The sequence below is a fragment of the Sceloporus occidentalis genome, unplaced genomic scaffold (genome assembly GCF_023333645.1).
Source record: "Sceloporus occidentalis isolate IW3139 unplaced genomic scaffold, rSceOcc1.0.p SCAF_2, whole genome shotgun sequence".
NCBI classification, from domain to species: Eukaryota; Metazoa; Chordata; class Lepidosauria; order Squamata; family Phrynosomatidae; genus Sceloporus; species Sceloporus occidentalis.
Window position 1 is genome coordinate 148,017,951 of NW_028316982.1, and position 144,179 is coordinate 148,162,129.

A 144,179-nucleotide genomic window follows, 5' to 3' on the forward strand; every position below is an offset into this window, starting at 1 on the left:
TCCTAGGGCGGCGTCCGCACTGCAGAAATAACCCGGTTTGGTCCCACTTTGAGTCCCACGGCGCTCAGTGCGATGGTATTCTGGGAACTGTAGCTTCAACAAACTATCGATTTCCCCGGATTCCTTACCATTGAGCACTCCCAAGTGGGATCAAACCGGATTATTCCTGCAGTGTGGATGCAACTTTATAGGTCCAAGACACACTGCAGAAGTGATCCAGTTTGGGACCGCTTGGACTGCCCTGGCTCAACGTTAGGGAACTCTGGGTTTTTGTGAGACATTTCGCCTTCTCTGTCAGAGAGCTCTGGAGCCACATTAAACTACAATTCCCAGGATTCCCTAGCAGTGAGCCAAGGCTGTTAAAGCGGTCTCAAACTGGACGAGTTCTGCAGTGTGTCCAGAGTCCTCTTTAATTGTGAATTTAAAGAAAACAAACATGGCAAGTTCCTTTCCGGGTCACGATCCGATTTAGAGCTATTTCTGATTTTTCTTTTTTAAAGAAAGAAACAAGACACCAGACTTTATGTCTGAGGGATAATTCTATATATTTATTACGATGGAGGTGTGTCCCCAAATGGTCATATTTGTGAGGGAAAGACCCTCTCTAACCCCCCTTTGCTTTCCAAAACTCTTCTTTCCCAACACTATTTTGTGCGCTTCCAAGGGATTTGCGCACCCGACTTGGCGGAGACGGGAGAAATGTTGTTATTATTATTGTTGTTGTTGACTGAGCGGGAGGGGCAGCTTCACTTCGAACAATCTCCTCCGTCCTTTCCTTTTTGTAATATGTATATTTGGATTAATGTTTGTGAATCGAGTTGGCTAACCTGTACTTTAGTTTAATTTTTCCTTTTTTCTCCTTTCCTTTTTCCTTTTGGTTGGTTTCCTGTAATATAAGGCTTTTTTTGGGGAGGGGGAGGAAACAGAGTTTTGAAGTATCGGTTTTTAACCTTTTGACGTGTATCGATGAGTTTGCTGGTGTGCTCTAATTTAAAAACAAAAGACAAATATTAGACGTCTAAATGATATCTGTACATTTAGAACCCGACTTTGACCGCTCTGTTCATTTTTGGAACAAAGAGTTTCAATAAAAGCCTCGAAGCAGAGGGAGAGAAAAAAGAAAAGAAAAAAAGGAACGAGAGAGAGCAAATCCTCTATTTCTTGTCGAGTTACTACTTCCAAGATGTTAATCTCGATTGCCCTTGCCTTGCCTAGGCCAGGGGAAGTGTAAGGTATCCTCCAAAGACGGCCTTTGTCTCCGCGGCTGAATGGAGGGACCAGGGGATCTAAATCGGACCATTGTGAGGCCGAACTCGATCCTCCTTTATCACTTTTGCAGATCGTGAAGAATAGGAAAGTAGGGTGTTGCTTTTTAAAAAGAGAACAGAACAGAAAAAAACTCTGTCTATCCAAGTAGTTGTATTATCCTTAGGAAGAGAGAGATAACAAGGAGCAGCATTCAGAGGCTTTCCAAGGGAAGGTCCTCAGGCCAGAAAGTGGTTGAAAGTCTTTCCGATCTGGGTAATCTCTTCGGGGGATCTTGGGGATCTTTCTGGATCAAGGCTGAAGGGCAGCGAGATCTCTGCCTCGGCTGTCCAAAGCAAACTGTCAATGTCGGGGGAAAGTTTCAGGGGCTCCTTCCCCCGTTTCTGGGAGTTGCTGCCTTCAGATCCAGGAGTCATGGCCAAGGCTTTCCGGGAGAGACTGTCAACCCTTCCCCAAAAATCTCCCTCTCTCCCTAAAAAAGCTGGGGCAGAGGAAAAAGGAGTAGGGGCCCTCGCTACCAAAGGAAGCCTTGCGAGGCTTAGGCCCTGCATCCCCACTGTAGAAATGATCCGGCTTACCCTCTATGCTAGGGAATTCTGGAATGTGTAGTTTTGTGAGACATTGATTCAGCCTTCTCGGTTAGAGGGCCCTGGCAGCCGCAGACAACTACAATTCGCAGGATTCCATAGCATGGCCATTACAGCGGGCTCAAGTCGGGTTATTTCTGCTGCGTGGACGCTTATTTCGGGCTGAATCGTGCCCCGCAATTGGGAGAGAAAGGAGCGAGGGGATAGGAGGGATCCTTGAGAAAGAGGGAAGGGATTCTCCCCCAAAAAACCCTAACTCTCCTTGGATACAGCTGGGTTGGAGGAGAAGCTACAAAGGGGAAGAGGGGCTTGAAAGGCCCAGCTCCAGGGTAGTGGGTAGATCTGAATATATGTGTGTGTATCTAGATAGATAGATAGAGAGAGAGAGAGAGAGAGAGAGAGAGATTGGCCTGGTGGCTTGGAAGGAAGACTCAAGGCCTCAAGGGGAGAAGAGAGTAGAGAGAGGGCCTCCGGGGCTTAGCTCTGGAGTGTCACCCTAAATTTGGGTTCTCTCTCTCTCTCTCTCTCTTCTCTCTCTTGTCCCCCACCAAGTCTGCCTTGGTTTCCTATAGAGAAAGAAGCGAGGGAAACACTCTGGGTCCAAGGGATGCCTTCTCTCCCTGGCCCTGTTTTGCTCATCGAAAGGATCCCCCTTGGTCCCCCCCTCCCTCCCTCCCTCCAGTGATCCCTGCCACCTTCGCAGGCTGCGAGGCGATTATGCACAACGAATGGGGACTGTCCGGGGCCAATTAGCCCTGACACGGCGCATGACATCCCTTTCAGGGCTTCCCTCCCTCCCTCCTTCCCTGCCTCCCTCCGCTGCCCTTTGGGGGCCCTTCTCAACCTGGACACTAGCCCTGTTGCTCGCGAGGAATCCCAGCCCCTTCCCCCTTGGCCTGACCTCGCCTTCCTCCTCCAGGGATCGGGGCCTCCTACAACCGCTAGTTGCTAAAGGAATCCGCCTCCCCTAGGAGCCCAGACTGAGAGCTGAACCCCAGTGAGTTCAATGGGACTTTAAAAAGGAAATCGCGTGGTGCCCTTGTAATGCGAGGGAAGTTTCTTTGGAAGTTGACTTTGCAACAGGAGGGCATCTCAAAAGGGTGCTTCTTGTGTTTGAAGCCCCACTGAAATCTCCTCGATCAGGCTTACTTCTCAGTCACCATCCTGGGCATCTCTAGAAAGAAATAAGCCCCCCTTAGTTCTGGGTGACCTTGGGCAAGTTACACTCTCTCAGCCCCAGAGGAAGGCAAGGGCAACCCACGTTTAAAGAAACTTGGCAAGAAAAGCCCCATGACAGGGTCGCCTGGGGATGATCCCCCCCTCCTAACCCAAGAGGCCTTAAGGTCGCCATAAGTCGGACATGACTTGAAGGCGCACAACTACTACCACTACTACTGCCACTTCAGTGGAAGGTCTTGTGTGGGTCTGCAGCCGGAAGGGTTTTCAGATGGGGGGGGGGCTGTTTCTGTAGTCCATCGATCCCTAGGGATCTGTGCTTTCTTTCTGCAAGGACATCGGGACGCCCCCTTCCCAAGTGAGCAGAAGGAGCACAACACAGATTCCAAGGGAAGAGCAAAAAGCTTGTCAACTTTTGACTGGGTAAACACTAAGGCTATTTGCAACTGCAGTGGTTGTTGTGGCCATTGGGGAGGAGGGCCCTCAAAAGACCCTTCAATGGGATTTCTCATTTTTCCCAGAGTTTAGGTGATATATAGAGGTTTGTGCCGCTGTGGAGTATGACTAGAGCAGGGTTCGAATCCTGGCTTGGCCATGGAAACTCAATGGGAGAGCTGGGGCAAGTCACACTCTCTCAGCCTCCGAGGATGGCCTTGGCAACCCCCCTCTGAACCAATCTGGCCAAGAAACCCCCCAGTGATAGATAGGGTCTGTATAAGTTGGGAACGACTAGAAAGCACACAGCAACTGCAGCCCTCAGTGCTAGAAGGAAAACTCAGTGCTGTTTTGTTAACAACAACAACTTGTTTTGGACTCAGATGCTCCCTCCCTTCCTCCAAGTCTGCAATGGGGCGGCAAGGTTCAAAGGGGCCCGGGATTCCAGGAATAGAACGCGGCGAAGGTTCCACCCGAGAACGCGGAGGAGCCAGGATTCCAAGGCAGAACGCTGGCGAAGCCAAGATTCCAACAGAGCCACTTCCAGGAGGGAGGGAGCTTAGAGGGGGGAACCAGGCTGTCCTCCTTTTCCAGGACGCGTCCTCCATTTCAGCCATCTCTCTTCAGGAGGCATTCCCAAAACGCCCTCCCCTTTGGAGCAGGACTCAGAGAAGCATGCATTGACATTTCTAGTGTTTTTAAAAAACCTTTCATTGGGTCATGTCCTCTATTTTTTCTTGAACGTCCTCCACTTTTGTGGTGAGGACAGCCCTGCTCACCCTGGCCAGCGAAAGTGACTTTGTGGGGAGGGGGATGTCCAAGTCAGAGCAGCCCTGAGGGTTTAATGGGATCATGGCTGTGTGTGATGCTCCTGCCTCATCTTAGCCCCATTTTGGAGGACATCATGGGGCCCTCCTCAAAAGAGTCATTTAGAAACTTTACTAAACCCCCCCCCTCTCTCATTGCCCCCTTCTTTTCCCTTTCTCCCTCCGATCTCCCTCAAAAGTCACCCCTTCTCTTGGTAAAGCGTAATCTTATTGAATCCCTCTTTGCGCCTTCTCTTTCCAGCCTCCCTTTCCTTCCTCCCTTCCTTCCTTCTTTCTTTCTTTCCTTCCTTCCTTCTTTCTTTTTTCCCTTTCCTTTTCTCTCTCTCTCTCTTTCTAGCTCTCTCACAAGGGAGATTTTTATTTTTTTAGAGGGGGAATAGAGAGAGAAAGAGAAATAGAAAGAGAGAGAGAGGAGGAATCTAGTGAAAAGCTTCCCTCCCTCTCTCCTTCTCTCCCTCCCTCCCTCCCTCCCTCCCTCTCTCATTTTATTCTTCCCTTCCAGTGAAAGCGTTTAGACTGTCGAGGGTTTTTTTTGTGCGAGAACAAAACGCGGGGTTGGGAGGTTTTTGTGAGAGTGTTGTTTGTTGAAGTGGGGCTAAAAGAAAGCGGCGGCTTTCTCCTCTTTGTGAAGAAACCAATCAGTGGTATTTGGAAAACTGTTAGCATTGTGCATTTCTTCTGTGGCCCATTGTGAGGCAGCTCTTTTCACAAGGCTGCCTCTGCTTCTTCTTCTTCTTCTTTCCCCTTTTTTCTTTCTTTCCTCTGTTATTTCTTTTTTTCTTTTCTTTCCCTCTCTCTCTCTCTCTTTTTTGAACCGATCCAGCTGGCCAGACTGAATAGCCGGGCGATTGTGTACACGCTTTGTCCCTCCGGCCCTTCAAGGAGCCCTCTTTCAATAGACTAAAGTTGACACTGCATGACAGAGGAACAACATAATAAAAAATACATGAGCCCCTGAATGGGAGCGGGCGCATAAATAAATAAAATGGGTGACCAAAACTGGATAAACCGAGTGACAAAACGGTGAAAGGGAGAACAAAAAAGATATTTAACACGCCGGATTAGCATTAGAATGCCATCGACAAGACTGAACAATTGATGAATAGGGTTACCGGCCAAGAAAGAAAGAAACTAAATGCCCTTTGAATAGGTCTCTCTCTCTTTTTTTATTCCCCTTCCTCCTCCTTTTTCTTTTGCTTTTTGTTGGCAGCGGCGTTGAATAGATACGCTTCTTGCAAGGCTGAATGGGAAAAAGGTAGAAACGGAGCTATGCAAATTGGTGGAGTACACACACACACACACACACACAACTGCAAAAGAAGCTATATGTGTCTCCACACACAGAGAGACCCACTTTGGACCCTATAGCTATAGCTAAAGCGATATATATATATATATATATATATATATATATGCGCACATATCATTACACATTAGGTAGTATACGAAAGTACGTGTAGAAGTGTCACTGGATACACGTGTACAGGAGAATCTACACCTAAAAGAGAACATCCTTCGCAATTGAACCCGTTTTGCTTCAAGCGCGACTTGGCACTTCTTGCGACAATTACCGACAACTACTTATTATTATTATTATTATTATTACTATTATTATCAGAAAACATTTAGGGGTAGCTGTGTTGGCCATTTAACAAATAGAAACAAAAACCCATCAGTGATGCCTTTATTGTCCAACCGAAATGCAGTATATACTTATTATATAATCTACTTGTTGTTATTATTACTAGATTTCTTTCTATCCCGCTTTCCTCCGCAGACAGGGACCCAAAGCGGCTCAAAAAATTCAGCAATTTGGGCTGCATCCACACTGGAGGAATAACCCGGTTTGGCAGCGCTTTAACTCCTCGTCTGGCTCAGGGCTATGGAATTCTGGGAGTTGGAGTTTGTTGTGGGTCCAGAGCTGAGCGGAGGTTCCAAGATAATTCAAGCAGTATTTAGGGAGCTCTTGTAGCATCTTTGAGACCAAAGGAAAGAAAGAAGTTCTTAGACTTAAGCCTAGGAAAGCCCATTGCTGCCAACTTCTTTCTTCCAGTGAGTCTCAAAGGTGCTGCAAGATCTCTCTAGGTACTGACTCTACCGACTAACACGGCTATAGCCTTGAAATAAATCCAACCAGTGTTTCTGAGGTGCATGTATTTCCAAGTGCCATCTGTCTCTCTGATCTATGTTCTCTCTCTGGCCCTATGGATTAGTTCCTCTTCCCATCCGATACGTAGATCCTGTCCTTCCAAAGCACACATTTCACTTTCTAAACAAAACAGTCTCTTCTCCTCTGACAAAATGCCCCTTTCCTTCTCCCAAAGCAATGACACTTGTTCGAGAGAAGAAAGTCTTTTTTCCCTTTCTCCGTTCCTGCCTGCTTTGGCTTCTCTTCTCATCTGGAAGAGGGACGACTCTTCTTCGCTTTCCTCGCAGAAGCAGCAGCAGCCTCAGCAGCGGAGAGTTGAGCAAGACATAATAAAACTTCTTTTATTTTTATCCCGGGGAAGATGGGAGGGTGGAAGTTGGCTTTTGATAGTCAGATTGGGAAAAAGAGAGAGAGAGAGAGAGAGAGAGAGAGAGAGAGAGATGTTCCCTGAGTCTGACTTCCTTCCTTCCTTCCTTCCTTCCTTCCTTCCTTCCTTCCATCCATCCATCCTTCCTCCCTCCCTTCCCTCCCTCCCTCCCTCCCTTCCCTTCCCTTCCCTTCCCTTCCCTTCCCTTCCCTTCCCTTCCCTTCCCCTTCCCCTTCCCCTTCCCCTTCCCCTTTTCCTTCCTTCCTTCCTTCCTTCCTTCCTTCCTTCCTTCCTTCCTTCCCTCTTTTCCTTCCTTCCTTCCTTCCTTCCTTCCTTCCTTCCTTCCTTCCTTCCTTCTTTCTCACCTTTCCACTCCGAAGTCTTTTTTTAGGCAAGTGAAAGGAATGAAGCAGTCATTGTAAACACCTCGTTGCCTTTTATTTTTTGAATGTGCTTATTATCATATTAGCAGAGGAGTCGGAGACACATGGCATATTACTCACCCAGTGCCTCTAGGCAAAGATTTCTCGTCTTGAAATCAACCAGTATAACCAGATTTCTTATGGGAAATTACAGGAGGCAGCTTTTAAACACTTCTCCCGGAAAAAGATATTACTGGCGTGCCGGTCCTCCTTTTTTTCCTTCCCCCCATCAGCTACAAGCAAAAGTAATTAGCCATTTATACAGCTCCAGACCTGGAATTCAGGGGAGAGAAAACGGGAGAGAAGAGATGGAGATCATGGGGAGCACTCCGGGGAAGGGAAGTGCCACATCATGCACTGTGGCAGCAGCCCTGTCTGCTTTGAATGGAGAGTCACTCCTGTTGAACTCACTAAAGACGGTGGATCCCTTACTATGCGCCTGTTGCTGTCATTAGTCTTAGGTCTACTCTTCTTGCTTCTTTGGAAGTAGTGGCTTTCAAAGTTCCCCCTCCTCAAGAAACCAAACCAATGCCTTATTCTTTATGAATGCACAAGCATACAAACACGGTATTCATAGAATCATAGCGTTGGGAGAGAGCCCCAAAAGGGCCCTGATCCAGTCCAACCCTCTTCTGCCATGCAGGAACTCTCAGTCAAAGCATCCCCTGTGACAGATGGCCATCCAGCCTCTGCTTAAAGACCTCCAAGGAGGGAGACTCCACCACTCCCCACTGTCCGACAGCCCTTATGTCAGGAAGTTCTGTTCACATATAAGCAGCACCACCTGGTGAAGGAAATTATGGAGATAACATCAGAATGATAGGACTGAAAAAGGGATAAGAGGTTGCTTCGCCACATCACCAGTTCACCTTCTATGTGGGCTGCTGAACCACTTAAGTATGAAGGTCATAGACCATGCCCTGGTCCACACATTCATGTACAGTCCTGGACTGCTCTACAGTGGACTACATCTGGGGCCTGGATGGCACCTTCCTGTTCTTTCCTTGATGAAGATAAAATCAAGGGATTGCAGTGAGACACTGCAGGTATAAGGGCTCAGGCAGCACCTCCGCTGTTGCAGATGGTAGCAAATAAAGGCAGGGGGAATTAACCACAAAGACCACTGATTTATTTTACGGTTGGGCCTTTCAGCATCTCAAAGGGAAAAGTTGACTTTTCAGTAGAGAAGGTAGTGTGGCATAGGGGTCTGAGTGTTGGACTGTGACTCTGGAGACCAGGGTTTGATTCCCACTCAGCCATGAAACCCACTGGGTGGCCTTGGGCATGTCACACTTTCTTTGGTGTCAACCATTCAGAGAGGCAGGTCACCACTGCATGCCAAGTGATGAGCATCTGGGTAGGAACTGCTTACTGAAGTACTGCAAAGTACATGGATATATGCTGTTTCCTGTATAGACACTGCCATGACTTGTGTCTTTCCAGTGAATGGAAACTGCTCCCATACAGAACCATGGCACTGCCATAGCCTACATGCATTCCTGATGTATGCCTACTGCAGAGCAATAGAAGATGGGTGCCCTCAGCATCCTAGGCACTCTTATCCTTTCCTCTATTGCTTGTAAATATTAAGCCTCTTCCACAAAACCTTCTTTAGTGTAAACCAAAACAAGTGAGCCTTCAAGTCACTTGTTGATTTATGGAGACCCACATTCATTTCATAGGGTTTTCTTAGGCAAGAAATATTCAGAGGTGGTTCTGCCAGTTTCTTCCTCTGAAATATAGCCTAAAGCACTTGGTATTCATTGGCCTCCTGGTATTCAACAAGCCTTCCTGGAAATAGGTGGCATGAGAACATACTTTAATCAGAGTTTGCCTGGATTGTTCCTGCAGTATGTTTTGGACCATTGATGGACCAATGGTGTGATAAGGCAGCCATAAATGTTTGCAAAGGGCCGGAGTCTTTTCTTGCATTAACAGTATTTCTTTCTATATTAGTCAACAACTGCACTATATTAGTCCAGTTCAAGTTGTGGAAATAAGTGAAAGTAGGTTCACAGATGCAATATTGGTCCAAACACACTGCAGAAATAATTCATTTTGAGACCACTTTAACCACCCTGATTCAGTGCTAGGAATCCTGGGTATTATGGTTTATTGTGGCACTCTGCAGACAAGGCAAAATCTCTCACAAAACTACAGTTCCCAAAACCTCTAGCATTGAGCCAGGGCAGTTAAAGCGGTCTCAAACTGGATTCTTTCTGCAGTGTGTTTGGGACCATAGTTTAGAACTGGGTGCCCTCCTGAAAACAGGTGGCATTAGAAGCAGCATTTATAATCACAGTTTGCCTGGATTAAACCAAGACTTTCTGCAACATTTTGGCAATCACTCCCAGATTATGGAAGATCCATCATATAACCACATTAACAGATTTAAAGATGGATCTCTTCCGACAGGCCTTTCCTTAATAGACATCTGGCCACTAAAAAGAAAACAAATATACTGACCCTGATCGGCTTCTGTTAAGTTTTATTGTTGGTTGATTATTTTATTATTGTTTAATTGTTATTCACTTTTTAATATGCTTTTAATTGTAAATTGTTTAATCTTATTTTAAGGGAGGGAGAGAGTGGGGAATAGGACATGTAATGTATAAATTTTAATGTTGTAAGCCGTCCCGGTTGCCTTGTTGTGCAGAAGGGCGGGATAGAAATAAATTTTGTTATTATTATTATTATTATTATTATTAAAATATTCTTTTGCAGCTGAGCACCTGCTTTGAATAAATTCTCCCTCTCTTATGTAGTATGCCACTGAACTATTGACAATACTCTGTTTTAACAGATCAATTTTAATTGTATTATGTTTAATTCTTTTTTAAGCGGGAGGTTTAGATACTGTATTGTATATGTATCATGTATTGTATATTGGTGCTGTTTTAACATGTAAGCCGCTTTGACGGCCCTGCAGCAGAAAGTGGGACACAAATAAAGTTTTATTATTTATTATTTATTATTGCCTGCAGAGGGTCCCAGGTTAAGCTCAGTCATGAAAGTGACTGAAATGTTTTTGCCTAGGGCTCTCACGCCATATATGCACCAATGGAAACAATCCCCATTCAGGAAGGGCAAAAGGGAAAAGGGCTTGCAGAAAACTGTGATGAAATCTCCATTAGGGAAACCCTCTCCTTTTTTCCTTCTGTTCTGAATTCTTCCACTCAAGACCACAGCTTCCAATGCTGGCTTTAAGCAGCCTCCTGCTTGGCTATTTTCTCTCTTGTTGGTTTAATGCAGAGGGGGTCAATGGAGCTCCATACTGGGCCTGACTTTTCCCTCCTCTCCTTCAGTGGAGGTTTCCACCTGCTGGGGAAAGCTTTGGGCTCCAGTGATAACAAGATAAAAGGGACAGAGCTGGCATTTGGCTGCTGACTGGGTGACATGGCAGCCCCCTTTTCTGTATGACTAAGCAGCTTTTTTTTGGGGAGGGGGGTGATAGAAGTGAAGCAGCAACAGCAACACTTAAACCACCTCTCAAGTTTTTACACATGCACAACAGCCCCCAAAAATAACAGGGGTGGGCAAGACTTCATTTCTCTCTTGACAACAAAATACACAAGAAATAAGAAGCAATCAAGGGCTAGTAGGGGAAGTTGGAAGTGGAGGTGCCATGGCTGCTTTGCAAAGAAGTTCCAGCATTGTCTTGAATCAAACTGTTTCCTTGGAAATGCTTCCAACGCTCCCGCTTTCTCCTTATTGAAATTTCCTTTGCCTGATTGAAATGAAATGGGAGAAATTGCTATCAATTACTAGGAGAGCGGAAGGCAAAGGGAAGCTGGGCAGTGGGAGGAGGAAAAGAGAGAGAGAGAGTCAAAGAAATGCCAGGTTACATAATCCAATGTCCTTTCATATTTCTAACTAAGTAAACACATGAAAACAGCTGTAGTTTCCCCACACAGCCAGGTAAACAGAAAATGAGACTTTTTACAGGCGAATTTGTCTGGAATTGCTTTGCTTACGACCCCTAATACTTATAACAAATATTTGAATCTGTTACACTTATAACACATATTGTATATACTCAACTATAAGTCGATCTTACTTTTAAATAGAAGGCAAGCTTTGGGGCCAAAATTATGGATTTTGATGAGACCTGTGCATAAGTCGAGGATAAATTTTTTTAGGAACATATAGTAAAGGATCCAAAGGATGAAGCAAAGGAAAACAATGTCAAAGAATGTACAAAGTTCCAGCAGCCATAACTATTTGTGCTCAGTCTTAAAACTGGATAGATGAGAGAGAAGAGGGGGACAGGTGCTTCCAGGACAGATTATACTCTTGCTTTTCACAAGGCGATGTTTCCTTCTTTTAAATAAGAGTTAAGATACAATCTTTACATTGACGCATGGATAAGTCGACTTAGGTTTTTGGGGTCAATTTTTGACCTAAATCTCTAGACTTATACATGAGTATACGCAGTATGTTAAATGTCTCTTAGCATTTTAGGCTCCTTTTTAAATATGAGTACGGTTGGGATCATTTGCAGTTTACAGCCGCATCCCATTTATGTCTGCTCAGCAGCGCATTTCTCTTGTGATCAGTGGAATCCATTCCCACCTGCATAGGACTTCAGGCTCAAGCTCACTTTTGCTTAGGGTGGTAAAGAAATGGTGCAAGGCTGCATTCCAGCCCACTCCCCAATCCCAAGTCTCATGTATTCCAGAAATATCTCTGTTCTCACAGTCTCTATACAAGATTATTGTGCTTGATCTATAGTTTAAATATCCTCTCAGCTTGTTTGTTTGTTTAGTGAATGAAGTGAAAAAGTTACACCTATTTCATCATTTCCCAGCACCTGCCATCATATGAACAGAAACCTGAATAAAGTCTGAAGCTGCATAAGCCATGGCCCTGAAGAGCTGTTGATAACAGGGTGACTTGGAGGTCTGTCATTCATGGAATCATGTCAAAGGTCCAAAACACACTGCAGAAATAATCCAGTTGGAGTTGACTTTACCTGTCCCGGCTCAACGCTAGGGGATTCTGGGAACTGGAGTTTTGGGAGGCATTGAGCCTTCTCTAGCGGAGAGCTCTGGGGTCACTTTAAACTACAATCCCCAGATTCCCCAGCATTGAGCCAGCACAGTTAAAGCACTCTCAAACCGGATTATTTCTGCAATGTGTTTTGGGCCAAAGTTGACTTGATAACAATTAAAAACAACAACAAAGGTTAATATTAACTTATTCACCCCTAACATTAAGGCAGGGATGGGAAGCATGCAGCTCTCAGACATTGTTAGTGTGCAAACCCAAGCATTATCAAGAGATGTTGTTGGTCTGCAAACCCATGCTATGTTGGCTAGGACTGGTGGGAGCTGCAGTCCAACAACATTTGGAAGGCTACTCAATTCCCACTGTTGTTTTAAATCACAATTCTACAAATGTGGGCCTGGAAACTCTGGCCTTGTTTCTGAATATGATGTGTATGAATAGGATACAGATTATTCTGTAAATACTCTTTCTGTGTTCTTTTTATTTGCAAAGGAGCATAGGAATTTTGAAATCTCGTGTTTCCATATTCTCCTCAAGCGCAATGATTGAGATTGGAGCTATAAGTAGTCTTTAGATTGATTTAAAAAAACAAACAAATAAAAATGAAATAGCGTAGGGATGGAGTAATCACATTTCGGCACTTTGCTAATGCTCCTTCATTAATGTTCTGAGATTTTGACATACACTGCGATTGTGATCAACCACATCCTGAAAAACGTTTGAAGTGTGGGTTGTGAAATCTGGACCCAGCAAGACACAGTCCTGATAGATGAAGCAGCTACAAGATTAGACCCTGTGTTAAAAATGACAGCTGGTATGGCAGTAGTTTCCTCACACTAAATGGTATGTGAATTAGTTGTTACTCATCTAAGGGCTCCTCCAGATTGGCAAAAAGGCTCAGGATTTGGCAGAAGTTGTATCTGTACTTTTAAAAATCCATTCACATGTCTCCTGTCCTGGTCTATTTCTCACGGATTTCTGGGACTAGCCATGACTTTTTAAACCTGGGGCAGGAGGTGGTGTTTTGTTTCATCTCCCACCAGTTCTGGGAGTATCTGATATAAGCAGGGATAAATTACCACATCTGTATACGTTGTCTTAGTTCCTCTTGTGCTTCTGGACAATTCTTCTGATGATGTGTTGAATGAAGTTTTGCTCTTTGACATAGAAATTTTCCTCTGACTTTTCTTACCCCATTACATTTCCACTTGCCAGACTGAACATTTTCTCCCTTTTCTTTTTTTATAGCACTACGACTATAATAAAAATTAATATAAAATACGTAAAATTAATATAAACTATTAAACAGAAATATAAAATAACATATATAAAATAAATCAATGTACTAAATAGGGAACATGGACATTGGAGAAGGAGGTTTTCAAAGAAGCAGCCATGCTAATTTCTTGCAGTATAAAAAGAAGAGAAGGGAGAAAGGGGAAGGGGGAAAAATGTGGCAACAGCTTTAAGACTAACTACTTTTTATTTTCACATGAACCTGGTTGCAGATAAAGCTACTTCTTGGGATGTATCTGAAGAAGTGGATTTCTTTGGTTCTGCATACAAAGAAGTGGGTTTATATCCATGAAAGCTCATGTGAAATAAAAACCAGTTGTTCTTAAAGGTGCTGTCACATTTCTTCCCCCCCCCCCCCCCCGCTTCCTCTTCCTACTTCCCTTCCTTCTTCCCTTCCTTTTATACATGGAGGTGGGAGAGGAAGGAAAAGATGTTGAATTTATGCAGAGGATGAAGAAGAGGAAAGGAAACTCTGCCAGCACCATGTGTCTGGTAGAGGAAAAAAGAGGACAAAACCTTGGTTTATTTAGGCTTATATGACTGGATGTAGGAGCAGGGGATTTCATTACAGGGCATGAAATCCAGGAACAGAATAGCTCAATATTTATTCAGATTATTGGCCCACCTGCAAGAGTAAAGCTTTGAATGATCTGTGTGCAATTTAACACAATTTCCTGAGCCCAAAGGCCACCTAAGTGACTCATTCCAGAAACCAATCTTAATGGTGGAACACAGCTGCCGTTTTACGCACACCCCTGACATGCAAATAAATTCATTCGAAAGAATTAAGATTGTGAAACTGAAATAGTCCAATACAAACTAAACCATTCAGTCCTATCTGGACTGGGTTCAAATTGGATTGAATCAGTCGGAATTGGGCCTAGGTCATGTCTAGTTCATATCTCTTCAGGCTGAGTCATTGATCTCAACAATTAAAAGAAAGCCAGACAATTTTTCTTCAAAATGTTGCAAAACAGCACCACATAAAGAAAACATGTAATAGAAGGAAAGAAAGTAGGATAGGGAGAGGTAGGATCCTAGGCTTTGCTCATTGACAGTTCTAGCTTCCAGTCTGTGATAAGATTCTTTTCAGTCTCAGTGCTTCAGGGGAAAAGATGATGAAATTATCTTGCCCTCTCTTATAGTCTTTGATACTTGTCTTTTAGCAGCAGGGAAATTTTTAAGAGTTTGTTGCTATGTTTTAAATATACAGCCAGCACATTTGAGGATGTCACTTTTATGGATTTGATTATTCGTGGATTTAATTAATATGTTCTCTCCAGGAATCTCTAGGTCTTCCAACATGACACCATGATGGGGTCAACATCCACAACCAGACGTTGTGCTGGAGGACCTAGAGATTTCAAGAGAGAACACTTCTCCAGGCTTTTCGAAGTCCACAAGCACAATTCTATGTTCAACATTTGGCTGATGTTGACCACAGGCTTGTGATGGAGGGCCTAGTGATTCCTAGAGAGGTGTTCCCTCAGGTTAATAGTAGTAGTAGTAGTAGTAGTAGTAATAATAATAATAATAATAATAATAATAATAATAATAATAATATAAATTTATTTATATCCCACCCAATCACAGGGAATCTGGGTGGCTAACAGCAGTAAGAAAATATAATACAGAAAATACAATAAGATACAGATAATCCCTTCCCAATCCCCTGACCAATACTTAAAACAAAATCAATAAACAATATAAATACAATAACAATCAAATGAAAATATAAAAGCATTACAAATCAATGAACTTCATAAATAATCCCTTTCCCAGTCCCTCAACACAGGTTCAAATGAAAACAATAATTAACAAATTAAGTATCAACATAACATAGTGTTTCTTTATCTGAAGTTTTCCAACTCTCACGGGGGTCCTGTGCCCCTAACCCCAGTGAATGTGAAGGGCCCACTGTATATAGTTTGTGTTTCTCCTTCCTTCATTCTTGTTGTTGCTGTTGTGTGCCTACAGATGGTTTCCAACTTATGTGACCCTAAGGTGAACCTATCATGGGGTTTTCTGGGGATGAGAGTGTATGATTCCTAGATATAGATTTCTTAGGCCTCCCCCTTCCTCTGCTTCTGATCCTTTCCATCTTCCTCCTCCTCCTCTTCTTCTTCTTCATTAAATTAAAGATAAAAGGGTGCATGATCAGTCAGTCTTTTGGTCATACAGTACACAGCATTAAAAAATCCAAAAAGCCTTTGTAATATTGCTTGGGAACTGTACTGTGAGGTGTAACCCATGCGGTAGACAGTCACATTTGGCAGGAAGAAAGAATTACAAGAAAAATTGAGTGAATTGATTCAAATAGTTAAATTACTCATTGATAGTGAGATGCTTTGTCAGGTGGCCTTCTGATCACAGTTCATAGTACTCAACAAGCAAGCACCAGGCTTTGAGCACTTGTGGGCCTGCTGAATGTTGACCAAGCACACGCATAAAATCCCATAAAATTACAAGCTGAGTGAAAACTTGCCAGGCAAATTTTGTTTTATTTATTTATTTATTTATTTTACACAAGGGAAATTCCTATTCTGACCCAAATAGTGATGAATCTTGACAACATTGCTTTACAGAAACATTATGTCATTTACAATGTAGTTATATTTTCCCATCAACATACATGAGCATAAAGTGGCTATTTACAACTAAAGTTGTTTTTTAAATGTATATTTCTAAAGCAATGTTTCCTTAATTTGCGTAACTGGAACCATGCAAATACCTTGAGTATTTTGTAAACTGATGTAGATTGTCATTCTCTCTCTTTTCCAATAGAAAACACAGGATTACAGTACAATCTTCACACTGCCATGATATCTCCAATAATGTCCTATATTTGGGGGCAGTACCACCATCCTCACGGGCGCCATTTATGAATCATTTCATTAAAAATATTGTTATGGGTTTCTAGTCTGAATGTAAAAGATTGTAAACAAGTCACTTGGCCATCAGACTGGAGATAAGAATTGTAGTAGGGAAGTTCCACATTAAAGCAGTTGACATTCTAACTCCTGAACCCAGATATTATAAGGCTTGTAGCATCTCTTACTGGATTGCTTTGACTACCGCACTTGAGTAGTCCTTGGCACACCTGAACAGATGGCTTTTCATTCAGTTGTTGTTTGGTCCAGTTGGCTCTTACTCATTTTATCTGCTGCCTACTTTGCCATGACTATGTTAAGAGCATATATGTATAACTACAGAACTAAGATGAAAGCGCAGAAAGAACTAGAAGAGACTAACTTTAAAATGGAATAACTATTTTAGCTTTGCAATTGCAGAGGCAAAAGCTAGAGAAAGCACTCTATGAAAATATTTAATTTAAATGGGGCAAAACAGAGACCATGTGTTCACTGTTTCAATATATACTGACTGTAGTTAATAACAGCAACTTTCCTTTCTCATAGACATAATAAAACCCAAGATATTGTAGCTTTCTCAAGACTGTGGATAGGGTTGCCAGCCCTTTTAGGCCTTGTCAGGAATTTAGAAATTTAGCAGATGAAATTATTACTTATATGGAGATAAAGTTATGAGAAAGTTTCTCTTAGTTAACTGAACTTGGGCTGCTGTTGAAGCAGGACTAGCAAACAACCACACACAAACTGACAGCGCAAAATTGAGCAATGCAGATAACTTACACATGTAAGAAAAAAATGCAATAAACAACACTTATTCATATTACTGATTATCTTTATGACAATTTATTAACAAAATATCAGGGAATGCAACCTGTGAGTTGCAATTAAACAACGTTAGGCGTGGTGTTGCGAATCTAGAAGGCACCTATGGATCAACAAGTTTAACTGCCTTTTCTTAAGCAGGTAATCCTGTGCTGAAAGCTTCCATAACAGTTGTCTGCCAAACATTTTATTGAAATCTTATATTAGTCTTCTATTGCTCAACTGCTGTTTCATTTAGGATTTTTTAATTCATGATAATGACAACAATCCACAATTATCCTCATAATTCACCTCCTAATCCGCTTCATCCTGCCAACATTGTTCTTAAACCGTGGTATCCAGAAATGAACAAAGTACTGAGAAAACTAACAAGTGGTAATTCAAAGAAGTACTGTTATTTTTTAACCATGCTGTTCTATGGATGTTTGCGCAAAAGTAAATCCCAATGGAGCACGGTTTTATGAGGAAGTAAAAGCCCATCAGTGAGGCTTACTTCCAAGTAAAAAATCAGTATACAAGCAATATGTATACATCTTGACTCAGAAGGAAGTCCCACTGGTCCAGTCCTACTTATTTTCAGCTAATATGTATAAGATGCCAATCCAAGCCTTTGAAATGTTTAATACAATCTAAAATGCCATTGGCCTTTTATGTCATAGCATCATGTTGTTGATTCATGCATAGTTTGTTTGAACTCCTACATATTTAACAAAAGTGTTATTGCTTAGTATTGAATATTATACTATAAATTTGAGACTCTTTTTCCATACTGATTTTCATTCCTCTTCCTTTATTTGGCCAATGTCCGGACAAAATATAAATATTTAGACCAACCCTCTGAAATGATAGTAGAGCAAGGCATAATACATGGAAAGCCTGTAGACCACATCAGACACAGCAGCTTGTGTATTCTTAGTATTCTTAGTCTAGAATAACCAAAAAGCACCAGATCCTGTCTGATCTTAAAAGCCAAACAGGATGATCCCTGGTTAGTACTTGACTGGGAGACCACCAACAAATACCAGGTGTTGTGGGCTATATTTCAGAGGAAGGAATTGTCAAAACCATTTCTTGAGTATCCCTTGCCTTAAAAAAGCCTATGAAATTCATGGGGTTGCCATAAATTGACAGGTGATTTGAAGGACATATACACTCCTATGCATATGACAGGGTAAGGCAAAAAAGTGGCTTGCTTAAGACTAATAATAGTAGCTGACATACAACTTGGAGCTGAGATTTCCCAGATCACACTCATCTCCTGCATAAACGAGTTATGTTTGCATTAAATTAAAAAGTCTTTTCACCAGAGATAGGCTCCTTTTTATCATTTGCTTAAAGAACAATGTCAGATCGAAAAAGAGAGGAGCAATGCTCTTCCTCCTGGACTCCATATATATGGATAGGGTGTGTCTTATCTACGTTATTCAATACGCATTCAGGGGGTAGCCCTAGGATGAGTTGCACCCTTGCATGGAGTGCCTTTAGTGTCCACCCCATCAGTGTATACCGTTCTTTTCTGAAATCATTTATAAAGCATACAGTACTGTAGAAAGTCTTAATAGTGCTTGGGCAATTCACCTTAAATCAAGGGTGGACAAATACAGAAAGTTAGGGAGCTACATAACCTCCTAGGAGACTCACACCCTTCACACAAATATAATTTTGTTCTAAATGCCCTCTAGGGGACATGGAGGCATTTCTGCTATGCTTTAGCCCTTTTGTGCCATTTTGGTGGCCAGGACAAGCCCTTTTTTAACAACAGGAAGCAAGCTCAATTCACTTCCTATTTTTGAAAGCCCCTCCTCCTAGGCCTAAAATTGTCCAGGGGCAAATCAAATGAGGCAAAACTCTCCCACATCCCTTAGCAGGCATTTGGGGGTGATAGGCCTGGATCCCTGGTAGTCACAAAAATGACTTTAGGGCCTGGAACCCTGATAGTCACAAAAATGGCACAGGCTATTTGTCCACTGCTGCCTTAAAGCAAAATTGTGCCCTGCCCTGTTTTATCTAGCATGGATGACATAAAAATGGAAATTGATGAAGAAAACCTGCCATAAACCTAATTGGTTGAAGTTCTTTTTTTCAGTTATTACCCTCAAACCCTGAATAATATCGAGGGGAAAAGTGTAAAGAGACTATAGTTTAGTACGGACAGAACGCTGAGCAAACAAGGGCCCTTTCATCCCACACAATTTTGATTCCACTTTAACATTTTTGATTTCACTTTATCTACTATGGTTTCATCCTGTGGACTCTTGGGATTTATAGTTGCAAGGAGTGTTTACAATGTTCTGCTAGAGAGCTTTAATGCCCCTCCACACACACACACATCTTGCAAAATACAAACACCAGGATCCCATAGGATGCAGTTAAAGTGGAATCAAAGTGTTATAACTGTGTATGTGAAAGGGGCCCAGATGATTGAGCTCAATTTGGGACTCCTTTCACTTTGATGCTAATGGTTAGTGCCCACCCCAAGGCCAGCCTTTCATGGATATATATTCATTATAAATAAAATGGAAATACATATGAGTAACTATAAGATGATTTGTGCCATTCCAAATGACATTAGCTTTAAACTGTCATGAAATTTGTATAAATTATCTGTAATACCACCTCATTCACTGCTCATTTTTCCTCTCAGAAATAAATTACATTGAACTGGAAAAGGTTCTTTCCCTGGTTAAGCGCATTTACGGTTGCAACCAGAGACAAACATAATCGATTGCTCTGTTGTTTCTCTCTAAACAAAGTAGCATAGTACCCACTTCTTAAATCCTGGCAACTATGCTTTGAGCACCAATGAAGTGAATGGGCCTTGAACATTTACATTAGTATTATTGCATACTCATTGGTCTGGAAAAACCTGCTAGGAAAACTTAAGTTCTCCTTCAAGATAGTCTGGTAAAAGTAAAATCATATATACACCCCCCCCTCAGATCTAGATGACATTGAAGCAACAATACTGCAAGATATTCAATTAAAATGGAGTGCTACTTACATTAGATGACTATTATATAGGCCACCTTGGTGCATGCATAGTTAAAACAGTTTTTGGAAGAGTTTTGCACAAACAGACAGAATATAGGGACCACATTGATGGTAGTACTCCTTTGTAAATTACTAAAAATTGTGTATGAAAAGGTATTTGGATGAAGGTAGATTTCTTTTTAATTGTTATCAATAACATTTTGAAGAATATCAAATAATTCCTTGAGTCTGATAATAAAGAGTATGGGATAATTTAGGGGTATAAGTCCCTACAATCCTCCAATGCTAATTTCAGTTTGAGGAGCATTCACCATGGACAACTAAATTAGAGAACTATAATTAAACTATTTTTAATTGTAAATTCTGTCTAGAAATTCGCTTTGTTCTCTTTGTTAAGCATTAAACGCCATATGCTGTCTATGTAAGGATTTTATTTTTACTACTTCATTCTATGCCTTACACCACATATTTTCCCATGCTTTTATCTCTTCTGGGCCTGACACTATTTCACTGGGACTGTGCATCTTTAGCACAGAATTCAAACTGGCAGTATGGAGAATTAAGAGATTATCAGACATCAGATGATAGACAACTTGGATTTATGTTTAAACATTACATTATCACTGGCTGAAGAAAAATATCAAAAGGTACATTTCAATATAGTTTGAAATATGATTTCAAAAGATGACCCTAATCTTATGAGAGTCTGTCTGGACACATGTGTATTTCACTAGATTGTACCTTTTCTCTCCCTCTCTTCTCCCCCTACTAAGGCATTTAAAGAGATATGCTAAAATCCTACCTAATACTGCCTTGCTGTATAGGAAGTGTTAAACTACTGCTACAGATAAGGGGAACTGATAAGGCCCAAGCAATATATGCCATTGCTTTGCTGTAGAGCTGCTTTTTCAACTTGTCTACAGCAGAAGTAAAGAGCAGGTTGCCTGGAACCAAAACTTCCTCTGTTGAAACTGTAAGGGCAAGAGAGATTTGGGATGTAATGAACATCCTTATCCTCCCAGCATCTTTTACAATTGCTTTTAGATGGCTTTCTAATGGCCGCTTTAATACATTTTAATTAGGATGACACTTCCTCATTTGGAAGGATGATGTATTAATATTATAGATCATTAACATTGCTAAATGGCTGCAACGACACAGATGTCTTTAATTGTTCCAGTTAGACAAAAGTCACTTGTTCATTTTAGCTTTTTTTCTTCATTTCCTTTATTCTTTTTTGCTATTGGTCTTATAGAAAATACAGCCGTGATTCCCAAGTCTTTAAAACATGTAGCTGCACCTACCTTTATTAAATTATTGATAGAAGAAAAGCCCCTGTGGAATGCTGTTTCTGCTTGAGACTTCACGCCAGCTAATATTGTCTTTTTAATATCCACTCCATCAATATTAGAAGTTAAGGAAACTTTGACTCTTGAGCAGATCTTTTAAAAAAAAATATAATTAGAGCAGACTGTATTTAACATCTGCAAAATACTCATGCTTATAAGGAATGAGATGTTCCATTCTGTTTGCAATGGTTTTAATCTCTTAACTTCAATATATGTCCTCTAGCAGGCTATACTTCTTGGATTTCATTTTTAGATCCTCAAGGCTGCATATATCTGTCAAACAGACATAATGAATTTAAAGTGCTAATGCTTAGGAGGCAAGGGGAAAAAAATAACATTGAAATATATCCTTGGTTGATTAAATTACCACCTCCAGCGACTTTACCTCCTTATGTCCAAACTGATTTCCTTTTCTGCTTTCGAAATACTGAATCTGGAAGATGTGGAAGATGTAATTTAATGGTAAAACATGTAAAAGTCTTTAGACAAGAACGTTTTCTTTAAGCATCTTTCTGACTCTGTGCCTGTAAGATAGGGCTTCTAGCTGACTAGGGGGACTTTCAATTATACTCAACCTCCAGGATGACCTTAGGCAGAAGGAAGACTTTGCTATAATGGCACTGAAAGATAATTAAGGTTAAAAATCTATGACATCAAACTTCAGATTTTCAATATAGTTTTCTCTCTCTCTCTCTAAATGTAACTGAGTTTCTGAGCATATGTAGCCACCTGCTGATTTGCGCATGATTTATACCTTGATGTAGTGCTTGTGCTTCTCACACCCAGCATTACTGCCAATAATGTTCTATTTCTATGTAGTTATATCATCAAAATTGGGGATAGACAGCAGGCGCAATATGAATTTTCTTCCCTGCAAGGTGATTACCATTTTACCCGTTCTTCGCTAGCAGTGTTTTCTGGGAACTAAATATGGATTGTTGTATGTCTATAATGCCATCAACACGATGTTGTTCGTACTGTTCCTAATATGCAGAAGTCCTTCGGACAGCATCCACTTCACATCTTCCTCACGCTGTCATTTTAAAGTGCCGTGGTCCTTCTCTTCACGTAGATACTTCCGCGTGGGATAAAAGCTTCTCGTGACAACATGGCACCATGTTGTAGTCATTGTGACATTTCTTCAAAGTAGCTGGGAGAATTTAAACTGGAGGTACATGCCGTGCAAATACCATGCAACCCCTTTTGGCTTTGTGATAAAACAGTGTGTAGGCAAGGCTTTACTCGTAAGAGCTAGAAGTGGACAGTAAAAGGATTAATGTGGGTTAAACAAGACTATACAGACATTTTGGTTAAACAAGACTATACAGACATTTCAGATATATGAGTCACACAACACACTCTACCACAAAAGGTCCCATGTGAATGGTTTGAAAACAATAACAAAAGTCCTGGAGAGCCAGTGTGGAGAAGTAGTTTGAGTGTTGGACTACAACCCTGAAGACCAGGGTTTGATTCCTTACTTGGCCTTGGAAACCCACTGGGTGACCTTCGACAAGTCACACACTCTCAGCCTCAGGGGAAAGCAATGGCAAGCCTCCTCTGAACAAATTTTGCCAAGAAAACCCTGTGATAGGATCCTCATAAGTCAAAAACGACTCAAAGGCACACAACAACAACATGGGCAGTCTTGACATATATGTGGCATATAGATCAGTTAACATATCCTCGGGCCCAAACAGACAGGCCAAAATAAATCTGCTTCAGGTCACTTTGGAGGTATGCTGTTTAAATGACATACACATCATAAGAGGCCAGAAGCTGTGCCAAAGTTGCGCTTAGGACTGGAGCATGACTCTTAGATTGCATGCATCATTTAAACAGCATACCTCCAAAGTGACCCAAAGCAGCTTTATTTTGGCCTGTCTGTTCGGGCCCCTTATTATCAGAAATACAAAAACACAAATGTATGCCAACATATGTGGACTACACACACTCAGTCAATGGAAAACATAGACTTCCATGCATGTAATCACTCCTTCCTAATTGTCACATGAAAATGCGGGTCCAGAAGGAATACATTATGCAGAAAACACCAAGGGTAAATCTTTATACACAAACTGGAGCACTACACTACACTCATTAAATAGATCTCTTGGTACACAAATACACATCTTATATAGGAGCAAATGAACGCTGCACTCAGTAAAGCTGCTGAAAGAGTTCCTGGTGCCTTCTCGTCTTTCAAGAGATACATAATGAAAGTCAGCCTGCTCAGAAAAGAGAGTGCGCTTATGTAATAACATTTTGCACTAATACTGTATATCCTTCATATTCTTCTGAAGATACACGCATATCTGCATAATTAGTGGAGGCACTTGACTTCAAATACAGAGCCTCTTGTTTGCTGCAAAATACACATATTGTATATATTACATGCAAATCTGTTTATATTTGTAATGTAGCCACATACACCAACAACAGCCTTCCTCAGACGCACAGGCAGTGCGCCCAAACACTTTGAAGCTATGCCTAGTCTTTCGCACAAGTATTTTATCTTCTCTCGATTTTCTCAGAAGTACATTCGCACAACCACACACCACAAAAAGAAAGTGATCATCTATTGCCATGTATCTTCACTCATGGAAAGACCTCTTTAGTCTTTTCAAGGGACTCAGATTTACCAACCTGTGCTATACTCGACATGGAGCCCACTCATGCCCCTTCATCCTCTAGACAAACCTGTACAACCATCTCAGGCTTCTCAGGCGCATACACAGATACACATCCGCTTTATATGTCAAAATCCATTCACACCACTGCACAAAAATACACTTGCTCCTCTTTCTTCAAGGGACACCTTTTTAAGAGACACCCATCCACTGGAGCTCTTTGGTGTCACTTTGCACATCATGACGGCTTGTTGTTGGGTGCCTTCATGCTGTTTCTGGCTTCTGGTGACCCTACTGAGGGGTTTTCTTGGCAAGATTTGTTCAGAGGCAGGGTGACCAGACATCCTCCTTTTCCAGGACATGTCCTACATCTCAACCTTCTGTTCAGGAGGAACTGCAAAATGTCCTCCATTTTGAGCATGAAATTAAGCTCATGGAATTATATGAGTGTTGTAATGGCCTACATTTTCCTCCTATATTTTATGGTGCATTCTCCTCGTTTGCAGTTATGGCATTTGGTCCCCTTGCTCAGAGGGGTTTTTGCCTTTGCTTTCCCTGAGGCTGAGAGTGTGTGACTTGCCCAAGGTGGGTTTCATACCCGAGCTGGGAATAGACACCCACATTATCTTCGGTCAAAGAAGAATACCAACCGCTTCATCTGTGCCATCATCACAGCCATTTAAGCAATCTTAAGGATATATCCCCACTGATGGAAATACCTCTGTAGTCTCTTCACGATACCAACTTTTTGCACAACTGGTGCTACACTCAACATGGAGCCCATCCATGCCACTGGCACAAGGCACCTCCACTGCATTGTAACCCATTGCTTCTCCACCTGGTTCAAAATGGGCGCCTACAGACAATGCACATGTGTCCCTCTAGATCAGTCATTCCTAAACGTTGGTCCTCCAAGTGGACTTCAACTCCCAGAAGCCCCAGCCACCTTGGCCAACAGCCAGGGATTCTGGGAGCTGGAGTCCAAGAACTTGAAGGACCCCAAGTGGTGGGAATCACTGCCCTGGATCAAAATAGGAAGAGGCTGCATGTAGACTAGAGAAATAACCCGGTTTGACACAACTTTAACTGACTGGCTCAAGGCTATGGAATTCTGGGAGTTGGAGTTTGTTGTGGGGCCCAGACCGCAACAAACCAGAATTCCATAGCTTTGAGCCAGACAGAGAGTTAAAGCGGTCCCAAACCGGGTTATTTCTCCAGTGTGGATGCAGCCTCAGAAGGAAGGATGCTTTGGCTGCCTGGAGGGCCCAGCCATACACTTTCTCCTGAGGCTCATTTCCCCCTCTTTATTAAACTGAATGCCCCCAAGATGTGAACAACCCCCACCCCCCCAAAAATGTCAAGGCATTTATAGTGGGAACTAAGGCAGGAGTGTGGGGCAGAAAGAAGAAGGGAAGGAGAAAGGAACAGGGGAGGGGAGAGGAGGAAAGGAAAGGAAGGGGGGAAGGAAGAGAGAAGAAGAAGCAGAAATGGAAATGAGTGAGACAAAAAAAACACAGCAAAGAGGGGGAAAAAGAAAAGAGAACAAGAGGAGGGAGAAAAAGAAGAAGTAGTAGTAATATTTCCCTTGATAAAAATGCACAAAAGGGAAGATGAACTTTGTTCTTTCTTTCTTTTTTTTTCATTCTCTCTCTCTCTCTCTCTCTTCCGACTCTCCTTCTCTTTTTTCTGCTTTCTTTCCCCCCCCTCCCTTCTTCTCCTTTCCTTTTTTTCGCCTCGCAGCACGCCAGCCTAAGCTGAGAGCTGGTAATGTCATTAAATTGCAAATGCTTTTTCATTTCCGACACACACTGTTTACTTATCTGGCAAAAACATATGTTGGAAGGAATCCGTTAAATTCTGCCCATTGCCTTGGGTAAGAAAGTGCAATGGAAACGGACCCAGCGAGCGTCTTCCTTTCTTCTCCTCCTCCTCCTCCTCTTCCGCGCTCCCTCTTATCTCCAAGGCTGCCTTCGCCGCAAAACTGGCGAGTTCAATGAAAAATGAAGATACAGCCGGAGATTAGAGGAGAAGAACAGTGAGCAAAAAAAAGAAGAAAGAGGAGAAAAATTCCTGGAGAGAGAGAGAGGGTCACTTCATTGCAAAATGATTTCACTCCTCCAGATCTGCATAAATTACTCAATCTCTCTCTTTTTTTATTATTATTTAAAAAAAAGGAGAAAGGCATCTCCAAAGTCTGTATATTTTTCTCACTCTGTCAAACATTTAATTTCACGCCCCGTGTTCTGAATATGCTAAAAATGCATATCTCCGATGCACCTTTAAGCCAGAGAAACGAATGCAAAACGGGAGATAAAATGATGTGATTTGCACTACAAGCCTATTACTTGAGGTATTTACATATAGTTTACCTCTGCAGTTCTGAGAATGGCTTATTAAAAAAATAAGAAAGAAAAGAAAGAGAAAGAAAGAAAAAAGAAAAGCACCGAAAGGAGAGAGAAAAAAAAAGTCGGGATTAAGCTCATATAAATATGTATAAATCTTTGTTTAGAAAATAGATTTATTTTTATTTTTTTTTGCAGCTCTTGTGTCGAAAAGTTCTTTTAAAAAGATTTTTTAGGGTGCCTTTTTTAAAAGAAAGAGAAAGAGAGGAAGAGAAAAGAACCCGACGTCCTTCTTTGGCAAGAAAACACTCATGTTTTCCTCTCTTAATACCTGGGGGGTTTCCCCCTTGAAGAGGGGCTTCTCTCTCACATAGATCTTACTAAAAATAACATGAAATGAAATAAAAAGACACACTTGGGTTTAATCTCTTAGATGATCTGATTTGTCGGGATCCCTGAAAAGGACCGCGATGGATTTCCTCGAATCCAAAGGGGAAGGATATTGTGGATTTCCTTACATTCAAAGGGGAAGGATATTGACTTTGCTCCAATTCAAAGGGGAAGAATATTGTATGGATTTCCTTGCCTTCAAAAGGGAAATCTTCCCGATTTGTAGAAACAGATCAAAACAGGGACAGTTTCTATTGATTCCTCCACGAATCATAGCCGCAAGAGATCCCAACATCGGGGAGGAAGCCCTTCAGGATCATCTAAATAGAGATTATTATTAGTAGTATTAGTATTAGTATTAGTATTAAAACGAAAGCGGCTGGCTTAAAAGGGAGGCAAAGGCTTGGCCAGACGTCCTCTTTGATTTTGCAAGTGATGCTCCTTTGAGTGGCTCATATGGAAAGGAAGGATGCATTCTAGTAGAGAGGTCTGGCATCCTTCCTTCAAGCCTTTTGGTAGCTATTGCTCTCAAAAGCAGGGGCTTGAGGATGCAGTCAGCCTTCCCTCCATTAATGCAAAGCCTCCCAGTCCTCCTTTTTTTCCTCCCGGACCCTTCTCTCCAGAGAGCAAAGCGATGGGAAGATGCAAAAACTAAAACCCCTTGGAGAGGCATGCCTCTGCTTTAGGTGGTGTCTTGCTCAGGGAAAGAGGTATTGAAGCTGGCGCTTTAAAGGCTGAATACAATTTAAAAAGAGGAAAGGGTTTGTTTTGGCCAAAGCTGGGCTGGAAAGAGGAGGGAAGGGGAGAGAAGAGTGTCTCCTTTGCTGACAAAAGCTGCATTTGAGGGCTCTTAGGATGCGCTTGCTTGGAGTTGGCTAGAGGATGAAGGAGGAGGAGGAGGAGGAAAAACTTCAACAGCCACTTCCAGACATTCAGTCCGCGGCTTTCCTCTCCCTCCCCAGCCCTAGATGGCTTAGCAATCCCCCTAGTGGCTATTTCCAGCCAGATTGTAAAGTGCGCAAATCTCTGTCTGCAACTCTCAATTCGCCAAAGGAGAGCACCTTGAAGTGATGCCTTTCTGTGTCTGTGAAAGAGAGGAAGAGAGAATGGAAAGATAGGGAGCGTCTCTATCACAGCACAAGGCTAATATATTGCACGTGAAATGTGAGAACTCATACTAAAAGAGATATCGAATATGATATTTTTAAAAAATCTCTTTTTTGCAGCGTCATCTCAGACAAAATATATAAAGCATAAACTCATTTCTCCGGCATGGATCAAAAGCGGAAGAAAAGGTATCCTGCATGCCGTGTAAGTCACCTGTTAGTCTTTTTGGTGCCAATCCTTCTGCTGTTAGCCACCCTTGAGAGCCTAAGACAAGACTCAAACAGAGTCAAAACAAAAGCCACCCTACAACCTGATCGAAAGCAGAGATTGAATCCTTGGTTTCAGATGTCTGTGAGTAAACTGTTCTTTCTATTGATGGCAAACTGAGACTGACATTACAGTTTTTTGTGGGTTTTTCATGCTATGTGACCATGTTCTAGAAGAGTTTATTCCTGACATTTCGCCAGTATCTGTGGCTGGCATTTTCAGATGCTGGCGAAACCTCAGGAATAAACTCTTCTAGAACATGGCCACATAGCATGAAAAACCCACAACCAACTATGGATGCCGGCCATAAAAGCCTTCGAGTTCATGTGAGACTGATATTCATCCAGGGAATGCAGTGGATCAACGGCTGAACTGAAATCTGAAGGCAGGGATCCTTATTCTCAAGTATTTTGTGACACTAACGTTTCTTTTCCTTTTTCTTTTGGTAAACTCACCGGAATGAACATTTCATTTTTAAAAACAACTTTTCTCACATAACACTGCTTAAATGCATTAACAGGTAACATGGCCAAAAAAAGCATGGAGCATTTACTACTGCTGCTCGTGAAAACACTGTTGAAGAACGCATTGCCCAAAAATATAGCATTACTCAGAAATACACTATTAAAGAAACATGCCATCATGGGGTGCTAGACTGCTGAATTGCACCACGTCTAGTTATGGCAGATGGGCTTAATATGGTTGAACCCCACAGAAAAAGCTTCTTGCAAGAGGTGAGACTGGGGAGAGAACTGTACAAAAGTTAAATCTGGGGACCCTGTCCATACTTAAGAAATCCCAAAGGAGACTGGTGAGTTGTTCCTTTTGTTATAAGGGTTCAGACTTGCAACCTGTCGCATCTATTTGCAATGTGTACCACTTGCATATAGGTACGCTCACTTACTTCATTTCAATGTGTCAATTCTGTTTCTCTTCTTTGATATGAGTTAAAATGATACATGAATTATATATACCATGGCCAATGAGTAGGGAACATATTTTTTTGGCCAAATTTGCTGTGAGCAAGCATGTCTACAGTGCATCCCACATGCTGGCCTGCAACCTCCAAGATGCTAGTCTCCTCTTATATGTATTCACACACACATGCAGAGGCATAAACACATATACACAGACACTGCACCCCAATGCATCAAAATGGAGTTCATCTGCCACTTGCTTTTGGGGAAGGTAAGAGGTAAAAAACCATTGAATGTCTCATTGAGATGCTAATGTAGTCTGTGTCCAGCTTCACCCTGTTATAGTCAGCAGTCATTCACACCATAATCCACTTGAAACATTATATATCTTCTATACCAGCTTCATGGAGTAATTTTACAATCTGAAAAACCATATATGTCCATCACAATAAAGGAGAGCCAGACTGCTCAAAAGGACTACAAGATTCTTCTTGGATTCCAGTACCCCAATCATCTAAAAACCCTCAGGCATACCAGTCTATGAGTATAATCTTCTTTTCTTTCTTCTTTAGGTAGGGTAGAAAAGGTTTCCACTCTTTTATAAAGTTGATAATCAGTTTCTCTTTCAAATAATGTAGAAAATTTGTCCATCTCTGCCAACTCAACCCAATCTTTATCTGATGGAATAATATTCATCTTCCACTTCTGGGCATATTACAGTCTAGCTGCTAATATCATATAGAGAATTGCTTTACTATACAAATATTTTTATATTTGTCTTTAACTATATCCTACAAAAAGCATTCTGGTTTAAATTCAGTCTTAATAAATAAAAAATAAATATCATGTATTATTAAAAATAAATATTATTTATTTATTTATTTATTTATTATTTTATTTTATTTTTTATTTTATTAAATTCAGTCTTACATTTCCAGATTTGCCGCATTAACTTCTGTATATTTCTCCAGTAAATCTTTGCATTCTCATAAACCCAGCACATACAAAAAGTATCTCCTTGTGTGTCCAACAGTTATTATTTACTCCTTTATGCATCTTAGACAGTCTTGATGGTGTTAAATGCGCATGTATTTGGGAGTGTATGGTACTCCAGGTAGAATGAGTAGCAGTGCATACATTACATTGCTTCCATTTTTGCCTTGGAGAGAAGATTTCCAGTAAGCGATATGTGAACGATGTATCATATCTACCTACCTTTCTCCCAAAATGGGACCCAAAGTGGCTTACAAGATTAAAACAAGAGAAAGCTTTAAAAAAAAAACCCTGATGATTTAACTTACAAAAAGTTAAAACACAATTAAGATACCATATTAAAACACCTTTAATTGTGAAAAAAGTACAATCATTTCTACTTATTATTTATATTTATATGGTACAGAAACTCAACGTTTGTCACCTCCTGTTTGTCACCATAAGGATGCTGCAACATCACAGAAGTTGCTTTGGTTGACGTACACAACTATTAGGCTCACACAACCACCGTGTGGCAAAATGCCAGGAGGCCTTGGCGAATGCAAGAATGAATGCAAGAATTATCTCAGTGCAGTATCTTAGGGGGAAAAATGTCTTCCCTGATTCAAGCAATTCATAGGAGCCATTTGCTGTAATCGGCACTAGATATTGCTTTTTGTCCAATATAGGAAGTATGTGTCGTGCATAGGTCTGTATTTAGCTTGTATGCTAGTATAAGAACAACACATGCACTTCACATATGATGCATATGCATTGGCTGTCATAATGCGTCATTTTGCAGAATTAGATGTGCAATATGTTTCTTTAACCATGTTGCAATTACCAGAATACCTAGTCATTCAAGTGTGTTCTCAAAATAGCTGCCAGTCAGTCAGTCTGATTGAGTGATTATCTACCGTCTCATTAGACTATTAAAGGAAGCTTAAACAGTCAAAGACAGTGATTATGGGAGTGCATCTGTCTATTTATATTTGCACACAGAATTAACCCTACCTATACTTTACTTGAGGAATAGGTAAAATTATTTGCTATGAACAATCCATTTATACCCGGATTGAAAGACAAACTTTCAAAACTAGTGTCACTTCCAAAATCATACAAGCCTGCTTTTGTAACAAATCTTTCTTATTTCTACCAGGAGTCCCTCTAAAATGAAGAGTGTTAAAATTCTTCCCAGTCATCCTAGGAAGAAAATTGTAATTTTGTAGAAATTATGTAGTTCTGTATCCAGCTCTACTTAATTCAATCTACTCCAGCATCCACTTCTGGCAATCCTGAGTAAAGTTTACACAGAGACCACCATGCAGCCAGGGACTGAGAAAGTAGCTTGGCAATGCAAAGGAGCTGTCCAGCAAGATTCAGAACTGTTTAACAGGCTTCCTCAAAACTATGCTCCCAGAAGGAATGAGCAGAAACTCAGTAATTCTGTAGACTTAACGCTCTTTCAGTTTGCAGAAATAAAGCAGTTTGACACCACTTTAACTCACGGTTCCAACCTGTGGAATCCTGGGACTTGTACTTTGGTGAGGTATTTCACCAGGTCTGTCAGAGCATCCTGGAGACTCACCAAACTACAAATCACATGGCAACTAAAGTGATGTCAAACTGCTTCATTTCTGCAGTGTGTACACATCCGCTAATAGTCGCACATTATTCCTGGAGTTAAGCCTGTCCTGATCTGAAGCGCGTTCTAGCGCGGAAGCCTGAGAAAGTGATCCTTTCCAAACTACACAAGTATATTACTACTTTAATTGTGTGGAATCTTGGCCTTTGTAGTTTGCTCAGAGGCACTAGACCTTTCTGGCTGAGAATTGTAAATGAATTCTGAATCCCACTGGGGGAGAAAGGTGAGACATAAATCTCTGAAATAAAACAAAAATCAACAAGCAAATGTCCCTTTCTCAATGGCATTTCCAAGGATGACTTTGGATGTTGCCATGGAGGTTAAAGTGGGCTTATAGTGCTATACCTGTGTAATGTGGAAGGGATCGTCCAAAGAAGTGTTGCATCTTCTTTGCTTGGCTTCTTTCTGTATAGACCCATAACTACCTCTGCTGCTATGCGTTATGGGGTTATGGTACAGAGTGTGGCCTCAGATAGTGGCTGTTCTGTTAAGGCATCATCTTTAACTTCCAGTATGAGATACTTTTAATTGTCCTAAACCTGAAGTTTTTTTTAAAAAAATAACAATAGACATTTAAAAGAAACATAAAACCAGGTTTACATGGTGTATCTCAATCCCTGTAACACTGGTGTTCAAGTTGTATTCCATTAGGTAGCAAATCAGGCCTATCAAACATGAAGTTATATTCTACATACACAGAGAATTCCCTTTGTACACGGAGGCATATTCATTACAATTTAAAAAGAATGTCACCCCACAAAAGACACACAGAATATTAAAAACAAGTAAGGTATGGAATATGTGAAAATATGAACTAGAGAGAAAGCTCCTAACAGGTTAAACGGAGTATCGCAGAGGTACAGATTATTGTCAAATTGACCAAGAAATTGCCCCCCCCCCCCCCGCCTCATAAAAAAAGGAAGGGAAGAAAGGCAAGCCTGCTTAAGTTTTCAGAAAGAATATAAAAACACAACACATTTGATCATGAAAACACATTCACACACACAAAAATGTAAAAGTTTGTCAGATCTGAAGGTGCAGTCTCTGCTTTTCTGACGATTTCTGCTTTCTCAGCTTTCGTACGAACCAGGCATGTAAGGAGTTACAGACATACACACAGATTTAAATCCTCCTTTGCTGTACGGGAACATTTCAGGAGGAAAGAAATGAAAATCTTTACTTGTATTACTATCCTGAAAACTCACCCCTCAGTTTGTAGTAACCCAGGAGTTGGGTGTACAGTTGGTGAAGTTATGTGACGTGAGACTACAAACTTTCTTCTCCGTACTGTTTTGGAAATATTCAAAAGAGCTTCCTTCTCTCTGCCTCTCAAGAGAGGCAAGTCTCAATATATCTTTACAGGAAACATTTTTGGAGGGTGGGGAATAAAAATAAAGGTGTCCCTTTCGCTTTTATTTTCTTAGGGTCTTTTCACACCACACAATTATTTCACAATGCATCCTATGAAATCCTGGGTTTTGTGCTTTGGTAAAGCACTAGAAGATTTCTCTGGCTGAGAATTTGAAGCACCTCACGAAACTACAAATCCCAAGATTCTATAGTACATTTCCATGGCAGTTAAAGTGAAACCATAGCGCTATAATTCTGTTGTGTGAAAGCCCATACAACTGGACTCCCATGAGTCATGTACCTTCAAGCTTCCAGTTCGTCTTGGTCTGAAACAAGGATACAACAAGGATACTTTTCAGCATTTTTAAGGGCCCTGCTTGCATTTTCCTAATATCAAATGCACCTAGTTCCATACAACAACACTGGTAAACAGTAACTGCACAAGCCAGAGAACATAAGGTATTATTAGTTGCTCTTTAATTGGCTGGGACTTAGATTTACTTTGTTCAATGTGGCAACTGAAACATAAACATGGATTAAAACTATGGTCCAAAACACACTGCAGAAATAATCCAGACTGCTTTAACTGCCCTGGCTCAACGCTAAGGAATTCTAGGATCTGTAGTTTTGTGAGACACTTAGCCTATCTGCTGCCACAATAAACTGCAATTTCCAGGATTCCCTAGCACTGAGCATTTAAAGTGGTCTCCAACTGCATTCTCTCTGCAGTGTGTTTTGGACCTATGATAAAATAATCAAAACCTGTAATGGGAAAACAAATAATGAAAGACATAACAAAAATAAAGGTGAAACCTACAAAATGCTGTAGAAGCTGTCTCACAACAGCCAGCCATCATTCAATTTAATCTGACATGTTAAACTGGAAGCAAATCGGAGGTCTCTGAAATAAAAATACCCATGGGTTAGAATAGGACTTGACCATGTTTGATATTCTTTGGCTTATGGGAAAATGTAGCTCTTCAGTGACTTGGACGATGCCATCAGTTCATATTAGTGCACCACCATACTGCAGTACATGTCTCTGTGTATACTTCTAGAGGTTCATGGAAAGCAGATACATACAGATATATTATATATATGGATGTACCTGGAATTCCTAGAAACTAAATTAGCTTAAAAGTTACCGTTTGCTGTTCTTGGGGGAGAAATAACCCACACAAAACTTTCCATGACTGCTCTCGGTTCCCTACCATTTTAGACTGAATCCACTCTTCTCTCTCATGCCCTTATCTTACTGCCACGTTATCTGAATACGTTTATTTAAAAGTCACCCACTGACCTCCACTACCCTTGTGCGGCTCTTACTGCCTATCACTCAAATACATATTTGAGCTTTCAGCAGCACCTTCAGTGTACACTTGGTAGAAAGCCTCCCAAGTTTCAGAAAAGTGGCTGCAGCCTGTGTGCAGCAGGCACCATTCAAAGTAAAAGATATCTTTTCATTTTTGTTCGTTTCAAATACCCAAAGCAGTAAAATCATGTAACTGACTAATCACTTGCCAATTTTCTTTTTTTAATCTAATCTATTTTAATTTATTGCAGTGCCAAAATGCAAATGAAACTGGTCTGCTTCCAAGCAGTCCCCTTCCCCCCCCCCCCCACTTCTTACAACACAATTTAAGGTATTCATAATTTAAGGAAAACATTTTTCTTTTCAAATAAAAACATTCCCTCTTCTGTGCTTGAACATCGCTTTGCAAGTTTCAGCCTGAAGGAGAGGTTCATGCTGAAGGAACGGAACAGAAGCCTTCTGTAAATATTGATCCACGTTTAACTCCGACGTATGTTTTCATCTTACGGATTGAAATTCATAACTCAATTGTCTTAAAGAGGATCACATGCCCAAGTGGTGTTTGTCAAATGACTTACTACCCTGGCTGCCCTTTCAGCTCTACCTACCACATCAAACAAGCCAATGAAGGCTCTCTTGAGACTGCCTGTTTGCATAGTTTTCCCTGGTGAGCTTTCTTAGTGTACCGTGAAATACTCATTAGCCAGCCTAAACATACTCTTCGTTCTTTATCCTGAAGTGAGAAAATACGACGGAAGGAGGCTGTTACGGTGAACTTTTCTACCATTTTGTTTGTTTTAGGTAGTGCTCTGTGTACATTTCTGAGCAACTAGCATAATACTTCAAATCTGGTCTAGTTTATAGATTTAAATATGACTATTCTGTCAATAATGATGGGTGTGTGTGTGGCCAATATGACTCGAAAACTTTAAAACCTAGACCCTGTGCACACTAAGAAGACACTGAGGGTGTGACCGTGTCATTTTATTTGTTATCAAATATATCAAGTAATTTTAGTTAACTAAAAACTGTCCATAGCCTGCAGGATCAGGTTGAATCTCTATTGCCATGGAGTCACTAGGCCACAAGGTGGCAGACACCAGATTCCCTAAGAGGGCTCCTTGAAAGTAAGAGATCTGCTCAAAGTTTGTACAGTGCACTCAAGAGCAGGTAGCCTTGTGGATTCTAGCTTGATTTCAGTGATCCTATGGAAGACCAAGCTATTAAAACCTTCATTTCTGATCTGTCCAGTACAACAAAAAACCTCTATTGATGTGTAACACAGCTTGCTTGTTGCTGACTCCCTGTATGTATACACAATACACACACACACACACACACGAAGAATGATGTAGCATGTGTTTCCGTCTTCTCTACTTTGACTGAATGACCTATTTTTGTATTTTGTATGGCACATTGGCAGGATGGATGTGAATGCTGGGGATGTGAATGCATGGAAGCAGAAGGAATTGGGGGGGGGGGGAGTTAAAGTCCCCTTCCATAGTTACTGTGTCTTTCAGTAAGAAACTCATTCTTATAACCACTTACCCAGGAGTCATCCCCACTGAACTCAATTATACTTCTGAGAATGCTCCTTCATCAAGTCAATATGATGGTTCCAATTTTGTAGCTCAATTTATAAAAGCTTTAGGAGGTGACTGGAGACCATCTGGCTCTGTCCTGCAAGACCTAGAGCCTGTCAGACTGGCTTTCACATGACATACAATATAGGATCTTGACTGATTCTACCAATTATGGCCATTGTTGCTGGAGGTGCCTAAAGAGTGTGAGAGTGGTGTCTTAGTCAGTTTTAGAGGGAATGTATGATTGCTACTATCTGGATCACTTTTCGGTACTTTAAAAACAAACACAACAACCTTAAATGCTACAATTAGATGTGAATTATCATTAGATTGTCCTGTACTTTTATTAATGTGAGATAGATGTTCAGTGTACTGTATGAGTATTTAAGTTCTTGATATAATTCAATTATCTGGAAATATCATTTTGGATTTAACTTTTTCCGGTGTTAGTGTAAGCCACTTTGGGGAAGCTTTTACCACAGACAAGAATAATACAAATAAACATGATGCTGATGGTGATGACAGTGAGCACCAGTTAGGTAATTTTAGATGTCTCAAACACAATTCCAAGTGTTGTGGCTGCAGCAAGTCTTTATATCCTTTGGGGCCTCTTTTGGTCCCCATCCAGTTTTAGGCCAGTGAGCTCTTTTTCCCAACTCAGAAATTATTTTGGTCATTTTTTACTTGAGAAAAAAAGTACCTTTCCTGTGTAAAGCAGACCGTTGAGGTATGAGAATGTTGTGGGGTTGAGGCTTTCCCAACAATTTTAGCATGGGGTTGTGCTCCTCCCAGATGTGGCAGTGGTACAGTATGTGTGACCCTAAAACTTGCATGAGTTACCTACTCCTGCTTTAAACGTACTTTTGAGTGGGGAAATCGGTGGTATATGTGTCCTGGTCAACCCTTTTCATGACCTACTGCGTGGTTTGCAAATCATCTGCTCATTATGTAAATCCAACAGGCTGAAGTGGGGAACAATGGCATGAATAAGAGTGCATGCCCTTATGTCTGGCAAGAGTGGGGAGGAAAGTTAAGCAATGGAAAGGCTGAGCAAATATGGTATATGAGATGAAGGGGGAAATGGAAGACAAACAGCAGTGGGGTGAGGGAGACAAAAGGGTTGGTAAGTGCAGCAAAGCTGCTACAGGCCTCAGGAATACTGGAGTGGGAAAGACAGTGCACTGGGCTGAGGATGGGATTAATGGGATGAAATCCTGTGCAGACATGGGTAGTGATATTTACATAAGCATATACTACTAGACAAAGAGAATGTATGGCTGCCACTCTTTTTGTTAGTGTTTCCCATAAAAATTACCAGTAAATGTATAGGCTTGTTTCTCATAAAGAAAAGTGTTATTATTGTGCTTAAAGGCAATGGGAAAACTAAAGATGTAAATTTAAGGGTGGATAGATACGCCTGTATGTATTCCATCATTTGATGGGGTGTTTCAAGAATGCAAAGACGGAATAAACCCTGGAACCCATCTCAAAAAACAAACAAACAACTAGAAACAACAACAAACATGGGCTAGAAAACAGCTAAGTATTTAGTGTAGCTAAATATGAACCTGAACTTTTTATGTCTGGGCCTAACATTTGCCAATGGTGCACTGCTGGCAAGGAAAGAGGAGTAGCAACAGTGTGCCTGACACTGTTTATGGATCAATGGTGTCATCAACATAAGCAGTAGCAACATTTAATCTGGGCAGTGAACTTGAAATTTCATCAAGAGCACCCTCAGAACTGCATCTGAAGATGTGGGCTTATACCCACAAAAACTTATGCAAAAATAAAATCCAGACAGTCTTAAAGGTGCCACCACATTGCTTTTTCTCTCCTCTTCTTTCCTCCTTTTTATGCTGCAAGAGCCTAACAAAGCTACTTCTATGAAACATACCTGATTTGTTCCAAGTTTTACCAATAATTTCTCCCATGGTTTAGATACCTCCAATTTTACGATTTAGCTTATGTGGCTATTGATGTGACCAATTCAGTTTTTTAAAAAACATATGCCATTCTTTTAATTATCCTGTAATATTTTATTTGATTATAGCCTCGAACACTGGCATTGACATTTACAAACTATGCGGTGGTGAATCTTGCAAATAGACCAGACCACTCAGAACTCCATTCTAGGCTTCTAGTTTGTCTTTGGTGGTGTCAAAATTCTACAGCAAAACAGAATCTCAGGCTCTTTGTTTATCAAACAATGCTGGCAATGCACAACTGATTCAAGCCTGCTGTCCCCTTGTGGCACCTTATGAAATGGATTTATTTGTATTAATTTGTCACAGGCTAATATGAAGATTGGGGTGACAGGGGCATCTGCTACAGGAACAATGTGAGCAAAGACACAAAATGGATCTTGAGAGGTCACGTAATATATTTTCAGTTGCTACATTATGCCTGACAGCAACAGGCTGAATCTGAAACCTACTTCTGCTTGGACTCTATGCTATAAAAAGTAGTGTTTTCTGAAAATATGTAATCAAATAAAGCTAAAAAAGAAAAATTACATCCATATGCTCGGAATACTTAATTTTTTTCCTTGTAGTCACTGGAAGAGTTAAGAAGTTCTGCAGAATCCTTAAACCGGGGTTCGGCAACTGGTGGTGTAGTAATTAGCCTGTTAAGTTATAAAACTAGGGGTTCAGTTCCATTAACATCAATAGGAAGTGTCTCCATATTAACATAATCTAACATGGGCAGCCCAACTTTATTGTCCTAGTTTTGCATGGTATCCAAATCTAATAACCAAGAAGCTAATAAGAACTCCTGTAAGTCTTCTCTCTGAAACTGATCTCCAAATTAGTGCCTCTGATACTCATCTTCTGTAAATGGTTCAGGAGGCAACCATGTTTGATGCTATCAAAAGATAGTATGACATCCAAAGCAACAAGATAGTATTTGCCCTGTACCAGTAAAGTTCTAACAGAGAAAATAAATTTGGGCTTCAAAATAACGGAAATGGATGTAGCTAATTGGTAACCTCCCAGGAATGTCTGCAATTGCCTCTTCACAATGCTCTCGCATCCACCCAACTCACATTAGACGTAGGTGTTCATGAACAGGTAGGTGGTTATTGTAAAACACTGTAAGAGAGAGGGAGGACTTTTAAAGGGGATGGTTGTGCCACCACCATCACGATCCATAGGGTTGGCTCTGTTCCTTCCTACAATGATGCAGTCACATCCGGGACCTATCCAATGAAGGCTCCTCTGTGCCTTTAATCAGATAAAGGAGATTGCAAACATTTTATCCATCTCATAAGGTTACAGAAACTGATCCTATAATTTGCAGCAAAATGTGGAATTGGATGGTTCAAAAAGAATCACAATTAAGTGGGACATTCAAGTCACTTTTTGACACTCGTCTTAATGCAGTGACTGAGGATCATGCCACAAATGTTTCTATTCTATCAACAGGTAGGAAAATTACCAGTATTTGGTAAAGGTAACACAAAGGACATTTTTCTGTAGCACATAGTTGTTTCATTTGAATAGACCAATCTCAAACTGTAACATTTGAAAAAACCACACAAGTCAAGCAAATAAGATAAGGCCACATTAAAGTACAGCGGGAACTTGGTACCCACTTGGGTTTGGTTCCAGGACTCCCCATGGATTCCAAAAATCCATGGATGCTCAAGTTCCATTAAATACAATGGCATAGTAAAATGGTGTCCCTTATATAAAATGGCAAGGACAAGGTTTACATTTGGAATTTATATATTTTAAAAATATTTTCAAGCCATGGATGCTTGAATCCATGGATAAAAATTCTGTGGATTTGGAAGACCAACTGAACACAAATACATGATGATTTCACTTTAACTGCCATGGCAACATTATATGGAATTCTGAGATCTGTAGTTTGGCCAGAGGCACCAGAGGAGCCTCTAATTGCTTCTCCCTAAACAGCAACCCCCAGGATTTTATAGGACATTGCCATGGCAGTTAAAGTGGAATCACAGTACTGCAGTTTTGTGGTATAAAATGGCACATGGTTACTCTTCATGGCAATACCCCAGGCTGCTATGAAGGAATGGCACTCATGCAAGAAATAACTATATTATTTGCCAGTCTCCTTATGTCCATCCTATTTCAAAGGTTGTGGGGGAATGTGAAATCCAACCACATGAAAAAAGAAATAGCAGTAGTATTTTTGTTTTAAAATAACCTTGTTCCATAGCTCAGTTACGTAGCGCTTTCTTGAGTAAATGCAACACACAACAATCCTTCTTCCCAACTCTTGGTGTAAACTTTGTTGGGCTTTGTGTTTAAGGAAAACCTAATTTATGCTTGTGCCAAAAAGCAGATTTTCTGTTCTGAATATGAGTGCAGATATAAACACAACGTTGAACAAAATGTTGATGTGATTAACAGAGAAATGCAAAAAATCATTTTGCAATCATTTTGCTGATAGCATGAAATTATAGTATTTTAGTCTTTCCAGCTTCAACCAACCATTCTTGTCCTGAATTACAAAGAGCAACCAGTGAGCTTATTTAAGGAAGAACTTTGTCATGTTGCCATTTGCCTAAGTCAGAGGGAAATATCCGTGTTAGCTATAATCTGAAATGAAGTGCTGGGACTGTTTTTACAGAGTGCTCCATAACTGGAAGCCCTATTAGCTTGAGAAGTAGTTACGCTAAAGCAGTGCTTTTGAAGACGAGGCTGTCTGCAGGTTTCAAGGCTACATTCCAAAAATTATGTTCAAGCTTGTACAGTGGCAGCACTACAGCCTCAGGCTGTCTTACTGATTTCTTTCCTAAAGCAAGTTCTTTGAGGATAATTCTGCAATAGTTGTATTCCCACTGTGGCTAGTCCTAGTGTGCAAGAGGGGTGGTGGATGGAGTGGGAAAGTAGGATAGTAAGAGTTTTTGTATGTTCTCTTTTCTTCTGGCAATTGGATCAACACAGTGAGTGACTAGTGCCTCTGAGCAAGTAGAAACAGCAAATAAACATGAATCAATCAGCTTTCATGTCTGCTTCTGATGACATTACTAACACAGCATAAGCACAGCCTTGTGTCTGTAAACGGGAGGAAACTGAAATATATTTTAGAACTAAAACTAGCTTGCTGTTCCCTCTAGGATACCAGTTAGGACCTAAAATATGCAAAACAGCTGAAATGAGTCAATTACTAAAACAGGAATATTTATTCATATTGCAAAACGTATCCCTGATTGCAATCTTGAGCAATAAACAGGCACTTCAATAAAAGTACGCATTTACAATGGCAGTCTGAAAGCTAGGCATCATTTAAAAGTGTGGTTCTACTACAACGGGTGGAAGATGGCAACTACTTAGAACCCATTGCCAACATGGATTATAACAAATCCAGTGAGTATTTTGTTTTTCAATTATTCAGAGAAAATTTAATCCTGATTAAGTATCCTTGGACAGGAATTCATGGGTAGTTGGTGATTGAAACTAACATTTATTTGAAATGCTTCTGTTAATTTAATCTGTGAATATGGCTTAATTATGATTGAATCCTCAGTGTAAGAGTAATGAATTATATCAGGATTAAAATTCTAGTGCTGCATTCCACATTCCATCCCTCCCCCACCCTCGGTCAGTTTAGGAGACACTTGCCTGCTGTTATTATAATCTTAATATTGCATTTTTAAAAAACAACAACTCTGTACTTAGTCCATCACCCATATACTCTTGTAACATTTGTATAAAACACAGAATGTAAAAAGCAGCTGGTGATGGAACTAAAATTTGAACTACATCCAAACTTCAAGGCAAGAAAGTGCTTTATATATTAAAAATACATACAACAGAACTACAGTTCACTGTAAACATTTTACACTGGCTTTCTGGACCCTTTAAACTTATGCACAAACACTTTGTTTCAAAGCAACTTTCAACCAATCTATTATTCCAATTATGAGACTATTTTATGCAATCAGTTAAATCTCTGATGGTGTTTTGGAGTGGCAATATCATGGATAAGAGTGTTCTTGGTCTCCATCCAGAACAGCAGGAACCACCATGTATTTCGTTGTTGTTGTTGATAAAATACACTTCATTCCTGTTTGTGTCATGATCCAGTGTAAGTGTTGAATTTTAATTATTTAGCTCCTCCATAAAAAACAAAACAAAACTCATCTATAATGGATTCCAGCTTAAAATAGTCACCGTTTTCCAGTCCTTATTGCATCTCTGTCGATGCATCTCCCAAATGCATCTCAGAAGTGATGCCGACTTTTATGTCCAGATGCTACAGTTAAGGGCAATGTTACGGAAGAGAAGGAGGACACTTCCCAATAAAGGCTGTGAGAAACAAAGAGTCGATATAGAAGAACCATGGAGAACAACTGGCAGAGGATGACACCGATGGTAATAATCTATAAGAAACAATAACAAAATGTGAGGGGGAAAGGAATAGGGGGAAGAGAGGAAAAACAGTGCTGTATTGAAAGAATGAAATATTGATTGCAAAATCTACATTCAATTTAATAAGCACAGGAGGGCAAGATCTCCTAACACAGAGTTTCAGTATTCTGTGTAGCCTGGGCGGGCACCATGTGGATTTCTAGATGTTTTTGGAACTCAGCTCCCTCACCACAGGTTATAATAGAACTTGAAGGGAGTTCACATCTGGAAAGCCATCATTTCCCCATATCTAATGTACCCTAAAACACTGTTTCTCTGAACCTCCAAATATTTTGGACAAAATCTGTGACCACCGGTTATGCTAGCTGAGGTGTATAGAAATTCAAAATGTCTGAAAGGTCAAAGGCTGAGGCCCACTGACCTAAAAAGTATCTGATGTAACTACAGTGGGCCCTTGCTATCCATTGGGGTTTGGTTCCAAGATACCCTGTGGATGCCAAAATCTGAGGATGTTCATTATACACACTGGCAAGTAGAGTGGTGTTCTTACATGAAATAGTAAATTTAAGGTTTGTTTTTTGGAAAAATTATTTTGAAGGGAGGGGAAATATTTTCAAGGCATAAATGGTTGAATCTGTGAATGCAGAATCTGTGGATACGGAGGGCAGACTATTTGCAGTACACCCACAAGCACATTTGGTGAGGATGTATGAGAGAGCCATCTCAGCGATTGCTCCAAGGAGGTGGAATTCCCTCCCAAGGAAGGATTGGGTTTCTTCCTCTGTTCCTCCAGGCAAAGACTATTTATTCATAGAATCATAGAATTGGAAGAAACCACAAGGACCATCCAGTCCAAAAACCCTGCCATGGAGGAGCAGACACACCCTTTGGCTGGTTGTGACAGAATGGTCTTTTAAAAGGGTGTGCTGTACTTTTACATCCTTTGTGTGTTTCTGTGTATGTGTCTTCAAGTTGCCGATCAACTTAAGGAGACTCTATTAATTTCATGGGTTTTTTCTAAGCAAGTACTCAGAGGTGGTTTTGCCAGTTACTTCCTTTGAAATACAGCATACAATACCATTGGCAGTCTCCCATCCAAGTACTAACTGGGCCTGACCCTGCTTAGTATTCAAGAGCAAACAGGATCTGGTGCCCTTAGGGTATTTAGGCCCCCTTTACTTCCTCTACTATGTTCCAAATTACTTTCAAGCTTTTAAAATTGTGGTTTTAATATGATTGCTTATTTGTTTTTTTAAAAAACTTGGGCACGTTACAGACCGCCCCAAACGGGCAGTGTCACGCTGCTGCTGGTTGCAGCGTGGAGGAGCCGCAGCAGCCAAACCGCACGACTCCTCCGCGCTGCAAATAAGTGCCAAAACGGTGCTTCTCTTTGTGGTGCGGATATGACGCCGCGAGGCGCCAATGGCGCACTTGCAGCGTCATATGCGCTGCGTGACGTGCGGACGCAGCACGTCCGCTACGTAAAGATGGCGGCCCCTGTGTGGAATGGGCACCGCCATTTTGTATGGACTTAGTCCGTATTAAGGTTAGGGGTGTCCGGAAGGGACACCCCTTTCTAACCCTAATACAGACCCAGTCCGTAGTTTATGCCCTTCTGTAACGGGCCTTTGTTTTAATCTATGTGGTAAACCAACCTGGATGAGAAAGGTGAGAAATTAGATAGGAAAAAAAGTACAACAGATTCTGTCTAGACATGGTGTACCTACACAATACAGTAACAGGGGTTTAATATCATTTTAATTTTCCTGATTGTCCTATGGAATCCTAGAATTTGTAGTCTGATGACTTACGAGGAACTTTCCACTAGAGAATACTTGTCTTGGCACTCAGTGGCATTAGACTCTCTAGCAAGAATGGGGCCTTGAGAGTTAATGGGACAAATTAATTTAAGTGAAATTGGCTGTAATGGAACTAAGGTATGACTTAAAACAGACTGTGGCACTTGTGACCACAGCACTGACTATGAACTACTAATATCAAAAATTAGAATAAAGCTAAAAAAGAGCACTAAACCAACCATCATCCCAGCAGAATTTAAAAGATAATGCGAAAAATAGATTTGTCTAACTAACTGGGAACCAGAAGAACTACGGACAGAAGTCAGGGACATAATCAAGGAGGAAAGCAGAAAGATGCTACCTGTAGCCGAAAGAAAGAAAAGAATCATTGAATGGCAGACAAAATGCTTCAAGCAGTAAAGGACAGACAAGAAGCAGAACAGAAAGTAGACAAAAATACAGTCAGTCATGAATGCAGCTGTTTAACTATTAGTGCACAAAGATATAAAGAATTATTACAGTCATCCCTCCATATTTGCGGTTTTGATATTTGCGGCTTTGATTATTCACGGATTTCATTAATATGTTCTCTCTAGGTTCTCCAGTGCAACTCTGCAGTCAACTTTAACTAAAAGTTGCACTGAAAGATCATTTGTGGCTACTCCAGTGCCATTCTATGGTCAGTGTATGTTGGACATTGACCACAGAGTTGCACTGGACGACCTAAAGATTCCTAGAGAGGTGTCCTCTCAGGTAAAAAACATGTTTTTGTGGTTTTTCCATATTCATGGGGGTCTTGTTCCCCTAACCCTAGTGAATATGGAAGGACAACTGTATAATAATCATAGCAGAGAAATGGAAGCTGACAACAAAAAAGAACTATAGACCTATTCCACAAGACCTGTAAAATCAAAGTGAAATTTAACCCAAGGGTGGGGATACTCTATGATCAGCAGAGAAACATAATACACAATCAAGGTAAAATAAAAAGATGATGGAAGCAATACATAGAAGTGCTATAAAAAGAGATAAAGGATGATTTTAATTATTCCATTTATGAAATAAAATGACACATGGGAAGATGTATCATACAAAGATGAACCCTCAGTTTTAGACAGTGAGAAAGTCCAAAGATGCAAGCTGGGTTCAGGAAAGGAAGAGGAACTAAGGATCTCATTACAAACATACACTGGATAATGGAGCGCACCAGAGAATTCCAGAAGAAAATCAGCATGTGCTTGATAGAATTGCACAAGAAAATCAGCATATGCTTGCCTTTGACTGTATAGATCATGAAAAGCTATGGATTGGTCTTAAAAGAATTGGTGTGCCACTACATCTAATTGCCCTGATGCATAACTGTACTCAGGACAAGGGGCTACTGGAGAAACAGAATAATTCCCAATTGGCAAAGGGCTCAAGCAAAGTTCCATTCTACCACTCTATTTTCTTAATTTGTATGCTGAAAATGGCCATAAACAGAGGTTTGGACTCAGAAGAAAGCAAAGTAAAGATCAGAGAACAGAATATCAACATGAAGATTGGAGGAAGGAATATCAACAATCTAAGACAGGCAGATGACACCATACTACTAGTAAAAAATAGCAAACACTTGGAAAAGTTACTAAGGAAAGTCAAAGTAGGAAGTGCTTAGGGAGGGTTACTCTTCAATACAGAGAAAACAAAAATAATGACCAAAGAGGATTTACATAAATTCAATATAGATGATGAGGAAATTAAAATAAAGATTTCCCATATTTTGGATCAATCATTGAGCAAAAAGGAGACTGTAGTCAAGAAATCAGAAGAAGACTAGGACTGGGAAGGGCAGGTGTGAAATGACTAGACAAGATACTGACGTGCAAAGAGGTAGCCACACAAATATTTAAAACTTGTAGACCCCAGTGGGGTCTGAACTTTGTAAGCTGCTCTTGGTGTCTTTTTGGCTGAAAAGAGGTGGGCGAGTGGGTAAAAATGCCTTAAACTGATATTGTACATGTGTAGAAATCATTCTGTGACTGATTCGCCATACTGAGAAGTACCTTTCATGTTGTTTATAATTACCTTCTCTCGCTGATAATCTCTAAACATTAGAGATATAGTTACAAGACTTGGGTGACACAAAAACCAGAGGATACAGCCCTGATAGAAGAAAAAATAAATTGTTAATGACTTATTTCCATGTTTCAAAACTGTAGGTTAATGTGACAAAAACTGGGACTATTTATGCACATACTCATGCTTATATTACATCTCAAATTTTTGTCTTCTTTAATTTACCAACTGCTTTTAAAATATCAAATAGATATTATTTTAAGAACAGATAGAATAGAATGTTATCTTGTGAGGCTGTTGTTGTAAAATTGGAACTAATCTAAAAAATAAAATGAGAAAGTAACCTTAATCAAACTTTTATAGAAAAATCCTAGGCTTGTTGATTTAGTAGTAATCCTCACTGTGTTCAATGGTGTCAACACCCACAAATCTATGCATACGATTGCTTTAGGCTGCAATCCTACATGTACTTTCTTGGAAGTAGCTTCACAAAAGTAATAAATAAACATGCCTAGAAGCACCATTAAACATATTTACCCAAGACTAGTTCTTGCTTGTTAAGTAGTTTTCTATAAGAATACAGCCAAGCTACTATATTGTTTCCATATAATGCACAAACCTTTGTGAAGGTAATATAGAATTCTCTTTTCAATGTACTTCTCTCAATTCGAATGATCTGGTAGAGTCCACAGCCTAGAGAAAGAGCTAGGCAAATTCTTAAGGCAATAAGAAGTCCACCTGCTAAACTTTGGTGTGAGTGGTAACTGTGGTGATTAGTGTCTTCAAATTGCTCCCATATTAATAGAATACTCTACAAAAACACAAACAATACATTTAGAATAAATATGATGCCCATATGCATTTTTTTTCCAAATACATTTGAAAATGTATGCCACCACACTGTTAGCCCATGAGGGGGAAAGGTACAGGTATTCACCAACAAAACAGATGTTATCAAAGAATGATATCTGAGCATTTATGTTGACAGTATTGACCTTCCAAATAGAAAAAAACCTATAAAGGGTGATCATCATTTTCTTTCTTCTCTTTCTATGTTATTTCACGCAAAATCTTTTTGACTTAGTCATCTTAATTATTTTGGTTTCCTCAAACAAACAAACAAACAAAAATACAAAGATTAAACTCAATAGAAAAACTTGTGAAAATAAAACTCTATGAGTACAATGTCCCATAGCCAGTCATTTTAAAGTAATTATTCTAATTCATATAGTTCCACTTTTTATCACAGTAAGAGAGGAGGCTTATCCATCGTTCTTTGGATTTAGCGTCTGATTCTCCCGCCAAAGATTCTGAAATTTTATCTATTTCAGCAATCTCTAACATTCTCAGTAGTCAGTTATCTATTGAAGATACCTCAGGAGTTTTCCAACTCTGTGCCAACATCACTCTCGCTACTGAGATCATATCTGTCTCCAGTATTTGGTTCGCTCTTTATGTTGGATAATGCTGGTCACATTTAATAGATACAGTTTTGGAGTAAATTCAAAAGATATGTCTAGAATAGAATGAATTGATTTATGAATTTGTCTCCAAAACTTTTCTATCACAGGGCACATGTGTAGCCAGTTACCAGAATTCTTTTTACATTTCCAGCAGACCATATTTGGATTTTTATATCTTTTGGCCAGTCTAGATGGAGTCAAACGCCACCTTGTCTCAAAGAATGATATTTTTCATGAAATGAGTTGGCCAGGCATAGACAAATTATTTTCTTACTCATTAGGTATTATTTTTTGCAGTCATGTGAGCAGTTTGTTTACTTTAATTACAGGGTGACCTGCCCCAGTACTAATTATTTCATGCATACTTAGGTAATGCTGGACACTAGCACAGATCTAAATGCACCTTTGTGCACAGAAGGAAACAATTGTTTAGATATATCAGATAAAATAATATTTGAAAAGTTGACAAACACATGCTGCTGTTGAGCTTTGTTCGTTCAAACAAAACACATAGTTCTTCAATAAGTGTAAACAATTTTTGTTTTTTTAGAGTATCAGTTAGAGGAATTAGTACTGAATATCTGTCATGTCTGACTTCCAGACAGTTCAGGTGTTAGTGAGGGGCCATTTTCCATGGCAAAGCTTTCAAAAGCTATATGGTTCAGAGGTGTGATCATTTCCTGCTGAATGTCTATCACTGTATGGAACAAAGGCTGCCAATAAATGCTTTCAATGAGACATTGGCCCAGTACAGACAGGCCAAAATAAAGCTGCTTTGGGTCACTTTGAAGGTATGCTCTTTAAATGATACATGCATCCTAAGAGTCAGAAGCCATGCCAAAGCCATGCTCCAGTCCTAAGAACTGGAGCATAACAACAACAACAACAACATTTATTTATACCCCACTCTTCAGCCAAAAGGCTATCAGAGTGGCTTACAGTTTGTTAATTAGACATGGCTTTGGTGCAGCTTCCAGACTCTTAGGATGTACGCATCATTTAAAGATCATACCTCCAAAGTGACCCAAAGCAGCTTTATTTTGGCCTGTCTGTACGGGCCATTAGTCACAGGTTAAATAAACAACAACTTCTTCTTCTTCTTCTTCTTCTTCTTCTTCTTCTTCTTCTTCTTCTTCTTATTTTGTCAGAAGGAGAATCCCTTACATGGGAACTGAGGCTCTCATAAAGTCTTGGACAGCTATAAATAGGAACATTTTTAATCCCTGCTAACCACTCCAAAAGATCTCCCCTTACCTATCCCCCATCTCTCAGAAAGAGATGTAACATTCATGTGTGAAATTCCACTCATGATTTTTGAAAACAATTCTATTTTCCATACAAGTTAAGCTGGGGACAGTATGTTTACCACACCTTTATTAAAATTTAGGAGGTCTAGGAGATAAACTACTCTGGTCATCAGTGAGCAACTACTAATATAAAAAAATTCTAGATCTCCTCATGTCTGAACATGCAACACAATCTAGTAACAGACCTGAGCCACAACAACAATTACAGCAATGGCAGTGGACGTTGGAGTAGAATCCCACTGGAGAGGTTTACTCTGAGATTTCTTCATTCTTCCTATTGTCCATCCCATACACAAACTCAGCAGTAGGTACAGCATCTGCATCTGAGAGATGATGTCGCACACTAACGGAAAGAAGAAGAAAATTAATATGAGTAAAATGTATTCATTATAGTGGTAATAATACAAGTTGAGTCTCCCTTATTGGAAATGCTTGGGAACAGAAATGTTTTGGATTTCAGATTTTTATTTTTATTAAATTTTGGAATACCTGTATTTGCATACACAAACCTAATGAGATATATTAGAGATGGGACCCAAGTCTAAACACAAAGTTCATTTATGTTTCATATACACCTTACATACATAGCCTGCAGGTAATTTTATAACATTTTTAATAATTTTGTGCATGAAACAAAGTTTGTGTACACTGAACCATCAGAAAGCAAAGGTGTCACCATCTCAGCCACACATAAAAAAAGGTCTGCTTTTTTGGAGTATTTTGGAATTCTGGATAAGAATGACTCAACCTGTAATATGCTGTATACAGTGGTACCTCAGGATACGAAATACCCAGGTTACGAAATTTTCAGGATACGAAAAAAACCCATAGGAAATTATTGTTCCGGGTTGCGAAAGTTTTTTCGGGTTACGAAAAAACTTTTGGTGCTTTTCTGCGCGATTTCACACGGAATCGCGGCTTTTCCCCATTAGCGCCTATGGCGATTCGGCTTGCGAAGGCTTTTCGGGTTACGAACGGCGCCCCGGAACGAATTAATTTCGTAACCCGGGGCACCACTGTACAATTCTCTTGCACAGAGCTTTGATTCAGCAAATGTATATAAAATGAGTCTGTATCATTTTGGTAAATCCTTCGATATAACCAGTTTCAATATAACCAGCTAGCTAAGGTAAATAGAAAGGGAACCCAACATATAGGCTGGATCACATCCATCTCTCTGGCTATATTTAAACCATTTGTTTGGTATTTGGATACTAATCTTTGACACATATAGTTTCCTCCTCATAGAACTGCAGATCAGAATTTGCTATATAGAACTTTTTTCTGGAGGAGAACCATTTTCAAATGTGTAGAGTAGGAATGTGCAATCTTTTGAGCCCAGAAGACAACATGTAATGCTTACTAGGGAGCTATACACCTCTGTGATTCTCTTTCCTCATTAAGAGAGAATGAAGAGGCTTCACTCCACCCCATTCTCCAATGTGGAAAGAGCAGTGTGTATGAAATCAATGAGAAACTGGCAGTAGAGGAATTTGGTGTTAGCAGTGGAGTGTGTGTGTGTGTGTCAAAATATTGACAAAGGAGGGGACCTTCTCAGAGTATTACATGCGGCTCCCTGAGCTGTGCATTATGCACCCCAGTCTAGATACATTCTAGAACTGTCACTGTATCTGTCAAATGGAACGGGGCAGGATTAGTCTTGCTGCTGCAATAATAGCCAGTTTGGAAGCCTAGCCATTGTATTTTTTTTAAAAAAAATATTATACTATCATCAGACAGAAGGACCAGCACAAGGAGAAATAAGGAAACAGCAAATGTATTTTTTAAATGAGGAGCAAAATGGTGGAGATAGACACGCTCATTTCATTTTCCCATCTTTGTTTTCTTACACTTATGAGATTAATATTCCTGGGCTACCCAGTACTGTTACATATGTTTCCAGAAAACACTTTTTAGTGACGGATCTCAGGTCAATTTGCATTAGATTACCAAAAAATTCTCATTCCCAATTCTTTCACAAAAGTGACAAGAAGTCTCCCACACCGCCCTGTCAAATAGCTTGCTAAAATGCAAGAGTAGATTTGTGTGTAAAAGGATATGAGATCTGTTATTGTCCTGAAAGCAAATTCTTGGGCTGAGTAGGTGCTTGGAGGCACCCTGTTCCTTCATTCTGTGTCATCATTTTGCATCTCATTCAAAGCAGATCTGTCAAGTCTGACATTTTCCCACCTCACCTTAGGGGGAAGATGAATTTTATTAATTAATGTGTTGTAATCTGGTATTCTTAGTCATTTAGGCTGCAATCCTTTACCTGTCTGTAATGGGGAGTACGTCTGAGTAGACATGCATACAACTAGAAAATTAGCCCCATTTGGAATAAGTATTTTTAATAAGATAGCAGTTCCATGCAAGAATGGCAATCTGGATCTTTAAGCATGGTATTCCATAATAAAATCAGCCCTGGTTTTCCAGCAAATTCAGCATGTCATGAAATAAAGATATATGAAAACTCAGATAAAACAGATTGCCCTGAAAGTCTGGCTCTACTCTGGTTTGGGGGTGTGGCATTTAATGCTATGCCCCTGAGTTGCCTGGAAGCTGTGCTGGTGATTACATGCCAGCCAGCTTCCAGGTGACTTAGGGATGTGGTGTTCAGATGTCACTTGCCCCAGAGCTGGCGAAAAGCTCTAGAGGCGGCTTTCTTCTGCTCCAGATAAGGGAAGAAAAGCTGGCTGGATTGGGGCCACAGCATGTGGTTGCTGCTCTCTCAGGAGCAGTGTCATGCCGCCCCTTCGCGGCCGTCTGTTTTGCCTCGAGTTTCTCTTAAGGTCATCTATGTTTATAAGTACAGTCGACCCTTGATATTGGAATGGCAAGAAGGAGGGCAATTTCACTTTTCCCAAACCCCTTCCCAAGGCAAGAGAGCTGTCTTTACAGAGGCAGCTCCATTTCATGAAAAAGGATGGGGGATTATTTTCCCCAAAACCCTTCCCAAAGCAGAGAACTGCATGGGAAAAGAGGCAGTTCTCTGGCCTGGAAAAGGGCAGGATTGGTGGGCGCATCCTTCCTGGCTTCTGCAATTTTTTTCCTCCCCAGGGGAAAAGCCCAGGAGAGATGATGAGGAGGAGTGCATGTGCAGCAGCCTAGACCTCGTGAGTAATTGAAACTGCGAGCCGCAAATGTTGAGGCACAACTATAGTTCAAAAGTATGGTATATACTCATGTATAAGTCTAGAAATTTAGGTCAAAAATTGATCCAAAAAACCTGAGTCGACTTGTCCATGGGTCAATGTAGGTACTGTAGTTTAACTCTCATTTTTTAAAAGGGAACCACCCCATGTTGAAAGGAGAAAGTAATTTATCCTGGAAGCACTGACTTCCCTCTATTCTCATCCATCCAATCTTTAAAGTGAGCACAGAGTTATATCTTTTGGAATTTTGTAAGTTCTTTGGCCCTTTTTACCTTTGCTTAATCATTTAGATCCTTTGTTACATGCACCTAAGTTTTACCCTCGACTTATCATATCAAACTCCATTATTTTGGCCCCAAAACCTGCCCTTGACTTATACATGAGGTCGACTTATAGTTGAGCAAATATGGTGTAAGTTATACTTACATTCTGCAAGGCTTCCCATGAAAGGTGCTCCCACTCCATTTTTCGAATAACTAATAAAAACAGACAAAAACTGCTGGTGAATTTGCTTCTTTAAATTGCTCATTAAAAATGTTCTTTGTCTAATATTGGAACTGTTCATGCAACCTATTTACATTATTTCTGAACATAAAAAGACATGTAAGCATCTCAATTTTTTTCTCTTCTTGTACAAAAACTAAACTTCCCTGAAGAAGAATTTTACCTTTCTAGAAAAATTATATAAATCTCTATATAAATGTTTTATACACACACACTCCCACTCTCATAAGAAAGGCTCTTGCAAAACAAGCAAATGCCACTGAGGTGATTCCATATTTGGTTTCCAAAATAATAATAATTTAAAAATATTGTAAAAAGACCTTTAAACAGCAGAAAACTGAAATGCACTATTTTGCAAGCTATGCTTGAATGTATGTATCCTTTTTTGCATAAATAAGAAGAAAACATTAAGAAAAAATTGTAGCGTAATAAACAGTACAGTTCTATTCAGTAGGGTTGGTCTCAGTTAAAAAGTATAAACAATGTATAGAAAATCTGGACATTAACAAAATGTACAAAGGATGCATACTACTTAAACAGAAGTTGAAGTTGAAATGCTTAACTACATAGAAGTAAGGTGGGATCAAGGGGTGAAGAAGACGGCTGGCTGCGATCAGGCCAGGACTGTGGCGACTGTATGGCCCGCTCCCAAAATGGGCCGCCTGATGCAGTCCTAAACCACACAGCCCAGGTGGCAGATTAAAGCAGCTTCTTTTTAATTTGGTCCTTTGTACTGGAGGGTGTTGTCAGAGCGGCTTCCAGCCACTTTGGAGGCATGCGTGGTCTAATTGCCATGCCCTCAAAACGTCTGGAAGCCACTTCATTTAGCCCATTTGTTTCGGGCCTTTGAAAACAAAAGTTTTACAGTGTGTGTTTTTCTTGGCCTATTCTTACCACTGGATGTTATTTCCTACTAGCTCCCTATTGAGCTATTACAATCAGAGGATGGCACATATTTTATGATGCAATTGTATTTGCTGCATGCAAACTGGTGCATCCCAGAGCAAATATGTAAAGAGTGCACGCACATGAGAACTTTGGTAACACACATTTATGCCTTCCACACTGCTGTAGGAAATACCAGGGTAACATCAGAGAACATGCAGAAAACATATTTACTTGGTAAAGTATAGACTTCTCTTAAATCATCTGCCTTGTACCTCTGCAGTGTTATAACAATTGCACTAACATAGCAGCGGATTCAAAGTCTGCTCTCCCATGCACATGGACAGAACAGTGGAAGAGTCCAATATTTGCAACGAGAAGATTTCAAGTTCTATCCCTAGCATTAAATACACTTTGCTATTAGAGGTAGGAAAGAACACTGTAAGCCACAGTATGACAGTAACTGAGTCTCAATTTTGGGATAAAGGTGGGATGATATTATCATCATTTGTTGATGATGATTGCTGTTGTTAATATTATCATTATTATTGTTAGTTTTATTGACGGGATTTCAATTTACCTTGAAAAATGCAGATAGTTTGCAAAAGTTGAAGCAGCCTGCAACAGCAAAACAGTGGACAGTACTTTTAACACTGTGTGCATAGGGCCTCCTTTCTTCATAGTCTGCCACAATGACTGAGCATATATGCAAGCACCAACAAAATATGCCAGGACAAGTAGGAAGAAGAACTCGTGTAGGCCTAGGAAGAAGAGCAGAATGTCATTCACGTTCCTTCATTTAGACATTTAATAAAAATCGAAGCTATTTCCAAAAAAATGTCAAAGTAAATACAAGTAACGAAATAAAAGTGACAAATGAAACAAAAATACTGTTTTAAAAGATTAACAAAACAGCTGCAATCTGAACAGATAAAATCCAAAAACAGAGATCTAAAGTGCATGAGACAACAAACAAGATTTCACCTGGTATGACAGAACAAGAAATATAGTGCTAGGTGAAGTTTTCTAGAAAGTAACTTTTAAAGCCCGGGAGCTCACATGAGCGAACACCTTGCTCAAGAAAGGCACACTGGAGACTGGCTGGTAATCACCTGAGCTCCACAATCCAGAATGGTGGTGTTTACAAAGGGCTACTTTAGGCCTCTTGTAGCCATCCTGGAACACTGCCTTGCTACAAAGAGACATTCACTGCTCTTTTTTCTCACTTGGCCAGTCTATCCTCTGGCTACTTTCATAAGGGCAAGGGTAGAACAAGCATGTAACAGGTCTCACCTCTCCTGCCCATGTCTCTTGCACATATATTATAAAGTATCCATTTAGACAACCAGCAATAACAGCACTGAAATTCTAGTATAGCTTGTGTATCACCGTTAAGATCTGATTTCAGAAAACTAATTACAGGGTGTGACCAGAGCACATTATCCTATCACATGCCTTTTGTTTCTTCTTGATGTGCCAATTCATGTATAGGAACACACTGTTATTATATTTATTATTACAGTTGCCCCTCCTTTCTTGCAGACTTGAGGTCCGCGGTCTTGAATATTCACGGAGGAAAGATCTCCATTATTTTCAATGTGGTGCACCCCCATGGCATGCACCCTGTGTGTGCATGAGGGCACACACCCCATTCATGCCTATGGAGCTTGAATATTGGCAAGTGTCCATTTTCGGGGGTGGGAGGGTGGGGAGTCCGGAATGTATATTTATTTGTACCCTGTTCCCCCCAAAAATTGGGGTGCAAAGCAGCTTACAGTCTCAAAGCACAATACAATTAAAACCATGCAAAAGTGACAATTAAAATGGAATTAAGCTATTACAAATTAAAAAAGATACTTTTTTTAAAAAAATAGAATACAATTTAAAAAGATAATGACACTTAAAAACCATACAGTTTAAAAGAGTACCTTACCTCCAGGAAGTTCTTTAAAAACTTTCTGTTTTAAAAGCTTGTCTGAACAAAAAGGTCTTAACTTGCCAGAAGGAGGACAACAAAGAGAGGCCATTCTGTCCTCTTTGGGAAGGGGGTTCCAGAGTCTAGGGGCAGCCACTGAGAAGACCCTCTCCCACATCCCTACCAACTGTGCTTGTGCTGGTGTTTGGATGGATAGAAGGGCCTCTTCCGAGGATTTCACAGTTCCAGGATGGCTCATACAGGAAGATATGGTCTGCCAAATAGCTTGGACCTCAGCCATATAGGGCTTTATAGGGCATAACCAGCACTTTGAATTGTGCTCAGAAACAAACTGGCAGCCAGTAGAGCTGTTTCAACAGGAGCATTGTGTGATCTCTGTAACCTGCCTGTTAACACCCTGGCTGCAGCTCTGGACTAGCTAAACTTTCCGAACACACTTCAAAGGCAGCCCCAAGTAGAGTGTGTTATAGTAGTCTAAATGGGATGTAACCAAGGTATGTACCAAGGAGGCCAGATGCACCATTTCAAGGAATGGGTGTAGCTGGCACACAAGTTTTAAATGGGCAAAAACACTCCTGTTCATTGCAGAAGTTCAGAGCTGAGTCCAGGAGTATCTCCAAACTGCAAACCTGCGTCTTCAGTGGGAGTGTAACCACATCTAACATAGGCTGATCCCTATTCCCTGATCTGCCTTCTGGATGACCAGGAGCACCTCTGTCTCATCTGGATTAAGTTTCAATTTGTTTGCCCTTATCCAGTCTATTGCTGATAACAGGCACTGGTTTAGGACCAGGGCAGCCTCCTTGGATTGAGATGGAAAGAAGTAGTAGACTTATGTTTCATCTGTATATTGATGGCACTGCACCCCAAAATTAAGGATAACTTTCCCCAGCGGTTTCATGTATATGTTAAATAGCATGGGGAACAACACAGAACATTGTGGGACCCCACAGTTTAATGCCAGGGAGTCAAGCAGGAGTCCCCCGGCACCACCACCTTCTGGATTTACTTCTCCAGGAAGGAACGGAGCCACTGAAAAACAGGACCTCCAAGTCCCATACAAGTCTGTTCAAATGCCTGTTATAATGTCTTTTCCATATATCCAGTACTTAGGCCCATTTTTCTCCATTTAAGCAGTAGTGATTGAAGTTTAAAAAAGCAGCCCCAGCTGCATGTTTCCAGCAGTCTTTGGTTATTGGTAAACACTGTAGTTGCCGTGCTGCAATCAACTATTTTCTACATTATGTGAAAGAGGTTCCACTTTTGTCTTAAGCATAAGTGTCTAACTTTTAAAACATTTATTATGACAAAATCTCAGATGCCCTGCAATAGATACCTGTGGTGTGTCTCTCTCTTACCACTAGATGTCACTGCTGCTATACTTAAAAGGCACCGTGAATTCATACAGCACAAATACAAGATACAAAAAGATTTCAGTTTTGGAGAAGTTATGTTTATGGTGTATGCACTTTAGCCAGCATTGTGTCACATCAAGATTGATTAAAGGCCCTTGGTCTCTGTGTTTCCCAACAGAAGTATGTCCTGTTGCTTTTATATATTGTCTTAGAATTTGTTACTTGAAGATAGTTACTTATCTCTATGTGTATTCTATATTCTTAATTCATTCCATGAAATATCAAGCTGCCATTCTTTTCATGTTGTGTTAGCCATCAGCTAATCAACTAATGTTAACTGCCCTGTTATAAAATGGAGTAATAATGTTAGTTAGCTTATCTATGACACAGGTAGGTAAAATGGTGCCCTCTACAGGGTTTGAACTACAACTCGTCTAACTCTCATCATGGGCCATGCTAAGTGGGCAATATAGGAGTTGTAGTCCAAGGCATGTGTCACACTAACCCTCCCCCCATCTCCAATGTCAAAAAAATATATCTTACCTGATTCCCCTGCACTAAAGTGATCTAATGGATTCCCTTCCGAATCGGGATTTAGTAACACCATTTCAAACTGAACATCCTCGGATTCAGAATTCTCATAATTCTCTGCACAGGTAAACTTGTCGACATAAAACACGTACCATGTGTCTGGATATGGAACCTGGGACACTGTCAAATTCTGTTCAGTGCAGTTCATGCTCACTTAAAAAAGAAAGAAGGAAATCAGTACATTCAGAAAGCTGGAAAGAAAAAGAGACTAGCTCTCGCACCCATTTTTTACAGTGTGCATATGCAACAAGGCATTGAAGTCAGTCCAAATTCCTTGGACTAGAGCAAACATTTCCCCCCCTGTATGTACTTACAATGCAGGTGGGTTAACTAACTTTGGCGCGTTACAGACAGCCCAGAAGGGACAGTCTCGCGCCGCTGCTGGTTGCTGTGTTTGGGAACCACAGCATCCAAACCGCGCGGTTCCCGGATGCAGCAAAGAAGGAGCGTGAAAATCGCGCTCCTTCCTTGGCCCTGGAAGAGGTGCCGCGAGGCGCTAGTCGCGCACTCGCGGCATCACTTCCGCTGTGTGACGTGCGGACGCAGAGCATCTACTACATCAAAATGGAGGCGGCCGTATGGAACGGCCACTGGCATTTTGGCATAGTCATTACGCGCGAGGGGCAAAGCGTGTCAGGAAGCGCCGCCCCTCGCGCGTAATGACGGCACGATGACGGCGCCTCATGGGCCCATCTGTAACGCGCCATCGAATGGTGAGGTTTACATGGCACAATGTATCCTAAGTTAAGTAGCCTATATTTAACTTCAACAAGACAGGGTTAAATATATGTAAAACTCACTCGCAATGAATGGAACTTAGATGTGCTGAACTACAGTTGGCTTGTGACCATAATGCAATTTAGCTGTAGGGCTAAATCTAGTCTCCTGTGGTCCCAATGTTGTCCTCTGGGTTTTTCTGGGTGACCATACCCCTTTCCCCATTACACTGTTGTTTAGTGGCTTCTCAGCTACTTACTGAGAAAATTTAAAACGCTCCCCTATGGATCCTAAGTGTAAACTAAAATATATTGGTATTTTTGGTCTCCTCTTTTTTGCCCTTGGCCCTGTCCGGCTCTAGAATGTGGCTCTGGAGAACTACTCTGAAACTGAATTCAGCTCCCATATTGAAAAGAAGTTCTCCACCCTTGCCATCAAGTGTGGTCCAACTCATATATTCTTAGTGCATAATACAACCAAAGTTCACATATGTAGCTCCATGGTACCAGATGTGTTTTGCATTTAGGAAGCCCACATTCAACTCTTGGCATCTCTAGGTAGAAATATAAAAGATTCTAGTTTGAAACCACAGCCAGCCAGTCAGAGTAGACAATACAGAACTAGATGGGCAATATGGCAGCTATCTATGTCCCCATACATGATGAAGCCTCCGCATCTCTATTTAGACAATCTGGCTCATGGAGCATAATTTCAAAATCACCGGGGGGGGGGGGGGACCTTAAGTAAAATCACTCATATAATGGCAAAAATATATGATACTAAAGGAAAGCTGTTATTATCGGCTTAATTCGTTTAGCACCTAATAGATATTAATACTATTCTATCTTTCTAAAATGTAATTTGCATGCCTTTACTCTGGGCAATACATAAATTATTAAATATCTGTATTAGTATTTCTTTGAAAACAATTCTAAAAGTATTTTCAGTGTCTTTGTACATCACACATTTGTGCTTCACAGAAGTGGTATTAAACTTAAGAGCTTGAATGCCTGGCTTCATTTTCAAGAAGTGACTAATTGGAAGGGAAAAGTGGGGGGTGAGTGAGAGACAGGAACACTGGAGCCCCTTGATATAAGAGACTTTCTCAATACAAGACAAAACTGCATGCTGCTTCTATGGTACCGTAATTATGAAGTCAAATATTAACACTCAATATATTAAAAATGACCACCTAATTGCACAATTAGTTAATAGCATAATTAGGTGATGAAAAGAAATTTCTTTTTAAATCAACTCTAAGGAAACCAGTTCAGGCTTTAATTAATTTGAAGCGAGAAAACCCTGAGAATAAATGAAAAGGAATTACTGTCACTTTAGGGGGGGGGGGAATCCCCCAATATATATTGCAAACCATATCTACTCCAATGTTCTGTGGACCATAGCAGATAAGCATATTTAAAACTGTGTATTATTTTTATTTATTTGCTTGATTCAACCCCACCTTTCTGCCCTGGAAAGTGATTCAAAGAAGCCATACAATAAAGATAACAACAACAACAACAGCAGCAAAATTTAAAGATTAAAAACAGATATACTAAAAGCAATCTAAAGGGAAGATAAAAAACTCCCTACCGTTTATGTTTTGTTGAACTCTGGAAATCTGGTAACATGTGACTTAGAGTCTGTATAAAAGGTAACCTATTCTTAAGAAAAGGATAAAGGCTGATATGGGCCTAGATTCTAAGATAAATGAGCTTAAAACACAATTCTGTGCATGTTTACTCAAAACTGAGCCTTAATGAGTGCAATGGGGATTATTCCCAAATAGATTATTAGACTGAAGTCTTTAGGAAGTTTGAACTGAGAAGGCTTCCCTCCCCCCCCAGCATTATCCCACCTCTCACTCCACAGCATTCTCCAGTGACTTTCAGGGATTGAATGTGGATGCAGGTGGAAAGTTAACTTCCTTAAGTTAACTCATCTTAGGCTACAAGCCACTGAATTTTTAAACAATGAAAAAATGTTTACCCAAAGAAATATCCATGTGTGTTTTGATATTTCCTGAAGACAAAACAGTCATCACCAGAGTGAGCAAGCTGCAGCAGTGTAAGCTTCTACACAGGTGAAAGACAGCTGGTATTTAGTGCATGTTGTGTTACTACAGCTGCTTTCATGTGTATCTTCACTCCTACCTGTGTATCATCATGTATGTCCTACTGTATTTGTTTACTGAATGTGATGTCTTGTTGCATTACGTGCTGTACATGTTTACTCTGGTATAGAGCAGCATATGCCTACCTATGGCATGCTGGGGTGTGTGCATCCTCCAAACTGGAGAGGAAAAAGACTGAGCCAGAAAATCTTAAGGAAAGTGGGGGAGATACAATTGTGAGGAAGCACAGTAGCTGAGACTGATAAACAGCCAGTTCCAATTATCTGGGGATAATGTGGGCTATAGTCTAACACACTGAAAAGGGAAACAGAAAAGGCTTGTGTATAAAAAAAAAAATACTGCTTATATTGCTATGAAGTTAATATGGGGATGCATCAACTACTATACTTCTGATACTTGAGTACATTTATGCTATACTCTTCTTGTATGTACACAACCAAATGATGTATTTAATAATGCTACAAGCTGTCTCAATAAGTTAAGGACCTATTCCCCCTTCCACCATCCTGTCATACTCACTTATGAGCTGAGCTTTGGATAGCTTTTCTTTACAGCTGTAATCCTGTGTGCTGTCTTGTAACTTTTGCCATTCCTGAGCTTGAAATAGGTGAAGCTTGGCTTCTTTTCCAACAGCTGTTGCTACATTGCTGATTCTGACATACAGAAGAGCACAATCACCTTGATATTTAAAAAGAAGTCAAATTCTGTTACATATATTAAATAAAAGAAAGAGAATACAAATATTACCAAGATGACTAAATTGGATGAAGTGTCTCTTAATCTGGACTCCCGCTAAAAGTCCACTGTCTTACCAACATTATTCTTGTGTCTTCTCAAAGAGAAGTTTAAGTTGTTCCTAGTTTTGAACATCTGTTCCTTACTTAATACTTCATGGTCCAACTATGACAATGAAAGGTCATCTTTCAGTTCCTTCTCAGAGTAATATTACAGAGGGGTGTCAGCTTCTGGCTCAGTTCCTTGTAGTAGAAGCTGGGATGGGGAAGAGGGGCCAGATTCAGCCTAAAACAAGGAACTTGCTCATTCCTTGGCTGGTGCAATAATCAGCTGAGCAATGCTGTACCTTCCCTCCAATTGGCTTGGCAGCAACTTTAAAAACAACGTGCCGCCCTGTTATTTTCCATATACAGTCGGCCCTCCATATCAATGGATTATGCATACACAGATTCAACCATTTGTGGCTTGAAAATATTTTTTTAAGTCCTAAAAGAAACCTTGGTTTGCCGTTTTATGTACCATATATACTCAACTATAAGTCAACTTCATGTATAAGTCGAGGGCAGGTTTTGGGGCCAAAATTATGGATTTTGACATGCCCCGTGGACAAGTTGTGGGTAAAACGTAGGGGCATGTAACACAGGATTTAAAGGATGAAGCAAAGGAAAACAATGCCAAAGAACTTACACAATTCCAAAGGCATGTTTGTGCTCCTACTAAAGGCTGTATGAATGAATGAATAGAGTGGGTCCAATGCTTCCAGGACAGATTGCACTCTTGCCTTTCACCGGGGGATGGTTCCTTTTTACAGTAAGAGTTAAAGTACAGTACTTACATTGACTCATGGATAAGTCAGGTTTTGGGGGTCGATTTTTTGACTAAAATTTCCAGAGTTATGCATGAGTATAGACAGTAAGTGGCACCCTTTGTATATAATGGGGATGGAGAACCCATGGATGTTGGTATTAATGGTGGGGTCCTGGAACAAAGCCCAGCAGATGGATCCCAAGGGCCCACTGTCAAGTTGGTGGCAGGTGCCATTTCCCTCCCAGTTGAGCACAGCCCACAGAACGGTCAAGACGGATGCGGCCAGCCTTTTCATAACAGGCTGTTTCTACAAGGCGTGCTGCTCAAAGTGGAGACGTTTAAGATTTCAGCAGCTACAGTCAGAGGTGTGAAAACTTTTGGTGTTCATTTTTGGGGACATCTACTAGATCTATGTAAAGATACCGTACCTTCCCTCAATTAGTTTGGCGGCAGATTTTACAACAATACGCCATCTTGTTATCTTCCATACAAAAACTTTATGCACACCATTGACGGCAGGGCTGTTTTCTCCCTCTCAGATGGGCATAATGCACAGAATGGTCACTACTGACACAGGACAAAAGGTATGTAAAGATCTGAAGGTCTGCATCATGCATTTTCTGAAGTCTGATCAGCCAAATAAAGGGAGCACCGTTTTGTGGATTCTGGATGTTACCGTACTTTGCTATATGACTGACATGGCTACACCTGAATGTGTTATGGAGAAAGCATGGTTGCCACCCAATGTGCACGCATTGTAATTTCATGGGGACAGACTGGACAAATCAGAAATGGCTCTGATAGCCTGGCGGAGTGGACTGTCACACCTCTCACTCCAAGCAGAAGAGACAAGAATAGCCATGTGTTGGATCAGATCAAGGGTCTCTCTTAGTGGCTCCTAGTCTGTCATCCTCCCAGGGACGTAGCCAAGGGGGGGGATCTTGGGGTCCGGACCCCCCCTTCCATTAGAAAAATGAATGGTGTGTGCTTCTGTGCCGCCACACCCAAGCCCCATTATAATGGTGGCACTTAGTCCGGACCCCCCCTTCCTAAAATCCTGGCTACGTCCCTGATCCTCCAGGTCCTTTGGACTTCAGTTCTCATCCCTCCGGACTGTTGGCCAAGCTCTTTGGGGCTTCTGGGAGACGAGGATCAAAGCAAATAGAGGACCAAGGGTTGGGGATCTGACCCAGTTGCCGACAGAAAGCCCACCAGCAAGTCCTAAGGGCAACCTGCCGCCCATTTCATGCTCCTCTGAGAACTGCTAACAGAGAGAGGCACATTGCTTCTGACAGCAGGGGAGACACACAGCCATCCTGAGTAGTAGACGTTGTTCTTGTGTGCTGACTTATGGCTGTTTGCTCTGCTCTGGGCCCACAACGAACTCCAACTCCCAGAATTCCATAGCCTTGAGCTATGAAAAGAGTTAAAGCGCTACCAAACCGGGTTATTTCTCCAGTGTGGATGTACCCCACTCCCAATGGAAGCAGGACTGGGCTGCCGCCCCCTTGGTCCCTTACCGTGGAACTGGAACTGGGCCACCGCCTGGCTTCGGGCAGCAGCGGCGCTGGAGAAGCCTCCGCGGACCGTCTTGCCTCTCGCGGGCGGCAGCCAGAGGGCGGCCCACGATGCCAGCCCTAGCCCTAGCCCCAGCCATCGCAGCAGCAGCAGGAGGCTCCCCATCATGGTCACCTCCCGGTCCCCATCCCGACCACGTCTGCAGCAGCCTCAGTCAGCCCAGGACAGAGGCAGGGCGGGAGGGGGCGGGGAAGAACGCCAAGCGCAGCCAATGGGAGTCCTCGGAGCCGGAATGGGCGGGCACACGGGCGACGCTCGCTCCCAACCAGCGCAGAGAGGCCCTTGCTAGGAGAGGCCGCCGCCCAATCGCCGCGTTTAGACGGGAAGTGGGCGGGGCTAGCCTCTCGGAGGCAACGTGTATGGCGAGGATGGGGAGGGGAGGGGCGGGGCTGTGGGCGGGGCAACGGCGGTGACGTAGGGGGCGGGGCTGAGAGTAAACGGCCGTTATTCGCCGTTGCCTCAGAGGAGGAGGGGGGGCGGCAGTCCAGACCCTCCTGGACTCCAGTCATAAAAGAAAGGCATCTTGTTAGTTAGGACTAATACATGGAAGCATAACCTTTCCTAGGTCCAAGACACACTACAGGAATAACTTTAACTGCCCTGGCTCAGCGCTAGGGAATCCTGGGAACTGTAGTGTGTCTTGGCAGAGAAGGCTCAATGCCTCACAAAACTACACTTCCCAGAGTTCCCTAAGAGCACTGAGCCAGGGCAGCTAAAGCAGTCTCAGCCTTAGATTGTACGCCGTGGGCAGGTTTACTTGAGCGGAAATGACGTCGGCGCCGGAAGTGGCACTGCTTGAGTGACGTCAGGGGGCGGGGCCCCCTCCGGCTGCTGCTGGGGCCGGGAATGGCGGCGGGGCAGCCGGAGTCTGGGCTCTCTTCCTCCTCCTCCTCCTCCTCCTCCTCCTGCAGGGGCTTCGCTAAGAGGGTCCTGGTGACCGGAGGTGCCGGCTTCATGTGAGTTCATGGAAGCTCAGAGGCCCCTCGGGTTTCAGCCTTTGAGACTCACTGGAAGAAAGAAGGAAGGACATAGGCAACATGACATTCCCTAGGCTTCAGTCTGCTTCCTCAGGTGCATTTGCTGGAGTGGGAGCCATTGGTAATTGACTGGCATCCTCACAGACCAGTGCCAAATATATATGTCTGCCCTTGACTTCCACTCCACCAAAAGCATCTGAGGAAGTGGACTGAAGTCTTATGAAAGCTCATGCTGCCAACTACTTTCTTCCAGTTAGCCTCAAAGGCCCTAGAAGATTTCTTTGCTTAATGCTTTATAGACTGACATGGCTACACTTTGAATTCTTTGCATCCGCACTGCTGTAATAACCCAACTCCACACCGCTTTCGGTGCTGTGCAATTCAGGGATGTATAGGTCCAAAACACACTTTGAGGCTGCTCTAAGTGCTAGGGAACCCTGTGAGCAGACATGGAGCCTTCTCTGTTGGAGAACTCTGCTGCCACAATGGACTACCACTCCCAGGATTCCCTAGCACAGAGCCAGGGCAGTTGAAGCGCTCTCAGACTGGGTTATTTTCTGCTGTGTGGAAGCAGCCTTAATGACCAATGGCATAAAATAATAACAGAAACCCAGCACCATTTCCTTAGAACAAACATTTTTACATGCCTTGCATTGTTGAAAACAGTGCCATAATCTCCGTCTCTGTAAACTTTCCCCAAAGTGCTTATGAATGATTTCCCTCCCACCCATCCCATCTGGGCATGCTTCTTAATTTTGGCTGTCGTCTGGGAGTGATGGCAGTAAAGCAGAATAATTACGGCCCCTGATCTTGCTTCAGGGCTTTTCTTGACAGAGTGGAAGGATCCTGAGCGATTACTATTGGAATGGAAGGCCTGTCAGAGACCCTTAATCCATTCAAAGTGGAGGTGCTCATTTTAGGGTGGTGAGTTTGGAAGAACCAAGTTGCTCTGGAGGACCTAGAGATTCCCGGAGCAAACGCTTATCTAGGCATTTATTGACCCTCTGGCACAATTCTGTGGTCAACTTCTGGTGGAAGGAAGAGAAAAGATCTGGATGGATCCCTCTCTGTCTAATCCCTCTCATGATCCCTAGTGGACTAGAGAGCAGCCGGAGCAAGTGCAGAAGCTGCTGTTTTTCCCAACGCTTGTGTGCCAGACCTAGTTGCAGAACAAGGCAAGGACGACGCCTACATTGGACCTGCAGAAATGTGGGAAATTGCAGGATACTGATGTAACTTTCCTCTTTTAGGTAGTGCTGCTGAAATCTATGAAATTTGCATTTGATACATTTTGATTTCTTTTTCTTCTCTTTCACAACCCGCAGTGCATCTCATGTGGTGGTTTCCCTTGTAGAAAAGTATCCAGACTATATGATCATTAATCTAGATAAGGTAAGACCGTTTGTTGAAATTAAATTAAGGCAGGTTATAGACCGCCACTTTGAGGCGGTCTGCCGCCGCCGCCGTTTGCTCCGTAAGGGAGCCGTCGCAGCCACACCGCGCGGCTCCCTTGCGTAGCAAAAAAGAAGCTCCAAAATGGAGCTTCTTTCTGTGGCGCCCTAATGACGTCGCGAGGGGCCGCTGGCGCACTCGCGACATCACAGGCGCCGCGACACGTTCAGACACACAGCGTCTGATACGTAAAGATGGCGCCGGCCGTGTGGAACGGCCGGCGCCATATTGTACGGACAGAGTCCGTATTAGAGCCAGGGGCGTCTAGAAGAGACGCCCCTTTTTTAAAATGGGACGTCCTGTGGACGTCCCAAGTGCCAGTCTGTAACCGGCCTAAAACAACATCCATGCGCTGGTTGTTCGTCAAGCATGCACCAATGTTTCAGGGCACCAGTCGATGAAATATCCCTGCATACTGGAGAGCCAGCATGGTGTAGTCATTTGAGGGTTGCACTAGGATCCTGAGAGACTAGGGTTTAAATCCCTGCTCAGCCATGGAAACCTATTGGAGGACAGCAATGGCAGAGGACTTGAGGAACCAGTCAGAGAGTGCATATGATTGCTTTATGTGTTACATATTTATACTTATTGATTCCAATGGACACAGTTCACTAATGGTTGTACAATAATATCTTGGGATTTACCTGCAGATTATTGATGGCAAACAGCTTATATTTAACAGGAAGAAAGTTTGGGTTATCTATGTGGATGCTGATTGTAAGAAACATTGTGTGATATAATCTGCTCAGTAATTTGGTTCTTAAATGCAAAAATTGACCCATGAAACAATATGCCATTCTAAAACTTGTTATACCAGCAGTATTGATGCTTTGTGTGTGGTATCTGCTACTACACCAGCAAATCATATCATACCATATATTTATATATGCTGTGATGCTTGACTGTTCCAGATTGAACTGAGTGCACACTTGTTTGGGAATTTCATGATGTAATATGTTTCTTAATGGATGGAACATGTAAGTAGGGACAAAACTTTAAAATATTATACATAAATAATTCATGCTGTATGTAGCTGTGGTGGTAGGCTATAATCATTTACATGTGAGTATACATTTTGCATGGCTGTTGTGTGCCTTCAAGTCATTTCTGACTTATGGCAACCCTAAAGTGACCCTATCATGGGGTTTTCTTGGCAGGTTTCTTCAGAGGGGATTTGCCATTGCCATCCTCCGAGGCTGAAAGAGTGTGACTTGCCCAAGATCACTGACTGGGTTTCCATGCCAAGCTGAGATTTGAAACCTGGCCCCCGAAGTCGTAATCCAACACTCAGAGTACTACACCACGGTGGCTCTTATACTGAAGTGGTATCTGTAAAGGACAAGCATAATTCATGAAGCAGTCCTTTACCAGAGATGGAGATAATGACAATTTACACTGTTTTGCTTTTAAAATTCCAATTTTGGCTAAAAGTAGCATAGCTTATTGTTTAAAAGGTGTAGTCCTGTTCCGACTTGGTCGTAGGCAAGTAATTATATTTGTCCGTGTGGATGTATATTTTCACTAGTCAATATCAAAAGATGTATTCAGGTGTTTCAACAAGATACACCATTATAGTTCTGATATGAACATGCAAGGATGTGCACATCAGTAATACTATGCATACCCAAGGGCACTTTTGCATGTAAGTCTCCCTTGTGAGATAGACATGTTATGCTTCTTTGTATCTTCCATAGATGAAATGAAATTTACTTTTTTCTCTTTCTTATATCAAGCTGGACTATTGTGCAACCTTAAAAAACCTAGAGACTGTTTCTGAGAAACATAACTACAAGTTTGTTCAGGTAGGTTCAGCTTCTGAGTCACTACAGTTCTAAATCCATCAGCAAAATTTGTTTCTGTGCAGACTTCTCTGATAGTTGTCCTATTGAACTTAAGTTTACGTCTGTGTAATAATAATAATAATAATAATAATAATATAGTTTATTTATATACCGCTATTCCAAGGATCATAGCGGTGAACAGCAGTAATAACAATACAACAGTAAAAACATCGTAAATCACAAAATACAACCCCCCATACAACATCATATACTAAAAACAGATAAAATCCATATAAAAACATCCCCATACAAGTGGCAGAATAGATGACATACACCAATTGCATAGCCAGGGAGGAAAGTATGGTCAGCAGGCTCATGGGGGAAATGCCTGACGGAATAAAAAAGTCTTTAGATCTCTCTTAAAACCGTCAAGGGAGGTGACTGCACGGAGCTCACAAGGGAGAGAGTTCCAGAGCTGAGGGGCCGAAACTGAAAATGCCCTCCGAGACATATTATACCTAGTCTCTGGAACTCTTAAGAGATGTTTCCCTCCCGATCTGAGAGTGCGGGGCGGAATGTATGGGGAGATGCAGTCCTCCAAGTACCCTGGGCCCAAGCCATTTAGGGCTTTATAGATAGAATTACACTGTCAACACTGCTTTTGTAAAAATAATGAGAATTAGGCATCTCTTATATATAAACTGAATTTATATAACATTTGATACATCTTGAGAGTTTATACTGTGTACAAAACTCACTAATATTATGTTTTTCATTTTCATAGGGGGATATCTGTGAATCCAGTTTTATAAAAGAATTATTTGAGACTGAGAAAATTGATATAGTATTACATTTTGCAGCTCAAACACATGTAGGTGAGCACTACATGCTAGTATAATAATTTTCAGCATCTGTACTATTTATATAATATATTTGAAGATGTCCAGTTGTTATGAAATGCATAGAGGCATAGTTTGTGTTGATGCTAGATATAAACTATGTTGCACCCAGGAGAGCTGTTTATAGGCCTGAATTATGATGTATCACAGTTTGCTACTCATTATTTTGTTAATATCACAACTGTTTGCTGTGTTTTCAGCTAGTAACACAGTTAATTGCACTATCCCTGAGCTGCATGCTGTGCCAGCTATACGGTAACCATATAGAACAGTCCTAATGGGTCCAGAGAGAAAGAAGTTAGGAAGGGCAGAAGATGGAGAATCATGGTGTTTTCTCTTTTTGCCTATGGTTTGGTCTTGTTGTTGTTGTTTTTGGTCGTTTGTTTGTCATTTATTTTTCCTCCCATTCACCATCAGCTTGACTGGTTTACTTTGCTCCCAGGTCACATAGGAGGAAAGTGACGATTTTGGATTTCGTGCATCCAAAGCCTTTCCCAGCCTATCCTCCTTTACCATTACCATTGTGAGAACGCTGGTGAAACAGCAAAGGCAGTGGATATTTCCATGCTTATGGCTGAGAGGCTAATGGGAATAGTCTTGATCTGTTCCCTCTTACATTAATTAGTACACCTTTTCATATAACTTTTGGGAGCTAAAGAATCACTCTTTATTTCTTCCTAATATCAGTTCTAAGTTCAAGTTTAGAGATACCTCAAAGAGTTCTGTCCATTGCCTTGGCTTTTGGTAGCCACATTGAACACATGTTTCTCCTGTTTTTGTCTTAAAATTTAGATCTTTCATTTTTGCACAAACTTGAATTCAACTATGTTAATGTTTATGGAACTTACATTCTTGTTGGTGCTGCTTATGAGGCTAATGTGGAGAAGTTCATATATGTCAGTACTGATGAAGTTTATGGGGAAAGTTGTGGTCAGGTGAGTCTGGATCACATGTTTTTTTCTTGTTTTCTCTCCTCTCTTTAGATCTTATTATAAATGCATGCCAATGATGTTTTGTTTATTTGCTTTGTCTATTTGCTTCCCATGATCAACCTATAAAACTGGTAATATAGTAGGAATAGAGTATCTCTTGTCTACAACACAATAAGCATCTTGCTTTTGTTTACAGCACTGACTGGTCTCTTGAAAATATTAGGAAGATAAAAATACGACACAGAAGAAATGTGTTGTGCAAGTGTTACTGTAAATGTGACAGTGCTTTCTAGATGGATGCTTGATAATGTGGCTAGTTTGGAGGTTACCCTTTCTCATTAATTGCAGCCATTCATACTTAAAAAAACTGTATGAAACTTGTGTATTTTCAACATACTAAATATTTGGAATGTGAAAAAAAGTTGTTATTCTAGGAATTTGATGAATCGTCGCCTAAAAAACCTACAAATCCTTATGCAACATCAAAGGCAGCTGCTGAATGCTTTGTCCAGTCTTATTGGGAAAGATTCCAGGTAAGCAATAATTTCAATGAGATTGAAATTTTATTATTTTTGGAAGTGGTCAGTTTTTACAGAGATGTCTAGGTGCAAAGGAAAGGTGAGAAGGAACAGTGTGGTGTGCATTCTTTGAATTTATGTAAGCTGCAGCACCATAAGTAGAAAGAGAGGTTGTGCCTTTGGTTGTGCATCCGGTAGATTTGTGCAAACTGCCATATTACAAATAGCAAATGAGGTGGTGCATTTGGCATTGACCTCTTCCCATAAACAGCTGCCACTCTCCATCTCCAAAGCACTCCAAAGCCAAGCATTCAAGATATGTGAAAGATGTCCTACTTTCTCTTTACTTCTGCTCCATATTAGAGGCACTGATTTTTCCATCCAGGAACCGAGCACTGGTTACCTTTCCTAGGCTTGGTAGACACTTCATGTTACACTCTAGGTCAAGGTTGGACAGCTGTAAGGAATTGTGGGTCCAGTTTTGTACTTCTGGAAACCTCCAGGTTGGGATGCATGGTCTGTCAAAATTGCCCTAAAACAAAAATAAAATGAGGTTGCCAACCTCCCTTCAGAAGACCAGACTTTAATTTGTATAGTTGGTGATTAGGCTAGGTTTGACCTGTATAATACGTGAAATGCCCCCAAATCTAGACACTTGTATGTTTATTAATTTGATCTTATGTGGTATTTTTTAGAGATGTAAATAGAGTATTACGTAGGCCGGAAACACACGGGCCTAATAAAGTGCCTTTTGGGTGCTTTGGGGCATAGCTTTCAAATTATGCATGCCCCCAAACTGCCTGGATGTTGCTCCGAGGTTGCCTAAGGCAGTCTGAAGCTGGCCTGAAAAGGAGTGGCAGAAAGCGGCTCCTGCCAGTAGCCCATTTGTAACCAGCAGCAGCCAGCATTGGGACCGTAGTGTCTGTTCACTGCAGTCTCTGAGCGATCGGGGCCAGAGTGGCCTCCTGCCACTCCTTCTGCCCCATCTGCTTCACCCCTTAGTCATTCCTGTTTTGGAAAGGAAGTATTGTAAACAGTTCTATGGTTGTTTTGATTGGATTCGTGCTAGTAATATATGTCATGTATATTTTAAAGTTTCCAGCTGTTATCACACGGAGCAGCAATGTTTATGGTCCCCATCAATTTCCAGAAAAGGTAAGCTGGACAAAAACACTTTTCAGCCAGTATGCCTACATAAAATAACCCCTATGTAGAAATGCTTATTGCATAATAAACTTTAAAGAAGTGATAAAATGAACATTTGCTTTCTGGAGAAAAAACAGTGTTGAATAGATATTGCATGTCAATGTACAGGTGGGTAATCTATCAATATGAGACATTTTATTTTCAAGAGAAGGATGAAAAAATTGGAAGTTATTTCTGCATTACGAAGTCACAGTTGGTCAGACTCCATAATTATTAAGTTGCTACCATCAAGCAGTAAGAACTTGACCAGTTACTCTGTCCATGTTCTCAACATAGCATTGCAAATCATATCTTGCAGACATTTTGCATATGTGTTTAACTGAGATGCAACATTAATAAAGTAACCTTGTGCAGTCCTACTTTTCCCAGTGAGGCTTATTCCCTGGTAAGTATGTTGAGGATTGCAGTCTCACTTGTGAGTTTTCTCTCATTACATATAAGACATTTTCATTTTCCTCTAAACAAAACTGTTGACAAATATTCTGCCATAATGTCACTGCAGTGTTTATAATGCTACCATGGGCTAGATACAAATTTATTTGTAGCAGGATTTAATGCAGAGTTTATCACTACCCCCAGGCTAGAGAGTAAATGGCAACTAGCCCTCTGACAGTAGTAATTGCGTTCAGAACAAACATAGACATATTGCCAGTTGTAGCTCAATGATTGTAAGTTCACAAATAACAAATTTTAACAAAATATTCATTAAACAGTTTGCGTCCTAATGCTGTTAACTGATATGGATCCTTTTGAATACAAAGTATTCTGGACAGTATGCTTGTAGAATCCCAGATGACCAGGGAACCATGCATACAACATGTTTCCTTTTTCTGTCTAGCAGCCAGGATTACACATGCACAACCTTTATTTACCAACATTTTAGCCTTAAATTGGCTTAATGGAAACAGAGCATGGATTCAGGCCCTTGTCTCATCTCCCATGTTTTCTTGCTCAATGCCTTATGTTTATTGGAGGGAGTTATGTTTTTGGCCTTGGAGGGAGAAAAGGAGAGGCAAACACAGCTCCACCATGCCTAGGCTCAGAGGAAGTTGAAAGGCCTTCCCTCCATCTCCCTCTCATGGAGGGAGAGAAGTACTGGCAATATCTGCTAGACCTGATCCCTTCTCCACTGCCATTCCCTTCTCCTTTTGTGTCATGTCTTTTTAGATTGTAAGCCCAAGGACAGGGAACTGTCAAATTACAGTGGGTCCTTGGTATACGCGGGGGATCCATTCCGGACCCCCCTGCGTATGCCAAAATCCGCGTATGCTCAAGCCCCATTCTGTCCAATGGCGGTGCGTGTGCACACGCGCCACCATTGGACAGAAAAGTCCCCCTCCTCTTTCCCCCCTTATTCCTAACCTCCCTTCCTCCCTCCCTCCCTCCTACCTACCTATAACCTACCTGCCTTCCCTCCCTCCCTCCCTCCCTCCTTACCTGGGTTGCCGCCGCCACCGTGTTCTCGCTGCTGCCGCCACCGCTGCAGCAAAATCCGGGTGCTACTCCTGGAGGCCAAGAGACCTCCAGGCTGCACCCGGCCCTTTCATGGTGGCAGCGGCGGCGAGGAGGACGAAGGTTGACCTCGTCCTCCTCACCGCCGCTGTAAAAAGCCCGGATGCAGCCTGGAGGTCTCTTGGCCTCCAGGAGCAGCACCCAGCTGTTTTGTGGCGGCGGAGGCTGAGGCCGCGAGGGAGGAGGCTTGGCCTCGTCCTCCTCGCGGCCTTGGCCTCCGCCGCCGCAAAATGGCCGGGTGCTGCTCCTGGAGGCCAAGAGGCCTCCAAGCTGCACCTGGCTCTTCTTCAGCGGCGGCGGCAAGGAGGACGGGGCCAGGCTTCATCCTCCTCGCCGCTGCCGCTGTTAAAGGGCCGGGTGTAGCCTGGAGGACAAGGGGCCTCCAGGCTGCCCCCGGCCCTTCTTCCTCGGCGGCGGGGGCGAGGAGGGCGAGGGCAAGCCTGGTCCTCCTTGCCTCCACCACTTTTAAAGGGCCGGGGGTAGCCTGGAGGCCAAGAGGCTTCCAAGCTGCCCCCGGCCCTTCTTCCTTGGCGGCGGGGGCGAGGAGGGCAAGAGCAAGCCTGGTCCTCCTTGCCTCCGCTGCTTTTAAAGGGCCAGAGGCAGCCTGGAGGCCAAGAGGCTTCCAGGCTGCCCCCGGCCCTTCTTCTTCGGCGGCGGGGGCGAGGGCAAGCCTGGTACTCCTTGCCTCCGCCGCTTTTAAAGGGCCGGGGGCAGCCTGGATGCCAAGAGGCTTCCAGGCTGCCCCCGGCCCTTCTTCCTCGGCGGCGGGGGCGAGGGCAAGCCTGGTACTCCTTGCCTCCGCCGCTTTTAAAGGGCCGGGGGCAGCCTGGAGGCCAAGAGGCTTCCTGGCTGCCCCTAGCCCTTCTTCCTCGGTGCTGGGGGCGAGGAGGACCAGGCTTGCCCTCGCCCTCCTCGCCCCTGCCGCCGAGGAAGAAGGGCCGGGGGCAGCCTGGAGGCCAAGAGGCCTGCAGGCTTCACCCGGCTCTTTCACGGTGGCGGCAAGGAGGACGAAGCCAGGCCTCGTCCTCCTCGCCGCCGCCGCCGCGAAAGAGCCGGGGGCAGCCTGCAGGCCTCTTGGCCTCCACGAGCAGCACCCGGCCTTTCCTGCGGTGGCGGAGGAGGAGGCGCACGGCGACGGAGCAGGTAAGCAGGGAGGGAGGGAGGGTAGGTAGGTAGATAGGTAGGCAGGTGGGAGGGAGGGAGGGAGGGAAGGAAGGAAGGAAGGAAAGAGGGGAGGAGGGGGATTTTGTCCCCAATGGCAGTGCGCGTGCACACGTGCCGCCATTGGGGACAAAATCCCCGGATTTGTCATGCGCGTATGGTCAAATCCGCGCATGGCAAATCCGTGTATAAGGAGGGCCGACTGTAACAGTCTGTAAACCACTCTGAGAACCTTTGTGGCTGAAGAGAGGGGTATAAATACTCTAAATAAAAACTTTAGGCTGAGTTGTTCTATTTGATGAAGAGTGAGGAGAGAAAGTGGAAATATTTTTCAGTCTTGCTAGAATTAAATATGTTCTCATAATTTTTTTTCAAAATTTTTTAAAAAATCCTTGTTTTGGGTTCTGAGATCTGGACTTTAACAGTAATGTCTTATGTTATTTTTTAAAAATTTCTCAGGTTATCCCGAAGTTTATTTCGCTCTTACATCAGAACAGAAAATGGTATGTGTCTTAGTTATATTCTTTATTGGTTCCCGCCACTATTACCACCTTTCTTAAAGAGGTGCCTAGCAAGATAGGAGAGTAAGCACCTTAAACTGAATGCTACTGCATTAGAAAAATCCAATAAATTGAGTTTCCCAAGTTTGGGGCCACACTGATTCCAAGGACTAATCTAGCATGCATGCTGGTTTTGATCAAGGAACATGGCTTCTTAATTCCTTGTTCCACCGCTAGATGTCACAGATGTCTAAGCTGGACATAATCATTGTTTTGGGTTTTCACTCATCTAAAATTTCTGTTGAAAATAATGAGGAAAATAGAGGGGTTTTTTTGGTGTTCACGTGTTCCCACTGGTGCATGCTACTGTCTTTTGTGGCCATACTGTAGACTTTTAATAGTATTGTTATTTGTGAGACTAGACTTTTGATACTGTGATATGCAGTTATGAATGCAAGACATGCATGTTATCAACAGCCTTTTAGTTTGCCCTTCATGTTAAATGCTTCACAGCTTAATGTAAAGAATAACAACTTGAATCATAACATTATAGACACCACTCTCTTCTGGCTTTGATGAGTATTATCCAGCAGTTTATACCCTTGCAGATCTGATTTTAATGTTAGGAGTAGAGTGATTGCCTTGTTCTGAAAAGCTGTACTAAGTTTACCAACTGCCTTCTTTCCTTGTAGTTGCATTCATGGATCTGGACTTCAGAGAAGAAATTTTCTTTATGCTAGTGACGTAGCAGATGCATTTCTTACTATACTGAAGAAGGGACAGCCAGGTGAAATCTATAACATTGGGACAAACTTTGACATGTCTGTTACACAACTTGCAAAGGAATTAATCCATTTAGTGAGTAACAAAATTAAAAACTGCCATGCTGATGATGAGAAATAACTGCTTAATTATAGATGGATAACTTGAATTGATGCATTTTGCTGAGTGAATGGCTCTGAGATAGGTGTCTTAGACAGTGTAGGGATGTCCAAAGAAACAGGAGGTGCAAAGCTGGACTTGTTTGCTTTGGTGCTTGGGCTGCATCTGCACTGCAGCAAAAATCCAGGTTGACACCACTTCAACTATCATGGCTCCATGCTGTGGAATTCTGGGAATTGCAGTTTGGCAGGGCATCAGAGCTCTCCGACAGAAGATCCTAATGTCTCACAAAACTACAATCCCCCAAATTCCATAGCATGGAGTGATGGCAGTTAAAGTGGTGTCAACCTGGATGATTTCTACAGTGCGGAGGCAGCCTTGGTGGAGTCTGTTGGCACTTTGCCCCTTTATTGGCTACTGTACTCTACCTAATCCTGCATTTTGAACACCAATTGGTCCAAATCAAACATGTATGCCTCTGGTTCAAAACATACCTCATCCCCTTTCTCACCACCATTCCCTTCTCCTTTTGTGTCATGTCTTTTAGATTGTAAACTTGAGGGCAGGGAACCTTCTAATTAAAAATAATAATTGTAACCCGCTCTGAAAGCCTTTAGGGCTGAAGGGCAGGGTATAAATACCATAAATAAATAAATATTACAGAAATAATCCAGTTTGAGACTATTTTAACTGCCCTGGCTTAGTGCTAGGGAATTCTGGGTATTGTAGCTTTGTAAGACATTTAGCCTTCTCTTTCAAAGAACTCTGGTGCCATAATAAACTACAATTCCTAGGATTCCCTAGCACTGAGCCAGTTAAAGTGATCTCAACCTGGATTATTTTTGCAGTGTGCTTTGGAGATAAGTGTATCTAACTGAGGGGCTCTTCAGACTGGCCATTAAGGTTGGCCTGGGGGGTGGAATCGGGGTGTTGTGTCTACATGACACACGGTCCGACTGCACCCCCAGGGCGCTATGATGCCGCAAGTTGCTCCACACGGCACGCAGCGTCATGGCACTCCTGAGGTGTTGCATCCATATAGCGCAGCACCAAAGGAGTGCCGTATAGCAGCGGTGCTGCTTTTTGTGGCTCCTTTTTCTGCAGTTGCTGGGGCCCCGATCCGACACGAAAAGGGGGCAGTCTGTAGAATCCCTGAGGTACATATATGTCTTTACTTTGAGTGGTTCTGTTTTTCAACCTGGAGTAATATATGTGTGTTTTAGTGATGTAACTAGTAATATTCTTGGATTATTTTTTTCATTTCAGACATATGGTGGATCTTATTTATGAGTACATTCTAAAATAAAATGTTACATTGAACACTGATTATAAAACTGAGTATCAGACATGCATTAATAAATTAATTGATGTAAAAGATTTTCATATTAGTTTGTTAGAAGTGTCTTTACACAAAACATGATAAACATTGATACATGTTCTTGATTTTTTAAAATTAGTAATATGGATCTTTCCCTTGACAGATAAAAAATACCAGTTCAGATGCTGAGACAGAATGTTGGATGGATTATGTTAAAGACAGGTAAGATATTGGTCATTATTAAGAGTCACTTTTATTTTAAATAATAATTCTTTTCAGCTGTGTTTTGTACTCATGTAAAATGCGAAGTTTTGCAACTTGAGGTAATACAGTGTGACCTCTTATTGAGGGGGTCTATAATTCTTGGCTTGCCTTGTTAGCCATCCCAAACATTATGGATACCTATCTATGTTGATTTGGTTGCTCTGTGAAAAGGAGACACAGAGATTGTCTGCACTAACCTTTCCTACTTTACCTCAGAAAACTGGTGGAGCTCCTAGCTCCTAATCTGGAGAAAGATGGGGATGGGGATCATACCAGAACTTCTGGGCTAACTCTTCTCCTCTTTCCTGTTCCAATGTTGGGAGGAATATTGGGTCTTGGTTTTTTGTGTAAAATGAAAAACTGCTTTATGATTTGCCTTGCTTCCACAGTCTGCAGTTCACAGGTACTCTCAACAGAATACAAACATTTGAGTTTGAAAAGTGTAGGATGATTTAAATCAGAAGAAAGTGTATAATTGTGGGGGCTCTGTGTGTTGAACAGGAGCATACGTATTATCTTTAGAACCAATGTTTAGTGGCTGCACTATTCTTCTTGTCAGCCTTTTTCCTCGCATGTGTGTTCTTTCTGCAAAATCCCCAGTCTTTCCTCTCCTTCAGTCACACTAGCAGTCCCTGTTCTAGCAGTGCTTCATAGGGTTGTGGATTTCAGCTCCTACCAAGAACCTCTGGAGACTACAAATTGCCCAGTGCTTTCAATTTAAAAGATCAGCAGAATTGCCACCTGCCTCAGGACGCCTAAAACAGCATCAGGAATCATGTAGCCTTCTAGTAGTCAGACTACAGCTTCCATTAATTCTAGTCAGCATAGCAAATAGTGAGGAATGCTGGGGGTTACAGTCAGACAATAGAAGGTTGATCCCCATGCCTGCTCTTCAATAAGCCAAAATCAGTGCAATCAGGCATTGTCAGTTAATGCTAATATTTATACTTGTTATTAATGTTTTGACAAATATTGATATAAAGCAATGAAGGTAAAAGCCTCTCTGTGAAGTGAAAGATTGCAGAACTGAAGTGTATATGAAAGATATAAAAGTGTGATGTAGTTTGTAAGGATTGAAAAAAACCTAGGGGCATGAAATCTTGGATATAGCTAAAGAGATGGGAGGTCGGTGGGCTTGCATAGTTGTTGGTAGACACTAGGTGCTGAGCTAGGAAAGAACAGTCTTGAAACATTCATGTAAAATTCAGCAGTTGTCTGCAAATTACACTAAAAACCAATGAGCTATACATGGCACTTAAAATTGCTTTTGTTTACTTGCCTTTTTTGTTGCAGTAAATCTGTTTTGCACCTTGTACATCAAGTGGTAACAGTGTCAATAAAATCCATTCCAATTCCAGGTTGTGAAAAAATATGGAAAACTCAAAAGGGGTGGGTGTAAATACTTGTGCAAGGCACAGTGTTTCATATTAATACAATGTTTGTCCTTATGTTTTCCCTCTGCTTGCAAGTCCCAGTCCCTTTTCCTTTGTGTTGTGTCTTCTAAATTGTAAAGGCCTTTTCATCTAGTAGGAGAGGGAGTGTTTTACTGATCATTGTAAGCTTCTTGAGGACCCTTTTGGGAAGGGGCTAAGAAAAGGGTAAAAATGTTTCTAATAATAATACAGTCAAATGACCTGCTTGAGGCTTAACTGCTGAAAGCACTTTTGCAGTTAAACAATGTTCTTATTTTTTAGGCATAAAATTAGTGTTATACATAAGAAACTAACTGGATGACCAAGTATTTTATTGGAATTCTTCATAGTTTTATAGCCCCTTGAAGCAGTACAGTTATACTGCAATACTATAATCAGACTGCTTGAAAAACAGAGCAAAACTTGTAACTCCTGAATGTGGTATTTCTTGCCAGCCTCTTTTTTCTTTTTCATAGAGTGTTTCAGTTACCAGATAATCCTGCCTCCATATTTTGTAACCTGACAAGCTGCATGTAGAGTTGTTGTAAGAGCGAATAATCAGGATGAATTCAGAAGTCATAAGGATGCCCATGTAATCAAGACACATACCTAGGGCCATATATTCTCCCAGCTTAAGCTACTTCACAACAGTGAATGCATCTTACCGGAGGGGTGGGATATAAATAAACCAAGAATTGAACTTTCAAAATTTCTGTTGCATGCTACACTTTGAGCATGCCAGTGATGTGAGTTCCTGAAAAACAAAATGGTCTGATTTTGTATGCTGGAATTTTGTATACCTTTGGGCTTTAATTTGTACTTCCCTCTTCTGTAAGTGGGAATGGGATCTGCAGTTTAAAGACAAAGGTACATCTAAATTTGTGTTTTATGTTTACACTTACAAGAGCTGTTGCCCGCAGTAGCCCAAATTAGCTTGACATGATGTCACTAATTAATTTCACAAAGCTGTCTTTAGAAATTGAACATTTTCTGCAGAAAAATCAAGAAGTAATCCCTCCTGTGATTATTGTTGTTGTTGTGTGCCTTCAAGATAATTCTGATTTATGGCAACCCCTAAGATGAACCTATCGTGGTTTTCTGGACAAGATTTGTTCAAAAGAGGTTCTTCTGAGGTCTCTTGCTTTCCTCTGAGGCTGAGAGAGTATGGTTTGCCTAAGGTCACCCAGTTATTTTCCATGGCTGAGCAAGAACTTTAACCCTAGTATCCCAGTGTCCTAGTCTAACGTTCAATCCACTACACCACATTGGCTCTTGCCTGTGGTTATACACACATATTTTTGTGATTATACACACATTACATTTTTGTTTGTTGTCAACTGCCTTCGTGTTGATCTCGACCCATGGCGACCCTGCTGATGAACTCCTACAAACTCATATTTATGGTCTCTTTAATAAAGTTTCCTTTTCTTAATGATTGCTATATGTTACTTGAAGTGATATGATTTTATTAAAAGCTTCTCTCATTTTTTCCAAAAGACCTACAAATGACTTGGGATATCCAATGAATTCTGGAAAAATGTACAGCTTAGGCTGGAGGCCTAAGGTAACTTGGAAAGAAGGAATAAAGAAAACAAGTAAGTTATTTTGACGATTTCTTGGAAATGGATAGGGAGAAAAAGAACAGAATATCATTGTTTGCATAGGTTTTGTAGGTTATTTTGGATAGTATGGTTGACATTATTTAAACAGTTAAAGCTTCAGTTATTAAAGCAAAGTATATCAGTATGCATTTGTATTTGTATGTATTAATAAGCAAAAATTACATTAACTTTTATGAGCAGTGTATGTTATAATAAAAATTACCAAGATTTACACTTTTACCTTGACAGTATAGCCATTTAATACTGTATTCCATTTAGTCTTTCCTAGTTTGTGTAATGGACATTGCAGCAGAAGGGAGAAAATCTTCAATTTGACATGTAATATTTATATATATATGTTTGAGTATGTCAAATAGTAGATTTAAGCTGGTATAGTTCCTTTTGTGAAGCTTCCATTGTTAGTTTGAATGCTCTGTTAAGCTCATGGTTGAGTAAAATAAAGGGGATTAGCACAGATTGACAAAAATGCAAAAAACAAAAGGAATGGCTGGAAGTCCACATTTGCTTTAGCAAAACTGGCAATTTGTTTTATGCTGAAGAATGGAGTGGATTCTTCAATATACATTCATCCCTCCATATTTTCAGCTTTGATATTTGTGGCTTTGATTAATATGTTCTATCTAGGAGTATCTAGGTCCTCCAGTACAACTCTGTGCCAACTTTAACTAAAAATTGTACTGAAAGACCTAGAGATTCCTAGAGAGAATACTCTGCTAGGCATTTGAAGCTACTCCAGTGCAGTTCTGTGGTCAGTGTCTGTTGGACGTTGGCCACAGAGTTGCACTGGAAGACCTAGAGATTCTTAGAGAGGTGACCTCTCAGGTAAAAACATGGTTTTTGTTATTTGCAGTTTTTCCATATTCACGGAGGTCTTGTGCCCCTAATCCTAGCAAATATGAAGGGACAAGTGTAGTTACAAGGTGCATTGCTGTTCCTTAAGACTACCAGGAGAGGCAGTTCACTTTACCTCTGAGTTTTTCTTTTGGCCAGAAGATGTGGGGTCCAAGCAGTTAATTCAGCATGGTAGTGCCATAATAGGTTAAAGCTCCTGGGTCCTTTAGGTGATATGAACATAAATTTAAACATTTCTACACAGAATTAAAATTAGTCAGTGAATTTAATTGATTCTCTAATAAATTAATTAAATCATTTCCTGCACTAGAAATAATTTAAGTGTTTCATGTAACCCTGATTCTTAGTGGGTTTTGAAGGATTTTATTTCTTCATACTTTTGTATTATAAACATATGTTTATAATAAAACATATACAGGATTTTTACATATATTTACCAGATAAAGATTTCTTCTTGTCAATTTTAGCTTTTGCTGCTATGCTCTATCCACCTTCTTTTTAGGCTTCAGGTGTACAAAGCAGTCAGACAAATGGGGGGGGGGGGGGGAGGTCTCTTGCCCCTGCACTCAGACCTGCCTTAGAACATGTTGTCAATGTAGCTTGAGGCTTTGTGCCATGAGAGAGAAAGCAATTTCAAAGTGGGGAGGGGGACGGAAGGATTGTGATTAACTTGTGAGCCCCAGCATGCTGTCATCTGGTGCACTTTTTGTTTATTTCTGCTTTGAATTGAATGGTGTGTGTACATATGTTCATTGCAATATTTATCTTGTTTGAAATACCTGTTCTCTTGCACTAGTTGAATGGTATCAAGAGAATTTCCACAACTGGAAGAATGCTGAGAAAGCTTTGGAGCCTTTTCCTGTTCCCGAGGATTCTGTATGATTTCAGATCCAGTAAAGCTGGAAAGAAGAAATGAAGAAAACCATTCTACCTCAGGACCACATATAAGGAAAAAAACAACTGCTTAAACAGTGAAAGTGAAGGTGCCTTATTTTTCAAGAAAAGTGAAATATTGATATCAAGGAAGAAGATAGAAGGAAATTCTAGAACTCTAATCTTGATCCTTTTTGGGGCCCATCTTAATTTAATCAACAGTCCAGTGCAATGTTAAATTTTTGAAAAATATTTTTAAGGAATGAAATTAAGGCATTTTTAAAAATTACCGTATATACTCATGTATAAGTCGACCTCATATATAAGTTGAGGACAGGTTTTGGGGCCAAAATCATAGATTTTGATTATGACCCTTAGGTAAGTCGAGGGTAAAACTTAAGGGCATGAAACAAAGGGTCGAAAGGATGAAGCAAAAGAAAACAGTGCCAGAGAACTAGGAGTGATTCATTTCTGTAACTTTATAACTTTCCATACATTTTATATTTCTGTCATATCATGAAATTTTAACAGCCATTCGTCTGTGTTTGGAAGAGTGTTTGATTTTCAGTACTGAGCCAATAGTAATCTTCCAGCCGTAACCATATAAAGGATTTTGCACCAGTGTAAATTTTCTAGGTTTTTTGGTAGTTTACAGTATTTGTCATGTTTAAAAGGTAGACCTCAGGTAGCATATCAAACTTCAATAATCTCAGCTATTGCTAAGTGAATTTGATTCCAGAATTTCTTTATCTTAGGGCATTTCCACCAAATGTGGTGCCAAGTCCCTTTTGCCTTTAGACATTTCCAGCATACATTGTTCTTTCCTCTATGCATTTTGGCAGTCTTGACCAGAGTGAGGTGCCCCCTGAATCTCATTTTCTTACAATTTTCATGAAGATTTTGGCAACATGTAAATTTCAATGTTTTTTTCCCTGGCATTTTACCAGCTTTCCAGTTGGATTGTTCTACCAATATCTTTGGCCCACTGAATCATAGTATCTTTTATGACACCTTGTTCCACCTTTCTTTGTAGCAAAATTTTATACAGCTTTGATGTTAATTTCTTATTCTCCATTAATAATATGTTATCTAATTCATTTTTTTCAGTTTCAGAATTTTCTAGGTTAGCATCTAGTTTGAATCAGTTTGAAAGTTGATTGTAGAGGAACCAATGCATTATTCAAATTCTTCAAAGCCCGATTCCTCATCACTAGAATGATTGAATAAATGGTGGAACTGTTCTTCAGTGACATCATCAGCATAAACATCATTTGTGCTATCACAATGCATTGAATCATTGTCTGATGCTGATTCATTTTTGTCTTCATAGATGGCATCGTCCTCTGTTCCATCCATTGCATTAATGATGCCACATTTTAGGAACGACTTCTTCACCAATTCTGGACCAATTGAATCCAAGGCATCCTTTACCCATTTTCTTATCAATGTCTGGTTTCATAAGATTCCCTCCTTTTGTTAATTTTGTTTGTCCCAAACACATCCACTGTTGCCACATATTACGCAGTTGTGCCTTGAAAGGCTTTTTGATGCAAATGTCCAGTGGCTGCAGTATTGACGTGAGGCCACCTGGAATCACTGCTAATGTTGTCTGCATTTTCTTTGCTTCATCTTTAGTGTCCTGAGTGACATGTGCATGGAACATATCCCACACCAATAGTGAAGGGAGTGATCTTAATCCCACACCTGGTCACCTACCCCACACATTGCGCAGCCACCATTTAGTGCCCTCCTTGTCCATCCAGCCTTTAGGGTGAACACGAACAGTTATGGCTGATGGAATTTTTAAGTTTTTTGGCATTGTTTTTCCTTTTAATATTATTACTGGGGGCAGCTTTGTGCCATCTGCCATACAAAATAGGATGACTGTGAAATGGGTCTTTTCATGACCAGTTCTTTTCACAAGTATGGTCTTTTCACCAATGCTTGATACAGTTCGATTACCAGGCATATCAAAAGTCATTGGAGTTTCATCCATATTACCAATGTTAGCCATATCAAATTTATGCCTTTGTCTCTGCTTTATAATAAATCTATGGAATGAAGTGACCTTTTCCTCTCTTTAGGCAACTTCTGCGCGATCTTTGTTCGCTGGCGAAGGCACAATCCATAGCGGTTCATAAATCGTGTACACCAACCAGCTGATGCTCTGAATTGTGCAATGCCTACCGTCACTGAATATTTTTGTTCTTTTGCCATCTGAGTGCCCTTATCCGAATGCTAGATCAAGTCACGATGTAGCTATTTTGTCAGCATTCTAAGACCCAGACGTTCAGGTCCTTTTCCATTTCTTCAAAAAGCACAGTTTTGCTACGCATTGCTTTCTTTGACTTGGGCATTTTTTGTAGCATAGACTCTTGTTTTCTCCAGTCTCTAACAAGTTTTTCATTGATACCAAAATGTCTTGCAGCTGCACAATTATTGGAGCCCTTTGCATATTCAATCACTTTTAGCTTGAATGATGCTGTGTAAGAAGCTCTCATTTTCTTTGCACAACTCATTTTGCAGAGCGTAAAATCTAATTTTCCTATTTTGAAGTGCCAGTAGTTACTTTCTCAATTAGAAAGGAAAATTTGGTTTTCTCTTGCTGTTCTTCATAATGTACTGAGAATTTGACTTCCTCTGTTGAGACATACAACTGGAAAGGAAGATATATATTCACTTAATAATATTGTAAGAACTTACAGCAGTTATAAGAAAAGGACAACAGAAACTTTCCCCTATCAATATTACTAAGCCAGGACAAAAGCCAAGTCTCTCTGAACAATTCTTCTAAGAAAACATTTGGATAAATCACACACTCTCAGCCTCAGAGAAATGATAATAATAATAAATTCATATATATACAGCCTTTCGAAATAGATCAGAGCGGTTTACAAATTTACATACAAATACATAATACATAAATGATTTACATAAGCAAATAAATAAATTACTTAAACTGTACATAATGTATACAAACTAAAATCCCATCCCTCATCCCTTAACTAAAATACAACCATCATTAAAGATTAAACAAAATTACACAAACAAAGCAATATTAAATAAATTCAAATTACAAACATAACATAATACCAAGATAAAAAGAAAAGAAAATATATGAATAATACTAAATACAGTACAAGGCATAATAACATATAACCAACTAACAATACAGAGAAAAAATGTTAACAAAAATAAAATACATAAACAATTTACATAAGCAAATACATAATACATAACCTATACAAATTAAAACATAAACATTGGCATACTGCCCAAACACCCTTAGGTAGCTGAGATTTGGTGTCCTCCCATATAACATGAAGAAGGGTGTTTGTTTTACAGCAGAACTCCAAACCCGGTTAGTAATGTGACAGGCAGCCAGAATTGCCTCCTCCCAAAGTCTCTCTGGGGCCTCTGCATCAAGCAGCATATAATCCTTTATCTGTTTCAACACCCCAATCTTTCTTTCCGCCAAACTGTCTTCCTGCAGAGTGGCTGCATTAGTGGCGGATGCCCTTCTGTTTCATCCAATTGCTTAAACTTTGTGACAAACTCTGTTACAAGAGTACCAACCTTGTATTCAAATTCCCTTTCCACCATCTCCACCCAGTTCTTGAATATGGCAGTAGCCTGATTCTTTTCCCTGAGTGTGTAAGCATAGGAGTATCTGATTGCTTATCGACAATGACGAGATATCTACTATTGCCCACAGATTTAGTGAACAGACTGGACAGATCAGCATGCACCATTTGGAAAGGCCTCTGGGTGGTGCATTTGCTTTTCTTGGCAACAGGAAAAGCCTTTAGCTTTATCTTGCTGCACACAGAACAATCCAGATGGTTCCTGCAGTCATTCAATTTCAGCCCAGGACAAACACTTTCCAGTTTCCCCAAACTAGTGAAACTAGTGTGTCCCAGAACCCTATGAAAATAGTGTGCACAATTTGAATGCAAAGGCACATTAATTACTGTAGCACACTGCATGGTCATCTAAGAAATACAATTTTTGAACTTGTGTGCTTTTGCACAAACCTGCCCCTGTTTTGTGATTACACATCTCCCTCAAAATGTAGGGCATATCCGTCTGTAGTCAGTGAGGACACGCTGACCAGACAATTTTGTAACTGGGGAGCACACAACACATTCTCAAAGTCTTTGGCAAACACAGGAAAATACATAGTCCCCATGTCCCTTATTTGGCTTGAACCCCTGTCAGCCAAACCCCACAGAGTCTACACCTGAGAGCTTCCTGTTCTTCAACAAGGACATCTGTTTCACCAAATGGTGGGTCGCACCACTGTCAATCATCAACTGATAATTGACTGCTTGATGGGCCTGACAGTCACTGTCCTTCACTGCCGAAACAACTCCCTTCTTGTTCCCAGAAGTCCAGTTTTGTTTCTTCTTTCTGGCAGCAGGTGGCTTCTTGCAGTTCCTCCTGAAGTGGCCTGTCTCTCCACAGTTGTAGCAACGCTTGGCTTTGCAGACAGCTGCACTCTCAGTTTGTTGAACTGCTTCCGACGATGTGTTTGCTGACCTTGCCTCAGCATCTTGCCGTCTCTGAATGTCCTCCAAGACACGTGTTGACACCAAGTTGTTGAGAACCAGTGGATTAGCTTATCAACAGAGGCAGCCAATCATGAGCCAGATGCCTTCAGCCAATGAGATGCTGGCAGCAAGAGATTGAAAGTTCCGTTGTGGCATTTAAGAATTTCAGATAGGGTTTGGTTTTCAGAGCAAGAGGGTCTTGCTACGTCCAGAGAGGGACAGTTAGGTCTTGGGATCCTGAGAGTGAGGGTTCCAGGGATAGAGAAGGACAATTAGGGGTAGAGTCTAAGTGGAAAGGGGCTCCCTACCGTTACACTTCTTCACCTGTGGCTTCTCCTTTTCTTACGTAAGGAATGGCAGAGAGGTTCAGGATTTCTTCTTTTTAACCTAATTATTCATTTTTTATAGGGCAACACAACCAATTTTAGTCCAATAAGTCCAAAAAATCTCCCCTTAGGCTCTCAAAAACTTTCTTTAACTTAGCACTTTTACAATCTTTAAACCTTTTCTCAAACATACCAGGAAAACACACTCTCGGGAAATACAAAAATCAAACATGGCACAGGTCAATTTTCACTAGGGTTTGGCCCAATAGCATCAGTAACAGACTCCAAACTCTATATTCAAAAACAGAACTACAAGAACAGAACATAGGCAAAAGGTATTTTGCAAAATCTTTTTAAGTAGCTGGCCATAGTTGAAAAGGCCATCTCCAAAAATAAAAAGTTGAGATTTTTTAGCACAGCTCAGGTCTGGAACAGCTGACACACTAAAACTTCTCAGGCTTCAAAACATTTTATATCTCAGGTCTGGTGATGTCATCTCTAATGAAACAGCTGAAAAACAATCAGAACCACCTCAAAAACCTCAGGAACACTAACACAATGGAAAGGTGTCCACGTTTTCCATCTAAAATCAAATAGTCCTAAAAATTGTTGAATAGCACCCCAATGCCCTGGATTAACTAAAATGCTGAGAAAATAGAAAACTCTAATAAAGCCACTTCAGCTTTGTAGGGCTTTGATAACTAACAAAATCTAGAAACAAAATTTGCATCAGGAACCATAAAAGCATAGCTAAGTCCATTTCAAACTCAAAAGCACAAAAATCTTCAGTTGACAACTCTAACTCAAAATAGCCTTAGACACAGAGGCAGGTAGCAAAAAGCAAGCTGGAACACAAGCAGGATCAAGGAATTAAAAGCTCATGTTGTTTTACTTAGACTGTCCATCCTGATAACTCTTTTAGGTGAGACTTCAAGAGATCAGGAATATCTTCAGGTCTGGAAACATCTGTTAAAAACCTTCTCATCCTCCCATCTCAGGCATTCTTTTCTTTTGATGTCCAACTTTTTATCAACATGTTTTTTTCTGGTTGTCAGCCTAGGGAATGCTCAACCATAGTCTTCTTGAGCTGTCCATAAAATTTTATCAGTCAGATATTGGAAGAACTTCACACAGTTCAGACTTTTTGTTTTCCACTTGTAACGGACAGGGCAAAACTTTAGCCATGTTTCGACATTCTGATGTTCTAGTGCTCCAGTGTTCACTTGGGGGTACTACAAGAAAATCTCTCAGCCATGACTCAGGCCTCTCAGGTCTCTTCCTTTTCTGAAAGCTGCAAGCCAGTCACCTTTTATTATTATTTTCTTTTTCCCAGAGTCAGCTGGATTCTCTACTGCCAGATGTTTTTTGTTATTTTCCTTCTCTGTCCTCCTTCTGACACGTCTTTTCCATGTGTCTCCTGGTACCAACCCAATCTCTAGAATTCCAGGAGGTGGCTTCTAACTGTTTAGCCAATTGCATATTCTTTTGCAGTCTGTTAAACAGTGCAAACATGTAGGCTTCCATAAATGTAGGTCATAAAACCCGTGATGCTTTTTCTGATTTTCTTCTGCACTACAGTTGAAGCAGTATATTCAAAGAACAGAGGGCTTTGGTACTGAGCAATGTTGCTGCTATGCAGATTTCCCTCTTGCTGTTTTCATGAATCTCACTCTCTCCATCCATTTTCAGCTTTGTCAAAACAGCATCTGCTAAAGGTACATGGAAGAATAGGATCAAACCAATCACAACTTGTAAATTGCCAATTTTAGGGTAAAGGCAGCACCATCATGGCAATATAACTCATCAGAGTGTATATTAACAGAAACGGCCTTGATAACCTTTTTTGCTGATGTTAAGAATCTAAAAGTGTAATAACTACCTTCTGTCATTCCAAAGGATCATGTGAATTATTCTGCATTTTCCATCATGAGAAAATCCTGTTTCTTTAATTCTCCATACATATTTTGGTAGGTGGGTTTAAATGTTAGACTGGTCATCAGGGAATCAGTTACCCATGTAGCTATCTCATTTACATGGATGTTGGTCCATATTCCTGTAGTGCTGGGTAGTTATCTCTACAGAATCTGGAGATGAATAATAATAATAATAATAATAATAATAATAATAATAATAATTTATTTCTATTGTTTTTTCTCACAAAATCAAAGCGGATTACAACAAAAGCATTAGATACAAAGTATAGTTACCATCAAATAAAACTTAACTGACATAATAATAATAATTAAGCAGAACAAGTATAGAAAATACAGCGAACATAGTCAAAAATACAAAATATACCAATGCAAGATACGAAAACCAAAATACATGACTTAATAATAGTTAAGATATCACGTGACATAATAATCTAACTAACAATATCTAACCTTCTCATGGCAGCAAAAATACAGTGAAAACAAGCAGAGCAGGAGGCTTACACCGTAACTAATGCAGAATGGGAGGAAATGACTATGTGTACTATAAATCCTAAGTACCAATCTCAAAAAATACATAAAGGCTGAAACATTTCTTTCAGTATATACAGTATACATATATGGTAAATAATAACACCAACAGTAATAACAAAGTCCAGAAATAAACATTCACAAATATGCCATTCTGTAAGGGATAACTCTTCCTGAGTCCTGTGCGATAAGAGATGATGGTCCCAATGATAAAAATTCAGTAGCCAGTCTGAAGACAGTAACAGTGTCCTGCCACTATACACTGGGTCACTTTGAAAATTTCTTTTGTTGAGTTACTGGTAGCAATTGTAGCGATGGCAGCATAAATATCAACAGTATATCTTTTACTGGTAGCAAGACAGCCACCTCCGGAGTATTTGTGTGGCCGTTTCGACTCAATCGTCTTCTTCAGCAAATATAAAGCATTCTGTTCCGGATTATAATGGCAATGAACTATTCCATGCTTCTGAATGTATAAAGTTGACAAACATTAGTTATAATATATACAATGGCTACAAAGTAAAAAACAGCAATAACAGCTAAAGTCACATTGTTTATACATTCCATTGCTTGCCCAGATTGTAGGATAACTTCAGTTAGCAATTGCAGAGTGCATGGTAAAGGGCTAATAGTAACTGGATGGACTAATATACTCTTACTGTTAAATGTCCTACAGGTGGCTAAATAGTACATAAAATCTCTTAAAGGTATATGTATCTAAAGTATAATAAACTGAATTTCCCAACACGTAAGCCTGGAAACAGGCTGTGCTGCACAATAATCATACATTGACCGAATTAGATTCAACAGTATATAATAATGTTAAACAACAATTATTACAAATGCATCCTATATAGAATTTTTAACTTTATAATATAAAATTGACCTATGTAACACATTGAAACTGTATGCCTTTACAGATTGAAACATTATCTCAAAGCCCCACATTATGACTGTATATTAACAATTTTACAGACACAATTTTACAATTTTTCAAGCCCTCAGGTGTACTTGAGGCTAATTTATAGCTCCAAAATGCCTCCCTTTGTAGAAGTTTAGTTTGTATAGAACCACTATGGAAGGGACCAAATTTAACATGCTCAGTTGCAATTTTTTTTAAAGAATCTGAGGAGTGACTCAGTTGTACACAGTTTGAGAAAAAATAATGAAATGTTTGGTAAAATCAAGTATAAGAAATATATAATGCAAGTAAAAGGAAAGAAACTAGGAAATGATGTAATATTTTTATGTTTAAACGGAATTGATGAAACAACTATGTGTACTGCTTACATTGCTGTTATAATATCAAAAATAAATAAATGTATCAAAAAAGGAAAAAAAAGACTTCCGCAGGGATGTAGAAGTGCTGGGGTGGTGGTAATTTGAGCCAGTGTTTGTAAAGTGCTGCTCTCCATCTTCACCTCCCTCAGAGCAAGTTCCAGGGGGACCAAGTTGGTACTGGGCAGTGGGGCAGGCTCCGTCCCGGTTTTTCTCAGGCTGGTGGCCTCTGCTCTCCTCCTGGGCTTCTCCCTTTAGCTGTTGCCGGTGGTGTTGGGGAAAAGCAGGGAAGGGTGGGTCTTCATGGCCTCTGCTCTCCTCCTGGGCTTCTCCCTTCTGCTGCTGCCGGTGGTGTTGGGGAAAAGCAGGGAAGGGTGGGTCTTCATGGCCTCTGCTCTCCTCCTGGGCTTCTCCCTTCTGCTGCTGCCGGTGGTGTTGGGGAAAAGCAGGGAAGGGTGGGTCTTCATGGCCTCTGCTCTCCTCCTGGGCTTCTCCCTTCTGCTGCTGCCGGTGGTGTTGGGGAAAAGCAGGGAAGGGTGGGTCTTCATGGCCTCTGCTCTCCTCCTGGGCTTCTCCCTTCTGCTGCTGCCGGTGGTGTTGGGGAAAAGCAGGGAAGGGTAGGTCAATGATTGCTAATAATATGGCATGTATTAAGAGGTAAATGATTTGTCCAGAGTCAGTGCCGTCTTGAAAATCTGATGAAATCTTTATGGAAAACATTTATCAAACTTTAAAAAGTATGTTCCCATCTACTCTATTGCAAAGGATAGCTATGGCTGTAGACACCAGTCTTCAAATGAAATGACCAAGGATAGTATTCCCCACAATCGTTAACCCATGAAGCTAGTTTTGGGCTATAAAGCTGAGTCTTAAGATGAAAAATATGAAAGCAGAATTATTTCTTTTAGTTTCATTTTAAGGTTATGGTACTTCTTAGACCCATTTTATCAGCGCAGTCCATGAAGGGCATGTGTATTTACTGTTTTCATGAACTCTGTAGACCATAATTAAGATCAAAGCTCTGCCAGTTCCAGAATGTGTATAGTATAGTTGCTTGAAATTGCTACTTCACAGTTCTCCTTCACTACATGGAACTGTTACTCTCATAGGAGCTTGAAAAGTTACTTTTGAAAAGAGATTTGTTTTTCCTGTTTTGAAGTACCAGTACTTACTTTTCATGAGAAAGGAAAATTTGGTGTTGTCTTGCCGTTCTTCATAATGTACTGAGAATCGGACTTCCTCTGTTGAGACACAACTGGAAAGGAAGATATGTATTCACTTAATAATACTGTAAGAACTTAAAGCAGTTATAACAACATGTAGTTGTTTGAAATGTAATCCATTGTTGCTCATTAAATGCTGAAAGAGCAATATATTATGTTACTTTTTGCATGATTTGTTACTTTCCCATAGCTTCCTGTTAATATTTTTGAGAAGAAAACCTTTAGGATAAGAGAATAATTTTGAAAAATTTCAGCCATGATATCTCCAAGAAATGCCTTTAAAATAGCTGGAAACTGTTACTCGGTGTAACAGTAAAGTAACTTTTTTGTTCTTGCTTGTTTTGTTTTTAAAAGTGTTTGACACAGAATAATTCATTCATCGCAAGCTCTGATAATAAAAGTTACATTACACCAGGTATCCTATTTGTATTGTTTGGGACAGTCATCTCTCTCATATGTCTGTCTAGAGTAGAGGACAAGTACTGTGCTGGGTCTGGAGCCAGAGTCTTCCCTGGGATTCGGGGGGCTGAAAATGTCCAATCAATCAAAAAGCTAAAAGTGCCTATAGAGACAGTCCAAGGGTGGGGGAGACATGTAGCCCTCAGGCCTGCACAGCCCATTCCTGATCTAGAGTATGGTTGGGAATCGTATGTCCCACCTCATGTATTTGGATTGTAACTCCTAGCATCTTTTACCATTGTCTGTGCTGACCAGGGATGTTTGGACTTATGAGCTAACAGCAGTCTAGTTGAGACAGAGATTGTGCTATTGCCCTGTGTGCTGGTATTCTTTGGTTTGTCCATATGTCATGGAATTCTCTCTCCATCATTTCCAGAAGGTACTCAGAACACATGCTTTGTAACTGTCTGTCACAACTAGAACGATGAAACACCTCGTGGCACCTTAGAGATTAGTAGGTTTTATCTTGCATAAAATTTCACAGATTGTGGCCTACTTCAGAGGTGTCTGATGAAATGCTTTGCACTCTATTAAAGCTGCTCATGCCAGATATAAGGCCTAAAATTCATTAGTCTAATATGATACCAGTAGAGAGAAAAAATCGCACTGACACAATTGCACAGGATTACTCTGTTGTACAGTGCCAAAACTATAGGATACCACCCTTGTGCTCTCTCTGACAATATGCCTCTACTACTTCAATGGGCATTAAGCTGGTCAACAACCTCATTGGATACATGGCTTGGTCTTTAACCTCCCACAAGATCATTTTTTCCCCACCCAGGAAACTTGATCAAAAGTGTTCTGTTAGCATTTTTCACAAGATAATGTTTCATACATGGGTGTGGTATTTCATACATGGGTGTGTTCCTTAAAAGCAAACAAAGCAAAAAATTGCTTTTGAGAATTTGTGGGAGGGGTTGTACTATATAAACTCATTATCAAATAATATGCAATAATTTGAAAAATTAAAAATTAAAATGATTCAAAAACAGATATGTTGTGGCTACATAGATTTATAATGCAAATATAGTGTATCTGTATTTTTACTTAGTGAATACTGAATCTTTTGATATTTTATGGGCACAAAAGTGAGACAACTGTAAGTCTAATGCACCTAATTTGGTTTACGTCTGGAATTTTCTACACACAGGAGGGACCCTCAGGGGCCGGCAAAGGCCAGGGGAGGAGCCAGAGGCTCCCTCCCTCTGAAAAGTGTGGAAGCCCTGCCCCCTGGAGGGCGGAAGCCCCGCCCCAGCCCCCATCCTGTGGGTAGAAGCCCCGCCCCCGGCATGCGACCTTAAAAAGGTTCGCCATCACTGGTGTAGGGGGTTTAACTGTTATTTATGTACATTTGGGGGCAATTCTATATTTAAATATTTTCAACTGTATGATTTCATTATATTCTTCTTTTACAAGAGAGTCACCCTAACACTAATATAGAGATGTGGACGTATGTGATCCAGATGTTGGACTTCAGCTCCTGTAGTCTCTCACCGTTGGCTATGTTGACTCAGGCTGATGGGATTTGTAGCCTGACAACCTCTGGAAAGGCCATGTCCATCACCCTAATATACTCATTTCAAGTGCAGATTTCCCAGCCCAGTGCAGTGTTGGTTTCTGAAGAAACATGGCTTGATTCTTTTCCTCCTGCACTGTATCCACCTGTTGTTATATTTTACATGGGATTGCCTTGGATCAGCATTTGGAAACGCCAGCTTGCTCAAAATGTACCACTCAGGTTACTGAATGGTTCTGATGTGGGCAGATTGTGTCATTGCCAAACATTCTGCCCTGGTTGGCTACTGGAGTGCTATGATTACAATTTAATTGTCATGGCAATGTCCTTTGAAATCCTGGGATTTGCAGTCTCAGCCAAAGAGATCTAGTAAGTCACTAAACTACAAATCCCAGGATCCTATAAGAGGTAGCCAAAATGAAATCATAGGTCTATAACCATTCAGCATTAAAGGGCCTGAAAAGTTGTGTCAACTGGATTTGTTGTGTTGCTTGCTGTTTGTCCACACGTCTCTTTCTTCAGCATAAAGTAAAGATGGTCTGCTCGAGCATTCAGGAATTAAGGCAAGTATACACAGATTCTTAGGTTGCCTGTTTGCTGCTGCTATAAAACTGTTTTATACAACACTCCAGTTGTTTGACTATTGCATTTTTGTGGTTTTAATTTTAAAGTGTTTTATTAAATGGTATAGTGGCACCATAATACTAGCAGAGAACCTCGCAGACCTGGAACAACTACTAAAGAAGATCAAAGAAGAAAAGGCAAAGGCAGGTTTACTGAAGAACATAAAGAAAACAAAAATAATCACCACAGAGAATTTACACACATTCAAACTAGTCAAAGAGGAAATAGAAATAGTAAAAGAGTTCTCATATCTGGGATCAAACATTGATTGGAACAGGGACCGCAGCGAGGAAATCAGAAGATTAAGAATGGGGAGGGCAGCTATGAAAGAACTAGAAAAGATCCTAAAATGCAAAGACATACAAATCCGCACAAAAGTCAGAATCATACAAGCTATTGAATTCCCTATTACTATGTATGCATATGAGAGCTGGACAGTCAAGAAGGAAGATAGGAGGAAAATCAACTCATTTGAGATGTGGTGCTGGAGAAGAGTGATGAGGATACCATTGGACAGCCAAAAGGACAAGCCAGAAATATCCCTAGAAGCCAAGATGACAAGACTTAGACTGTCATGCTTTGGACACATCATGAGAAAGCATGAGTTATTGGAAAAGACAATAATGTTAGGAAAAGTGGAGGGAAGTAGAAAGAGGGGAAAGCCACATGCTAGAGGGATGGACTTTATTAAAAAGACCATGAATATGAGTTTGCAGGAGCTGAGCAGAGGACAGGGGGACCTGGAGACAGTTCATCCATAGGTTCGCCATGGGTCAAGATCGATGCGAAGGCAGTTAACAACAACATGCAAATATATGGTACAAGGAAAGGTGGAATATGCATATTACAAAATAAAGTGAATAACTGGTGAGCCAGGCACATTAAAAAAAAAAAAAGACAGGGGTTCCCAATGTGGGGTGCCCACAAACACAAGGGGTGCGAGGTGGCATTTTAAGGGATGCGACAAAGAGTGGCTTCTGTCCAAGAGTGACAAGCCATCCCTCTTTTTGTTTTTCTGAATAAATTAGAATTAGATTTGACTGAGATAAAAGCTTGTCTTGTAAAAGAAGTTCAGTCTGGTCCTGCACTACAGTATTGTAGGTGCTTCCAGTTGTGATTAAAACATTAGAAGTTGGACTTCTTCATCTCCAAATGTTGTATTATTATTTGGTGCCACAACAATCTACAAAGCCCATAAGTCCATAGCATTGAGCCATGGCACTTAAAGTGGTGTCAAACCGGATTATTTTCTCAGTGCAGATGCAGCAGCCTTTGTCCTTTTCAATGAGGAAACCTCCATGGGCTGGATAAGCTCCTTATGTATGTATACAGAATTGTAATCGAGCCTCTTCCAGAGAAGCTCATCCTTCTTATGTGCCATGTGCATTATAGTACTCTTAGGCCATTATTGCAACATATGGATCCTTAGCCAATCAATATGGGCCGTTTAACCCCCCCCCCTTCCTCCTGCAAGAAAACTTTTTCTCTGCAGTGTACAAATTAATTTATAGTAAAGCAATTATAATCAAGGTTTAGAGAAACCTAGTTTCTGGGATCTGTGTGCAGAGCCCATATTTGGCTGCAGCAAATAGCTGGTGGAATTGGGTAGCTTGTTCTGTATTAAGAAATCTTTGTGTGTGTGTGTAATGTATGCAATAATACTTGGAGAATAATACTTTGAGAAATGATGAATGTTGCTGTTTTAAGTACCCAGATTTTTAAAACAAACCCCAATGGGACTAAAATGCCTTAACTTCAAGGGTTTTTTAAAGAACTCTCTCTCTCTCTCTCTCAGTGCCATTGCTGCTTAAGGTAATATTAAAAGGAACTCCCCATAGTTAAAGGCATGCATTTCAGACAAAAGCAAAGTTTAAATAGTAATGTGATCATTTTTTAAAAAAAGAAATGAAAAATTACTAAATGTGAGCAGTTGAGAGAGGGGAAAGAAAAAGAAAAGCAAGAAAGGTAGCAAGTCCTTTTGGAGAAATCTCCTCCCAAAGTGCACACCAGCTGCCGAAATAGCTCAGTTGGGAGAGCGTTAGACTGAAGATCTAAAGGTCCCTGGTTCGATCCCGGGTTTCGGCAAATGAGGAGTTCTCCTTTTCCCTCTCCAAATGCTGTGCTTTTGGGAGAGCTCTTTAATGTTCCCTTGATTTTTATCTCTGAGAAGTTAAAAAAAAGAAAGTGCCCAGTGTGTGTGTGTGTGTGTGTGTTTTTTCTCCCAAGGGAGGGAAGCCTAAAAATAATAAATATGGATAATAATAATAATACCTGAAAGGGCAGCAGAGTAAGAATGAAAGGCTGGAAGAGAGAAAAGTTGGAGTGTGGTTTTTTTTGGTCCAAAAATTTCCTTAGAAACAGAAGAAATAGAGAATTTCATAAGCACTAGTTGTAACTAAGGCTGAGGCACACACAAAAAAGGCGGGAATGAATGAGGAGTGACTGAGGGGGATTTGTTGTTATTAAAAGGCGAGTGGAATGATTGTGTGAGGTAAAAAGAAATTGCTGAGAGAGCGACTGGTGGATGGAAAACTAAAAAAATGATAGGATAATAATAATAATAATAATAATAATAATAATAATAATAATAATAATAGCTGAGTGGGTGTCTGAAAAAAAGAATAAAAGGTTGGAAAAGAGAGAGGAGGGAGGATTCAAGAGCAGAAGCTGAAGGGAGAGAAAAAAGTACAAGGAAGGAGGAAAAGTTTCTCTTTCTGAGGTAATAAAGTGAACTTTTACCTCAGGAATAAAGGCTTTTCCTCCCTTCCCAACATTTCTGGGAGCACCTTGGACTCAGGTTTTATGGAGAACAGCCCAAGCCATTAAAGGCCCCTGATGAATATATATATATATATATATGGATTAGGGGATATATATGGGTAGGGTTCTAAATTTTATCCTACAATTGTCCTATATTTTGGTCTAAATTATGTCCTACATTTTGACCCGGTTTATAGTAGGGCATTATGGCAACCCTATTATGGGAGACAATCCTCAGGCAATCTCCTAAAGTGGTTTTGGTGGGAACGAAAAAGGCAGAAAACGTAAAGGATGTATAGTTAAAAGTGTGGGATTCCCTGCCACAAAATGCAGCAGCGGTTGCCTTCCTACTTTGGTGGCTTCAAAATGCGTCTGGAATCAAATTCAGAACAACAAATGTTATAAACGTGGGACTTTGGTTGGTACCTTTATCCATATTTGGTGGAAATGTAAGGTATCGAATGAGTTTTGGTGAAAGATTCATCATCCGATGAAGGAAATTTTGAACTATAATTTAAATTATGATCCAATTTTTCCCCCCTGTTAGACATGGTAATGGAAAGCCAGTTAGACAAAAAAAAAAATTGGTAAACTCTTATTCTACATGTCTCCAACAGCAAGATTAGTACTTGCTAAATACTGGAAGAATAAAGAGATTCCAGAAATACAGGAATGGCTATTTATGTATCACCTTTACTGACGGATGTAAACCCAAATACGGCTAAAATAATCTCTGCTTATGCATTTTATTTCCATAGAGAATTTTCAGCATAAACTGTTGAAAGAATGATAATATATCATTAAGGATATTTCAAGACGTTTCGGAAAGACAGTGGACAAGATGTTTGTAAATAAGGGCAATATGGACTCATGTGATTTTTTCCTTGCTTATTTTTTCCTTCGTTTGTCCATTTTGTATGCACCTTGACATATGTATTTTTATCATAAACTTAAAAAAAGTGGCAAAAAATTAATAAATATAAAAATAATTAAATAATAAAAATAATAAAAAATAAAAAAGAAATATACTTTTGACAATACAGCGAGTTTACTCTCCCCTGCCCCACAAACTGGGACACTGGGAAATAGCCTCCAAACACTTGAAAAGACATTCCACTTGACCATCAGAAAGCCCTTCCATCCTAATGGGAAGAGTTCTTGCCCAACAGAAGAGCCTCCTCCTTTCCAGGTGATTTCAGGGACCTTGGCTTCCCATCCACTCAGGCTCCTTACAGGAAGCCTCCCTTGCCTTCTCTTCCCACACCATCATGGGACTGGATGGCCCTTGTGGTCTCTTCCTACTCTTCTATGATTCTAAAATGCCAGTTAGTTAGAGAATGAAAGAACCCTAGAACTGGAAGAGATGCCCACAGCCGCCTTATTCAACATCCTTCCATGGAGAAACAGATCCACCTAAATGACTCCATCCCTCCTCTGCTGAAAGACTTCCAAAAAGGGGGAAACAGCACCCTCAAAGACAATCGGTTTTCTTAAGAAATAGATCCAGATGATAGGAAGGGGCAACCTGAAAATGCAGGACACCTACTGAAAATGTAGGACTCCCTATAAATCGACACCAGCTCACCAGGGTTAGTGTTAGGGTTAGGGTTTAGGATTAGGGTTAGAGGTTAGGATTAGGATTAAGAGTTAGGGTTAGGGATAGGGTTAGGGTTTAAGTTTATGGTTAGGGTTACGGGTTACAGGTTAAAGGTTAGGTGTAGGGTTAAGGTGTAGGTTTAGGTTTAGGGTTGGAGTTTAGTGTTTATGGTAAGGGTTTAGGGTTAGGGTTAAGGTTTAAGATTAGGGTGAGGCCTTAGGGTTAGTGGTTAGTGTTAAGGTTTAGGGTTAGGGTTAGGATTAGGGTTTATGATTAGGGTTAGAGTTAGGGTATCGGGTTTAGCATTATGTTTAGGGTTAGGGTGTAGGTTTAAGGTTTAGATTTTGGGTTAGGGTTAGGGTTAGGGGTTAGCATTAGGGTTGAAAGACATCCAAAAACAGAAAAAACAGCCCTGTCGAAGAAGCATAGGTCTTGTGCTGATAGGTGAAAATGTTCAGCTTATGGTGCGTGTTTCAAAATGAAATTGCTTCTGGTGTGATTGGATTTCCAACTCTTGGTCAACCAATATGAAAAAGAGTTAAAGTCAGGGTCAGTTAGCGTTAGTGTTAGGGTTAGTGTTTAATTAATGTTAGGGTTTGGATTAGGTTTTAGTTAGGGTTTAGGTCAAGGTCAAGGTCAGGGTTAGTTAGGGTTAGTGTTTAGTTAATGTTAAGGTTAGGGTATGGATTAGGTTTTAGTTAGAGTTAGGGTTTAGTTAGGGTTAAGGTTAAGTTTCAGCTTAGTGTTATGGTTATGGTTACTTAAGATTAGGGCTAGGGTTAGGTTTTAGTTTGGGTTGTGGTTAGGGTTAGTATTAGAGTTAGGGTCAGGGTTTTGTTAGGGTTTGGGTTAGGGGTTAGGGTTAGACTTAGGTTTAGGGTTTATTTAGGTTTACGGTTAGGGTTAGAGTCAAGGTTAGGGTTCGGGTTAGTGTTAGGGTTTAGTTAGGGTTATGGTTAGGGTGAGGGTTAGGGTTAGGGTTATGGTTATGATTAGGGTTTATTTAGGGTTAGGGTTAAGGTTAGGGTTAGGATTAGGTTTTAGTTATGGTGAGGGTGAGGGTTAAGGGTAGGGTTAGTAATAGGGTTCGGGTTTATTTAGGTTTAGGGTTAGGGATAGGGTTAGGTTTTAATTAGGTTAAGGTTAGGTTTAGGGTTTAGTAAGGGTTAGGGCTTAGTTAAGGTTAAGGTTAAGGTTCGGGTTAGCGTTAGCATTAGGGTTAGGGTTTAGTTAGGGTTAGGGTCAGGGTTTAGTTAGGGTTAGGCTTAGGCTTTAAGTTAGTGTTAGGTTCAAGTTTAGTGTTAGGGTTTGGTTAGGAGTAGGGTAAGGGTTAGTGTTTAGTTAATGTTAGGGTTAGGGTTTAGACTTAGGGATTAGAGTTTTGGTTTAGTATTTAGGTTTTATGGTTAGGGATTATTATTATTATTATTATTATTATTATTATTATTATTATTATTGAAAGACATACCCATGTTAGTCATAGGGATAGTGGGAAGGTACGCTCTATGAATCATCACCATCACTTTGAATTGTATTTCAGCAAATGAGTTTTGAGCTCCCTGTAACCATCTCTAGCTGCTGCATTTTTGCACCAATTGCATTATAATTGTATTTAATTTGCATGTCTGGAGTTTGCCTAGGACTTTTATTTTCTCTTTTTTAATTTTATTTAATTTTATGTTATTTTATTTTTATTTTCAGACCCGCTCGTCTTTTTCTTTCCAGTCTGCTCCGCGGTGGCTTCCGATCGAGAAAACATTTTGGAGGCAGGTGAGTCTTTATGGCTCTGCTAAATCTTCACCTCTATGGCTTTATAGCTGTTTGTATTTCACAGTTGGAACCGCAACATGTGTGGGGCCAAACAGCATGAAAGTATAGGCAAGATAGCAAAAATTATATTAATATAAAGTTATATTAACTAGGAGATTATGCAGCAGTTTGCTTTTGCCAGAGCTGACTGCAAAGAACAAGATTTCACCCCTTCCTCTCTCCCTTGCTGGTTTAATTCAGTGCAAACTCCTTTGGAGGTTTTTAAACAGAGACAGGATGGCCATCTGTCAGGGGTGTTTTGATGGTGAGTTCCTGCATGGCAGAAGAGGTTTGGACTGCATGGCCCTTAGGATCTCTTCTGACTTTACGATTCTTGGATTCTATACTGATAGGAATTTCCCTCCAACAGCCCTCAGGGCCCAGATCCAGCATCAAGGACAAGCTAGACCACCCTCTCCTGCATGTGAGCTGGAATGATGCCTGGGCCTTCTGCGCATGGAGAGGAAAGCGCCTTCCGACAGAAGAGGAATGGGAATCTGCCTCCTGCGGAGGCCTGGAGAATACGTAACCAAGTGGACCACAATGGGCCCAAATGAACTATTCATTCTCCTAACCTGCCTTAACTCCACAGGAGAGGAACAAACAAAATTGGTTTTATTCTACATCCCTCTGAGGTCCCTGAATGCAGACAACAGATAAGATTAAACAATTTAAATTGCAAAACTTATTCAGATACGCAACTGGTACTATCACACTAATTTTCTTTCGCTGTATTCTGTTTAAATCGATATTACAAATCGACTTTGGTCCCACACTGGGAGAAAAACAGGACATACATTCCATGAAATATTTTATAACATTTAATATTTAGTAAGTCATATTGAGCCTCAGGTTTGGGAAGAAAAGAAATAAGCTAATAGAAAGACAAACCAAACAGAATCAAATTATTTCTTTTTCCCCCCTCTCTTCCTCACCCAGTTTTTGGTAGACAGGTTTGGCCAATGCCACAACAGCAACAGCAAATACATTTCCATACCGCTTCTCAGTGCACTTAAGCAGTCCTTAAGCGGTTTACAAAGTGTAAGCGGATAGCCGCCAACAAGCTGGGCACTCATTTTAGTGACCTGCAGAAGGATGCCAGGTTGAGTTGACTCTGAGCCCCTGGCTGGTATTGTGAGACAATGGCTGCAGTACAAACACTTTTACTGTACAATGCTAAGGGATTCAGGATGTGTAGATTTGTGAAATATTTAGCCTTCCCTTTCAGAGAGCTTTGGTGCTCCAGCAAATCCCAGAATTCTATAGCATTGAGCCATAGAAATGAAAAGTGGTGTCAAAACACTTTATTTTGGCAGTGTGGATACACTCTGTGAATGTCATTACCGGAAAGAAAGAACTGAATTTATGTGTAGCCATCCACTGATGTCTAATTTTATAACTGATGCTTCATAAGATTAAAAACAATCTCAGCCACATGATAAAAAATGCAGTTGCCTGTTTGACGCATCACGCAAGCAAGCCATTAAACAGCATGGCAATTGCATGTTACCTAAGCATCCCTACAGGAGATTGTCCTGACTGATGTATTCTGGCAGAAATCCCCTTTATGGCTCAGGCAGAACCCCAAAGGTTGCATGGCATCTTGTTCAGGAACAAAGAAACCAGCAAAAATACTCAATTCCTGGGTGTCTTACAGAAGAGACTGAGGCCTTTCCCTGACCCCTTCCTTTATTTGCAGAGCGAGGCAGGTGGCAGTGGGACCGTAAGTCCAACTATGGTGGCAACAGGAACCACGTCTAGGGTGCATAAAGGCACCATCCCTATCACCAGCCCTGGTGTAAGAAGAATTCCATTGAGAGGAAAAGGAAGAGAAAGTCTCCATTCAACTAGGAACCATGTGCTGATCCATATCTTACGTGTATGGATGTATATAGGTATATAGATTTGAATACAATATTGACTCTTCTGTTTTTATTGAAGAACATTGGAAAAATAAGAAAATAGTAATTTAAAAAAATCTTGGATGTCTTGGGAAAAGATCAGCTAGTTCTGAAGCCTCAAGAAAGAAACCAAAAGAAAGAAAGAAAGAAAGTAAGAAAGAGGACTTAGCATTCATTTATATTTAGGACAACACTTTGCCAATGACCGAGTGTTTTCTGATCTAAATCTGTTGTTTAGAGAGTGAGTATGCTGTTTAGAGGGTTATTACATTTATTACATTTAGGAATTATTCAATTTCCTAGACTGTAAAACAGCTGTAATTTGTATTCTTCTGTAATAAAATGTAAGATGGACATTTTCACTCATCTGCTCACTACCTTGTGCTTTTTTGGGGTTGCTCCTTGTATTTTAGGATGTTTATTTATTGACATCTTTATTTGGAGATCAGTAATAGGGAGATGCACACTGGGGTTAGGAGGAGTTCTGTTTTAGCTCTTTGCTGGACAGAATTTGTTTTGGGTCTCTGAGTCAAGCTCTTAACGGCAGAAAGACTGCAAAATACTCCAAACCAAGACCACCCCCCTTGCCTTAGAGGTGAGCTGTAAAATGCATCAATAAGCAAACCAACCAACCAAACATGGGTTCCGTTTTCCATACAGCCTGCAAAAGGATCTCCAAGCAGCTTGGAGACTAACTGAAAGGAAGACTCTGGTAGCATGAGCTTTTGTAGACTTGCATCTATTTCTTCAGAAGCAGATGTCGACTCACATCTATGAAAGCTGATCTTACTGGCTTCTCTCTTTTTGTTAATCTCAAAGGTCCTCCAAGATTCCTTTGCACACCGACTTTCCCAAATAACAGGGCAGTCCCTTTGAATTTTCCGTACAGAGTGGCAGTTCTCTGAGGGACTGTCCAATGTGTCAAATTTCTTCTCCACATTTAAACACAGGACACAACTAGGCTATGTATTGTGCATGTTTGTGAGAGTGAGAAACATGGGAGATAACGAAGAGCAAGTCCTTTGATGCCAGCATCTTTGAAAAAGTGTTTAATATTGTCTGTGGAAGACTCTAAAATCGGACAGTTTCATCTAATCCTGTGCCTATCTCATCATCCGGATCTCAAGCATTTGCTTGGCCACATACATCCCTGAGTGATGTTACGTGGACCTCTGCCTCTTAGGCTTAGCATAAGTCTGTAAGTCTTCTGTCATCATTATTTTAAAGCCATTTACAAAATGGACCTTCCGTGAATTGTTCTCTTGCTCGCTTGCTCTCTCCAACCAGTATTCAATGAGATACACAAGACCTTTCTATCCCAAGCCTTTGGGAACTGATTGTTAAGCCCTAAAAGCCCTGAGAAGGGCTTTTATAGTGCTGGACTCTTTTAAAGTAAGCTTTGAAATAGGACCCCAGAAGGATGCGTTGATATCCTACTAGGCCTGCTTTCTGGCCCAAGACCTTCAGCCCTCCAAACTTGATCTGGGATTACTGCAGAAAGTCAAGGAAAGCTGCACATCCATGCTTGTGTGGCAACGGAAGACGGGCTCAGAATCTCCTTTTCTTGCCTTATGCTGCTTCGTGTTTTACCCAGTCGTGTTACAGACCGTGTTCAAACAGGGAGTCATTCTCAACAACAGGATTGTTGTTGTGTGCCTTCAAGTCATTTCCAGCTTATGACAACCCTAAGGAAAACCAGTCCTGGGGTTTGTTCAGATGTGGTTTGCCATTACCTTCCCCTGAGGCTGAGAGCATGGGACTTGTCCAAGATCATTCAGTGGGTTTTATGGCTGTGTCTCAGGGGTTTCCTGGCTTCCAGTGGGATCAAGAGTACTCAGTATCCCATGACTAAGTCCAGGATATAGTATTTGCTGACACTACCAGTTTTTAGTGGGGCTGTGGGTAAGGCGCAAGACTGGACAAGGTGGACCGATTGGGCTTCTCAGTGCAAGGATGAGATTCCACGTTGGGGATGCATATTTACCTTAAAGGCACCAGATCCTATCTGATCTTGGAAGCTATAAAGGTTAATAATAATAATAATAATAATAATAATAATAATAATAATAATAATAATAATACCTAGAGTCAGTCCTGGTTCGTACTTGGCTGGGAGACTGTCAATGAATACCAGGTGCTGTAGGCTCTGTTTCAGAATAGGTGCAATAGGCACACTAGCTGTAACTCTGCGAAAACACTCCAGGTCAGTGCTGAAACCAGCTCAGGAGTACCCCCAAAGTGACTATAGATTCAAGACACTGCTTTTCGGTAAGTAAAAGGGGAGAATCAAAATTTAAACCCACAGAAATTACTTTATTTTCATAAAATTTAGCCCAACGGTGATTTGCAGTGTTTCCACTCTATTTACAATCAATAGTGAAAGATATCAATAGTTTCTCCCAATCAAACCCGTACCTTCCAAACCTTGGCAGCACAGAATTACAATCCAACGAGTAGATCAATATCTATGAGACTGACAGAAGGTAGATTGGGTCCTCTAGTACAACCGTACTACAGAGTCCTGACCGTTGAGAAACAACCTTGAGCAGCAGAACGGAGAGAGATGCAGTTACAGCTGCAAGACTTTTGGAGACTGCACTTCCCAGTATGAAATGGATCCCTTTTGATACATTTTCTGTACAGGGCCTGACTAAAGAGAAATCAATTCAATGTCCCTGATATTTGCTGGAAGTCATACTCGGCCAAAACCTCAAGGTCTAGCAAATTCCTCACTTGCCTGGAAGACAATTTCATTTTCCAAAAGGTGGAAGAGGCAACAAAGGGGTCAGCTCTTTTAGATCTGATCCTAACCAACAAGGATAACTTGGTTTATGGGGTGCAAGTGGTGGGATCCTTAGGTGGAAGTGACCATGTTCTCCTGGAGTTTGTTAGACAGTGGAAAGGAGAAGCCAGGCATAGTCAGACACACATTCCAGACTTTAAGAGAGCTGATTTCAGTCAACTTAGAAAAATATGGGGGAGGGGAGTGATCTGACAGTCAGGAATACTAAAAGAGAAGGGATTTCAGGATGGACGGGAGTTTCTAAAAAGGGAGATACTGAAGTCACAATTTAAAACACTTCCAATCAGAAAGAAAAATGGGAGGTGTCTCAAGAAACCAGAACTTTCAACAGAGCTAAGTTTTAAATGGAACATGTATAAGAAATGGTAAAATTGGAAAATCACCCTTAAGGAATTCAAACTAATAGCCAGCACATGTAGAGGTAAGTCAGAAAAGCTCAAGCACAGAATGAATTCAGGCTTGCTAGAGCGGTTAAATAATCAATCAATCAATCAATCAATCAATCAATAAAACGTGGATATCTATCTCACTCTTCTGTAGCAAGACAATCAGAGCGGCTCACACTAAAAAATCCACAAACAAAATAATACATAACGAATTAAGAACAACGAAAAGGGCTTTTTTGGGTACGTCCGCAGCAAAAGGAAGAAGAAAAGGGTAGGGCCACTACGTGGAGATGATGGCAAAATGCTAACAGAGGACAGAGAAAAGGCAGAATTACTCAACACCTTCTTTGCTTCAGTCTTCTCAGAAAAGGCAAAGGGTGCTAAACATGAGTATAAAGGAGGAGGGGACAGAATAGGGGAAATTCAGCGCAGAAGAAGTCAAGAGATAGTACAAGAATACCTTGTTCATCTAAGTGAATATAAGTCTCCAGGACCAGATGAACTACATCCAAGGGTGTTAAAAAAACAACCTGGCAAATGTAATATCAGAGCCATTGGCAATAATCTTTGAAAACTCCTGGAGAACAGGAGAAGTCCCAGCAGACTGGAGGAGGGCAAACGTTGCTCCCAGTTTCGAAAAGGGGGAAAAGGAGGATCCCAACAATTATCGTCCAGTTAGTCTGACACCAATACCAGGAAAGATTCTAGAGAAGATCATTAAGCAGAGAGTCTGTGAACATCTAGAAGGCAATGGCATGATTACAAAAAGTCAAGACGGGTTTCAGAGAAACAAGTCATGCCAGACAAATCGTATCTTTTTTTATATATAGAATTACCAGCTTGGCAGATGAAGGGAATGGTGTGGACATAGTATATCTTGATTTCAGTAAGTCCTTTGACAAGGTTCCCCATGACATTCTTGCAAACAAGCTATTGAAATGTGGGCTAGACAAGGCAACTGTTGCATGGATTTGTAATTGGTTGACTGGCCAAACCCAAAGGGTGCAAACCAATGGCTCCTGTTCATCCTGGAGAGAAGTGACCAGTGGGGTCCCGCAGGGTTCTGTCCTTGGCCCAGTGCTATTCAACATCTTTATCAGTGTCCTGGATGACAGAATTGGGGGCATACTTATCAAATTTGCAGATGACACCAAATTAGGAGGAATAGCAAATACCCCAGAGGACAGGATCAAAATTCAAAATCACCTGAATAGACTAGAAAGCTGGGCTAAAGCTAACAAAATGAAATTCGATACGGGGAAATGTAAGGTACTGCACTCAGGGCGGAAAAACGAAACGCATAGATATAGGGTGGGGGACACCTGGCTGAATGAGACGACATGCAAAAGGGGTCTAGTAGTCCAAGTAGACCACAAGATGAGCATCAGTCAACAGTGCGATGCGGCAGCTAAAAAGGCCAATGCGATTTTAGGCTGCATCAATAAAAGTGTAGTGTCTAGATCAAGGGAAGTAATAGCACCAATGTATTCTGCTTTGGGCAAGCCTCAGCTGGAATACTATGTCCAGTTCTGGGCACCACGATTCAAAAAGGATGTTGAGAAACTGAAGCGTGTCCAAGGGAGGGCGACTAAAATGGTGAAGGGGCTAGAAGGCATGCCATATGAGGAACGACTAAGGGAAGTGGGGATATTTAGCCTGGAGAAGAGAAGGTGAAGAGGTGATATGATAGCCCTGTTTAAATATTTGAAGGGATATCATATTGAGGAGGGAGCAAGCTTGTTTTCTGCTGTTCCAGAGACTAGAACATGGAACAAAGAATGCAAGCTACAGGGAAAGAGATTCCACCTCAACATTAGGAGGAACTTCCTGATAGTAAGGGCTCTTGGAAAGTGGAACACATTCCTTCCTCGTAGAGTGGTGGAGTCTCCTTCCTTGGAGGTCTTTTGACGGAGGCTTGAGGGCCATCTCTTGGGGATGCTTTGATTGTGATTTCCTCCATGGCAGGGGGTTGGACTGGATGGCCCTTGTGGTCTCTTCCAACTCTACCATTCTACTATTCTCTATTGTTCCTTGTTAAAATATATACTAAATGAAGCCATGGGAATCTTAATAATGTACACGCCAATTTCTAGTCATCTATAAAGTCGCCTTGCAAACTTAGAAATGTTGGAAACCGATCAATAAAGTTGTTGTCCTGAGCTTGCTAGCTCCTCCAAATGACCTGAAGATCAGCTATTATGAAAGAGGGAGAAACCCATATCTTCTTCCGCTTTCTCCACCCCATGTGTAAATTTATGCACCTCTTTCACGGCCATGGATATTTACAGTTTTCTCCTTTAAAAGACCCAATGGTTGTAATCTTTCACAGCAGATATATTATATGGGAAGCAGTTCAAGCAAAATCCCACCAGGAAGGTGCCCTAAATGTGTTTTACACCGCGTATAGGCCGGTGGGTGTTTTCAAGCGTTTACAAGTACACTGATGACACTCAAATATGTTTCTCTACGTCTCGGACTGATGCAGTAACTAAGGATGGCATCTTTCCTCTGAACGACTGTTTTAAGGCAGTAATGGACTGGACGAGGGAAAACAAACTCAAAATGAATCCAGGTAAGATGGAGGTACTTGCTATAGGGGCCCCTAATCCAGGAATGGAGATATGTCAACTAGTTCTGGATGGGGTCACTCTTCCCCGGAAGGACTGTGTCTGCAGCTTGGGGGTGCTCCTGGACTCGTCTCTCCAATTGACAGCACAGATAGATGTGACGGTCAGGAGTGCCTGCTATCAGTTTCGGCTGATATGCTAGCCGTGACCCTTTCTGGAGCCGGGTGCCCTAGAACCAGTGGCACATGCGCTGGTAGCCTCTCGACTGGACTTCTGCAATGAGCTCTACCTTGGGTTACCCTTGTTTCACGTTCAGAAACTGCAATTGGTACAAAATATAGCAGCCAAATTGTTCACTGGAACACCTGGAACCGACCACATAGCACCTGCACTGAAATCTCTTCATTTCCTGCCAAGTCGTTTCCTGGCACGATACAAGGTGTTGGTTATAGGCTTGGTACAAGCATTGCTCCATGTAGAGTGCATTACAGAAATCTTAGCGAGAGGTTACCAGAGCATGTATCACAGTTTCAAGGTCCGTTTGGCCTAGGTAGGGTCGCAGCTGGCATATCAACCGAAGCTGATAGCAAGCACTTCTGACCGTGGCATCTACTTGAGATGTCAACTGCAGAGACGAGTCCAGAAGTACTCCTAGACTGTGAACTTTGTCCTTCAGGGGAAGTGTGACCCCATTCAGGAGAGGTAGATACACTTCCTTCCCTGGGCCTGCGGAACCTATCACCAGTACTTCCGTTTTTTCTGGATTCAAACTGAGTTTGTTTTCCCTCATCCAGCCCTTTACCGACTCCAGGCAGGTGTTCAGAAGAGAGACCCCATCCTTAGTCACTGAATCAGTCGAGGGCACAGAGAAGCATATTTGGGTGTCATCAGCATACTGATATCACTGTGCCCCGTGTCTCCAGATTATGTCTCCCAGCGGTTTCACGTAAATGTTAAACAAAGTGGGGGACAAAATAGCACCCTGAGGGACACCAAATGTGAGTTCCCTCTTAGAGGAGCAAGTGTCCCCCAACTGCACCATCTGGAATCTGCCCGAGAGATAGGATCGGAACCACTGGAGCACAGTGCCCTCGATGCCCAACTCCCTCAGGCGTTCCAGAAGGATACCATGGTCAATTGTATCGAAAGCCGCTGAGATGTCCAAGAGCACCAACAAGGTCACACTTCCCCTGTCGATACACAGAGGGAGATCATCGACTAAAGCGACCGTGGCAGTCTCAATTCCATAACCCGCTCTGAAGCCAGTTTGAAATGGGTCCGGATAATGGGTTTCATCCAAGACAGCTTGGAGTTGGAAGGCAACCGCTCTCTCGATCACCTTACCTAAAAATGGCAATAGTGAAACCGGCCTATAGTTGTTTCTTATCAGGGGAAGTTCTGGACACCTTTACAATTGTCTCTGATGAAGTGCCAGCGTCGAGATCAGCCCTTACCCGAGAGATTTTATCTGCGAAGAAGTTGTTAAAGCTGTCACAGCAGGCCTTAGTTGGTTCTAAGATAGGGTTCAGGACGGGGGTGAGCTGAGTTAGCTCCCTAACCACCCTGAACAGCTTTGCTGGATGCGACTCTGCAGACGCAATACGTGCAGCATAGAAAGAATGTTTTGCTGCACCTATTGCCACTCCATAAGACTTCGAAAGAGCCTGATGGAGTGTCTTATCGGACAAACGGTGGTGTCTCCGCCAGCTGCTTTCGAGTCGTTGCGCAGCCCGCTTCATTTCCCTGAGATCTTCCGTGTACCAGGGTTTCTTATTAGAAGAGGTCCGGAAAGGACGCTTAGGAGCGATGCTGTATATAGCCCTGGAAAGGTCGTTATCCCAGATGTCAGTCAGGGCATCAACAGAGTCGCTGTCAGATCCAACCATAAGCCCCCTAAGGCTTTTTGGAACCTTTTGGGTTCCATCAGCCTTCGAGGGTGGACCATTCTCATAGGTCCTCCACCCCCGGGGGGGGGGGGATTAAGGTATCTGCCTTAAGTCGAATCTCAACCAGGAAATGATCCGTCCAGAGGTACCACCAACCTCTGCCCACGGATTGTCCCCGTCCGTGCTAAAGACGACATCGAGCGTATTACCCGCTCAATGCGTTGGACCCGAGACTAATTGGGACAGGCCCATAGCCATCATGGAAGCCATGAACTCCCGAGCTGCACCTGTCAGATCTTGAGAGCCAGCCTCGAAAGGGATGTTGACGTCCCCCAGAACAAGAAGTCTGGGGGACTCGAACACCAGTTCCGAGACCAGCTGTGTCAGCTCGGCCAGGGAGTCTGTTAGCACACGGGGTGGATGGAAGACTGTCCCTAGCCTTCAGGGTCAGGTAAATACACTCGATGAAGTCCATCTTCCGGACGGGGTTCCTGGTTAGGGTAAGAGTGTTTCTATGGACGAAGACAACACCTCCACCCCCACCCCCGCCCACATAACCTGGTGTGCTCCTTAACAACATACCCGGCTGGGAGAGCCTGTGCCCACACTGCAGTACTCTCGGCCCCCAGCCGGGTCTCAGTAATGCAAGCCAGGTCACAGTTCCTATCCTCCAGAAGGTCGTGAATAATGTGGATCTTATTCTTGATTGACCTGGCATTGCACAGGAGCAGAGACAGCGTCTGTGGTACGATTGGACTGACCCTCGGTTCTATTGGGTTAGCAGGGTGGATGGAGGGCAGGATAGGTATTAAGTATCGATCCTGTCTTCCCTTATATTGTGATTCCACCCTCCTACCGCTATATCTCCCCTTGCCCCACACTACTTCAATTTGAGCTCCGTCAACACGATCAAAATTCACAATACACCCCACCTCTCCACCAATCCCATAACCAGTGTGTGACATAATTAATAGCTGGAGGAGAACCTGTATTCAGGACATTCCTCAAGCTATCACAGATTTATCCAATCACATACACCAACCCACTTAGCCCCACTTCGGTGCTCCTCAGGGCCGATAACACAAACCAAGTCCTGGGGCACAAAGCAAAAACAAATGCACATACGCCGAGTCCTGGGGTCGGAAACGGGGAGGGAGCCGGCGAACGCAGTTGTAGGGCAACATATGGATTATTGTTCTGCAGCGTCCCTTGGGTTCAGCAGGCAGAGTCCTCCGGGGGACCTGTATTGGAGGGGAGGGGTCCAGCAAGCCGGCTTTTGAGTGTGCCGCTCTCACCAGCACACCCCTCCCTCCTCGCAGATGTTAAAGCGATCAGGCTCCACAGTTATTCCAACACAGGAGTTGCACAGCTGAGCAGCTCCCTGCAGTGTCCCCTGGGTTCAGCAGGCAGAGTCCTCCGAGGGGCCTGTATTGGAGGGGAGGGGTGTGCTACCAACCCCATTGTATTTAATTGGACTTGAGCGTCCATGGATTTTGCTATCCATGGGGGATCCTGGAACCAAACCCCAGCAGATAACAAGGACCCACAGTAATAATAATAATAAGAAGACGAAGAAGAAATGACAAAGGATGAGTAAGAGTACTGAAAGTGTAGGGGAAATAATAATATGAAGCATTTTCTGTGTAGAGCCTCTGGATCAGCAAGTTCTGCCAGAAATTGAAAAGTTGCATCATTATGCCACCTGCACCAGTGCTATACTCCCTTTGGGAAAAGCTGGACTTTTGGACTCCCTGGTACAGGGATATCTCTGTCGAAAAGAATTTAGCAATTTCCAAATGTGATTTGGATATCATGTAAAATAGTGTCAAAAAACTGGCCACCTGATCATCCAGTGTCAATCTCCCATCACTACGACAAGCTCTATCTCTATAGTTTAGAACTGGAGTGCTTCAGTCCCTTTCAGAACTGAAAAGTAGTCTTGTTCTCGTTCTCTAGTGTAACTCAGCAATAGCTAAGCTTCCCCATACTATTTTTCTATTTCCCCACTCTAAACTCCTTATCATAAATGTTATCTCACATTAACTAAGTAGATACTATAACCCAAATCCCATCTATAGCTTTTCTATGTAACAGGAAGAAATGTAGGAACGCACCCTCATAATAGTTACCTGTGATTTATTTCACATGTAAAAACTGAGTGATAAGAGAACCAATTTGAAAAGCAAATTTTTAAAAAAGAATTGCTAATTTCTGAAATCATGAACAACATAAATTCATCTGGATGTCTGTGTTAAGAATGGGATAGGTGGTTTCTGTAGAGTCACACTATTCCAACTTAAAAAACATACCCTATACAACAAGCGTAGAGGAAACCTGAACTTGATGGGAGCCTGTGTTTAGCTCGTGTGATGTAGTGGTTTGGGTGTTGGCCTAGGATCCTGGGAGACTAGAGTCCAAATCGCCACTCAGCCCTGGAAATCCAATGAGTGACCTTAGGCAAGTCACACACTCTCAGCCTCAGAGGAAGGCAATGGCAAACCCCCTTTGAACAACTCTTGCCCGGAAACCCTCCTTCACATTACGGTCGCCCTAAGAAATTATTTGAAGGCCCATAAATGTGTTTAGTCCTTTCCTCCCTCCACTCAGTCAAATGTGATATCAATCAGACCCATTTGCACACTCGTCCTTCCACATTTGCGACTTTGACTTTTGGGTATTTGATTATTCATGAATTTTATTAATATGTTCTCTCTAGGAATATCTCGGTCCTCCAATGCAACGCTGTGGCCAACATTAACCAAAAGTCGCACTGAAGGATCTAGAGATTCCTAGAGAGAACACTCCACTAGACATTTGTAGCTCCTCCAGCTTAATTCTGTGGTCAAGGTCTAGCAGATGTTGACCACAGAGTTGCACTGGAGGACCTAGAGATTCCTAGATAGGTGTTCTCTCAGGTAAAAACAAGTGTTTTTGTTATTTGCAGTTTTTCTGCATTCACAGGGGTCCTGCGCCTCTAACCTCAGCAAATGTGGAGTGATGAGTGTATTTACATCCCCCCCCCACTACTTATAATTTTTGGGTGAGGAGATCACTGTCAAGGATCTCCATTATCATATGCAATTTAGACCTCAATGGTGAAGAAAATTCTTTCTGTACAAATATTCTCTTCATCATTTGTCTGAAAAGGAGTTCTGAGTCGGCTCAAGGATGCTGTTGGGAGACAGCGCTGAGACTGTATCACCATGGGTTCCTGGAGCGTTTAGAGCCAATCTGTGAGATCTTAGCTGCTGGTCTGCTGTGAGTTTCCATGAAAGAAGCAAAGAGTTGTAGTCACTGGGCACAAATAGGGGACTGGTCTCTGGCACACTGGGGGGAAATACCCCATCTTTCCAGTTCCCTGCATCAGACGCAATTATTGCTTTAGAGCAGTCTCCTCAAACCTCTTGTGTGATGGAGCTGGGCATTAGTAAGAGATGTCAACCTTAAAAAGTGAGGACATTTTGAAGCAAATTTGATCCGCCTTTAAGAACTCTTCACAGCGTTCCTGCTTTTATTTCTTCGCAGAATATCTGCACCTTTTACAAGAGAAAAAAGAAGGGAAAAAAAGGTGGCTTTCTCCCTATCACGCAAATTTTAGAGGAGGAGTGGGAATATGTTGCCCTCTAGATGCATTTGGACTACAAGTCAGAGCAGCCGTACGCAGCATAGGCAATTGTGAGACATGTTGGGAGTTGCAGTCTATCGACATATTGTTTGTTCTTAACTGCCGTCAAGTCAACTTTGTTTTATGACAACCCTATGAACGAGAGACTGCCAAATCCCATGATCATCTACTGCCCTGCTCTAGTGTTGCTGTCATGGCTTCACCTATTCATCTGGAATGTGGTTTTCCTCTTTTTCTGCTGCCTTCTGTCTTGCCATCTAATTCCCTTCTCTCTTTTGGATGCACAGGAAGCCAGTTTTGTGATTGCCCTTTTATACTTTCAGTCTCAGGAATCTATTACTGGAAATAAGTGTTCACCAAAATGATCAACATCCTTCTCGATGGGCAACTGGTTAATCCTTCCTGCCAAAGACTACAGGTTACTGTGGCATTTTAAAAATAGTCTGCCAGCCACAGAATTTTGTTTGTTTTTCACCTTTTAATGCCATCTTTTCACCAAGGAGTTGAAAGCGGTGCTTTGCCCTCCACCTTCAACCAGCCAAGGGCTGTTAAGTTGCCAAACAGTGAAGCCCACTCGCATCCTTAGTTACTACTAAGGGTCATATAGGCCAATCCTCTTCGGCCATTCAGGAATACTTAGGATTCGAGAGCTGGAAGTTACTACTAAGGGTTATATAGGCCATCCTTCTTTGGCTGTGTAGGAATACATAGGGTCTGAGAACTGGAATTTACTACTAAGGGCCATATAGGCCTAGCCTCTTTGGCTGTGCAGGAATACATAGGATCCGAGAGCTGGAAGTTACTACTAAGGGCCATATAGGCCTAGCCTCTTTGGCTGTGCAGGAATACCTAGGATCCGAGAAATGGAAGTTACTACTACGGGCCATATAGGCCTAGCCTCTTTGGCTGTGCAGGAATACCTAGGATCCGAGAAATGGAAGTTACTACTAAGGGTCATATAGGCCAACCCTCTTCGGCCGTGCAGGAATACATAGGATCCGAGAGCTGGAAGTTACTACTAAGGGTTATATAGGCCATCCCTCTTTGGCTGTGTAGGAATACATAGGATCCGAGAACTGGAAGTTACTAGTAAGGGTGATATAAGCCAACCCTCTTCGGCAGTGCAGGAATACATAGGATCCTAGAGCTGAAAGGTAAGGGTGATATAAGCCAATCCTCTTTGGCCGTGCAGGAATACAGATAATTCAAGACAGTGGGAAGGGAAAGGATTAACTGGGATAATTGGGGAGTTTGCAATGGAAGGAAGCTAAGGATGAAGGAGAGAAGGGAAAGAGAAACTGGTACATTATTAAAAGCAGCTGAGAAATTGGGAGGTCAGAAGGTCTGAAGAAAAAACACAGCAAAGTGCATGAGCACACAAATCACTATTTAACATAACCATTTTTTATTATAAAATAACCATACTAAAACTGTCTTTCGCCAGCCTTTTTGGACTCTCTGCTGCTGGTTTTGCCTCTTTAGCCTGCTGCTGGGCTCATCAACAGGGAGCTGGTTCATCATCATCCCATTCTCTGCTGCAGATGGCAGGCAGGCAGACGGACGGAAGGAAGGAAGGGCCATGCTAAGCACCAGCAGAGACCCATCATTATTCTCTGCCGCTGGCTCCCAGAGTCTGGATTATTGGGAGCCCTCCTCTTTCATGGGAAGGGAGGGAGGGAGAGGGGAAAGGGAAAAGGGGAAGAAGGGAAGGAAGGAGGGGAAGGGGAAGAAGGGAAGGAAGGAGGTATGGGGGAAGGAGGGAAGGAAGGAGGGGAAGGGGGAAAGAAGGAGGTGAAGGAAGGAAGGAAAAGGGATGTAGATAAGAAAGGAAAGAAAAAAGAGGGAAGGAAGGAAGGAAGGAAGAAGGAAATAAAGAAAGAAGGAAGGAAGGAAGGGGGGAAGGAAGGGAGTAAAGAAGGAGAAAAGAAAGGAGAGAGGGAGGGAGTAAAAAAGGAAAGGAAGGAGGGAGGGATGTAGAAAGGAAGGAAGAAAGGAAGGAAGGGACTAGAACTTCTTTTTGGATGGTATAGATATCTATTTTATACTAAATTAAATTCTAAGAAGCAATTAAGAGTATTGGTTGAATATTAAACCTAAATGTTGTTCAGTCCTTCCTAAATGGGCATCCATAAAGGAAGCGTTTTGTAACTGGGTCCAGCTAAGCCAAGAAAAATGGGTAAGGTATGAAGATCTGATTGATCAAAAAGCCAAAAGGCATACAAATAAAGTCACAAAGCAATTGATATCAGAAGGTCTTAGCTGTACCCGGTTTACTTATAGACAGATTGGGGAAAGGTTTATAATGGAAGTTAAGACTTTAGCAATTGGCGAAGCGGATATGGAATAGGGAAAAAAATTGTTCAATCAGAAGATAATCATAGAATCAACACTTTTTTATAAAATGTTATTAAAAATTGAATTAGAGAATGAACAAGACAAAACCCAGATGGTGAAATGGACGCAACATTTGGGACCAAATATAGATTTTGATCAGTGGGAGAAAACAGGAGTGAAGAGATTAAAGTATAGGTCTGAAAAGCAATGGGAGCCTTTGATAAAAATGTTAAAAACAGAATGAGGAAAAGACTTTACTTTTGGACTGGAGTGATAAAAATATTTGTGAAATAGTTACTGTACTTTAAAGCAACCACAAATAGATGGACTTTACAATCATGTATGCGCTTGTAGATACTTCTTGAAAATGGAGTATGTTTACTTTTAGATTGTAAGTAATATATTTCACTGTTAATAATATCTGGAGACCTCATTTAATACTAGAAGGCAGGAGATCTCAAGTAAAAAGAAGGAAGAGTTGATATGGTTTAGACATATAATTAGATTTCTCTGTGGTTTGTTATGAAAGAAAATGAATTGTATGTGTGTGTTTAAATTATATATATTATTGCTTTTAAAAAAATTAATAACGAATATATTTTTAAAAAAGAAAGGAAGAAGATGATGAAGGAGAAGAGGAAAGAGGTGGAAGAAAAGCAAGAGGAGGAAGAAGATGAAGGAGGAGTAAGGAGAGAAAAGAGGAGAAAAAAGAGGAAAAAGGAGGAAGGAGATGAAGGGAAGGAAAGAGGGAGAGGAAAGAGGGAGAGGAAGGAGGGAGAGGAAAGAGGGAGAGGAAGGAGGGAGAGGAAAGAGGGAGAGGAAGGAGGGAGAGGAAAGAGGGAGAGGAAAGAGGAGGAAGGGGTGGAAGGAAGGAAGGAAAGAAGAGAGAACTATATCTCCCAGCAGCCCCTGCCCACCATGCCCTTCCATCCTGCCACTGCTGGTCAGTTGGCTGGGCTCCACTAAGCGCCAGCCAACTGACCAGCAGTGGCAGGATGGAAGGGCATAGTGGGCAGGGGCTGCTGGGAGATATAGTTCTCTCTTCCTTCCTTCCTTCCACCCCTTCCTCCTCTTCGTTACTTCCTTCTTTGGTTAAGCCGAGGTGTGAATCCAGCCAACGCTCAAAGCACCTGTCTGGATTCTGAGAGTTGAAGCCCCAGAGTTCAATCCATACCGGGGTTTGGGTGATAGTGCTCCCCTCGTCTTCCGCATTGGTGCAGAGATACGTCCGGTGACTTGAACCCGGCAAAGGCAGCCCGATCTGGATGAGGCAATTTAAGCCTGGGTGGAACCGGTGTGATTGTCCCACCCGAAATGGGGAAATGTCCACACCCAACGTCCGAGTGGCACAGCTTGGAAAGGCATGATGGCATCCTTCTCTTGCCACGCTCTCCTGCTGCTGCCTGGCCTCTGCTGCCTTCTGTGCCCCTGGTGGAGTTGGGGGAAGAGGGAAGGCTTGCTTCTGGCTTGGCCGCTGGTCTTCCTGAGGGCTAGAGGAGTGGCTTTTGAAGTTTACCACTCCTGCCATGCCCTCCTGCTGCTGCCTGGCCTCTGCTGCCTTCTGTGCCCTTGGTGGAGTTGGGGGAAGAGGGAAGGCTTGCTTCTGGCTTGGCTGCTGGTTTTCCTGAGGGCTGGAGGAATGGCTTTTAAGGCTTACCACTCCTGCCACGCTCTCCTGCTGCTGCCTGGCCTCTGCTGCCTTCTGTGCCCTTGGTGGAGTTGGGGGAAGAGGGAAGGCTCTCGTCTGGTCTGGCTGCTGGTCTTCCTGAGGGCTGGAGGAGTGGCTTTTGAAGCTTACCACTCCTGCCATGTCCTCCTGCTGCTGCCTGGCCTCTGCTGCCTTCTGTGCCCTTGGTGGAGTTGGGGGAAGAGGGAAGGCTTGCTTCTGGCTTGGCTGCTGGTCTTCCTGAGGCCTGGAGGAGTGGCTTTTGAAGCTTACCACTCCTGCCAAGCCCTCCTGCTGCTGCCTGGCCTCTGCTGCCTTCTGTTCCCTTGGTGGAGTTGGGGGAAGAGGGAAGGCTCTCTTCTGCTTTGGCTGCGGGTCTTCCTGAGGGCTGGAGGAGTGGCTTTTGAAGCTTACCACTCCTGCCATGCCCTCCTCTTGCTGCCTGGCCTCTGCTGCCTTCTGTGCCCTTGGTGGAGTTGGGGGAAGAGGGAAGGCTTGCTTCTGGCTTGGCTGCTGGTCTTCCTGAGGCCTGGAGGAGTGGCTTTTGAAGCTCACCACTCCTGCCAAGCCCTCCTGCTGCTGCCTGGCCTCTGCTGCCTTCTGTTCCCTTGGTGGAGTTGGGGGAAGAGGGAAGGCTCTCTTCTGCTTTGGCTGCGGGTCTTCCTGAGGGCTGGAGGAGTGGCTTTTGAAGCTTACCACTCCTGCCATGCCCTCCTCCTGCTGCCTGGCCTCTGCTGCCTTCTGTTCCCTTGGTGGAGTTGGGGGAAGAGGGAAGGCTCTCTTCTGGTTTGGCTGCTGGTCTTCCTGAGGGCTGGAGGAGTGGCTTTTGAAGCTTACAATTCCGGCCATGTCCTCCTGCTGCTGCGTGGCCTCTGCTGCCTTCTGGATTATTGGGAGTCCTCCTCTTTCATGGGAAGGGAGGCAGGGAGAGGGGAAGGGGAAGAAGGGAAGGAAGGAGGTGAAGGGGAAGAAATGAAGGAAATTGGGGAAGGGGAAGGAGTGAAGGAAGGAGGGGAAGTGGGAAGGAGGGAGGGAAGGAAGGAAGGGAAAGGGAGGTAGGAAAGGAAGGAAAGAACAAAGAGAAAGAAGGAAGGAAGGAAGGAGAGGGGGAAGGAACAGAGTAAAGAAAGAGAAAAGAAAGGAGACAGGGAGGGAGTAAAAAGGAGGAAAGGAAGGAGGGGGGGATGTAGAAAGGAAGGAAGAAAGGAAGGAAGGGACTAGAACTTCTTTTTGGATGGTATAGATATCTATTTTATACTAAATTAAATTCTAAGAAGCAATTAAGAGTATTGGTTGAATATTAAACCTAAATGTTGTTCAGTCCTTCCTAAATGGGCATCCATAAAGGAAGCGTTTTGTAACTGGGTCCAGCTAAGCCAAGAAAAATGGGTAAGGTATGAAGATCTGATTGATCAAAAAGCCAAAAGGCATACAAATAAAGTCACAAAGCAATTGATATCAGAAGGTCTTAGCTGTACCTGGTTTACTTTAGACAGATTAGGGAAAGGTTTATAATGGGTGTTAAAAATTAGCAATTGGCGAAGCGGATATGGAATAGGAAAAAATTTTTCAATAAGAAGATAATGATAGAATCAACATTTTTTTATAAAATGTTATTAAAAATTGAATTAGAGAATGAATGAGTCAAAACCCAGATGGTGAAATGGGTGCCACATTTGGGACAAAATATAGATTTTGATCAGTGGGAGAAACCAGGAGTGAAGAGATTAAAGTATACTTTAAGTGTTAATGACAAAGAAAATTATTGTAAGATATATTTACGTTGGTATAGCCCCTTTAAAAAGGCAAAAATGTTGAAAAACACAAAGAAAATTTGTTGGAAATGTGAGGAAAAAACACGGTACGCTATTTCATATGTTCTGGGAATGTGCTGAAACTAAAAAAATACTGGATGAAATACATAAGTCAACACAAATTATATTAGAAGAAAAGATAGAAAAAGACCCCAAAATGTATTTACTTAATATTATCTCAGATGATAAATTAGAACAAAAATATGGGAAACTACTATTTTATATGATTTCAGCTGGCAGAATGGTTTACACTCAGAAATGGAAAATGAAGACAATACCTAATGTAAAGGACTGGTTGATAAAATTGTATGATGTTATAGAAACTGATGAATTAAGACATTTATTAAAGAAGAATTCAATGAATACGTCTGAAAAGCAATGGGAGCCTTTGATAAAAATTTAAAAAACGGAATGAGGAAAAGACTTTACTTTTGGACTGGAATGATAAAAATATTTCTAAAATAGTTACTGTAGTTTAAAGCAACCACAAATAGATGGACTTTACAATCATGTATGCGATCGTAGATACTTCTTCAAAATGGAGTATGTTTACTTTTAGATTGTAAGTAATATATTTCACTGTTAATAATGTCTGGAGACCTCATCTAATACTAGAAGGCAGGAGATCTCAAGTAAAAAGAAGGAAGAGTTGATATGGTTTAGACATATAATTAGATTTCTCTGTGGTTTGTTATGAAAGAAAATGAATTGTATGTGTGTGTTTAAATTTTATATATTATTTCTTTTTAAAAATTTAATAACGAATATATTTTTGAAAAAGAAAGAAAGGAAGAAGATGACGAAGGAGAAGAGGAAAGAGGAGGAAGAAAAGCAAGAGGGGGAAGAAGATGAAGGAGGAGGAAGGAGAGAAAAGAGGAGAAAAAAGAGGAAAGAGGAGGAAGGAGATGAAGGGAAGGAAAGAGGGAGAGGAAAGAGGGAGAGGAAAGAGGGAGAGGAAGGAGGTAGAGGAAAGAGGGAGAGGAAAGAGGGAAAGGAAAGAGGGAGAGGAAAGAGGGAAAGGAAAGAGGGAGAGGAAAGAGGAGGAAGGGGTGGAAGGAAGGAAGGAAAGAAGAGAGAACTATATCTCCCAGCAGCCCCTGCCCACCATGCCCTTCCATCCTGCCACTGCTGGTCAGTTGGCTGGGCTCCACTAAGCGCCAGCCAACTGACCAGCAGTGGCAGGATGGAAGGGCATAGTGGGCAGGGGCTGCTGGGAGATATAGTTCTCTATTCCTTCCTTCCTTCCACCCATTCCCCCTCTTCGTTACTGATTCCTTTGGTTAAGCCGAGGTTTGAATCCAGCCAGCGCTCAAAGCACCCGGCTGGACTCTGAGATTTGGAGCCCCAGAGTTCAATCCAGACCCGGGTTTGGGCGTTAGTGCTCCCCTCGTCTTTCCCATTGGTGCAGAGCTGCTTCCGGTCACTTGAACCCGACAAAGGCAGCTCGACCTGGATGGCACATTTTAAGCTTAGGTGGAACCGGTGGGATTGTCTTGCCCCAAATGGAGAAATGTCCACACGCAACGTCCGAGTTGCACAGCTTCGAAAGGCATGATGGCATCCTTCTCCTGCCACGCTCTCCTGCTGCTGCCTGGCCTCTGCTGCCTTCTGTGCCCCTGGAGGAGTTGGGGGAAGAAGGCTTGCTTCTGGCTTGGCTGCTGGTCTTTCGAAGAGGTGGAGGAGTGGCTTTTCAAGCTTACCACTCGTGCCATGCCCTCCTGCTCCTGCCTGGCGTCTGATGCCTTCTGTGCCCCTGGTGGAGTTGGGGGAAGAGGGAAGGCTTGCTTCTGGCTTGGCTGCTGGTCTTTATAAGGGCTGGAGGAGTGGCTTTTCAAGCTTACCACTCGTGCCATGCCCTCCTAGTCATGGTGTCTGCTGCATTCTGAGCCCCTGGTGAAGTTGGGGGAAGAGGGAAGGCTTGCTTTTGGCTTGGCTGCTGGTCTTTCTAAGGGCTGGAGGAGTGCCTTGTCAAGCTTACCACTCCTGCCATGCCCTCCTGCTGCTGCCTACCCTCTGGTGCATTCTTTGCCCCTGGTGTAGTTGGGGGAAGAGGGAAGGCTTGCTTCTGGCTTGGCTGCTGGTCTTTATAAGGGCTGGGGGAGTGGCTTTTCAAGCTTACCACTCCTGCCATGCCCTCCTACTCCTGGTGTCTGCTGCCTTCTGTGCCCCTGGTGGAGTTGGGGGAAGAGGGAAGGCTTGCTTCTGGCTTGGCTGCTGGTCTTCTTGAGGGCTGCAGGAGTGGCTTTTGAAGTTTACCACTCCTGCTTCACCTGCTGCTGCCTGGTGCTGCTGCCTTCTATGCCCCTGGTTAAGTTGGTGGAAGAGGGAAGGCTTGCTTCTGGCTTGGCTGCTGGTCTTCCTGAGGGCTGGAGGAGTGGCTTTTGAAGCTTTCTACTCCTGCCATGCCCTCCTGCTTCTGCCTGGCTTCTGCTGCCTTCTGTGCCCCTGGTGGAGTTGGGGGAAGAGGGAAGGCTTGCTTCTAGCTTGGCTGCTGGTCTTCCTGAGGCCTGGAGGAGTGGCTTTTGAAGCTTACCACTCCTGCCACACCCTCCTGCTGTTGCCTGGCCTCTGCTGCCTTCTGTGCCCCTGTTGTAATTGGGGGAAGAGGGAAGGCTTGCTTCTGGCTTGGCTGCTGGTCTTCCCAAGGGCTGGAGGAATGGCTTTTGAAGATTCCCTCCTCTACCTTGCCCTCCTGCTGCTGCCTGGTCTCTGATGCCTTCTATGCCCCTGGTGGAGTTGCCGGAAGAGGGAAGGCTTGCTTCTGGCTTGGCTGCTGGTCTTCCTGAGGACTGGAGGAATGGCTTTTTAAAGCTTACCACTCCTGCGATGCCCTCCTGCTTCTGCCTGGCCTCTGCTGTCTTCTGTGCCCCTGGTGGAGTTAGGGGAAGAGGGAAGGCTTGCTTCTGGCTTGGCTGCTGGTCTTCCTGAGGGCTGGAGGAATGGCTTTTCAAGCTTACCACTCCTGCCATGCCCTCCTACTCCTGGTGTCTGCTGCCTTCTGTGCCCCTGGTGGAGTTGGGGGAAGAGGGAAGGCTTGCTTCTGGATTGGCTGCTGGTCTTCCTGAGGGCTGGAGGAATGGCTTTTCAAGCTTACCACTCCTGCCATGCCCTCCTACTCCTGGTGTCTGCTGCCTTCTGTGCCCCTGGTGGAGTTGGGGGAAGAGGGAAGGCTTGCTTCTGGATTGGCTGCTGGTCATCCTGAGGGCTGGAGGAGTGGCTTTTGAAGCTTCCCTCCTCTACCTTGCCCTCCTGCTTCTGCCTGGCCTCTGCTGCCTTCTGTGCCCCTGGTGGAGTTGGGGGAAAAGGGAAGGCTTGCTTCTGGCTTGGCTGCTGGTCTTCCTGAGGGCTGGAGGAATGGCTTTTCAAGCTTACCACTCCTGCCATGCCCTCCTGCTGCTGCCTGGCCTCTGCTGCCTTCTATGTCCCTGGTGGAGTTGCCGGAAGAGGGAAGGCTTGCTTCTGGCTTGGCTGCTGGTCTTCCTGAGGACTGGAGGAATGGCTTTTTAAAGCTTACCACTCCTGCCATGCCCTCCTGCTTGTGCCTGGCTTCTGCTGTCTTCTGTGCCCCTGGTGGAGTTAGGGGAAGAGGGAAGGCTTGCTTCTGGCTTGGCTGCTGGTCTTCCTGAGGGCTGGAGGAATGGCTTTTCAAGCTTACCACTCCTGCCACGCCCTACTACTCCAGGTTTCTACTGCCTTCTGTGCCCCTGGTGGAGTTGGGGGAAGAGGGAAGGCTTGCTTCTGGATTGGCTGCTGGTCTTCTTTAGGGCTGCAGGAGTGGCTTTTGAATCTTCCCTCCTCTACCTTGCCCTTCTGCTGCTGCCTGGCCTCTGCTGCCTTCTGTGCCCCTGTTGTAGTTGGGGGAAGAGGGAAGGCTTGCTTCTGGTCTTCCTGAGGGCTGGAGGAATGGCTTTTGAAGCTTACCACTCCTGCCATGCCCTCCTGCTTCTCCCTGGCCTCTGCTGTCTTCTGTGCCTTTGGTGGAGTCAGGGCAAGAGGGAAGGCTTACTTCTGGCTTGGCTGCTGGTCTTCCTGAGGGCTGGAGGAATGGCTTTTGAAGCTTACCACTCCTGCCATGCCCTACTACTCCAGGTTTCTACTGCCTTCTGTGCCCCTGGTGGAGTTGGGGGAAGAGGGAAGGCTTGCTTCTGGATTGGCTGCTGGTCTTCTTTAGGGCTGCAGGAGTGGCTTTTGAATCTTCCCACTCCTGCCACGCCCTCCTGCTGCTGCCTGGCCTCTGCTGCCTTCTGTGCCCCTGTTGTAGTTGGGGGAAAAGGGAAGGCTTGCTTCCGGCTTGGCTGCTGGTCTTCCTGAGGGATGGAGGAGTTTTGAAGCTTCCCTCTCCTGCAATGCCCTCCTGCTGCTGCCTGGCCTCTGCTGCCTTCTGTGCCCCTTGTGGAGTTGGGGGAAGAGGAAAGGCTTGCTTCTGACTTGGCTGCTGGTGTTCCTGAGGGCTGGAGGAATGGCTTTTGAAGCTTACCACTCCTGCCATGCCCTCCTGCTTCTGCCTGGCTGTCTTCTGTGCCCCTGGTGGAGTTGGAGGAAGAGGGAAGGCTTTTTTCTGGCTTCGCTGCTGGTCTTCTTTAGGGCTGCAGGAGTGGCTTTTGAAGCTCCCCACTCCTGCCACGCCCTCTTGCTGCTGCCTGGCCTCTGCTGCCTTCTGTGCCCCTGGTGGAGTTGGGAGAAGAGGGAAGGCTTGATTCTGGCTTGGCTGCTGGTCTTCCTGAGGGCTGGAGGAATGGCTTTTTAAAGCTTTCCACTCCTGCGATGCCCTCCTGCTTCTGCCTGGCTGTCTTCTGTGCCCCTGGTGGAGTTGGAGGAAGAGGGAAGGCTTTTTTCTGGCTTCGCTGCTGGTCTTCTTTAGGGCTGCAGGAGCGGCTTTTGAAGCTTCCCACTCCTGCCACGCCTTCCTGCTGCTGCCTGGCCTCTGCTGCCTTCTGTACCCCTGGTGGAGTTGGGGGAAGAGGGAAGGCTTGCTTCTGGCTTGGCTGCTGGTCTTCCTGAAGGCTGCAGGAGTGGCTTAGCCAGTCACATCCACGAACATCAAAATCCACATCCACGAAAAGACTCGAGGGCCCCATGGCAGATCTGTAGATGGAAAGATTCTTCTTCTACAGTGGGGTCTTCTTGACCTCTCGGGCAGACGACGAGCATCGGCAGAACCAGGAGAGGAAGCCGACTGGATCCAGCCATGTTGGCTTCTCAAAGCCCCTCTGCCCAAGTGGATGCATTCTGGAACCTTTTCAGCCATGTAGCTGATTTCCCATTGTGACTTCATCAGACCTCAGGGTACTGCTGAGCTGTCATGGTTGACTCAAAGATATATGCCCGTGTTACTCTGTAAAATCAGTGTGTCGCAGCACCTTTGAGACTGAAGGAGTGAATTTGGCAGGAGGAACTTTCCTAAAGTCCAATTGCATGAGGCCACTATGACCACGATGTGGATATCTGGTCTTATAGCATAAGACCGTAACATCTGTTTTATTGTATTGATAAAGTCAGTTCCCCCTCCTTCTCCATGATTTCTCCAAAACAAACCAATTTATTTTTATTTTTATGTGTTTACGGTATATCTAGCCTGCTTTTCTCCTGGGTCAGGCTGTTGGTTAGGAGGGGCTGATCCGAGGCAGAGAACATGGGAAACTCTCTTTCTCTGTGTCCATCAGGGTCACAAGATGGGAGCCCCTTGCCATTTATTGGGATTTGCTGAATTAGCAAAAGCATCCTTCCTCCAGACTGTAAAAGAGAGCACTCCTTAACGCTGTGTCTACATCACACGACATTCCATTATTAGATCAGTTTCATACCAGCTGAGCCTCCTGGGAGTTGCAGTTTTGTATGATATTTTAGCCTTCTCTCTCAGAGAGTTCTGGTGCCACAGCAAACTACTGCACATCCCAGGATTTCTATCAGATGGAGCCACGGCACTGTCAAGCTGCATTATTTCTACAGTGCAGACGCACCCAAAGTTAAACCTGCACTGGAAACGTGGGCTGTATCTACACTGTGGAAATGAACGCAGTTTGACGCTGCTTCAAGCACCGTGGCTTAGCGCTACAGAAAGCCTGAGATGTGTAGTTTTTGTGAGATGGCTTTGGTGCCACAGCAAACTGGGCATCCCAGGATTTCCATAGGATGGAGCCGTGGCAGTTAAAGCGGTGTCAGGATGCATTGATTCTGCAGTGTGGCAGCAGCCTGGGCTTGAAATGGAATTGCTGCTGTGAGGGCATTTCCCATTGTCAGCTCAGTTCCCAAAGAGGGATTCTGGCCGGCCAGAGCCGCTGGGGCTCTTAAACGGCTGGTCTGATCTGGAAGCTGAAATGGATGAAGGCACTTTAGATGTCAGGCAGAGGTTGGTCACCCCTCTCTCGCATTCGGCACATGGCCAGGGGCCTCTTTGCGCTTCTATTGTGGTTCCATCCAATTTTAGACCAAGTGCTTTGAAGTTGTTTCCAATTTATCAGGGGGCTTCCTTGGCATCTTTCTTCGGGGGGGGTGTGTGTCTTTGCCTTGGCTATTCTCTGAGACTGAGAGAGTGTGCCTTGGCCAGGGTCACCCACTGGGTTTTCATGGCCGAGGCAGGATTTGAACCCTTGCCTCCCTACTTCCTAGTCCAACACCACATTGGCATTGTGTCTCTTATATAAAATGGAAAATCAAGGTTTGCTGTTTAAATCTGTGGATAAAAAATCCACGGATAAGGAGGGCCGACTGTATTCCAGTCTATTCTGCCTTGGTCAGGCTTCACCTGGAATAATCCTGTGTCCAGTTCTGGGCCCCACAATTCAAAAAGCATGTCGAGAAGCTGGAACGGTGTTCAAAGGACAGCGACTAAAATGGTGAAGGGTCTTGAAACCATGAAGCCCTATGAGGAAAGACTTAGGGAGCTGGGGATGTTTAGCCTGGAGAAGAGATGATTAAGAGGTGATATGATAGCCCTGTTTAAATATTTGAAGGGATGTCATATTGAGGAGGGAGCAAGCTTGTTTTCTGCTGCTCCAGAGAACAGGATACAGAACAATGGATACAAGTTACAGGAAAAGGGATTCTAGCTCAACATTAGGAGGCAGTTCCTGACAGTAAGAGCTGTTTGACAGTTGAATATGCTGCTGCCTTGGAGAGTGGTGTAGTCTCCTTCTTTGGAGGTCTTGAGACAGAGGCTGGATGGCCATCCGTCTCAGGGAGGGCTTGGATAGTGTTTTCCTGCATGGCAGAACGGGGTTAGATTGGATGGTCCTTGGGGGTTTCCTCCAACTCTATGATTTTAGGATTACAAAAAGGCAATAATTAAATAGCAGCAAGACTGAGAATCCACATTAGGCATCCCTTTTGCACTCTGGCACCTCCTAGCCAGCGTCTGGATGACCATCAGGATTGCCTCAATGCCCATCAGTGCCTGTTGCACATTGGGTCCATGGTGCATGAGTCACTCCACCGTCAACTATTGCACAGTGGTTGTCTCGATGATGTAATGTCACAGTAGCCCCTGAGGTGAAGACGTATTGCAAAAGTACTTAATTATGTTCTCCACACATGTAAGTACCATTACAAAGACCCAAGTCCCATGCCAGATTGCAGCCATATTCTTAGAACCTGGGAGCAGCCATAGAGAAGGCCCTGTCCCTCATTCTGATTAAGTGTGAAGGTGGTGGGATCCAGAGTAGTTCCTCCCCTGAGGATCACAGCGGCGTTGGATGTTTTATGAGATCAAAATCCTAACATCTGATCACCAGTGCTTAATATATGAGAAGAAATCTGTTAGGAAGGCCATGGTACCCAAGTGACCAGATATTCTAAACAGAAAGGAGGACAGGCACCGTGAAATGTAGGGCCTTCAAGAAAAACGTAGGACAAAATGCAAGCTAAAAACACGAAAACGGTCAGCTCCCAATTTCAAACGGATTTTTTTTTTAATCCACGGATTCAAGTATCCATGGATTGAAAATAGTCCAAAAAATATAAATTCCAAATAGCAAGTCTTCATTTTGCCATTTTATATAAGGGACACCATTTCAGTATGCCATTGCATTTAATGGGACTTGAGGATCCACAGATGTTGCTATCCATAGGGGATCCTGGAACCAAACCCCAGCAAATAACAAGGACCCACAGTAATAATAGTAATAATAATAATAATAATAATAAAATATAATGATAATAAATTTTATTTTTATACCACTTTTCCAGAAGATAATAATGATAATAATAATAATAAATTTTATTTGTTAACCGCTTTTCCAAATGATCAAAGCGGTGTACAACACGAATTGCAATAACAAGAAAACATGGGAATAAAAATTGCAATACAAATAAAACTTCAATAAAACACTACAAAATACCGATAAAACCATCACAGTATACACAATATAATAAATCCAACTAGCAAGTGTGGACGATAATACATTCATCTGGGGGGGGGGGGGTAGTCAGGTGTTGTTAGAGACATCAGGGAAAGCTTGCTCAAACAGAAAGGTCTTAAGTCTCTTTTTAAAGAGTTCTAGAGAGGGGGTGGAGCGGAGCTCCTCGGGAAGAATGTTCCAGTTCCTAGGGGCAGAGGTAGAGAAAGCCCTTTGCGAGGTAGATACATATCTCGCCTTTGGAACTTTCCGCAATTTCTTCCCAGCTGATCTGAGTGTGCTGGGCGGATTATATAGGGAGAGGCGGTCCTCCAAGTACCCTGGGCCCAAGCCATTTAGGACTTTATAGGTTATAACCAAGGCCTTGTATTGTGCCCGGAAGCGAACCGGCAGCCAATGAAGATCGTACAGGATAGGTGTTATATGGTCGGCCCTGGAACGACCAGTGACCAACCTAGCTGCCATGTTTTGCACTAACTGAAGCTTCCGGGTTTGGTACAAGGGTTGCCCCATGTAGAGCGCATTACAGAAATCGAACCGAGAGGTTACCAGAGCGTGTACCACCGTTTCAAGGTCCCCTCGGCCCAGGTAGGGTCGCAGCTGGCGTATCAGCCGAAGCTGATAACAAGTACTCCTGAATGTCGCATCCACCTGAGATGTAAGATGGAGTGGGGGACAAAATAGCACCCTGAGGGACACCAAACGTGAGTTCCCTCTTAGAGGAGCAAGTGTCCCCCAACTGCACCATTTGGAATCTGCCCGAGAGGTAGGATCGGAACCACTGGAGCACAGTGCCCTCGATGCCCAACTCCCTCAGGCGTTCCAGAAGGATACCATGGTCAATTGTATCGAAAGCCGCTGAGATGTCCAAGAGCACCAACAAGGTCACACTTCCCCTGTCGATACACAGAGGGAGATCATCGACTAAAGCGACCGTGGCAGTCTCAATTCCATAACCCGCTCTGAAGCCAGTTTGAAATGGGTCCGGATAATCGGTTTCATCCAAGACAGCTTGGAGTTGGAAGGCAACCGCTCTCTCGATCACCTTACCTAAAAATGGCAATAGTGAAACCGGCCTATAGTTGTTTCTTATCAGGGGAAGTTCTGGACACCTTTACAATTGTCTCTGATGAAGTGCCAGCGTCGAGATCAGCCCTTACCCGAGAGATTTTATCTGCGAAGAAGTTGTTAAAGTTGTCACAGCAGGCCTTAGTTGGTTCTAAGATAGGGTTCAGGACGGGGGTGAGCTGAGTTAGCTCCCTAACCACCCTGAACAGCTTTGCTGGATGCGACTCTGCAGACGCAATACGTGCAGCATAGAAAGAATGTTTTGCTGCACCTATTGCCACTCCATAAGACTTCGAAAGAGCCTGATGGAGTGTCTTATCGGACAAACAAATGGAAGCCATGAACTCCCGAGCTGCACCTGTCAGATCTTGAGAGCCAGCCTCGAAAGGGATGTTGACGTCCCCCAGAACAAGAAGTCTGGGGGACTCGAACACCAGTTCCGAGACCAGCTGTGTCAGCTCGGCCAGGGAGTCTGTTAGCACACGGGGTGGATGGAAGACTGTCCCTAGCCTTCAGGGTCAGGTAAATACACTCGATGAAGTCCATCTTCCGGACGGGGTTCCTGGTTAGGGTAAGAGTGTTTCTATGGATGAAGACAACACCTCCACCCCCACCCCTGCCCACATAACCTGGTGTGCTCCTTAACAACATACCCGGCTGGGAGAGCCTGTGCCCACACTGCAGTACTCTCGGCCCCCAGCCGGGTCTCAGTAATGCAAGCCAGGTCACAGTTCCTATCCTCCAGAAGGTCGTGAATAATGTGGATCTTATTCTTGATTGACCTGGCATTGCACAGGAGCAGAGACAGCGTCTGTGGTACGATTGGACTGACCCTCGGTTCTATTGGGTTAGCAGGGTGGATGGAGGGCAGGATAGGTATTAAGTATCGATCCTGTCTTCCCTTATATTGTGATTCCACCCTCCTACCGCTATATCTCCCCTTGCCCCACACTACTTCAATTTGAGCTCCGTCAACACGATCAAAATTCACAATACACCCCACCTCTCCACCAATCCCATAACCAGTGTGTGACATAATTGATAGCTGGAGGAGAACCTGTATTCAGGACATTCCTCAAGCTATCACAGATTTATCCAATCACATACACCAACCCACTTAGCCCCACTTCGGTGCTCCTCAGGGCCGATAACACAAACCAAGTCCTGGGGCACAAAGCAAAAACAAATGCACATACGCCGAGTCCTGGGGTCGGAAACGGGGAGGGAGCCGGCGAACGCAGTTGTAGGGCAACATATGGATTATTGTTCTGCAGCGTCCCTTGGGTTCAGCAGGCAGAGTCCTCCGGGGGACCTGTATTGGAGGGGAGGGGTCCAGCAAGCCGGCTTTTGAGTGTGCCGCTCTCACCAGCACACCCCTCCCTCCTCACAGATGTTAAAGCGATCAGGCTCCACAGTTATTCCAACACAGGAGTTGCACAGCTGAGCAGCTCCCTGCAGTGTCCCCTGGGTTCAGCAGGCTGCAGGAGTGGCTTAGCCAGTCACATCCACGAACATCAAAATCCACATCCACGAAAAGACTCGAGGGCCCCATGGCAGATCTGTAGATGGAAAGATTCTTCTTCTACAGTGGGGTCTTCTTGACCTCTCGGGCAGACGACGAGCATCGGCAGAACCAGGAGAGGAAGCCGACTGGATCCAGCCATGTTGGCTTCTCAAAGCCCCTCTGCCCAAGTGGATGCATTCTGGAACCTTTTCAGCCATGTAGCTGATTTCCCATTGTGACTTCATCAGACCTCAGGGTACTGCTGAGCTGTCATGGTTGACTCAAAGATATATGCCCTTGTTACTCTGTAAAATCAGTGTGTCGCAGCACCTTTGAGACTGAAGGAGTGAATTTGGCAGGAGGAACTTTCCTAAAGTCCAATTGCATGAGGCCACTATGACCACGATGTGGATATCTGGTCTTATAGCATAAGACCGTAACATCTGTTTTATTGTATTGATAAAGTCAGTTCCCCCTCCTTCTCCATGATTTCTCCAAAACAAACCAATTTATTTTTATTTTTATGTGTTTACGGTATATCTAGCCTGCTTTTCTCCTGGGTCAGGCTGTTGGTTAGGAGGGGCTGATCCGAGGCAGAGAACATGGGAAACTCTCTTTCTCTGTGTCCATCAGGGTCACAAGATGGGAGCCCCTTGCCATTTATTGGGATTTGCTGAATTAGCAAAAGCATCCTTCCTCCAGACTGTAAAAGAGAGCACTCCTTAACGCTGTGTCTACATCACACGACATTCCATTATTAGATCAGTTTCATACCAGCTGAGCCTCCTGGGAGTTGCAGTTTTGTATGATATTTTAGCCTTCTCTCTCAGAGAGTTCTGGTGCCACAGCAAACTACTGCACATCCCAGGATTTCTATCAGATGGAGCCACGGCACTGTCAAGCTGCATTATTTCTACAGTGCAGACGCACCCAAAGTTAAACCTGCACTGGAAACGTGGGCTGTATCTACACTGTGGAAATGAACGCAGTTTGACGCTGCTTCAAGCACCGTGGCTTAGCGCTACAGAAAGCCTGAGATGTGTAGTTTTTGTGAGATGGCTTTGGTGCCACAGCAAACTGGGCATCCCAGGATTTCCATAGGATGGAGCCGTGGCAGTTAAAGCGGTGTCAGGATGCATTGATTCTGCAGTGTGGCAGCAGCCTGGGCTTGAAATGGAATTGCTGCTGTGAGGGCATTTCCCATTGTCAGCTCAGTTCCCAAAGAGGGATTCTGGCCGGCCAGAGCCGCTGGGGCTCTTAAACGGCTGGTCTGATCTGGAAGCTGAAATGGATGAAGGCACTTTAGATGTCAGGCAGAGGTTGGTCACCCCTCCCTCGCATTCGGCACATGGCCAGGGGCCTCTTTGCGCTTCAATTGTGGTTCCATCCAATTTTAGACCAAGTGCTTTGAAGTTGTTTCCAATTTATCAGGGGGCTTCCTTGGCATCTTTCTTTGGGGGGGGGGTGTCTTTGCCTTGGCTATTCTCTGAGACTGAGAGAGTGTGCCTTGGCCAGGGTCACCCACTGGGTTTTCATGGCCGAGGCAGGATTTGAACCCTTGCCTCCCTACTTCCTAGTCCAACACCACATTGGCATTGTGTCTCTTATATAAAATGGAAAATCAAGGTTTGCTGTTTAAATCTGTGGATAAAAAATCCACGGATAAGGAGGGCCGACTGTATTCCAGTCTATTCTGCCTTGGTCAGGCTTCACCTGGAATAATCCTGTGTCCAGTTCTGGGCCCCACAATTCAAAAAGCATGTCGAGAAGCTGGAACGGTGTTCAAAGGACAGCGACTAAAATGGTGAAGGGTCTTGAAACCATGAAGCCCTATGAGGAAAGACTTAGGGAGCTGGGGATGTTTAGCCTGGAGAAGAGATGATTAAGAGGTGATATGATAGCCCTGTTTAAATATTTGAAGGGATGTCATATTGAGGAGGGAGCAAGCTTGTTTTCTGCTGCTCCAGAGAACAGGATACAGAACAATGGATACAAGTTACAGGAAAAGGGATTCTAGCTCAACATTAGGAGGCAGTTCCTGACAGTAAGAGCTGTTTGACAGTTGAATATGCTGCTGCCTTGGAGAGTGGTGTAGTCTCCTTCTTTGGAGGTCTTGAGACAGAGGCTGGATGGCCATCCGTCTCAGGGAGGGCTTGGATAGTGTTTTCCTGCATGGCAGAACGGGGTTAGATTGGATGGTCCTTGGGGGTTTCCTCCAACTCTATGATTTTAGGATTACAAAAAGGCAATAATTAAATAGCAGCAAGACTGAGAATCCACATTAGGCATCCCTTTTGCACTCTGGCACCTCCTAGCCAGCGTCTGGATGACCATCAGGATTGCCTCAATGCCCATCAGTGCCTGTTGCACATTGGGTCCATGGTGCATGAGTCACTCCACCGTCAACTATTGCACAGCGGTTGTCTCGATGATGTAATGTCACAGTAGCCCCTGAGGTGAAGACGTATTGCAAAAGTACTTAATTATGTTCTCCACACATGTAAGTACCATTACAAAGACCCAAGTCCCATGCCAGATTGCAGCCATATTCTTAGAACCTGGGAGCAGCCATAGAGAAGGCCCTGTCCCTCATTCTGATTAAGTGTGAAGGTGGTGGGATCCAGAGTAGTTCCTCCCCTGAGGATCACAGCGGCGTTGGATGTTTTATGAGATCAAAATCCTAACATCTGATCACCAGTGCTTAATATATGAGAAGAAATCTGTTAGGAAGGCCATGGTACCCAAGTGACCAGATATTCTAAACAGAAAGGAGGACAGGCACCGTGAAATGTAGGGCCTTCAAGAAAAACGTAGGACAAAATGCAAGCTAAAAACACGAAAACGGTCAGCTCCCAATTTCAAACGGATTTTTTTTTTAATCCACGGATTCAAGTATCCATGGATTGAAAATAGTCCAAAAAATATAAATTCCAAATAGCAAGTCTTCATTTTGCCATTTTATATAAGGGACACCATTTCAGTATGCCATTGCATTTAATGGGACTTGAGGATCCACAGATGTTGCTATCCATAGGGGATCCTGGAACCAAACCCCAGCAAATAACAAGGACCCACAGTAATAATAGTAATAATAATAATAATAATAATAAAATATAATGATAATAAATTTTATTTTTATACCACTTTTCCAGAAGATAATAATGATAATAATAATAATAAATTTTATTTGTTAACCGCTTTTCCAAATGATCAAAGCGGTGTACAACACGAATTGCAATAACAAGAAAACATGGGAATAAAAATTGCAATACAAATAAAACTTCAATAAAACACTACAAAATACCAATAAAACCATCACAGTATACACAATATAATAAATCCAACTAGCAAGTGTGGACGATAATACATTCATCTGGGGGGGGGGGGGTAGTCAGGTGTTGTTAGAGACATCAGGGAAAGCTTGCTCAAACAGAAAGGTCTTAAGTCTCTTTTTAAAGAGTTCTAGAGAGGGGGTGGAGCGGAGCTCCTCGGGAAGAATGTTCCAGTTCCTAGGGGCAGAGGTAGAGAAAGCCCTTTGCGAGGTAGATACATATCTCGCCTTTGGAACTTTCCGCAATTTCTTCCCAGCTGATCTGAGTGTGCTGGGCGGATTATATAGGGAGAGGCGGTCCTCCAAGTACCCTGGGCCCAAGCCATTTAGGACTTTATAGGTTATAACCAAGGCCTTGTATTGTGCCCGGAAGCGAACCGGCAGCCAATGAAGATCGTACAGGATAGGTGTTATATGGTCGGCCCTGGAACGACCAGTGACCAACCTAGCTGCCATGTTTTGCACTAACTGAAGCTTCCGGGTTTGGTACAAGGGTTGCCCCATGTAGAGCGCATTACAGAAATCGAACCGAGAGGTTACCAGAGCGTGTACCACCGTTTCAAGGTCCCCTCGGCCCAGGTAGGGTCGCAGCTGGCGTATCAGCCGAAGCTGATAACAAGTACTCCTGACTGTCGCATCCACCTGAGATGTAAGATGGAGTGGGGGACAAAATAGCACCCTGAGGGACACCAAACGTGAGTTCCCTCTTAGAGGAGCAAGTGTCCCCCAACTGCACCATTTGGAATCTGCCCGAGAGGTAGGATCGGAACCACTGGAGCACAGTGCCCTCGATGCCCAACTCCCTCAGGCGTTCCAGAAGGATACCATGGTCAATTGTATCGAAAGCCGCTGAGATGTCCAAGAGCACCAACAAGGTCACACTTCCCCTGTCGATACACAGAGGGAGATCATCGACTAAAGCGACCGTGGCAGTCTCAATTCCATAACCCGCTCTGAAGCCAGTTTGAAATGGGTCCGGATAATGGGTTTCATCCAAGACAGCTTGGAGTTGGAAGGCAACCGCTCTCTCGATCACCTTACCTAAAAATGGCAATAGTGAAACCGGCCTATAGTTGTTTCTTATCAGGGGAAGTTCTGGACACCTTTACAATTGTCTCTGATGAAGTGCCAGCGTCGAGATCAGCCCTTACCCGAGAGATTTTATCTGCGAAGAAGTTGTTAAAGTTGTCACAGCAGGCCTTAGTTGGTTCTAAGATAGGGTTCAGGACGGGGGTGAGCTGAGTTAGCTCCCTAACCACCCTGAACAGCTTTGCTGGATGCGACTCTGCAGACGCAATACGTGCAGCATAGAAAGAATGTTTTGCTGCACCTATTGCCACTCCATAAGACTTCGAAAGAGCCTGATGGAGTGTCTTATCGGACAAACAAATGGAAGCCATGAACTCCCGAGCTGCACCTGTCAGATCTTGAGAGCCAGCCTCGAAAGGGATGTTGACGTCCCCCAGAACAAGAAGTCTGGGGGACTCGAACACCAGTTCCGAGACCAGCTGTGTCAGCTCGGCCAGGGAGTCTGTTAGCACACGGGGTGGATGGAAGACTGTCCCTAGCCTTCAGGGTCAGGTAAATACACTCGATGAAGTCCATCTTCCGGACGGGGTTCCTGGTTAGGGTAAGAGTGTTTCTATGGACGAAGACAACACCTCCACCCCCCCCCCGCCCACATAACCTGGTGTGCTCCTTAACAACATACCCGGCTGGGAGAGCCTGTGCCCACACTGCAGTACTCTCGGCCCCCAGCCGGGTCTCAGTAATGCAAGCCAGGTCACAGTTCCTATCCTCCAGAAGGTCGTGAATAATGTGGATCTTATTCTTGATTGACCTGGCATTGCACAGGAGCAGAGACAGCGTCTGTGGTACGATTGGACTGACCCTCGGTTCTATTGGGTTAGCAGGGTGGATGGAGGGCAGGATAGGTATTAAGTATCGATCCTGTCTTCCCTTATATTGTGATTCCACCCTCCTACCGCTATATCTCCCCTTGCCCCACACTACTTCAATTTGAGCTCCGTCAACACGATCAAAATTCACAATACACCCCACCTCTCCACCAATCCCATAACCAGTGTGTGACATAATTGATAGCTGGAGGAGAACCTGTATTCAGGACATTCCTCAAGCTATCACAGATTTATCCAATCACATACACCAACCCACTTAGCCCCACTTCGGTGCTCCTCAGGGCCGATAACACAAACCAAGTCCTGGGGCACAAAGCAAAAACAAATGCACATACGCCGAGTCCTGGGGTCGGAAACGGGGAGGGAGCCGGCGAACGCAGTTGTAGGGCAACATATGGATTATTGTTCTGCAGCGTCCCTTGGGTTCAGCAGGCAGAGTCCTCCGGGGGACCTGTATTGGAGGGGAGGGGTCCAGCAAGCCGGCTTTTGAGTGTGCCGCTCTCACCAGCACACCCCTCCCTCCTCGCAGATGTTAAAGCGATCAGGCTCCACAGTTATTCCAACACAGGAGTTGCACAGCTGAGCAGCTCCCTGCAGTGTCCCCTGGGTTCAGCAGGCAGAGTCCTCCGAGGGGCCTGTATTGGAGGGGAGGGGTGTGCTACCAACCCCATTGTATTTAATTGGACTTGAGCGTCCATGGATTTTGCTATCCATGGGGGATCCTGGAACCAAACCCCAGCAGATAACAAGGACCCACAGTAATAATAATAATAATAATAAGAAGAAATGACAAAGGATGAGTAAGAGTACTGAAAGTGTAGGGGAAATAATAATATGAAGCATTTTCTGTGTAGAGCCTCTGGATCAGCAAGTTCTGCCAGAAATTGAAAAGTTGCATCATTATGCCGCTTGCACCAGTGCTATACTCCCTTTGGGAAAAGCTGGACTTTTGGACTCCCTGGTACAGGGATATCTCTGTCGAAAAGAATTTAGCAATTTCCAAATGTGATTTGGATATCATATAAAATAGTGTCAAAAAACTGGCCACCTGATCATCCAGTGTCAATCTCCCATCACTACGACAAGCTCTATCTCTATAGTTTAGAACTGGAGTGCTTCAGTCCCTTTCAGAACTGAAAAGTAGTCTTGTTCTAGTTCTCTAGTGTAACTCAGCAATAGCTAAGCTTCCCCATACTATTTTTCTATTTCCCCACTCTAAACTCCTTATCATAAATGTTATCTCACATTAACTAAGTAGATACTATAACCCAAATCCCATCTATAGCTTTTCTATGTAACAGGAAGAAATGTAGGAACGCACCCTCATAATAGTTACCTGTGATTTATTTCACATGTAAAAACTGAGTGATAAGAGAACCAATTTGAAAAGCAAATTTTTAAAAAAGAATTGCTAATTTCTGAAATCATGAACAACATAAATTCATCTGGATGTCTGTGTTAAGAATGGGATAGGTGGTTTCTGTAGAGTCACACTATTCCAACTTAAAAAACATACCCTATACAACAAGCGTAGAGGAAACCTGAACTTGATGGGAGCCTGTGTTTAGCTCGTGTGATGTAGTGGTTTGGGTGTTGGCCTAGGATCCTGGGAGACTAGGGTCCAAATCGCCACTCAGCCCTGGAAATCCAATGAGTGACCTTAGGCAAGTCACACACTCTCAGCCTCAGAGGAAGGCAATGGCAAACCCCCTTTGAACAACTCTTGCCCGGAAACCCTCCTTCACATTACGGTCGCCCTAAGAAATTATTTGAAGGCCCATAAATGTGTTTAGTCCTTTCCTCCCTCCACTCAGTCAAACGTGATATCAATCAGACCCATTTGCACACTCGTCCTTCCACATTTGCGGCTTTGACTTTTGGGTATTTGATTATTCATGAATTTTATTAATATGTTCTCTCTAGGAATATCTCGGTCCTCCAATGCAACGCTGTGGCCAACATTAACCAAAAGTCGCACTGAAGGATCTAGAGATTCCTAGAGAGAACACTCCACTAGACATTTGTAGCTCCTCCAGCTTAATTCTGTGGTCAAGGTCTAGCAGATGTTGACCACAGAGTTGCACTGGAGGACCTAGAGATTCCTAGATAGGTGTTCTCTCAGGTAAAAACAAGTGTTTTTGTTATTTGCAGTTTTTCTGCATTCACGGGGGTCCTGCGCCTCTAACCTCAGCAAATGTGGAGTGATGAGTGTATTTACATCCCCCCCCCCCGCTACTTATAATTTTTGGGTGAGGAGATCACTGTCAAGGATCTCCATTATCATATGCAATTTAGACCTCAATGGTGAAGAAAATTCTTTCTGTACAAATATTCTCTTCATTATTTGTCTGAAAAGGAGTTCTGAGTCGGCTCAAGGATGCTGTTGGGAGACAGCGCTGAGACTGTATCACCATGGGTTCCTGGAGCGTTTAGAGCCAATCTGTGAGATCTTAGCTGCTGGTCTGCTGTGAGTTTCCATGAAAGAAGCAAAGAGTTGTAGTCAATGGGCACAAATAGGGGACTGGTCTCTGGCACACTGGGGGGAAATACCCCATCTTTCCAGTTCCCTGCATCAGACCCAATTATTACTTTAGAGCAGTCTCCTCAAACCTGTTGTGTGATGGAACTGGGCATTAGTAAGAGATGTCAACCTTAAAAAGTGAGGACATTTTGAAGCAAATTTGATCCGCCTTCTTAAACTCTTCACAGCGTTCCTGCTTTTCTTTCTTCGCAGAATGTCTGCACCTTTTACAAGAGAAAAAAGAAGGAAAAAGAGGTGGCTTTCTCCCTATCACGCAAATTTTAGAGGAGGAGTGGGAATATGTTGCCCTCTAGATGCATTTGGACTACAAGTCAGAGCAGCCGTACGCAGCATAGGCAATTGTGAGACATGTTGGGAGTTGCAGTCTATCGACATATTGTTTGTTCTTAACTGCCGTCAAGTCAACTTTGTTTTATGACAACCCTATGAACGAGAGACTGCCAAATCCCATGATCATCTACTGCCCTGCTCTAGTGTTGCTGTCATGGCTTCACCTATTCATCTGGAATGTGGTTTTCCTCTTTTTCTGCTGCCTTCTGTCTTGCCATCTAATTCCCTTCTCTCTTTTGGATGCACAGGAAGCCAGTTTTGTGATTGCCCTTTTATACTTTCAGTCTCAGGAATCTATTACTGGAAATAAGTGTTCACCAAAATGATCAACATCCTTCTCGATGGGCAACTGGTTAATCCTTCCTGTCAAAGACTACAGGATACTGTGGCATTTTAAAAATAGTCTGCCAGCCACAGAATTTTGTTTGTTTTTCACCTTTTAATGCCATCTTTTCACCAAGGAGTTGAAAGCGGTGCTTTGCCCTCCACCTTCAACCAGCCAAGGGCTGTTAAGTTGCCAAACAGTGAAGCCCACTCGCATCCTTAGTTACTACTAAGGGTCATATAGGCCAACCCTCTTCGGCTATGCAGGAATACTTAGGATTCGAGAGCTGGAAGTTACTACTAAGGGTTATATAGGCCATCCTTCTTTGGCTGTGTAGGAATACATAGGGTCTGAGAACTGGAATTTACTACTAAGGGCCATATAGGCCTAGCCTCTTTGGCTGTGTAGGAATACATAGGATCCGAGAGCTGGAAGTTACTACTACGGGCCATATAGGCCTAGCCTCTTTGGCTGTGCAGGAATACCTAGGATCCGAGAAATGGAAGTTACTACTAAGGGTCATATAGGCCAACCCTCTTCGGCCGTGCAGGAATACATAGGATCCGAGAGCTGGAAGTTACTACTAAGGGTTATATAGGCCATCCCTCTTTGGCTGTGTAGGAATACATAGGATCCGAGAACTGGAAGTTAATACTAAGGGGCATCTAGGCCAACCCTCTTAGGCCGTGCAGGAATACATAGGATCCGAGAGCTGAAAGTTACTACTAAGGGCCATATAGGCCGACTCTCTTCAGCCGTGCAAGAATACATCGGATCCTAGAGCTGAAAGTTACTAGTAAGGATGATATAAGCCAACCCTCTTCGGCAGTGCAGGAATACATAGGATCCTAGAGCTGAAAGGTACTACTAAGGGTGATATAAGCCAATCCTCTTCGGCCGTGCAGGAATACAGATAATTCAAGACAGTGGGAAGGGAAAGGATTAACTGGGATAATTGGGGAGTTTGCAATGGAAGGAAGCTAAGGATGAAGGAGAGAAGGGAAAGAGAAACTGGTACATTATTAAAAGCAGCTGAGAAATTGGGAGGTCAGAAGGTCTGAAGAAAAAACACAGCAAAGTGCATGAACACACAAATCACTATTTAACATAACCATTTTTTATTATAAAATAACCATACTAAAACTGTCTTTCGCCAGCCTTTTTGGACTCTCTGCTGCTGGTTTTGCCTCTTTAGCCTGCTGCTGGGCTCATCAACAGGGAGCTGGTTCATCATCATCCCATTCTCTGCTGCAGATGGCAGGCAGGCAGACGGACGGAAGGAAGGAAGGGCCATGCTAAGCACCAGCAGAGACCCATCATTATTCTCTGCCGCTGGCTCCCAGAGTCTGGATTATTGGGAGCCCTCCTCTTTCATGGGAAGGGAGGGAGGGAGAGGGGAAAGGGAAAAGGGGAAGAAGGGAAGGAAGGAGGGGAAGGGGAAGAAGGGAAGGAAGGAGGTATGGGGGAAGGAGTGAAGGAAGGAGGGGAAGGGGGAAAGAAGGAGGTGAAGGAAGGAAGGAAGCAAGGAAGGAAGGAAGGAAAAGGGATGTAGATAAGAAAGGAAAGAAAAATAGGGAAGGAAGGAAGGAAGGAAGGAAGGAAGGAAGGAAGGAGGAAATAAAGAAAGAAGGAAGAAAGGAAGGGGGGAAGGAAGGGAGTAAAGAAGGAGAAAAGAAAGGAGAGAGGGAGTAAAAAAAGGAAAGGAAGGAGGGAGGGATGTAGAAAGGAAGGAAGAAAGGAAGGAAGGGACAAGAACTTCTTTTTGGATGGTATAGATATCTATTTTATACTAAATTAAATTCTAAGAAGCAATTAAGAGTATTGGTTGAATATTAAACCTAAATGTTGTTCAGTCCTTCCTAAATGGGCATCCACAAAGGAAGCGTTTTGTAACTGGGTCCAGCTAAGCCAAGAAAAATGGGTAAGATATGCAGATCTGATTGATCAAAAAGGCAAAAGGCATACAAATAAAGTCACAAAGCAATTGATATCAGAAGGTCTTAGCTGTACCCGGTTTACTTATAGACAGATTGGGGAAAGGTTTATAATGGAAGTTAAGACTTTAGCAATTGGCGAAGCGGATATGGAATAGGAAAAAAAATTGTTCAATCAGAAGATAATCATAGAATCAACACTTTTTATAAAATGTTATTAAAAATTGAATTAGAGAATGAACAAGTCAAAACCCAGATGGTGAAATGGACGCAACATTTGGGACCAAATATAGATTTTGATCAGTGGGAGAAAACAGGAGTGAAGACATTAAAGTATAGGTCTGAAAAGCAATGGGAGCCTTTGATAAAAATTTTAAAAACAGAATGAGGAAAAGACTTTACTTTTGGACTGGAGTGATAAAAATATTTGTGAAATATGAAAGAAAATGAATTGTATGTGTGTGTTTAAGTTATATATATTATTGCTTTTAAAAAAATTAATAACGAATATATTTTTAAAAAAGAAAGGAAGAAGATGATGAAGGAGAAGAGGAAAGAGGTGGAAGAAAAGCAAGAGGAGGAAGAAGATGAAGGAGGAGTAAGGAGAGAAAAGAGGAGAAAAAAGAGGAAAAAGGAGGAAGGAGATGAAGGGAAGGAAAGAGGGAGAGGAAAGAGGGAGAGGAAGGAGGGAGAGGAAAGAGGGAGAGGAAGGAGGGACAGGAAAGAGGGAGAGGAAGGAGGGAGAGGAAAGAGGGAGAGGAAAGAGGAGGAAGGGGTGGAAGGAAGGAAGGAAAGAAGAGAGAACTATATCTCCCAGCAGCCCCTGCCCACCATGCCCTTCCATCCTGCCACTGCTGGTCAGTTGGCTGGGCTCCACTAAGCGCCAGCCAACTGACCAGCAGTGGCAGGATGGAAGGGCATAGTGGGCAGGGGCTGCTGGGAGATATAGTTCTCTATTCCTTCCTTCCTTCCACCCCTTCCTCCTCTTCGTTACTTCCTTCTTTGGTTAAGCCGAGGTGTGAATCCAGCCAACGCTCAAAGCACCTGGCTGGATTCTGAGAGTTGAAGCCCCAGAGTTCAATCCATACCCGAGTTTGGGTGATAGTGCTCCCCTCGTCTTCCCCATTGGTGCAGAGATACGTCCGGTGACTTGAACCCGGCAAAGGCAGCCCGATCTGGATGAGGCAATTTAAGCCTGGGTGGAACCGGTGTGATTGTCCCACCCGAAATGGGGAAATGTCCACACCCAACGTCCGAGTGGCACAGCTTGGAAAGGCATGATGGCATCCTTCTCTTGCCACGCTCTCCTGCTGCTGCCTGGCCTCTGCTGCCTTCTGTGCCCTTGGTGGAGTTGGGGGAAGAGGGAAGGCTTGCTTCTGGCTTGGCCGCTGGTCTTCCTGAGGGCTGGAGGAGTGGCTTTTGAAGTTTACCACTCCTGCCATGCCCTCCTGCTGCTGCCTGGCCTCTGCTGCCTTCTGTGCCCTTGGTGGAGTTGGGGGAAGAGGGAAGGCTTGCTTCTGGCTTGGCTGCTGGTTTTCCTGAGGGCTGGAGGAGTGGCTTTTAAGGCTTACCACTCCTGCCACGCTCTCCTGCTGCTGCCTGGCCTCTGCTGCCTTCTGTGCCCTTGGTGGAGTTGGGGGAAGAGGGAAGGCTCTCTTCTGGTCTGGCTGCTGGTCTTCCTGAGGGCTGGAGGAGTGGCTTTTGAAGCTTACCACTCCTGCCATGTCCTCCTGCTGCTGCCTGGCCTCTGCTGCCTTCTGTGCCCTTGGTGGAGTTGGGGGAAGAGGGAAGGCTTGCTTCTGGCTTGGCTGCTGGTCTTCCTGAGGCCTGGAGGAGTGGCTTTTGAAGCTCACCACTCCTGCCAAGCCCTCCTGCTGCTGCCTGGCCTCTGCTGTCTTCTGTTCCCTTGGTGGAGTTGGGGGAAGAGGGAAGGCTCTCTTCTGCTTTGGCTGCGGGTCTTCCTGAGGGCTGGAGGAGTGGCTTTTGAAGCTTACCACTCCTGCCATGCCCTCCTCCTGCTGCCTGGCCTCTGCTGCCTTCTGTTCCCTTGGTGGAGTTGGGGGAAGAGGGAAGGCTCTCTTCTGGTTTGGCTGCTGGTCTTCCTGAGGGCTGGAGGAGTGGCTTTTGAAGCTTACAATTCCGGCCATGTCCTCCTGCTGCTGCGTGGCCTCTGCTGCCTTCTGGATTATTGGGAGTCCTCCTCTTTCATGGGAAGGGAGGCAGGGAGAGGGGAAGGGGAAGAAGGGAAGGAAGGAGGTGAAGGGGAAGAAATGAAGGAAATTGGGGAAGGGGAAGGAGTGAAGGAAGGAGGGGAAGTGGGAAGGAGGGAGGGAAGGAAGGAAGGGAAAGGGAGGTAGGAAAGGAAGGAAAGAACAAAGAGAAAGAAGGAAGGAAGGAAGGAGAGGGGGAAGGAACAGAGTAAAGAAAGAGAAAAGAAAGGAGACAGGGAGGGAGTAAAAAGGAGGAAAGGAAGGAGGGAGGGATGTAGAAAGGAAGGAAGAAAGGAAGGAAGGGACTAGAACTTCTTTTTGGATGGTATAGATATCTATTTTATACTAAATTAAATTCTAAGAAGCAATTAAGAGTATTGGTTGAATATTAAACCTAAATGTTGTTCAGTCCTTCCTAAATGGGCATCCATAAAGGAAGCGTTTTGTAACTGGGTCCAGCTAAGCCAAGAAAAATGGGTAAGGTATGAAGATCTGATTGATCAAAAAGCCAAAAGGCATACAAATAAAGTCACAAAGCAATTGATATCAGAAGGTCTTAGCTGTACCTGGTTTACTTTAGACAGATTAGGGAAAGGTTTATAATGGGTGTTAAAAATTAGCAATTGGCGAAGCGGATATGGAATAGGAAAAAATTTTTCAATAAGAAGATAATGATAGAATCAACATTTTTTTATAAAATGTTATTAAAAATTGAATTAGAGAATGAATGAGTCAAAACCCAGATGGTGAAATGGGTGCCACATTTGGGACAAAATATAGATTTTGATCAGTGGGAGAAACCAGGAGTGAAGAGATTAAAGTATACTTTAAGTGTTAATGACAAAGAAAATTATTGTAAGATATATTTACGTTGGTATAGCCCCTTTAAAAAGGCAAAAATGTTGAAAAACACAAAGAAAATTTGTTGGAAATGTGAGGAAAAAACACGGTACGCTATTTCATATGTTCTGGGAATGTGCTGAAACTAAAAAAATACTGGATGAAATACATAAGTCAACACAAATTATATTAGAAGAAAAGATAGAAAAAGACCCCAAAATGTATTTACTTAATATTATCTCAGATGATAAATTAGAACAAAAATATGGGAAACTACTATTTTATATGATTTCAGCTGGCAGAATGGTTTACACTCAGAAATGGAAAATGAAGACAATACCTAATGTAAAGGACTGGTTGATAAAATTGTATGATGTTATAGAAACTGATGAATTAAGACATTTATTAAAGAAGAATTCAATGAATACGTCTGAAAAGCAATGGGAGCCTTTGATAAAAATTTAAAAAACGGAATGAGGAAAAGACTTTACTTTTGGACTGGAATGATAAAAATATTTCTAAAATAGTTACTGTAGTTTAAAGCAACCACAAATAGATGGACTTTACAATCATGTATGCGATCGTAGATACTTCTTCAAAATGGAGTATGTTTACTTTTAGATTG

General features: G+C 42.5%; 2 protein-coding genes, 2 long non-coding RNA genes and 1 other non-coding gene across 6 annotated transcripts; 3 read left to right on the forward strand and 2 right to left on the reverse strand.

The window, feature by feature from the left end:
* Nucleotides 1–41,828: 41,828 nt before the first annotated feature.
* On the reverse strand, nt 41,829–63,555 carry LOC149319140 (integral membrane protein GPR180-like). Its single transcript, XM_089508390.1, has 9 exons — nt 63,390–63,555; nt 60,847–61,005; nt 57,429–57,629; nt 54,175–54,355; nt 52,632–52,681; nt 49,239–49,396; nt 46,903–47,094; nt 46,293–46,370; nt 41,829–42,440 (listed from the first exon to the last, which is right to left on the reverse strand). The coding sequence occupies exons 1-9, from the start codon at nt 63,553–63,555 to the stop codon at nt 42,282–42,284; spliced, it is 1,344 nt and encodes a 447-aa protein (XP_089364516.1). The 3' UTR covers nt 41,829–42,281.
* A 738-nt stretch (nt 63,556–64,293) lies between these two features.
* On the forward strand, nt 64,294–82,675 carry LOC149319141 (UDP-D-glucose 4,6-dehydratase-like). Its single transcript, XM_089508391.1, has 12 exons — nt 64,294–64,403; nt 65,750–65,816; nt 67,610–67,678; nt 68,442–68,532; nt 69,349–69,491; nt 69,923–70,021; nt 71,102–71,161; nt 74,345–74,388; nt 75,078–75,243; nt 76,749–76,807; nt 79,759–79,856; nt 81,532–82,675. Exons 1-12 carry the CDS (start codon nt 64,294–64,296, stop codon nt 81,615–81,617), a joined length of 1,092 nt encoding a protein of 363 aa, XP_089364517.1. The 3' UTR covers nt 81,618–82,675.
* Nucleotides 82,676–90,724: 8,049 nt separating this feature from the next.
* Nucleotides 90,725–93,996, reverse strand: LOC149319142 (uncharacterized). The gene is made up of 3 exons (XR_016280134.1): nt 93,404–93,996; nt 91,397–91,479; nt 90,725–90,809 (listed from the first exon to the last, which is right to left on the reverse strand). It is a non-coding gene; the product is annotated as an uncharacterized LOC149319142 (long non-coding RNA).
* A 2,065-nt stretch (nt 93,997–96,061) lies between these two features.
* TRNAF-GAA (transfer RNA phenylalanine (anticodon GAA)) lies at nt 96,062–96,134 on the forward strand. The gene has a single exon. It is a non-coding gene; the product is annotated as a tRNA-Phe (tRNA).
* On the forward strand, nt 96,128–101,908 carry LOC149319144 (uncharacterized). 2 transcript variants are annotated; one of them, XR_016280136.1, is made up of 3 exons: nt 96,128–96,768; nt 100,108–100,176; nt 100,586–101,908. It is a non-coding gene; the product is annotated as an uncharacterized LOC149319144 (long non-coding RNA). The 2 variants fall into 2 exon arrangements; XR_016280135.1 differs by lacking the exon at nt 96,128–96,768 and adding an exon at nt 96,979–97,227.
* The last annotated feature ends 42,271 nt before the right edge of the window (nt 101,909–144,179 follow it).

What these genes read in the sequence shown, in the direction of transcription:
- LOC149319141 (XM_089508391.1), top strand. Translation starts at nt 64,294, where the DNA reads ATGGCGGCGGGGCAGCCGGAGTCTGGGCTCTCTTCCTCCTCCTCCTCC. An exon ending in ATAACTACAAGTTTGTTCAG is followed by an intron (nt 67,679 to 68,441) that starts GTAGGTTCAGCT and finishes TCATTTTCATAG; the next exon opens with GGGGATATCTGTGAATCCAG. An exon ending in CCCATCAATTTCCAGAAAAG is followed by an intron (nt 71,162 to 74,344) that starts GTAAGCTGGACA and finishes AAAATTTCTCAG; the next exon opens with GTTATCCCGAAGTTTATTTC.
- LOC149319140 (XM_089508390.1), bottom strand. Translation starts at nt 63,555, where the DNA reads ATGATGGGGAGCCTCCTGCTGCTGCTGCGATGGCTGGGGCTAGGGCTA. An exon ending in CTTTAGTGCAGGGGAATCAG is followed by an intron (nt 54,356 to 57,428) that starts GTAAGATATATT and finishes TCTTCTTCCTAG; the next exon opens with GCCTACACGAGTTCTTCTTC. An exon ending in TCTATATTACCTTCACAAAG is followed by an intron (nt 46,371 to 46,902) that starts GTTTGTGCATTA and finishes TTCTTCTATCAG; the next exon opens with GGCTGTATCCTCTGGTTTTT.